This window comes from Leucoraja erinacea, chromosome 1 (genome assembly GCF_028641065.1).
Source record: "Leucoraja erinacea ecotype New England chromosome 1, Leri_hhj_1, whole genome shotgun sequence".
NCBI classification, from domain to species: Eukaryota; Metazoa; Chordata; class Chondrichthyes; order Rajiformes; family Rajidae; genus Leucoraja; species Leucoraja erinaceus.
Window position 1 is genome coordinate 50,419,208 of NC_073377.1, and position 144,179 is coordinate 50,563,386.

Genomic DNA, 144,179 nt, shown 5'->3' on the forward strand with positions numbered 1-144,179 from the left:
TTTTCCAATGCTATTCATACACATAATACCCATTTAAATAATGGTTCATTTATTCCTTTTGAAGAGATCCTATGATGAGTTGACCTACATTTTTCAGACAGGGTTCTGCTTCATGTTTTAATAACAGATCCTGACCAGCCCCAGGCAGCTATTTGTCCTGCCTTGTTAATAGTACATACCCAGGAAGCTGAATGGACAGAACATTAGTATTGGTTTATTATTGATACGTACTGAGATACAGTAAGAAAACTTTGTTTAGTGCACCATCCAGGCAAATCATGTCATATACGAGTACATAAGGAAGTGCGAAAGGAAAAAAATAAGCAGAGTGCAAACTAGTCATAGTTACAGATAAATGTCAATTAACAAGTACAAGGGCTACAACAATACGTATTGGAAGGTCAGGCCAATATCCTCAGCATTTGAGAGGTGTGTTCAAGAATCTGATAACAGTGTGGGAAAAGCTGTTCTTAAATCTGATGATATTTGTTTATATGTTTTTGTGTTTTCCACCCAATGAGCGAGGAGAGAAGAGGAACTGATCAGGGTGTGATTGCTCCTTGATTTTGATGACTGCTTTCCCAAGGCAGTGTGAAGTATGGATGGAGTCAATGGGAGTGGGAGCTGGTTTACATGCTGGATGGGCTGCATTTACAACTCACTGCAATTTCTTGCAACCTCAAACAGAGCGGTTGCCACACCATGCTGTGTTGCATTTGGATTAGGATGCTTTCTATGGTGCATCCGTAGAAATTGGTAAGAGTCATTGGGCATGCTGAATTTGCTTATCTTTCTGAGGAAGTAGTTTTATTCCTTAGTCCTTTTATTTACACAGCGACTAAAAGCTCTTTGTGCTGGCTACCAACTTCAGGAAGTGAGGTGACGTACACCCCCAAGTCTGCATTATTGGTGTAGAAGTGAAAATAGAGATCTTGGTTCCTACATGTAAATATCACCAACAATTTAACCTGCTCCAACCACATTGATGATTACAGCCAAGAACACATAGTCAGAAGACTGAAACTGGACATATCCCCAATGAGTTTTATTAAGTTCTACAGATGCACCTTAAAAAGCATCCCATCCAGATGCATGGCAACTGCTCTGCTCAAGAAAGCAAGAAACATCAGAGAGTCATGGATGCATTGCCATCCATTAGCCAAACCAGGCCCATCTACACTTCACACAGCCTCGGGAAACCAGCCAACATTATCAAGGACTGCTCACACCCCAGTCTCTATACCTGCAACACTATGTTCTGCATTCTGTTTATTTTCATTTTTGCTCTCTCAGTGGTACTCGTGTATGGTATAACTACCTGGGTAGTACATCAAACTGTATCTCGGTACACCTGTCAACGATAAACCAATACCTCTACAAATTAAGTTGGAATAGCCAGTACAGGCAAAGATCGAAACTGGGCTGTTCTAGGCCTTAGTGGTTTAATACTATTTTCAGCAGGAATGAACCACAAAATATTAATTGTTTCCATTTAAATAATCTATTTTTACATGCATTTTTGAACCTAGTTTGATGGGAAAAACAATCAACCAGTCTAGTAGTTACAGTTCTTAACATTCTGATATCTTAAACCCTAAACCTGCTGACTAACTGGAACCACATGTCTGCCTGTCAGCATAAACATGAATTTATGAGAATTACTTGTAAATGATTAAACTTTGCAGATCCATGGACAATTTTTTAAAATAATACATAATCAGAACTTGTGATCATTTGAGGAAATAATTAAATCAGAAGAAAGCCAAAGAGCTGTTTTCATAATTGCAAGGCAGACTTGCTGTCTGTGCTAGCAGCACATATATTTTGCTGTGTTTACTGACAGCTTGTCATCCAGATATGTTCAGGGCTTTCTCAAAAGGGGGATATCCTTTACGGCGCTGTTATAGCTTGATTGACACAATTTGAACTGACAGCTAATGATAATGCATCTATCACCTTCAACCTGCACTCCAGGCATTTGATGTCTATTATTGCCCCCTGGGTATCAATAAGGCAGCAGAATGATTTATTGCATGTTACAGTCTATATACATTTCATACAGTCATTTCAAGTGTTTACCAATAAAAAATCGTGTTGCTAACACTTCAATTTTCTGATTTTATATTAAACAATAGGCTTAGTCGCTAAGTTCTTCATATTGTAAAAGTAAGCTAAATATCTTTCTGTAGCATAATCACGTAAAATTACTCATTATTCTGCCATAATATGTACAAGGTAATGAAAAGCACACAATTGTCAGAACCAGCACGGCTTTCTTGTCCCAAACGAAGGCTGGTGACTGCCGCAATTAATAATGTGCAATATTTTCAGGATCTTAGCAAATCTTTTTGATTTCTGAAACCTTAAAAATATTAGTCTTTCTTCTCGTCAACAAATTAAAAAAAATATTAAAGCTTTCACCGTGAGAAATCTCCAGTCATTTGGAAATATGGGGAGTAAAGGTTGCTTTTAATAAAAGCTAGTCAATGTGCTCCAAGTATCAATGTCAAATCAGAACTCCCTTGTTCCTCCTGCAAAATCTTTTATCTGTGGCCAACATGTTATTTAGCCAAGTTATGTCTCAGAGGTTAAAGAAGGAATGAAAACCTCTGAATCATGAGAATGCAAAATGAATGGAGGGCAAGTTTTTTTACCAATGAAGTGTATTACATTTTGGAAAACCTACTAAACCTAACTTTTATTTCTACAACTAAAGTGTATTAATTGATATGTTTTTGACTAATACAATTGAGCCTTATGTTTGAAACATTTTATGAAGATTACTTATGAATTGATTTTCGATGGCCCGTGGCATTCGACTATTTACCTTTCAAATAAACCTAAATTGCCTCCATTGTTAAAGGTCTGAATTTTGCTTTTGCATTTATGCTCCCATTTGTGAACTTTATTGTTGTCACTATATCGCTCCAATTTCACCCAAACTCCAGGAGAGCTTCAAATGGTCATTCTCCATTACCACTTCATTTTTGTTTAATTATTAATGGTTGCTTGCAAAGCCTCAGGAAGCTTCTTGAACTGTTGCAATTTATGGGGCAATGGGTTGGTATAACTGATTGGTTTGATATGCAGTATCAAAGTATAATTAGGAGTCAAACATATTGCTGTGAGAATAGAGTTACGTATGGAATAAGCTGGGTGAGGGCTGTTCCTTAGCTAAAAATTATCAGTGAACCAGATGTTTTATTTTAAACAATGTGGCAGTTTCATATTACTACTGTTTTTGATTCCAGATTTAATTAACAGACTTAAATCCTCCAGCTGTTGTGGGATTGGAATTTATCTCCAAGTCATTAGTCCAGGCTTCTGAATTGATAGATCAGCACTATAACAACTCTGCTATCAGACCGCTAAACTCTCTCATAATACAGAACTTTATTGTTTCTAATTAGCAATAAAAGTTTGTTTCACAGTAGGATGATTTATATTGCATTATGGAATTGAAGTCTTACTGCAATTTGAGTTCCAGCTGTTTACTGTTGATCGCCATAGCATTCAGCTGCACAAGAGCTTTTCAGAATTATTTTTCCTTCTCCTATTCTCCTGAAAGGACAAACGTCTAACGGGGTAAAATTTAATGTATACCAGCTGCCCTTTGGTACATGGGCCAAGCAATTATTCTTGATATTTAAGCTTGAAAGATAAATATCTACAGTTTATTCACTCATTCAGGGGAAGAGTAATCAAACTCAATCCTGTCTTCATTTGGCATCAATACATATGCACCTTCCAGAAGAAGTCTTTGGACAGCAATAAACTGTTTGAGCCCAATCCTGGCTAATTATTTTTTTCCCTCTCTCAATTACCAAGAAGTAATTATGGTCAATTTCTGATCTGAAATTAGCTAACTCGGTGCAAACACGAGACCAAATGGGTAGCTACCAATGAAGACACCGAAATGTTGAGATTTTAATATATTACAAATTAGATGGGATGATTAATAAATGATATAACAATTGGTGGGGTGAAAAAGGCTGCCAAAGGATTTAGGAGGATATGGATCAGGTGCAGATTTGGGTGGAGAAAAGACAGATGGAGTATAATCAGGGCAGGTATGGGGTGCTACGTTTAAGTGGTCAAATGTATGGGGAAATGATATAGGTGAAGACAGGACTTTTAACAGCGTTGACGTTCGGAAGGATTTTTTGGTCCAAGTCTATAGCTGCCTAAAAGTCACAACAAGAGTAGATAAAGTGGTAAGTGTAGGATATGCTTACTTTCCTCGATTGTAAAGTTGAGTATAGAGTCAGGAAGTCTTGTTGTCACTTTATAAATCTATGCCTCTCATAATTTTATAAATTACTATCAGATCTCCCCTTAACCTCCGACACTCCAGAGAAAACAATCCAAGTTTGTGCAATCTGTTGTTATAGCTAATACCCTCTAATCCGAGCAGCCTGCTGGGAAACCACTTCTGCATCCTCTCCAAAGCCTCCACAGACACCCTTCCTCTAATGGGGCAACGAGAACTGCACACAATCCTTCAAATGTGGCTGAACCTATGTTTTATAAAGCCCTACCATCGGTGCCACTGTGCCACCACTCAGATAGGTAAGATGCTGTGTAACCTGCAGTGTCACCCAAGCCCTTTCCACCATCTGCAAGGCACAAATCAGGAGCATGATGGAATAATCTCTACTTGCCAGGATGAGTGCAGAGCACCAAGAACACCTCCCAAATCAGGGTCTTCGACCACCAAGGAGAAATAGGGCAACAGACGTTGGAATGCCACATTTGAGAATATCCCTTCAAGACATATACCATCCTGACTGGGAAACATGCAGCTAATCCTTCTTCATTGCTACCTCTCAACCCCAGAACTCCTTTACCAACAACATTATGGCAGTACATTCGCAGGAGAACTGTATTGGTTCAAGAAGGCAGCTCACCACCACCTTCTCAAAAACAATTAAGGATGGGCAATAAATGTTTGCTTTACTAGCATTCCCCAGATTCCAAAACTGAATAATTTTGTTTAAAGTTTATCAAGTTGAAGCCTTAAGATTAGTCAGAGCAACTGATAACAAAGTAGACTGTAGGACTGTCTTTCAATTCTGATGGATGAGCATCATGAAGCAGTAGTAACCGAGATTACTTTTGCATGGTCTGGAAAATTGTCCCAGCCTCCTCACCATCAACAGAAATAATCTTCCAGTTGTCTTTAGCAGGATCCTTCGGTTCCACCAAAAGTGGCATTAAGGTCCAATAAAAGGTTTTGATTTATTATTCTCACATGTATTAAGTAAAACGCATTGTTTTGTATGCTATCCAATCAGATCAGAAAATACTATACATAAATACAATTAAGTTAAACTCGAGTACAATACATATAGCAAAGGGGAAGAGAAAGGGGAAGAAATCCCCAGGGCCTGATGGTCTGCATCCCAAGGTACTTAAGAAAGTGGCACTAGAAATTGTGGACACACTGTGGATCATTTTCCAATGTTCTATAGATTCAGGATCAGTTCCTGTGGGTTGGTGGGTTGCTAATGTTATCCCACTTTTTAAGAAAGGCGGAGAGAGAAAACAGGGAATTATACAGAATTATAAAATATTTTTTAAAAAGGGAGGGAGATATTGAACAATTTTTTTTCTTCGGTATTCACCAAGGAGAAGGATATTGCATTATGTGAGGTAAGGGAAACTAGTAGAGTAGCTATGGATACTATGAGGTTCAAAGTAAAAGAAGTACTGACACTTTTGAAAAATATAAAAGTGGATAAGTCTCCAGGTCCTGACAGGATATTCCCTAGGACATTGAGGGAAGTTAGTGTAGAAATAGCCGGGGCTATGACAGAAATATTTCAAATGTCATTAGAAACGGGAATAGTCCCCGAGGATTGGCGTACTGCACATGTTGTTCCATTGTTTAAAAAGGGTTCTAAGAGTAAACCTAGCAATTATAGACCTGTTAGTTTGACTTCAGTGGTGGGCAAATTAATGGAAAAGATACTTAGAGACAATATATATATAAGCATCTAGATAAACAGGGTCTGATTAGGAACAGTCAACATGGATTTGTGCCTGGAAGGTCATGTTTGACTAATCTTCTTGAATTTTTTGAAGAGGTTACTAGGGAAATTGACGAGGGTAAAGCAGTGGATGTTGTCTATATGGACTTTAGTAAGGCCTTTGACAAGGGTCCTCATGGAAGGTTGGTTAAGAAGGTTCAACTGTTGGGTATAAATGCAGGAATAGCAAGATGGATTCAACAGTGGCTGAATGGGAGAAGCCAGAGGGTAATGGTGGATGGATGTTTATCGGGTTGGAGGCAGGTGACTAGTGGGGTGCCTCAGGGATCTGTGTTGGGTCCTTTGTTGTTTGTCATGTACATCAATGATCTGGATGAAGGTGTGGTAAATTGGATTAGTAAGTATGCAGATGATACCAAGATAGGGGGTGTTGTGGATAATGAAGAGGATTTCCAAAGTCTACAGAGTGATTTAGGCCATTTGGAAAAATGGGCTGAAAGATGGCAGATGGAGTTTAATGCTGATAAATGTGAGGTGCTACACCTTGGCAGGACAAATCAAAATAGGACGTACATGGTAAATGGTAGGGAATTGAAGAATACAGTTGAACAGAGGGATCTGGGTATAACCGTGCATAGTTCCTTGAAGGTGGAATCTCATATAGATAGGGTGGTAAAGAAAGCTTTTGGTATGCTAGCCTTTATAAATCAGAGCATTGAGTATAGAAGCTGGGATGTAATGTTAAAATTATACAAGGCATTGGTGAGACCAAATCTGGAGTATGGTGTACAATTGTGGTCGCCAAATTATAGGAAGGATGTCAACAAAATAGAGAGAGTACAGAGGAGATTTACTAGAATGTTGCCTGGGTTTCAACAACTAAGTTACAGAGATAGGTTGAATAAGTTAGGTCTTTATTCTCTAGAGCGCAGAAGGTTAAGGGGGGACCTGATAGAGGTCTTTAAAATGATGAGAGGGATAGACAGAGTTGATGTGGACAAGCTTTTCCCTTTGAGAATAGGGAAGATTCAAACAAGAGGACATGACTTCAGAATTAAGGGACAGAAGTTTAGGGGTAATATGAGGGGGAACTTCTTTACGCAGAGAGTGGTGGTGGTGTGGAATGAGCTCCCAGTGGAAGTGGTGGAGGCAGGTTCATTGGTATCATTTAAAAATAAATTGGATAGGCATATGGATGAGAAGGGAATGGAGGGTTATGGTACGAGTGCAGGCAGGTGGGACTAAGGGGAAAAAAATTAGTTCGGCATGGACTTGTAGGGCCGAGATGGCCTGTTTCCGTGCTGTAATTGTTATATGGTTATATGGTTATAGGTGATGGGAAAGATGCTGGAGTCAATTATAAAAGATGAGATAGCTGCACATTTGGACAGCAGTAACAGGATCGGTCCGAGTCAGCATGGATTTACAAAGGGGAAATTATGCTTGACTAATCTTCTGGAACTTTTTGGATGTAACTAGGAAAATGGACAAGGGAGAGCCAGTGGATGTAGTGTACCTGGACTTCAGAAAGCATTTGATAAGGTCCCACATAGGAGATTAGTGGGCAAAATTAGGGCACATGGTATTGGGGGTAGAGTGCTGACATGGATAGAAAATTGGTTGGCAAACAGGAAACAAACAGTAGGGATTAATGGGCCCCTTTCAGAATGGCAGGCAGTGACTAGTGGGGTACCGCAAAGCCCGGTGCTGGGACCACAGCTATTTACAATATCTATTAATGGTTTAGATGAAGGGATTCAAAGTAACATTAGCAAATTTGCAGATGACACAAAGCTGGGTGGCAGTGTGAACTGTGAGGAGGATGCTATGAGAATGCAGGGTTACTTGGACAGGTTGGGTGAGTGGGCAGATGCATGGCAGATGCAGTTTAATGTGGATAAATGTGAGGTTATCCACTTTGGTAGCAAAAACAGGAAGGCAGATTATTATCTAAATTGTGTCAAGTTGGGAAAAGGGGAAGTACAATGGGATCTGGGGGGTCCTTGTTCATCAGTCAATTAAAGTAAGCATGCAGGTACAGCAGGCAGTGAAAAAGCAAATGGTCTTCATAACAAGAGGAGTTGAGTAGAGGAGCAAAGAGGTCCTTCTACAGTTGGAGAGGGCCCCAGTGAGACCACACCTGTAGTATTGTGTGGAGTTTTGTTCCCCTTATTTGAGGAAGGACATTCTTGCTATTGAGTGAGTGTAGCGTCGGTTTACAAGGTTAATTCCCGGGATGGCGGGACTGTCATTTGCTGAGATAATGGACCGGCTGGGCTAGTATACTCTGGAGTTTAGAAGGATGAGAGGATATCTTATTGAAACATATAAGATTATTAAGGATTTGAACAGGCTAGAGGCAGGAAAATGTTCCCAAAACATGTAATCACATGCTTCACAATAAAATTATTTTTAAAATGTCTTAATTTTGAATGTATGTTTATAATGGGTACTGGTGATGCCAAAAATGTGAATTAATATTTTTTTTAAACCAGAAACGAACATAGCACATTGTTATTTTTATGGTAGGAAACTGGAGGCCCTGTAGGAAACCCATGTGGTTACAGGGTGACCTGACAGCTTAAACTGACACAAACAGTACCCCAAGGTCAGTATTGATCCCAGGTTTACTGGCACTGTGTGGCTGCCCAGTGTCATGTTTAATGTCCAGTGTTAGATTCAATGTCAACTTCTCATGGTGGGCACCTTCTTCCAGCGATTGCTCGGAGCATTCACCTAAACAGCCAAAGTAGGAGGACTTGAGCACACAACTGAATGCTACTTCCACTTCCAAGATTTTTCCTTTCGAGCATATGATAACCTCCAAATAATCACATTCTACAGTTCTTTCTTTTCTCTTCTTAAATTTGTAGCCAGTACATTGTTGTCATTGTCAATACCATTACTTCAATTGTGAATGGAAGTTAAAGAAAAATGGACACCATTTATTGGAAACGTGGTCTGACATGTTTAGGATCACTCAATTGCTTCTCTTCGTCCAAAGAATACGAATGCAAAATAATTTTGATATGGCCAATCCAGTGTTACATTATTGTGCATATATCAAAAATGTCCTCTTAATAAGCACGCAGAAAAGTAATGAATGGAAAGATTGCAATAATAGCATCTAACCATAAGAACACAAGAAAATAGGAGCACGAGTTGGCTACCAGCTCCCACAAGCCTGCCGCCGTTCAATATGATCATGGCTGATCTACATTGTTTTAGTGGGAGCTCTTTAAATCTAACTTTGTAAACACACCCCTAGTAGACCTTATGCCCATTTTATACGTGTGAGCAGATGTTCAAGTGATAAGGTGCCGTAAGTGCTGGGAATTCTGCAATGTAATTCTAACTAGTGTCATTGGATCCTAATTCTATTAAAATTTGCTGCAAAACGGTATAGGTTTCTAGTACTGATAGAAAACCTATCTCTAAAAACTGGATCGAGTGTTAAATAGAGAAACATTAGTATAACATATCAACACAAACGTGTCCATTGATTAGAAGAATGCTACAATGAAGTTTTCTGTTTTATAGCTGGCGTTAAAATGAAAGCACAATGAAAGTACTTCTCTGTGATATCTTGAAAAAAAGTACTCTGCAGCTAAGTGGCCTACATATGACCTGACAAGCAGCAGAAAGCATCCTATATGCTCTTACTCTATGACTTGTTAAAACCAGGTTACTTTGAATGCTATTTTTGCTGTAACTATAACACGGGTCATACCCTCACAAGAGGCTAAAATTAGATTAAAGAGCAAATTTAAGGAGGCTGAAGCCTGTTCAGCAAATACCACTACATTACCCTATATAGACAAAATGGTTCACTCTGCAACACTCAGTGCATATTGTGTGACCTAGGATCTTAAATGCATAATTTATCATGGTTTTAAGTAAATTAACAATATGTGAAAGCAAAAATATGTGTATGCAAAAAATAAATTAAATTACTTTTAAGATGCATATGGAGTTAATGTTTAACATAACATTTTAAAGGGCCTGTCCCACTTAGGCGATTTTTTTTGGCGACTGTCGGCGACTGTCATAGTTGTAGCAGGTTGCCGAAAAACCGGTGCCTGGACGCCCCTACGACAATGTCTACAACAATGTCTGCAACAACCTACCACCTAGTCGACGTCAAGCGGCAGCAAGCTACCAACAACCGGCGACCCATTAGGATGTCCACCTACGACCACACCTACAACAACCTACGTCCACCCGCGACAAGGTATGACCCTGTCAGCGACAACTGGAAACAACAAGACGATTCAGTCGCTGTAACCGGCGACAACCTACGTCATCCTGGCGACAACCTACGACAGCACATACGTCAGAAGTCAAGCTACGCTCATTGGCGTCAAGCCAACTGTCGCCGACTATCTCCGAAAAGTTTTGAACATTTAAAAATCCAGCGGCGACCAGAAAAACGCTACGATTCTTTGGGCGACTGAGGAGACGACTCACAACCATACAGGCAACACCCCGGCGACCATGTGGCGACAGCCTAGTCGCCTGTAGTCACCTATAAAATCACCTCCGGGTTCCTCCGGCCCCAACCGCATCCTTGCCGTGTGTTCACCATTCCCCTGACCTCCCCCTGTCTAATACCGAACGGTCTGTCCTCGGCAGAGGCCTCTCCTTTGTTCCCCTCCGTCCCCACCTCAATGAGTTCCGTGCCCACCACGATGTGGAGCTCTTCTTCCATCGCCTCCGCCTCAAAGCGTTCTTCCATAGCAAGGAGTCCTCACCCCCCAATGATGACCTCTTCTCCCGTCTCCAACGGACCCCCTCATCTTGGACCCCCCCTCATGGCCATCTTCCAGCTTTAGACCTTTTTATTTTAAACTGCCGGCGGGACATCAACCGTCTCAACTTCTCCACTCCCCTGTCTCACTCTAACCTCTCACCCCCTGAACGTACAGCCCTCCACTCACTCTGCAACAACCCAGGCTGGGTGATCAAACCTGCCGACAAGGGAGGTGCCGTGGTAGTCTGGCGCGCTGAATTCTACTCTCAGGCACCTCCTCCTACTTATCCTTGGACCATGACCCCACAGACGAGCACCAGGGCACTATCTCTAGCACCATCACTGACTTCATCCACTCCGGCTCCCTACCATACCAAGCCTCCAACCTCATCGTTCCCCAGCCCCGCACGGCCTGACTTTACCTTCTCCCCAAAATCCACAAACCAGACTGTCCTGGCAGACCCATTGTTTCTGCCTGTTCGTGTCCCACCGAACTAATTTCCACATACCTTGACTCCATCCTATCCCCCCCTGGTTAAATCCCTCCCTACCTATGTTCAAGACACCTCAAACGTTCTTCTACTCCAGGACTTCCGTTTTCTAGGCACCCATTCCCTCATCTTCACCATGTATATTCAGTCACTCTACACCTCCATCCCCCACCAGGAGGGTCTCAAAGCCCGCCATTTCTTACTCGACCGCAGAACCAACCAATCCCCGTCTACTGATACTCTCCTCTGCCTAGCAGAGCTTGTCCTTACCCTTAATAACTTTTCATTTGACTCCTCCCATTTCCTCCATATACAAGGCGTAGCTATGGGCATGCGCATGGGCCCTAGCTATGCCTGCCTCTTTGTAGGGTACGTTGAACAATCCGTGCTCGAGGCGTACCGTGGCCCTATCCCCGAACTCTACCTCCGCTACATCGATAACTGCATTGGTGCAACCTCCTGCACCCACACACAACTCACTGACTTCATCCATTTCACCACTAACTTCCATCCGGCATTCAAAAACACAAGGACCATTTCTGACATTTCCCTACCATTTCTTGACCTCACTATCTTCATCGAAGGTGATATACTACTGACCGACATCCACTATAAACCTACTGACTCCCATGGCTATCTGGACTACACTTCTTCCCACCCTGCTTCCTGCAAGGACTCCATCCCCTACTCACAATTCCTCAGTCTGCACCCAGGTCAGTATAAACCAGCATCTGCAGCTCTGTTCAACATTCTGACATGCTTTTAACTGGCTAAACTGGATTACTTTTCCTTCTTTTTTGTGCATATTCTTACTGTAACCAATGGCAAAGTAAAAACACAATATTAAAGTTAATAGATGTATATGTGGTTTTCAATCATCTGAAAGAAAAGAGTTATTTAAGAGATCTACTGTCTTTTTGATACATCTGTGGTTGAAATAAAATGTAAATGATTCATTTACAAGGTTTAACTAGTAAGGTAATTTACAAGTAAGTGATTATTTTGGTACATCATAAATGTAACACTAAAGTTGGCATTAAAGTAATGATATGAAGCAAAATATGGTGAGGTTTTGGATGGTCTGAATGTAGTCATACAGAACAGTTCAATGTCACGAGAAAACCTAAATGTAAAAGCTGATCAGTATTTAGATTCAGAAGGCCTCGGACTAAAAAATATGAAAAATGTGTGAATTAATGTGAAAATTATTTCATGAAGGTTACATATCATACAGCCATTTTAGCCATCCTATTATCATCAAACTCGTCGCACAAACCCAGCTGCCCAAATAGAAGCAACAGATGAATGTCTCAGAATTTCAACTGCAGTACATTTGGAGGCTTACAAATAGGTCACTCGTGTTTGTCCCACCCATCAGGAAAATAATTAATTAAACATTTCGGCCTAGCATTCTGAAGGTGAACTACTCACTATTTTCCACCAAAACAAACTGAGGTTAAATATATAGTCATGATTATTTTGTGGCTTTTTAAAATAGTTGCAAATTAAACATATACACCTGCCTGCTAGATTTTTGAGTCTCTCTCAACAGGTTCCTTCAATATAAATGATACATATACATATTGGATAACAGGAGAAGTCATTGAAAGCAAACTGTCAGTGTTACATTATATGAAGGCCAAGGATTAGCATCCCCTGCACCTGTGTTTTGGCAAAGCGTGCAAGAGCCATTACAGGAGTTCACAGACAAGGGTCTATTGTAAAACCTTTTGAATGTCCTCCTCATGTTTATTATCGGTTCTCACATTCCACTCCTGTTGAAAACAGGACACAAAGTTCCAGAGTCAGTGATGTCTGTAATTTTGCTATGTTTTGTTATGAAGACTAGCTTTTCCATGGCAGCATTGTTAATTAGGTAGTGAAGCCATAAGAATTACCTCTTAACTAATTTATTCCTGATATCATAAATCATGATATACGAGGTCTATCTATACCAATATGAATTTAGCTTCATTCTCTATCAAGCTTGATAAATTTTGATCTGGAAATTGTCCAAAATGTGTTTAAATGTTGTCCAATCTGATACTAAGTTCAGCTACGAGTTGTGTATTTAGACCAGTTAACAATGTTAGGTCCCTTGTAAATTTAAATGAAATATAGGCAAACTCTGAACTACAAGGGTTCTATTCCAGAGAGCTGTCTGCAAGTCGATTTATCCATGTCAGAAAAGTTTGCTTTCTATAGCTGCCCATAAGGTATTATTCGACATACACTTTCTGGAGAAGGGTCTCGATCTGAAACGTCACCCATTCCTTCTCTCCAGAAATGCTGCCTGACCTGCTGAGTTACTCCAGCATTTTCTGTTGACCTTTCTGTAATTCTTTGATTTCATTGAATAAACATCCTAACACTATCCATTATTAAATTAATGGAATAGATACTTTATCCATTCATCAATGAATACCATGAAATGGTTTATTATTATTAGTTCTGGCTTGTACAATACTTTGACAACGTATAGGAGAACTTGTGTAAATTTGGACTTTGGTAAATCAGGTCATTTGTAACCCCGAGAGACCCAGTACCAAGCATCCGTTGAAATGTGCACTCTGCTTAGATTTTCCTTTGTAATTAATTTGGTGAAACAATAAGGCACTGGGTTTATACCTTAACCAGAAGTCAGGCGGTTGGACAGTTAAAATTGCCCACGGTCTTTAATGTTAATTTACTCTCTTGAGGACTGCAGGCAGGAAAAAGGAAATAAAGTCACGGAAAGTGAGGCCCAATGTTCCCTTGCAGAGCAGAGAAGTCACGCAAATGTTATTAACCCATCTTCTGCACTGCGTGCTGTCAAAGATCATTACTGAGTCCAGTGTACAACCTCCAAGATTCAAGGTGATTTCAGAGCCTTAATTGATCCTAATGAGATCCCATGACAACCAATGCTGGTGCTTTCTCTGGAAATAGCCGTTATAAATGCATTAGTTAGCTTGACCATTTATCCATCTATTTTCTATCTTGCAAGCCCTTTTTACTCTTACGTTCTATGCCAGTGCAAACACAGTGTTGGCAATTTTTAAGGCACTAAAGAAATAATAAGATTAATAGAATTGATGGACGATGGATTGAATGGCTATTTTCGTTGTGATATCTCCATAAACTGACTATAGGCAGACCGACAACAGAAGTCCCATTCTTGAAAACTGTCATAACCCAAACTATTCTTATGTTAGAAATGAACAAATCCATAGTGTGGTAGAGGGTCATAGAATCAGCTGCAAGAGGAAAGAGAGCAGGCGCAGAAAGTGCAGCCACCAATGGACTCTGACAGAGAAATATGTGAGTAATGGGCCTGTCCCACTTAGGCGATTTTTTGGGCGACTACCGGCAACTGCCGTAAAATTTTCAACATGGTGACATTTTTTTGGCGACAGTGGCGACAATTTTTGCTGTTGTAGGCTGTCGTAGGTTGACATAGGTGTGGTTGTAGGTTGTCGTAGGTTGTCGCCAGGTGTCGTAGGTGATTAGTCCCCGGCAGTCATCTAAAGAGTCGCCTAATTAGGACAGGCCCAGAGATGAGGGGAGAATGAGAGTAGTGGTGGATGGCTGTTTGTCAGGTTGGAGGCAGGTGACTAGTGGGGTGCCTCAGGGATCTGTGTTGGGTCCACTGTTGTTTGTCATGTACATCAATGATCTGGATGATGGTGTGGTAAATTGGATTAGTAAGTATGGTGGTGTTGTGGATAATGAAGTAGATTTAGTCTACAGAGAGATTTAGGCCATTTGGAAGAGTGGGCTGAAAGATGGCAGATGGAGTTTAATGCTGATAAGTGTGAGGTGCTACATCTTGGCAGGACATATCAAAATAGGACGTACATGGTAAATGGTAGCGAATTGAGGAATGCAGTTGAACAGAGGGATCTAGGAATAACTGTGCATAGTTCCCTGAAGGTGGAATCTCATGTCGATAGGGTGGTAAAGAAAGCTTTTGGTGTGCTGGCCTTCATAAATCAGAGCATTGAGTATAGAAGTTGGGATGTAATGTTAAAATTGTACAAGACATTGGTGAGGCCAATTCTGGAGTATGGTGTACAATTTTGGTTGCCTAATTATAGGAAGGATGTCAACAAAATAGAGAGAGTGCAGAGATTTACTAGAATGTTGCTTGGGTTTCAGCAACTAAGTTACAGAGAAAGGTTGAACAAGTTAGGTCTTTATTCTTTGGAGCACAGAAGGTTAAGGGGGGACTTGATAGAGGTCTTTAAAATGATGAAAGGGATAGACAGAGTTGACGTGGATAAGCTTTTCCTATTGAGAGTAGGGAAGATTCAAACAAGAAGACATGACTTGAGAATTAAGGAACAGAAGTTTAGAGGTAATACGAGGGGGAACTTCTTTACTCAGAGAGTGGTAGCTGTGTGGAATGAGCTTCCAGTGGAAGTGGTGGAGGCAGGTTCGATTTTATCATTGAAAATAAATTGGATAGGTATATGCACATACACAGAGACATACACACTTTTTTTTACATAGAGAGTGGGGAATCTGGAATTCTCTGCCACAGAAGGTAGTTGAGGTCAGTTCATTGGCTATTTTTAAGAGGGAGTTAGATGTGGCCCTTGTGGCTAAAGGGATTAGGGGGTATGAAGAGAAGGCAGGTACAGGATACTGAGTTGGATGATCAGCCATGATCATATTGAATGGCGGTGCAGGCTCGAAGGGCTGAATAGCCTACTCCTGCACCTATTTTCTATGTTTCTATGTTTCTAGATGGGACTTGGGGAAAATAAGTGTTCGGCACGGACATGAAGGGCCGAGATGGCCTGTTTCTATGCTGTAATTGTTATATGGTTATATGATGAGACCAGGCATGTCCCATTTCTATCCAACAGAAGATGCCTAGAGCCCTGTAGCTGCAAGCAATAGAGGTACATCCCCATCCATCCTGCTGGTCTCTCAAATGCTCATTTGTATGTACAAGGAATGCACAAATTGGCTGTTCATAACTTGTATATGTAACTTATCAAATTTGCATATCAGGTTGTGTTTACCCATATTTCTTCTGTTGTCCTGTAACTTATCTAACACAATTCCCTTGCCTGTTAATCACAATCTAGAATATTTCAATTGACCCATTGGGTAACAAGTTAAGCTTTCTGTAAATTTTGTCCGATAATGTATTTTGTAATTTCAAATCTCAGGCCTAGCATCCGTCTGGTGAACTTGTACAAGGCTATACTGGTTTAGAGGTAATCTGGAAACCTAATGGTCATATTGCACATAGACTAATGAACTGGTGACATTGTTCATATCCAAATATAACAGCCTGTATTATGAATTCAGAAAACTAAATAAACCTGAAAGGTTTGTTTTGGTAAAGTGACAATCATATTAGAAATTTTTATGGAACCATAGGTCTATTATCTTGCCTATTGCTTTAGTAAAGCACACACATGCCACTCTCTCTCTCACTTATTCAAATTAAACTAGGTCCTTCTTGAAATAAATGTGTGGTCCTCTTAAAACCAATTTTACATGAAAATAAAAGAAAACCAATTGAAAACTCTGTCCCAGAGGTGAATGATGACCTCTGACGTCACCTATGCACAATGAAAGATGCTCTGCAATGTAATTCAAGTGAGCTGTCCATAGGCTGAAATTATGATTAGACATTTACCTAATCATTTAGCATTTGATGACATGAGGCTATGTTGTTGCAATTTGTCCTCAAAGGAAACAAAAATAACATAGAACAATGCAGCAAAGAAACAGACCATGCGTCAACCACAATATCAATCTAAATTAATCCCACCCACCTGCATATTCCTTATTCCCTGCCTGTTCGTCTGTCTGTCTAATTGTTTCCTAAACATTGGGTATTGAATATTTTCCCTGTCAATGTCTCCCAAGCACCTAATGTGCAAAATATCTTGCTCACAAATATTCTTCAAACATTCCCCCTTCATGTTAAACCTGTCCTCTGGTATTTGACATTCCACCTTGGGAAGAAGACTCTGACAATGTACCCTATCTGTGCCCCTGATAATTGTAGACAGTGCATTCAGAAAGTATTCAGACCCCTTCATTTTTTCCACATTTTGTTATGTTACAGCCTTGTTCTAAAATTGATTAAATTCTCTTTTTTTTATCATCAATCTACACACAATACCCCATAACAAAAAAGCGAAAACAGGTGTTTAGAAATTTTTTGCAAAGTAATGAAAAAGAAATAACTGAAATATCACATTTACATTAGTATTCAGATCCTTTACTCAGTACTTTGTTGAGGCAGCTTTGGCAGTGATTACAGCCCCACGTCTTCTGGGGTATGATGCTACAAGCTTGGCACACCTGTATTTGGGTAATTTCCATTCTTCTCTGCAGATTCTCTCAAGCTCTGTCAGGTTGGATGGGGAGTGTCGATGCACAGCTATTTTCAGGTCCCTCCAGACATGTTCGATCGGGTTCAAGTCCAGGCTCAGGCTAGGCAACTCTAGGACATTCACATACTTGCCATGAAGCCACTCCTGCATTGTCTTAGTTGTGTGCTAAGGGTAGTTGTCCTGCTGGAAGGTGAACCTCCGCCCCAGCCTGAGGTCCAGAACGCACGGGAGCAGGTTTTCATCAAGGAAATCTTTGAACTTTGTTCCGTTATTTCCCTCAATCCTGACAAGTCTCCCAGTTCCTGACGCTGTAAAACATCCCCACAGCATGATGATGCCACCACCATGCTTCACCGTAGGTATGGTATTGGCCAGATGGGCCAAAGGGCCTGTTTCCGCGCTGTATCTCTAAACTAACTAAACTAGGTATTCTTCAGCCTTCTGAGATTTCACATGCAGATATAGAGGATACTAAGATCTTTGTCAAGGCCCCAACCACCTCCTGTCTTCTCCCCCTTTTTTAACTGATAGATCTCATTAGGCCTTGAGAGCGTGGCCACCTTAATATTCTTCAAGAGACCCAACACCTTCTTCTAGATATCAACATACCCTAAAATATTAAAATACCCCACACTGATCTCATTATCACCATGGTGAACCAATGCAAAGTATTTATCTTTTTTTCTTTTATCTTTTTTCCATTTCCTCCTGTTCCAGGCATAAATTCCTTACTTTGTCCTTGAGTTTAAGCAGCTGGTCTTTATAAGATTCCTACATATCAGATGTGAATTTACCCAATAACTGGGATACCCAATCTTCTTTCCCCAATTTACATCTAGCACTATTGCAATGAACTCACCCCAATGTAACACTTTCCGCCCCAAAGCCCAGTTTTATCCTCATCCATAGCTATCTAAAAACCAATGGAGTTCAGGCTATTGTTCCCAAAAAGCTCTCCCAATGAAATGCTGATCAACTGCCTAGTTCATTTTCAAATACAAATGCCCTTCCCTGGTTGGACACTCAACACACAGTTCCAAGAATCCCTCCTGAATGCACCTGATATGTTCTTTTCCAACTAAACCTCTGGCACCAAGGGAGTCCCAGCCAATACTGGGGAGATTTAAGTCTCCCAATAAAACAACACTGCTGTTGTTACATCTTTCCATGATCTGCCAGCATATATCTCTTCCCCTATCTCTTGCTGGCTTTTGAAGGGCTTAAAGTATAACCGTATCATAATAACTGCACCATTCTTATTCCCGAATTCCCAAGATGGCCTCATTAGTTGAACTCTCCAGCATGTCTTCAGCTGTGATATTCGACCTGTGCAGCACCCCACTTATTTTGCATCTCTCTCGATCATATTTAAAATATCTATACCTTGGAATGTTGATCTTCTGTCAACTAAATTTCTGTAATGTCTACGACATTTGTCGTTCATGTACCATTCCTGGATATAAATTTATCTATCCTACCTATAACACTGAGTGCATTTAAATAAATATGCACAGATCATGTTTCCACCATTCATTAACTTGGCCCTGCCTGTTCTTCCTATTAGACATACTTGTTCTAACCTCAACATTTCCATCAATCTTTGTTCCCACCCGCTGCATGCTAGTTTAAAACATCCTGAGTTGCACTCACAAAATTCCCTGCCGGGATATTGGTGCGTTTCAGTTTAGGTACAAACTGTCCTTCTTGTGGGTAGACACAAGTGCTGGAGAAACTCAGCGGTGTGGCAGCATCTACGGAGCGAAGGAAATAGGCAATGTTTCGGACCGAAACCCTTCTTCAGACTGATGTAGGGGGGGGAGGACGTGAAGAAGAATAAGGGAAGAGGAGGAGCCAGAGGGCTGAGGGAGAGCTGAGAAGGGGAGGAGACAGCAAGGGCTACCAGAAATTGGAGAAACCAATGTGCAAGCCGCTGGGGTGCAGACTGCCCAAACGGAATATGAGCTGCTGTTCCTCCAATTTCCGGTGGTGCTCACTCTGGCCATAGAGGAGGCCCAGGACAGAAAGGTTGGATTAGGAATGGGAGGGGGAGTTGAAGTGCTGAGCCACAGGGAGATCAGGTTGGTTAATGCAGACCGAGTGTAGGTGTTCCACAAAACGATCGCCAAGCCTACGCTTGGTTTCACCGATGTAGATCAGCTGTTAATGCGGACCGAGCTGAGGTGCAACTGTCCTTCTTGTACTGGTCCTACCTACTTTGGAAGACAGTTCATTTAATTCTACCTGAAGCCCTCCCTCCTGCACAATATCTTTAGCCGTGCATTTAACTGAACTATCTTCCTAGTTCTTGTAACATAGCTGTGGATGAGGGCAGGCCACCAGAGCAAGCATCATACTCATTGTCTTTTGTTTTTCTTTTCACTGTTGCTCATACCATCATAAATGTAGTTAATAAAATAAATCTGGAATCAAGTTTTATTTTTTAGTAACAAAAAATGCTTGCTCAGCCAAAGAAAGGAAATTAAAGCATTTCCAGTGGTTGCGGGAATCTGTACAGTTTCAAATTCCAAAGCTTACTGACTGTTATTGAAGATTACCAAGATAATATAGTAAAATACACACAGTACGAAGTATTCTCTTGGGTCACCTCCAGCAGCCATTCCTGGAGATTCACCGGCAAACTGTAATTGGATATACCGTAATTGGATATTTTTCATTGCCCCACCCGCTTTCTCTGAAATTTGCACATTCAACACAAGATATGCATAATTAGTAAAGCAAAATAAAAAATCAGATGCTGGAAATCTGAATACAAAATTAGGATGTCAATGAACAAAACTGAATAGAAATTGGTTCCTTTTTCTTTGCGCTCAATTTTCCCTATTCTCACTGGAAAGCACCAAGTCATAATGATGTAGTATTAATACTATTCCCACTTCAATACTTTGGCATAGATTCATCTGCTCAGCTTCTCCCTATAGCCTGCCAGAGAGGCTGTAGAAGCAAGTACAATTACAATCGTTGAATGACAATAGATTTGCTGACTGATGACTGTTGCTGTATGTTACTGATAACATTTTCATTGAGCTTCACATTTGTCAATATTTGGAGGATTTATTGCACATACATTGCCCTCCATAATGTTTGGGACAAAGACCCATCATTTATTTATTTGCCTCTGCACTCCACAATTTGAGATTTGTAATAGAAAAAAATCAAGTGGTTAAAGTGCATATTGTCAGATTTTATCAACAGGTATTTTTATACATTTTGGTTTCACCATGTAGGAATTACAGCTGTGTTTATACATAGTCCCCCTATTTCAAAGCACCATAATCGTTGGGACACATGGCTTCACAGGTGTTTGTGATTGCTCAGGTGTTTAATTGCCTCCTTAATGCAGGTATAAGAGAGCTCTCAGCACCTAGTCTTTCCTTCAGCCTTTCCATCACCTTTGGAAACTTATATTGCTGTTTATCAACATTAGGACCAAAGTTGTGCCAATGAAGTCAAAGAAGCCAGTATGAGACCGGAAAACTGTTAGAGACATCAGCCAAACCTTAGGCTTACCAAAATCAAGAGTTGGGAACTCCATAAAGAAGAAAGAGAGCACTGGTGAGCTTACTAAATGCAAAGGGACTGGTCGGCCAAGGAAGACCTCCACAGCCGATGACAAGAATTCCCTCTATAATAAAGAAAAATCCCCAAACACCTGTCCAACAGATCAGAAACATTCTTCAGGTGTGGATTTGTAAATTACGACTGTCCGCAGAAGACCTCATGAACAGAAATACAGAGGCTACATTGCAATATACAAACTACTGGTTCGCCGCAAAAATAAGATGGCCAGGTTACAGTTTGCCAAGAAGTACTTAAAAGAGCAACTACAGTTCTGGAGAAAGGTCTTGTGGACAGATGAGACAAAGATGAACTTATATCAGAATGATGGCAAGTGCAAACTATGGAGGAGAGAAGGAACTGCACAACATCCAAAGCATACCACCTCATCTGTGAAACACGGTGGTGGGGGTGTTATGGCCTGGGCATGTATGGCTGCTGAAAGTAGTGGCTCACTTATCTTCATTGATGATACAACTGCTGATGGTAATAGCATAATGAATCCTGAAGTGTATAGACATATCCTATCTGCTCAAGTTCAAACGAGCTCAAAACTCATTGACCGGCAGTTCATTCTCCAGCTAGACAATTATCCCAAACATACTGCTAAATCAACAAAGGAGTTTTTCAAAGCTAAAACATGGTCAATTCTTGACTGGCCAAGTCAATCACCTGATCTGAACCCAATTGAGCATGCCTTTTATACGCTGAAGAAAAAACTGAAGGGGACTAGCCCCCAAAACAAGCATAAGCTAAAGATGGCTGCAATACAGGCCTGGCAGAACATCACCAGAGAAGACAACCAGTAACTGGTGATGTCCATGAATCGCAGACTTCAAGCAGTCATTGCATGCAAAGGATATACATAAAATTCTAAACATGACTACTTTCATTTACATGATATTGCTGTGTCCCAAACGTTATGGTGCCCTGAAATGGGGGGAACTATGTATAAACACTGCTGTAATAAGCAAGTTCGGAATTCTGAAAAACGCAAGGAATCATAGGATTTGTCAAAGGTCACAAGCGATAAAAACTCTCGGCAGCTGTGCCGCGGCATGGACACAGACCTGCACCTCAGCTGCAACCAGGACTGAAACCGGGTCTCCAGCGCAGCAATCGCTGCCGAACCGCCACTGGACCATCCCCGTCCCCTCCTGAGTGCCCCTCTCCCCCACCTGCCCAGGGGCAGCCGGAGACAGATGTGAATGGTGCCTCCAGGCCCACAGCCAGCGCAGAGAAGCAGAGTTAAATCCAGCTCAACCCTGCCTGCCTCGCCGGGTTAACCTACAGCGCTGCCTGGACTGACGGGACCCCAGCCTGGAGCCATGGAGTTAGCATGCTTCTCTGCCCTGGCTATAAGCCTGGGCTGTTGTTTCCGTAAGTCCAGGCAGGGCTGTAGATTAACCCGGCGAGACAAGCAGAGTTGAGCTGGATTTAGCGCTGCTTCTCCCATCTGACTCCCGACGTCGCTAGCTGCCTCCGAATCACCAACAACCATTTGCTGTGCTTTGCTTCAAACCAACCACCACCAACCATTTGCTGTGCTTTGCTTCAAACCAATCACATTTTCATTTTCAAACTACCTTAAGGGCACCCAAGGTCAGTAAAACCACACTCACAGTTTAGTAGACATGTGTTCAGTGTTATTCACAGCTCAGAGTGAGAGGCATTACCCTCTCGCTCACCCATCTTGCAGAGACTGACTGAGGCACTCAATACTTCCGGGTTTTATAGTCCCTTCGGAAGGGGCGTGACCTTCAGGAGAGGGAATCTCAACATTCTTTAAACACTAATAACTCGTTTATTTTTCATCGATGGGAAAAATCTTCTTGTCGTGCACAGCGGAGGGGGACTCTGAGTAAGATGGCCAAAAATCACAGCCGTAAATGGCAGCGTCTTTTCTAAAATCAATATACAGAACAACAGGAAGTGGTCAAGATCAGACTTTTAGCAACATAGATAGATAGATGTGATTTTTCTCACATTGTTGACTCGATGTATGACAGTACTCTGTAAGACCCATTTTGGTCTCATCATTAATCTCTGAATGTTTATATTCTTAAACTTTTGTGCTATTGAGAACTCTTGTTAAGTTTTTCTAATAATTTTATGAACTACACCCCACTGCCTCAGAAAAGCAGCCAACGTAATCAAAGACTTGTCTCACCTTGGTCCATTTTGGACATTGGACTTCGTCTATGGAATTGATGCACTACAATGCTGAGAAATATATTCAGCACTTTGTGTCTTCCCCTTTGCTCTACCTATCATAGTCATAGTTGCACTTATTGTAGTCATAGAATTATTGGGGCTGCGTTTGGCCTATATCGCTCTAAACCTTTCCTATCTAGGGACATGTCCAAATGTCATTTAAAAAAACTGTAATTGTACTTGCTTTTACAGGCGCTCTGGCAACTAGTTCACCACCCAGTCATAAGATCATGTGATAGGAGCAGAATTAGGCCATTCAGATCATTAAGGCTATTCCGCCATTCAATCGTGGCTGATTTGAAGAAGGGTTGCGACCTAATACATCACCCATTCCTTCTCTCCAGAGATGCTGCCTGTCCGCTGAGTTACTCCAGCTTTTTATGCCTATCTTGGGTTTAAACCAGCAGTTCCTTCCTACACATGGCTGATCTATCTCTACCTCCTAACCCCGATCTCCTGCCTTCTCCCCATAAACTCTGACACCTGTACTGATCTATCAATCTCTAGAATCTATCAATCTCTGCCTTAAACATATCTACTGACTTGGCCTCCACTGCCTTCTGTGGCAAAGAATTCCACAGATTCACCACCCGCTGTCGAAAGAAATTCCTCCTCATTTCCTTCCTGAAAGAACATCCTTTAATTCTGAGGCTATGACCTCTAGTCCTAGACTCTCCCACTAGTGCCGTCAAACGTTCATCATATGTTAACCTACTTATTTCTGGGATAATTCTAGATTACCTTCTGTGTACGCTCTCCAGAGCCAGCACAGAGCTCAGGTATGCTGCCCAAAATTGCTCACAATATTGTAATTGTACCTCTCTGTGAAAAGAATACCCCTCGGGCTCTCTTTAAATATTTTCCCTCTCACCTATGCCCTGTTGTTTTAGGCTGCCTTACTCTGGGGATAAAGACTGTGACCATTCACCTAAACTGTGCCATAAATTATTTTAGATACCTTTATGTCACTGTTTAACCTACCACGCTCCAGGGAAAACAGTTCCAGCTGTTTCAGCTCCCCCATAAAACTCAAGCACAACAGTCTTGTAACATCCTCATGAATGTCTCTCCACCCTTTCCACCATATTGGCATCCTTCCTACAGCTCGGCAGTCAGAAATGTGCGCAATAGTCCAAGTGTGGTCTCACCAATGATGTGTACAGTTGGAACATGACACCCCATGGACAACCAAATTGATCTTTAAGAGGACCTCACCTCTCCCTTTATTGTCTTAATAAAATTGTAGAATCTATTAGGATTCTCTTTACCTTATCTGCAAATGTTATCACATGTCCCCCTTTTCCCCCTCCTGATTTCGCTCTGAAGTGTACTGCTGGGACTTTTATATTCTTCAAGTGATTCACGATTCCAGCTCCCTATAGGGTGATTTCACTAAAGGTCACTGGAGCGTAGATCCGCACCCACGTGACCAAAATTCTCAAGTGGAGGACACTCGAGGGTTCCGGTACATGTTAGTGGATGGGAAAAAACGCATTTTCCCACGCGTTAAAAACATAGAAAACGGCGAGGTTGTGAGCTGCAATTTACTGTGCCAGTCGGGGTGACCGTGAGGCACAGCTACCTAGATTTACAGGGAAAAAAAAGATAGCAAGTAAGGTAAATTCAAGAGGGAACTGAAGGTGCCAAACCGGCGGAAGTGAACAGCCGACATTTGCCGTGGATATTTAAAGGTCCAAAATATCGGGAATTATCGCGTTTGCTCGCTGAATTTCATCAAAAGTAAGTTAATAATGCCTTACTTTTGATGAAATTCAGCGAGCAAACGCGATAATTCCCGATATTTTGGACCTTTAAATATCCACGGCAAATGTCGGCTGTTCACTTCCGCCGGTTTGGCACCTTCAGTTCCCTCTTGAATTTACCTTACTTGCTATCTTTTTTTCCCCCTGTAAATCTAGGTAGCTGTGCCTCACGGTCACCCCGACTGGCACAGTAAATTGCAGCTCACAACCTCGCCGTTTTCTATGTTTTTAACGGGTGGGAAAATGCGTTTTTTCCCATCCGCTAACATGTACCGGAACCCTCGAGTGTCCTCCACTTGAGAATTTTGGTCACGTGGGTGCGGATCTACGCTCCAGTGACCTTTAGTGAAATCACCCTATACCTGACATATGCTTCTTCATTTCTCCTGACTCGATATCTTTTGTCAACCAGTTTCCTAATCCTGCCATGCTTCCCCTTCCCTGTAACAGATATTTGCTGAACCTGGAACCCCCTATCTCACACATAGATAAGTATTGCCACCACTGTACAAGGTATTGATCGCATCGTACTTGGAGTACCACGTTTGGTCTTTATTTAAGGAGGTATATATTTGCATTAGAGCAGATCAAAGAATATTCACCAAATTCTAACTGAACCCTGAAAAACACCTCATTGACATTGAATACTTCCTCCTTTTTATTTGTAATTTATTCTGGGATTCTGCCATCACCTCCTTGAATTCTCCAAGTACCCCATGTGTCCTTCTTCACTGATGGGAAGTATTGATTTAAGACCTCATCTGCATCCTCTGGCTACACGTACAATTAATACTTTGGTCACTAATGAGCCCATCCCTTTTCCCAGTTACCCTCTTGGCCGTAACGTGCTTATAAAATGCTTTTTCCATACTCACTGGAGTTTTTTTTTAAAGACAAAAATTATCTTAGATAATTATCTTAGATTTAGTTGATGATAAAAAAGACACTACATCTTGCTGGGGAATCTGGAACTCCGGGTACAAACTTAGAACCAAAGAAATGTTACGCTTGGGAATTCACTGAACGAGAGCCTTGGTGAGTCTGAGTCGATGAGGCTAAGATGATTTGTACTTTATGGGAGAGTTAGATTTAGCTCTTAGGGCTAAGGGAATCAAGGGATATGGGGGGGGGGGGAAGCCGGAACGGGGTAGTGTAGTGATTTAGGACGATCAGCATGGATAATTTTGAATGGTGGTACTGGCTCGAAGGACCGAATGGCCTACTCCTGCACCTACTTTCTATGTTTGTTTTCGATTAATGGTCATCGACCTGAAGGAACAACTCCGTTTCTCTCCTCTGAATGCGTAGCCGGCAGGGCAGTACTCTGCAAATCGCCATCCCTCCATTGGATGCCCAGCCTCTGCGGAGCAGTTCCAACGTGTTCTGTTCTGGCTTTATTCAACAATGTTTCACGTGTGTATATTTGCATTAGATTTTGCATTGCATTATTTGCAATGTTTCACGTGTACTGGAATTAACTTTGTGGATCTCTGTTCCATGCAGCGGTCCGGAGGAACACATGAATGAATGAATGACTGACTGACTGACTGGAAGAAGGCTCACCGCGGTCGGTGGGTCGGTTCCTGCAGACCTGTCGCTGTGAAGCAGGAGGTTGTTTGGGCGGGGGTTGCCCGGGCTCTTTCTCCATATAAGGGATTGGGACGGGCCGACACAGTCAAGCAGCTCGGGTGCTCCTCCTCCTTTGAGACAGCGAGGAGAGAGAGAGAAAAAAAAATTGAAAACTCGAAGTTTATCGGCAGGTCCCGTCCTGTCCTGTGCTGTGCTGTCCTGTCCCGTAGCTGGACGGAGAGATGTAGCTGAGGAACCCGCACTGTGAGCAAGAGCAAAGCAAGAGCAAGACGCGGGCCGCTCCTCGCCTCAGGAGCACACAACTCGTGTGCGGAGGGAGGATGCGAGTGCGACCGCGGGGCTGTAGAGAGTATTTTTGTTGTTGTGACCTCCCCTCCGCAGGACAAAAGCTGAGAGTGTGTGTGTTTTCTGGAGTCGGGCTGTATTGAGGGAGGCCGACACTGGCTGGCTGGCTGGCGCCCATGAAGTGAAGCGGGACAAAATGGCGGCGGCGGCGGCGGCAGGAGCGGGGACGGCGACAGCAGTGGGGATGGCGGGGACAGTGGGGGCGACGGGGACCCGCGCGGCTTTCAGCGCCGACTGCACCACCGCGGGCAGCAGCAGTCGCGGCGGCAAGAGTGCCGAGTCGAGGGACGAAGAGCCCGTCTCGGCCCAGAGGCAACTCGCCTCGTACAGGAAGCACCTCCGCAAAGTGAAGAGCGTCGATTTCGATGCCTCGGTGGAGAAGGAGCCGAGTGTCGGCGACCCGTGTCCCCAGGCTGAGCCTTGCGCCGAGCAGCCGGCACACGGCACCGGGGCAGCGGCAGCGGCAGCGCCAAGCTGTGGCGGCTCGGCTGGAGCTATCCTCATGGATATAGGCGCTCCGTTCAGGTAAGACAGCTTGTGCTGGTCAAGCCGGTCATTGATTGGTATTGGGGGTGGGCGAACATGTTGTAGCTACGCTGAGGCGCAGGTTAGTTTAGTTTGGTTATGTCTGTGGCTGGCGGGGCTCGGCGTGGCTCAGGTGTCCGGCATTCCCCCCCATGTAAATAGTGTGACCACCATAACACAACATAACATAACATGCTAAACCTACAGGTGATCGGCTGCGAAAGTGTTGCGGGAGGGTGCGTTTTTTCTCTTGTCGGATGGGTTGATTTTTATCTGTTCGCCCTTAGTCAGCTCTGCTCAGTTGGTCAGTAGTGCCTGTACCGAGCTCTGTTTCCTGTCTGGATTTTGAATGTGTTCACGGTTGTTGTATTGTCATATGATCCTCTTTAATCAGCGAACGAAGTTTCGCCCTAATGTTCAATGCCTTCGCAACGGGTGGTTTGTGTGTGTGTGTCTCTCTCACTTATCACTTTTGGGGGAAAAATAAACAGGGACCGGGGTGCTGAAGTTACCTTGATAAGCTGCTGCTGCCGCCGCGTACTCGCAATTGTATTTCACCCATACTCTATAGTTAAATTGGGGATTTTTCCCAACCTCCTCATGGGTCGCAAATGCCGCTTATCTAACACATCTATACGCATCAGTAATCTTGGGCTACAGCTTTAGTTTCGGTCTACATTTAAACAACGTGAGCGAAGACACGCGTTTATTTTCCCCCTGGTATGTTGGCTTTCAGACAGTAGGCGTCTTAACATTTGTACCTACGTGCGGAACTGTGTAGTGTCTTTACAAACACGTCTTTGATGCATGTAGCCTCGTGCATTTGATTGCACTAAATCACCGATTCATATGTTAAATATATAAACAGTGATTGGAAGCAGTAAGTCATTGATAAAAGCAACTAAATGACTGAAAGCTAGAAACATTCTGAGATCTACAGAACACCGTGTATAATAAACATGTTTCGTTAAATTTAAAGCGTGAAATTTTGGTTATTGCTGGCTTTTTAATTTGGCGAGGGCACGAGAGTCTCGGATCATTGAAAGCCTAGGTTCTATTAATGAGTAAAATGGTAGCAGATTAATACAGCGACTTGCACGACGCCTTTTGGATTTAACAAGGCACTTCAATCGCTTTAATGGTTATGGGGGTGTGGTGGTTTGTTGTGGTGATGGACAATATCTTGGCGAGATGTCAAGTTTTAAATAGGGCAAGGTGAACGGATTTATGCAGAGAATTCCATGAAATGAAATGAATTTGGAAATCATTTATCAATTTGGAAATCATTTAATGTATTGGCAAATAGTCTACAAACCAAATACTTAGCTGTTTCATTGTAAATATGAGTAATTCTACATAAGCAGAGATAGACAATTTTGGCTCCACATGCCTGAGCTGCTATCTATAATAATTCCATGTTCCTTGATTTCTTCTGTAGGATCCTGACTTGTAATGACAACTGTCAATTTTCCTCCATGGGTGCTTCCTGACCTGCAGAGTCCCTCCTGCAGTTGTTTGCTCAAGATTCCAGCACTTGCAATTTGTTGTCTCTAATTTATTTTGTGTGCAGAAGAAATTTAAGTATGTCTTCACAGATGGGGGCATCTTACAATACTCCCAAGTAACGGATTCACTGATCTCTGGGTGCTGGATTTCCCCCCCCTCATTTTGCTCTCCAACTGATTGGCATCTTTTGAGATTGTGACCTTTTTGGTTCTACACGTCTCATCCAGAGGAAACGTATCTCTGCATCAACTCTGTAAAGTTCTGTAAGAATGTTTAGCAAAGAACTGCAGATGCTGGTTTAAATCGAAGGTAGACACAAAATGCTGGAATAACTCAGCGGGACAGGCAGCATCTCTGGAGAGAAGGAATGGGTGACATTTCAGGTCGAGACCCTTCTTCAGACTGATGTCAGGGGAGTTGGTGGGACAGAGATAGAATGTAGTCGGAGACAGTAAGACTAGTGGAAGAACCTTGCACCTTACCGACATGCCCTATGATACAGTCATTGTAAATGAACAAAATATCTTGATTATAATGAAATAAGATGTATGTCTCAGCATTTAATATTTGTGCTATTCAGTGCATAAATTACATTTGAAAAGTTAGTTGATTGTTTTACAGTTAGTTTTGCCAAACCTCATCTCTGGATTTTTTCTCATAAATAAAAACTGTTTGGTTTAGAAAAAGTTACAGGCAAACCTTACAAGGTATAACATGAAATATGCAGTGTATGATTGTGTGAATTTGATTTTTTTTAAACTGGTGACAGCTTGTATTTAACTGTAATTGTAAATGATTTTATTTTGTTTCAATGTTTATTTGTGAGTGAGTACATTGGTCACTGCATAATTTTGATAATCTGGGACCATGATTCCATACTTGCTATTGAGTTCAATTGATCCGAATCTTGTTGATCTTGCCCACTGTTTATTCCCCGTAATTGGACACTTTTTTTTAATGTTTCTCCTGCCTCTTTTTTTTAGTTTAGAATCCGTACATTTGGACTATTGCCATTTGACTGTTAGCCTGCCAGCACCTTGTCCAGGTAGTCGTTCTTTATCTTTTTAATCAGTCGTCATTCCCTACCCACTATCCCAGCTTTGCTCTCAGAAAGAGTGTAATTAGCCACTTGACTGACATGTGCTAAGCTGTCTGAAGCAATTTGATGTATTTTATGAAGTGCCAAGTTTCTGTAATATAACAAGCCCAAAATTATTATGCTGTTGGTTTATGTCTGAAATAACTTCAATTTGTGTTGAGGATTTCCTCTATTATAATCTGTTCTGAACAGTGCAAATAAATGGGTAATCTGCATGTAAAGGTGATAACTTTTTTTCAGTGCCTCTTCTTGCTAGTGTCAAAGTTTTTGATTCGAGAACATAATGGGCTTATTGGCCTTTAACTACATGTAGAGCTGATTTGCGCCTTCTCTGACTCAACTGCCAATGTTGCATCACATGTCGGAACTAATTTTAATCCATCAACACAGGAGTCTAGTTGTCTGCCATTGTGGTTCTTCGGATACTCTGCCATTTAATTTCCAATGCTTGTTGTTGACTCCATTTTCTTACTCTGCACGTGACCATCAGATTCAAATTTTATGCAAAAATGACATTCACTGAGATTAATCGGATTAAGACTGCACAGTTATTTAAATTGCGTGGGTTGCATGTGAGGTCAAAAGGAGTGACGCACGGAGTAGCTCAAGCCTTCTGTAGTACAAGGCAGCACCAAGGTGTAAGTGGCTGTAGGAGCGGGTCCCTCCGGACAGCCCCCACTCTTCTGGCAGCCATAGTAAGTGCTTACCTGCCGTTCATCGCTTGTTCTCCAGAAGGAGTTGCGTGGCAACAGTACGGGTCACAGGTCGTGACCTCGACTGCTGTTCAACCTCCCTATAGTGAGAAAACGGGGGAAATAGTTTCCTCCTGAATATTAAATTCCAAACTTACTAGATAAGGTTATTACCAAGTCCTTTCCTCCAATAAATCCTCTCAAGAAATCGTAACTATAATTATTTCTGTAAAAGTGAAGATCACTGACAGCATTGGTAATTGTAATAAATAAGAATCGGGGAAAATATTTAAATTGTGATTTGATCACTTCTAATTGTTCACATTCAAATTATATAAGCTACACTTGTACAAATGGCCCTTAGCATTTGATCACATTAAATCCTGTTCTTTCAATTAAAATTTAATTGCTATAAGGAGAGATTTGGAATAAATAATGGAACTGCTAATTCTTGAGTTAAAACCGATATGCGGAGCCTTTTCATATGTATTATCAGGGATTTATCAAACATTATTGTTTGCTATCATTTTGACTCGTTTTACATAAGAAGAATTAACCCTTGCAGGACGGGTCAATTTTTCTTCAAGACCTAGAGCTGAACAGAGATACAGGTGCAATTATGCGGTTCTCTGACTTGTCCAGGCGACAGTTTTATCCGAAATTCCAAATAACGGAAAGCTCCGAATAGCGGACATTTTTTCGGTCCTTGAAGAAAGGTCCTTGCAGACGTTCACCGAGGGCGGCCCGCAGAGGTGGCAGCGGAACCTCCGGTCGGTCCTCGAAGGAAGGGGAACTAAATCCATTCATAAAAGAGAAGGTGAGGGTATATTGCGCGGGAGGGTTAATAATTGACAATCTGCTGCTGCCTGCCCGCTAGTTAAAAAGTTCCCACGGTAGACTCACGATACACAGTGTATCGTGAGTCTTGCGTGGGAACATTTTAACTCAGCGGGCAGGCAGCAGCAGATTGTCGCTCCCTTCAGTTTCACCCCACCTACACCCCTCTGCTTCCCGGCCATGTGTGTGACCCCTTCCCTCCCCTCTCCAGCTCCCCGCCCATTGCACTGGCGCGGGGGCTTTGCACTGTCTTCACGTCAGCGATGCCAGCAGGTTGGTGCCAGTCACCGGAGACATCAGGACCAACGGGACACCGACCCCCAGGCCCAGTGCAAGCACGGAGATCCCAAAGACCCACAGCCGGCAGCAGCCCAGCCCCGTTCCAACTCCAGAGGAAAACTGCAAACTGGCCGGAGACGTCAGGACCACCAGAAACCGCTCCCTGATGTGCCGCTACGGCGACAAGTGGCAGTTCGCCCACAGCCCGAGCTGCGCCCCCTCATCGGGTCACCGACCCCCAGGCCCACTGCAAGCATGGAGATCCCAGATCAGCAAGCCCAGCCCCACTCCCAACTACAGAGGAACACGGCAGAAGCTGATGATGTGCAAGGTACGTCTTGTTCTTGGGGTGGCGCAGCTCGGGCTGTGGGCGAACTGCCACTTGTCGCTGTAGCGGCCCATCGGGGAGCGGGTTCCTTTGGAGGGGGAGGGGGGTATTGTGCTGTTTGATCGCCCCCTGCTATCCCAGGGACAGGGAGACACAGTGGCTTTTGAGAATGGTGGGCAATCACTTCCAAAGTTCTGCCCACACAGTCAGTACACCTCTCCTACACTTGTCTCCCGCACTAAGATCATCTCGCAGAGAATGATCCAAGCCTAACCCTCCCTATTCTCTCCTATTCTGCAAGAAAAAACTACATTGAAGACTCAAACTCACGATGAAGTAACTGCCGGGATCGGGCGCAAACTCGCGACCATGCGGATATGAGCCGAGCACTGTACCTCTGAGCCAGCCGTTAAAATCTACGCTAAAAATCTTCCATTCCAAAAGCCGAAAAATTCAGAATTACAAAAAGTGTCTGGTCCCAAGGCTTTCGGATAAAAGGTTGTGCACCTGTATCTAAATTATACTGAAGGAGGATTTTTACATACATAGACAATAGCAAGAATGTCCTTCCTCAAATTAGGAGACTAAAACTACACACAATTCACCAGGTGTGGTCTCACCAGGGCCCTGTAAAACTGAAGAAAGGCCTCTTTGCTCTTATATTCAACTCCTCTCATTATGAAGGCCGACATACCACTAGCTTTCTTCACTGCCTATTGTACCTGCATGCTTATTTCCAGTGACTGATGTACTAGGACGCCCAGGTCTCGTTGTAGTTCCCCTTTTCCTAACGTGACACCATTCAAATAATACAATGATGCAATGAGGTTGCTACTTCGTGTCCCTAGGTGGCATAGTGCCAGTCAATTGTTTGTGTCCACTAGAGTGCCAACCTGTGAGGCACTCTTAAGACAGCTGATGTTTAGTTTTATGTGTCGCCTGGACAAGTCGGAGAATCACATAATTGAAGCCTTAGTCAGCCCTCTGAAAAGCTGCTATAGATTCACTTCTAGGCTAAGATGGCATTGGTGCAATAGCTTATATATATATATATTTTAGCCTAATATGCAATTTCTTAATGTATCTTTGTAATTCTTTGTACTGTTTGATGTGTATATGGACCAGTGTCTGAAATAAAGCTTTAATAAAATAATCTGCCTTCCTGTTCTTGCCGCCAAAGTGGATAACCTCGTCACACTGCCACCATGCAGTTGTGTGTCATCTGTAAATTAATTTGGAAACGTCGGACTCTTGTTGCAGTGGGGTAGGGTATTTCAATACTGCAACCAGCAAGATGCATCCAATGGAAATATTCTATATTAAATGTGTTTTGAATAATTAGTTTAGAGATACAGTGTGGAAACAGGTCCTTCGACCAGCGATCCCCGCCCACATTAACTCACACACACCAATTTACACTATACCAAGCCAATTAACCTACAAACCTGTACGTCTTTGGGATGTGGGAGGAAACCAGATATCTTGGAGGAAACCCATGCAGTCACGGGGTGAATGTACAAACTCCATACAGACAGCACCCGTAGATGGGATCGAAGGCGGGTCTCTGGTACTGTAAGGCAGCAATGCTATTGCTGCGCTACATACTGCAAAATATGGCAGGGACTGCCGTATTTCAGTTATAAGGGGAGGCTAGTTAGGTTGAGCCTTTTCTCCTTAGAGCATAGGAGTCTGAGGAGTGACCATTCATAGAAGTGTGTAAAATCATGGGGTTAGAAAGACCCCTCATAATAAATAATCACACTTTCCCCAGGGTAGGAGAGCCTAAAACTACAGGGCATGAGTTTAAGGTGTTACGGGAAAGATGTTTAAAAGGATCTGAGGGACAACCTTTTCAAACATAGGGATATACTTTTATGGAACGAAAGGCCAGAGGAAGTGGCAAAGGCGGGTACAGTTATTACCTTTATGACAAAATAACACTTGGACAAGGACCTGGATAGGAAATGTTTGGGCAATTATGGCATCGGGTGCTGGCAAGTAGGACAAGCTTAGTTTGGCAACATGGATGAGTTGGGCAGAAAGGCTGTTTCTGTGCTATATAGCTTTGCAATTCTATAATCTGATATAATAACCTAATGTTTCTCAACATTCAGAAGGTTCCACCGCATCAGCCAATGCTTCGTGTTGATCAAGGTTCACTTTCATTTGTCACATGCACCAATTAAGGTGCAGTGAAATGAGTTACCATGCAGCCATACAATAAAAAACGAACACAATCCACAATAGAATTTAACATAAACATTCACTGCAGCATTCTTCACTGTGATGGAAGGCAATAAAGTTCAGTCTGTCTTCCTCCCTTGTTCACCCGTGGTCGGGGGGGGGGGGGGTCTTGACCCTCCGTAGTCGCCGCTACGGATGGCCCGATATGCAAGCCCTCGCGTCGGGGTGTTCGAAGCTCTGACATCGGGATGGATCGAACACACTCGGAGTTCTCGAATCGGCCACTTCCTTATCGGAAACCGTGGCTTCAGGATGTTATAGGCCGCAGGCCGGCAGTCGACGCGCAGCGCCACCTGATGACAATCATCATTTGTCATCAATTCCCTATTGTTCTACCATTACTTGGATTTCTAAATAATACATTTGTCACCCAGCAATGAAATCCACTAACAACCATATTTAGTTTGGAGACAGTGCACCGACTCCATGCTGGCAATTGATCATCGTTATTTACTTTATCATGTATCTGTACACTGGATGGCTTGATTGTAATCGTGTATTGTCTTTCCGCTGACTGGTTAGCATGCAACAAAAGCTTTTTGGTGTACTTTTGTACACGTGATAGTACTACTGCGAAAAGTTGAGTATAGTTTTAAGTCATCCCACTTTCCTATCCACACTCTACACACCAGGGGCAATTTATAGAGGCCAATTAACTTACAGACACCCATGTCTGGGATGTCGGATGAAATGCAAGCACCTAGCTGCAAACCTATTTGGATTCAATTGTAGCTGGGTAGTCGTCCCTCTTTTACTGGTGTTGTGTTTGCATATTCTCCAGATACATTGGAGGCTGAGATTCAATGCTCTTTTAGGATGAGTAGCATTAGGTGCAGCAGGTTTATTAGGTCTTAATGCCAATAATTTGCCATGTACCTTTTTAATGAAATTGTTATACCATTTTAGGTTCCTTTGCCCTTTTATTACTGCAATGGTGTACTAGGTAACCTATTGTTTTTAGTAGAGCAACTGCAAACACTGGAATCTTGAGCAAAACAAAGTGCCGGAGGATCTCAGAGTATCAGGCAGCATCTGAGGAGGGAATCCATCTCTTCCCTGATGGTGCCTGACTTCCTTGATTTCCTCCAGCACCACGTCTTGCCAACATTTGTAGTATCAATTGAAGACATTTAAAAATATTTGTTTATTTTCTGTACTATTTCCTGTTAACATTTTCCCTTTTCTCATCTTGAAAAGAACCAGGTGTTTAGTTTGCTACGCTTCCTTTTAGAATAGTTTCTTTATTGTCATTGTAACATGGGCCATGTACAACGAAATTTAAAATGTCAGCCAGTCAGTGCAGCATTCAAACATTTCTAAAGTTAACGAAACATCCACGGTAAAATAATAAAGATAAGCAAATAAATAAATATCACAGACAAAGCACGCATACACACCCAACCCTCCATCCTTCTGTCGATTTCACCGTTACCACAGTCCCTTAGTCTGTATCGCCCCTGCGTTCCTTGGCGGCTACATTTAGTGCTTTTATAGCAGTGGGGTAAAAACTGTTTTTTAGTCTATTTGTCCTTGTCCTTGTAGATCTGTACCGTCTGCCTGACGGCAACAGTTCAAACAGGGAGTGTCCGGGGTGGGAGATGTCCTTTATTATATTCTGGGTTTTTTTGGTGCAGCGGGAACTGTGTAGGTCCTCCAAGGTAAGGAGAGGGCAGCCGACAATCCTCTGGGCGTTGTCAATGGCCCTCTGGAGCGCTTTCCTCTGAGCCACTGTGCAGCTGGTGTACCAGCAAAGTAAAACTTTTTTAAAGTTCATGCAATGCCTTGCTAATTTCTGTTAGTACCGTAATATTTTCTTTCGTTCGTGACCTTTGTTACAGTTTCTGAAAATATTCTAATCCACGTGCCTCTGCGATGTTAAACCCTTTTCATTCTAATACATTTAGTTAGTCTAATCTTCACTTAGTTAGCCAGGGGAAAAAATCTCCTTATTAATGCAGTCCTTATCTTTCAAAAGAATGCATCTTCATCAAGAGTGAAAGTATTTCTTTAATGTTTGCCACTGCCTATTTGATCTATCATGGAATGTTTTGATCTATTTTCTCTTCCCTCTCCATAAATCTCAATTCACACATGTATGATCTCTTTCAATGCGCTGTTGGTTTTGTAATCAAATTCCTTTATTCACCCGTGTAAAAATAAATGTAAAGATTATTTTATTAATGTTGAGACCTAAACCTAGGTTCCTGTTTTTAATGTGGATTTTTTTTGCCCTGGTAACTTCAGAACCAAGTTTAATGGTTTTCAATATTTATCCTATACTCTTCTAGCCAAGATAATTGAGGTTGTGAATGTTGTTGTTTTTTAACCCCTCTGTCCTAAAGTGGAATGTTTTTCATGTATTCCCCAGACCACCCACAATTCCCTGAATGAAATCTCAATTGAAACAGCAAATGTAGACCTTGTATTATTCTAACCTCGGTAGACACAAAATGCTGGAGTAACTCAGTGGGCAGGCAGCATCTCTGGAGAGAAGGACTGGGTGACGTTTCGGGACGAGATCCTTCAGACTGATGTCAGGGGAGTGGGCGGGACAGAGATAGAATGTAGTTGGAGACGGTAAGACTGGTGGGAGAACTGGGGAGGGGATTGTGAGAGAGGGAAAGTAAGGTCTATTTGAAGTTAATGTTCATACCGCTGGGGTGTAAGCTACCCAAGCGAAACGTCACCCATTCCTTCTACATCAGTCTGAAGAAGGGTCTCGACCCAAAATGTCACCCATTCCTTCTCTCCAGAGATGCTGCCTGCACTGAGTTACTCCAGCATTTTCTGTCTACCTTCGATTTAAACCAGCATCTGCAGTTCTTTCCTACACATTTTGTCTGCTCCACTGCAAAATCTCCTCCAGGTATATCTCATTTGAAATTTCGCTTGGGTAGCTTTGATTATCAAAAGGAACGGTGTGATACCAGGAAAAGCTGTTCCATTTTTATTCTGATGAAGGGTCTCTGATGATGAAGCTTAACATCTGTGGCAGGAATGTTACTAGAGAGACTGTGAAGGATGCATGCATTTGAAAAGGCAGAGGTTGATTGGGTGGTGATCAGCATGGTTTAGAATATGATAGAATGTCTCACAAATTTGATTTTTTTTTTAAAGTAACCACCAAGGTTGATGAGGGCAGGACTGTAGACATGGTCTATGTGAACCTCAGTAGGGCCTTTGAAGGTCTGCATGGTCGATTGCATGATATCCACGGTATTTAGTACTGGATATAGAATTGCCTTCATGCAGAGGATAGGATGGAAGGTTGATTTTTGGACGTCAAATGTTTTATTGTCATGGTCTGAAACGGAACAATGAAATTCTTATTTGTAGCAGCAGCACAACACATTTAGTCACAGTAGTCAATAGAATTTACATGAACAAAATTTTTTTTTAAAGCTCTAAATGAAAAAAAATGATAATAATGATATAAACTCAATGCCCCCTAGTGTTGACAAGGTAGTTCAGAGTTTGTAGTGTGCTGGCTCTTTTCACCACCAGACTGTTGACAAAGACAGGTTTGTGGATCCTCGTCTTTCCTTTAAAGTCAACAATCAGTTCCTTGGTTTTACTAACATTAAAAGAGAGGTTTTTGTTCTGGCACCATTCAGTCGCATTGATCTCCCTCCTATACTCATTATCTGTAATTCATCCAACAACGGTGGTATCATCGGCAATATACATATAGTATACATTGTGTATGCAAGCAAAGAATTACACTGTGCCTAGTAACATGTGACAAAGTATTCTATTCCATCCAAATTTAAAAGTGGAATTGGACTGCACAGCTATGCAATCATGAATATACAGTGAATAGAGCAGGGGGCTGAGTGCACAACCATGAGATGCCCCAGTGTTTACAGTATTCGAGGAGAAAGTGCTCTTGCTGATTTGTACTGATTGTGTTCTGTTGGTTTGACTCAAGGCTTGGGATTAGTGGTGTGCCACAGGGAACTCTGCTGGCCCATTGCTGTTTGTGGTTTATATCAACAATTTGAAAGAAAATGTACAAGGCATAATTAGTACATCTCTAGATGATACTGAATTAGGTGGTATTGTCGACCATGAAGATGGTTATTCAAGAATTGTAGCAGGATCTTGATCAGCTGGCAAGTGGGCTGGGGAATGGCTAATGAAGTTTAATTCTGATAAGTGAGAGTGTTGTCTTTTGGAAAGTCAGATAGGGTGGTCTTTTGGATAGTAGATGGGGTGGTTAAGAAAGCTTTTGGCATGCTGGCCTTCATCCGTCTGGGTACTGAGTATAGAGGGGGAATAAAGGCAAGGTGCTAGAGTAATTCAGCGGTTCAGGCAGCATCCCTGCTGAATGGATGAAGTTTCGGATTCGGACCCTCCTTCAGACAGAGTATAGCGGTTGGGGCATAATGTTACAGATGTACAGAACGTAGGTGAGGCTGCATTTGTAGTATTGTATTCAGTTTTGGTCAACCTGCTGTAGGAAAGATTCCACTAAGCTGGAAATAGAGCTGAGAAGATTTTCGAGGATGTTACCAGGATGCGATGACCTCGGCTATAGGTAAGGATTGGGCAGGCTAGGACATTATTTCTTGGCATGCTAGAAGCTGAGAAGTGATCTCAGACGCATTTAAAAATCATGAGGGTGATATACAGTGCCCTCCATAATGTTTGGGACAAAGACCCATCATTTATTTATTTGCCTCTGTACACCACAATTTGAGATTTGTAGTAGAAAAAAAAAATCTCATGTGGTTAAAGTGCACATTGTTACATTTTAATAACGGCCATTTTTGTACATTTTGGTTTTAACCATGTAGAAATGTCAGCAGTGTTTATACATAGACCCCCCCATGTCAGGGCACCGTAATGTTTGGGACACATCAATGTCATGTAAATGAAAGTAGTCATGTTTAGTATTTTGTTGCAAATCCTTTGCATGCAATGACTGCTTCAAGTCTGCGATTCATGGACATCACCAGTTGCTGGGTGTCTTCTCTGGTGATGCTTTGCCAGGCCTGTATGGAAAGACTAGGTGCTGAGAGCTCTCTTCTACCTGCATTAAGGAGGCAATTAAACACACCTGAGCAATTACAAATGCATGTGAAGCCATGTGTCCCATATGTATAAACGCAACTGTAATTTCTACATGGTGAAACCTAAATGTATAAAAATACCCTTTAATAAAATCTAACAATGTGCACTTTAACCATATGTGATTTTTTTTTTTTTTTTTTTTTTTTTATGTCAAATCTCAAATTGTGGAATACAGAGGCAAATAAATAAATAATGGGTCGTTATTCCAAATATTATGGAGGGCACTGTAAGTGTAGAGCTGTTTTAATGCTAACCTTTTGTGTACCTCACTGCCCAAGATTGGTAAAATGCACCAGTAGTAAAGATTCCGTGGGGAGTTTGTATTTTTAGGTGGGGTTAGTTTTGAAGGCTAGGATTACATTTTGAATTGCAAGTTGCCATTCAGTCAGAGCTATTGACATTTTTTCAACTTGGTTTCATCACAAAAAAGAAAAATCCAAGTTGAAGTGCAATGTATTGTTTTGAGATTTTAAATTGTATTCAGCAATATTGTGCAATGGAGATGAGGTTTAAAATAGCAGAACCTTTTTGCATGTGATATTTGGTAGCATGTAATACACACCAATCGACACAGTGCACATGCACTCTTTTTTAAATTTTCAAGCCCTTCATTCTGTCTTGGGTTAAATAACTTTTTGATGCTATCAATCCCACTTTTTATGCCATGCGCTTTAACTTTACAGATGAGCTTGTTGCACCTTATGAAAACGCTGAAAGTTTAATTTAATCATGTTTTTTTTTAAAGTGCAAAACAAATCCTAATTTTACCAAGACAAATCTAGTATTTGTGCTGATGAAGACCATGGAAATCTTATGGAGTTGTTAGAAGAAGAGTGCTTTTGTGCAGCTATTACTTAATTGACGAAGCCCTGCTACTAATGTACTGTGCAAAATGATCTTGTGTTTGTATTTAAGGCTTCAAATAAATTCTAAATAAACATCGAATGTGTTCAAACTAATAAGTAGTATTTTCACTGTGTTCTTAAGTTTAATTATTTAAAGGATTTAATAATGTGCATGAACATTTTTAGCTGTCAAAAACTGCATCGTTAGACAGTACCTATAAATTTGAAAGCAGGAATTCAAAAAATGTTTACAAGCTGTTATTTTACAAGGGTTAACTTGGTTTCTTTCTGACTTTGCTAATCACTTGAATTATTAATGAACTATAAATTGAAATTTTGGATAGAAAATAGACTATCACATCGCAGGAGTTTGTTTAAATTTATACGGACTGCATGTCTGTTTGAATTGATGCATTTCTTTGCTCTGCAGCTGTAGAGGAAATGCACTAATAGATGTTTTTAAAAACATAGCAGTTAGTTTGTACAACTGAGCCACTGATGTTTGATTTGGTTAATGTTTTTGAAGTATTGTATTTGACTTTTGTATAGCTAAATTGTAATGTTAGTTTAAGTAAATCCCAGGTTTGGCTCTTTTTGCTGATTTTACATTCCATGTTTTAGGATGTTGGCCTATAAAATGGTGTCTTTCAGTTAATCAGTTCAAATGTCTCAAGTTTAAAAATATAAAATTATAAGTTGTTTAATATTTGATGTGAAATTTATTGATACTTGAGAATATAAGATTCTGAAAATGGAATGTTTGATTTAGAGTTTGGCATAACATGTTTAAAAGAAAAGCAGCATGAAACATTTTATTTTGTGAGTACTTGTGACCAAACTAGTTAACATCAAGCAACTTGTCTAATTTGAAAATATCGAGACATGCAGAGAAACCGCATCTCTCAAAATACTCGCGTTCTTTCTCGGGTATCTTGATTTGGAATGTTCAGCCCGTGTTGAACAAAAAACATGTATTAAAAGATTTTGCACAATGTAAGTAAATGTACTTCAGATTCATCGAATTAATACCATCCGGCATTGAGTGGTGACACTTGGCAGTCCTCCTTACAAATTAGAACATGGAATAGTACAACATACATTGTGGGCCAAAGGGCCAATTCCTATGTGCTGAACGTAATATATTCTTAAATTAACCCTACTGCCTGCACATACTCCATATCCGTCTGTTATCTGTATGTTCATGTTTACAAGCTCTTAAACTCGACTGTCTTTTCTCCTTCCACCACTACTACTAGCAATACGATCCAGGCACTTATCATTCTGTGTATAGGCACTTCGCTCTTTACGCAAAGATTACATTCCTGAAAAGTGTGTCATTCAAATAAGTGTATAATTCCAATGTGGGCAGGTTGGGTCGAAGGGCCTGTTTCCACACTGTATCACTCTATGACTAAGTAAATTAAACATGTATACATTTAAATGTGTAAATGTGAGCACTTTATTTCAAAAATACAGTGGAAAAATTAGGTTTTGGTATTAATTAAACAAACACGTTATTTCAGACATAAATAACACTTGCATAAAACAGGTGTGTCTGTCGTCTGGTGTCTTTTTGTCGTCAGTCTGTCATCTGTCTGGCTGTCTCTGTCTGTCTGTCTGACTGTCCCCTGTACATCTTTAATCCAGAAATACTAGGGGACCAAGGATCTAGTGGGAGGGAGGAACTGAAGGGAATGCATATTACTCAGGTAATGGTGCTAGGTAAACTGCTGGGACTGAAAGCAGGTAAATTCGCAGGGTCTGCATCTCAAAATACTCAAGGAGGTGGTCCTAGAAATCGTGGATGCATTGGTGATCATTTTCCAATGTTTTATAGACTCTGGATAAGTTCCTATGGGCTGGAGGGTAGCCAATGTAACTTCACTTTTTAATAAAGGAGAGGAGAGGGAAAACTGGGAATTATAGACCAGTGCATTTGGAAAGCAGTGACGGGATCGGTCAAAGTCAGCATGGATTTATTCAATCATGCTTGACTAATCTTTTGGAATTCTTTGAGGATGTAACGAGTAGAATGGATAAGGGAGAGCCAGTGGATGTGTTTTATTTGGATTTTCAAAAAGCCTTTGACAAAGTGCCACAGAGATTAGTTTGCAAAATTAGAGCACATGGTACTGGGGATAGGGTATTGACATGGATAGAGAGCTGGTTGGCAGACAGGAAGCAAAGAGTAGGAATTAACGGGTGCCGCAAGGTTCAGCGCTGGGACCTCAGTTATTTACAATATATATTAACGATTTAGACAAGGGAATGAAATGTAACATCTCCAAATTTATGGATGACATAAAGCCGGGTGGTAGTGTGAGCTGCGAGGAGGATGCTATGAGGCTGTAGGGTACTTGGATAGGTTGGTTGAGATGGCAGATGCAGCATAATTAATGTGAGGTTATCCACTTTGGTGGCAAGAACAAGAATGCCGATTATTATCTGAATGGTGTCAGATTAGGAAAAGGGGAGGTGCAACGAGACCTGGGTGTCCTTGTACATCAGTCTCTGAAAGTAAGCATGCAGGTACAGCAGGCAGTGAAGACAGCAAATGACATGTTGGCCTTCATAGCGAGAGGATTTGAGTACAGGAGCAAGGAGGTCCAACTGCAGTTGTACAGGGCCCTGATAAGAGCACACCTGGAGTATTGTGTGCAGTTTTGGTCTCCTAATTTGAGGAAGGACATTCTTGCTATTGAGGGAGTGCAGCGTAGGTTCACAAGGTTAATTCCCAGGATGGTGAGACTAACCCAGAGAGTTGTGATTCTGTGGAATTTCTGCCAGAAGGCAGTGGTGGCAAATTCACTGCACCTATTTTCTATGTTTAAACTTTCTCCCTTTGACCTTGTGAGTATGCCCTCAAGACAATCAGAATATTTTTCCCAGGGTGGAAATGACAAATACTACTTTATCTGTGCCTCTCATAATAGTATAAACTATTAGTATCACATCCCCCATTCACCTCTGCTCCAGAGAAAACGATCCAGGTGTGTCCAACCTCTCCAAATAGCCAATACCCTCACATCCAAGGAGCATTCTGGTAGATCTTGTCTGCACTCACTTGTGTCATATAATGCGGCAACCAGAACTGCACATAATATTCCAAATACAGTAGAACCAAGCATCGTTTTCTGACTATACCCTCAATAACTTCACGTTCGACTCCTCCCATTTCCTCCAAATACAAGGCGTAGCTATGGGCACACGCATGGGCCCCAGCTATGCCTGCCTATTTGTAGGTTACGTCGAGCAATCCTTGTTCAATACATACCAGGGCCCCATCCCCGACCTCTACCTCCGCTACATCGACGACTGCTTTGGTGCCACCTCCTGCACCCACACACAACTGACTGACTTCATCCACTTCACCACTAACTTCCATCCGGCACTCAAATACACCTGGACCATTTCCGACACTTCCCTACCATTCCTTGACCTCACTATCTCCATTGCAGGTGATAGACTTCTGACCGACATACACTATAAACCCACTGACTCCCATGGCTATCTGGACTACACTTCTTCCCACCCTGCTTCCTGTAAGGACTCCATCCCCTACTCCCAATTCCTCCGTCTCCGCCGCATCTGCTCCACGGATGAGGCGTTCCACACCAGGACATCTGAAATGTCCTCACTATTCAGGGAACGGGGGTTCCCCTCCTCCACCATAAATGAGGCTCGCACCAGGGTCTCTTCCATACCCCGCAACACTGCTCTCTCTCCCCATCCCCGCACTCGCAACAAGGGCCGAGTCCCCCTAGTCCTCACCTTTCACCCCACCAGCCGTCACATACAAAAAGTAATCCTCCGTCAGTTTCGCCACCTCCAACGTGACCCCACCACTCGCCACATCTTCCCATCTCCCCCCATATCTGCCTTCCGCAAAGACCGCTCCCTCCATAACTCCCTTGTCAATTCTTCCCTTCCCTCTCGGTCCACCCCCTCCCCGGGCACTTTCCCTTGCAACCGCAAGAGATGCAACACTTGTCCCTTTACCTCCCCCCTCGACTCCGTTCAAGGACCCAAGCAATCGTTCCAGGTGCAACAGAGGTTTACCTGCATCTCTTCCAACCTCATCTATTGCGTCCGCTGCTCTAGATGTCAGCAGATCTATATCGGTGAGACCAAGCGGAGGTTGGGCGATCGTTTCGCCGAACACCTCCGCTCGGTCCGCAATAACCAAGCTGACCTCCCGGTGGCTCAGCACTTCAACTCCCCCTCCCACTCCGTCTCCGACCTCTCTGCCCTGGGTCTCCTCCATGGCCACAGCGAGCAGCACCGGAAATTGGAGGAACAGCACCTCATATTCCGTTTGGGGAGTCTGCACCCCGGGGGCATGAACATCGAATTCTCCCAATTTTGTTAGTCCTTGCTGTCTCCTACCCTCCCTCAGCCCCCCTGCTGTCTCCTCCCATCCCCCAGCCTTCGGGCTACTCCTCCTTTTTCCCTTTCTTGTCCCCACCCACCCCCCCCCCCGATCAGTCTGAAGAAGGGTTTCGGCCCGAAACGTTGCCTATTTCCTTCGCTCCATAGATGCTGCTGCACCCGCTGAGTTTCTCCAGCTTTTTTGTGTAACCATCGTTTTCTGACTATTTTACTCAACTCCCTGATCAATGAAGGCGAGCAGACCATGCACTGCCTTTACTTCTGTATATACCACCTTACTATGGATTTGATCTCCCTGTACATCAGTACTGTTAAAGATTCTTCTAATAATACTACATTTGATCTGATTATTTATCAGAAAATGAAATGAAGTCCAAACTTTACCTTACTGTTACTCCTATCCTAAATGTTTTTTCTAAAAATGTATTGGAATAGGATCTGCTTCATTCTTCCCTGGATGCATTGCAAATCTGTGCAAGATCGTTCAGTCTACATGTCCCAAGGTTTGGACAGCTTCAGTGAACTGGTAATCAAAGCATAACAATAGCATCGAAGGTACATGAGTTGCCAGTATTCAACAATTACACTTGCCCAGTAGTTTATTAGAGTTTCAGTTTATTCCCCTGATTGCCATCATTTTTGCCATTCAATTATTTGCCACTCACTGAAAGATTTTTAGGTGAGATCTAGATGAAGAATCGCCTAATTCTACATTAAGGAATATAAAAATGAATGAAAGATTTCTTGGAGCTTATTTTGTTTGTTTTGAGAAAGCGTTTGATTTCACAGTTTGTGATCTCCAAAATAGTGCATTAATACAATAAAACAGATAAACTAAGCTCTTATTCAGTGCTGGTAAAGATGTCTATTTTTAAAAATAAATTGTACATTTTATTCTCTTTGCAGTATTGACCATAAACCATACTTGAAAGAAAAATATGTTTGGCCCCAAATTGTGATTGGTGAGAAAGAAACAAGTTAGCAAAACTTGAGAGAAATCACGATTTGAAATTGTCTTTTGGTGTTCCTAATTCAGTGATCTTTTGACTGGTTTTGAATATATTTGTATTTTGTGTTTCGGATCCTTTAACAGTAAATTCAAGCATTTGTTGTAGTGGAAGAGATAAAATTAATGGTAAAACTATGTCTTGAATTATAAATAATTCTCTCCTTGAGTTATTTCCGACAATGCTGTAAATATGATTAACCAAGACATTGAAACATAGAAAATAGGTGCAGGAGTAGGCCATTCGGCCCTTCGAGCCTGCACCGCCATTCAATATGATCATGGCTGATCATCCAACTCAGTATCCTGTACCTGCCTGCTCTCCATACCCCCTGATCCCTTTAGCCACAGGGGCCACATCTAACTCCCTCTTAAATATAGCCAATGAACTGGCCTCAACTACCTTCTGTGGCAGCGAATTCCACAGATTCACCACTCTCTTGTGTGAAAAAAGTTTTTCTCATCTCGGTCCTAAAAGACATCCCCCTTATCCTTAAACTGTGACCCCTTGTTCTGGACTTCCCCAACATCGGGAACAATCTTCCTGCATCTAGCCTGTCCAACCCCTAAATAATTCTGTACGTTTCTATAAGATCCCCCCTCAATCTTCTAAATTCTAGCGAGTACAAGCCGAGTCTATCTAGCCATAGTAAAGTTCTATGGCTCTGCCTCAATCAAGCAATTCTGATCCAAGTTATAATTTTCATCCATACTCCACTCGATCTAGCAGTAAATCTAGCAATCGCAAATATCCTACTCGCATGTGGTAACACTAAGCAAATTACCCTGAAGTACTAAGCTGAGTTGGCGCAGCATTGCATGACCCAAATCAACTCTTGTAACTGAGCCCCATAAGGCTTGGGTTGGGCAGATACATGTTGAACTGGAACAGTGTTAGTAGATTCTGTTTTTGCTTCCGATTTGTTTACATTTATGGTAAGTGATTCGGCATCGTCATTTTTAAAATTCCCTTTTCCGAGTTACTCCAACATTTCGCTGCTGTAGGAAATATTTTTGACGTTATTTATAGATGGCCCCTCTGTTGTGGCTGCTCGGTTTATGGAATTTCGCCCAAGAATTGAGATGCAGAATAAAATCTCGGGGGATGTAAATAAATCAGTACTTCATCTGGAACTTTTGATGCATGCATGGATGATCCGGGATCACTTTACCGAAGTTCATGATGCAGGATGGCGGGACTGTCATATGCTGAGAGAATGGAGCGGCTGGGCTTGTACACTCTGGCGTTTAGAAGCATGAGAGGGGATCTTATTGAAACATATAAGATTATTAAGGGTTTGGACACGCTAGAGGCAGGAAACAGTTCCTGATGTTGGGGGAGTCCAGAACCAGAGGCCACAGTTTAAGAGTATGGGGTAAGCCATTTAGAACGGAGCTGAGGAAACATTTTTTCACACAGAGTTGTGAGTCTGTGGAATTCTCTGCCTCAGAGGGTGGTGGGGGCTGGTTCTCTGGATACTTTCAAGAGAGAGCTAGATAGAGGTCTTAAAGATAGCAGAGTCAGGGGATATGGGGGGAGAGGCAGGAACGGGGTACTGATTGGGGATGATCAGCCATGATCACATTGAATGGCTGCGCTGGCTCGAACGGCCGAATGGCCTACTCCTGCACCTATTGTCTGTTATTGTCTAACCCATTTGCTGGGAATGCATTCCTCCCACCACCCCCTGTCCTGATAATGCAGCGGTCACCAGTGATGGGCAGAATTTGTATCGAGTAAAAAGCCACCTAACATTGCATTGACCACCGTATTAGAGAGAGACTTGCTTTCTCCCAAATCTGCTTATCAGCTTGCTGCATAAAGCCGTCCTGATCCAGGCGACCACCTTGTAGGATGGTGCTACGCCATTAATTGAGTGGTCCAAAGGAAGCCATGTCCATGAGACAGCACGGGACAAAAACAACTTAAACTGGCAAATTCACACAATGGTTGGCCAAATACAAAATCTGAAAAGGATTTTAAATGCTCCTTGAACAAATAAGACTGAGGAACTGGTCGATGTGAGAATGGGATGGGGGAATTAAAATGATTGGCAGCCATGAGATTGGAGATATTTATTTGTTCTTTGGCAGTAGTTTCATGTTTTCATTTTGCTTTGTTAGATCCTTTTAATGTTAGTTTGAAATATTAATTTTAGATCTCCAATGATTTTTAATTTATTTTCTGGCAAATATTTTGTGTGTGTAAGCACTAACTGTCACGTTGGCAACATTTATTTCTCACTGCATTGTCCAAGTGGTATTTGTTAACTAGGGGACGAGGGGGAAGAGGCTCAGATAATTTGTAGGAGGGAACTGCAGATGCTGATTTACACTGAAGCTAGGCACAAAATGCTGGAGTAACTCATCGGGTCAGGCAGTATCTCTGAAAAAAAGGAATAGGTGACGTTTCAGATAGAGACCCTTCTTCAGACCCGAAACATCACCCATTCCTTTTCTCCAGATATGTTGCTTGAACTGCTGAGTTGCTCCAACATTTTGTATCTACATAGAATTTAATTCTGTTCTCTCCAATTGCTTGGCTGGACAAATAATTAAAAAACAACCCTGCAATAAGAGGATTTCTATTACTTGTTTTGAATTAATGGTGTTAATTGTACAACGCGTGTTGAGAGCTCGGCTGTAGATAATTGCCATAGCATTACCTAAGCCATCTTTGACCAACAAAAGCAAATGTACTCAGCAGGTAAGGCAGCACCCATTGATAGAGGAGGAGGGGGGGGACGCTGATTTTGTTGGCTGCTGATTTTTCATTTCGCTGCCATTAACAATCAAAAGTTTCTAGTGCCGGGATTCTGAAATAATAACAATAAAATGCTGGAAATATCACTAGGTCAGGCAGCATTAAGGAGTGTCATTAAAATAAATGCTGATAATGCTATTAGTTGCTGAATAAACTCCCTCTTATATGGAATAGAAAAGTAGTATGAAATAACGGAATGGCGTTTGATAAGTATGAGCAGCCTACACTAAGTTGCAAATCAACCTCTGGTCTGTACCCTTGCTTTCCATGTCAACTTGACAGGACATATAATGTTAAGCAGTTTTCAATAGTATCAATATGGTGTTTGTTTATGTATTTGACTTCACTGAGGACAATGTGACTGTGAAAAATTATTAGTAAATTTGCCAAATGTTAGAATAAAATGTATGACAACACCTCAAAGTAATCGTATCAGCAGATCAAGATACAAGTTGAATCTTTTTGAATGAATATATATATTTTTGTATGGCCAGATGTATATTTAGATTAGAGTAGTGCAGTTTTGGTCCCCTAATTTGAGGAAGGACATTCTTGCTATTGAGGGAGTGCAGCGTAGGTTTGCAAGGTTAATTCCCAGGCTGGCGTGACTCGTATGCTGAGAGAATGGAACGGCTTGGTTTGTACACTCTGGTGTTTGGAAGGATGAGAGGGTTTCTTATTGAAACATATAAGATTATTAAGGGTTTGGGCACGCTACAGGCTGGAAAAATGTTCCCGATGTTGAGGGAGTCCAGAACCAGGGGCCACAGTTTAAGAATAAGGGGTAAGCCATTTAGAACGGAGACGAGGAAACACTTTTTCTCACAGAGAGTTGTGAGTCTGTGGAATTCTCTGCCTCATAGGGCGGTGGAGGCTGGTTCTCTGGATACTTTCAAGAGAGAGCGAGATAGGGTTCTTAAAGATAGCGGAGTCAGGGGATATGGGGAGAAGGTAGGAACGGGGAACTGATTGGTGATGATCAGCCATGATCGCATTGAATGGCGGTGCTGGCTCGAAGGGCCAAATGGGCTACTCCTGCACCTATTGTCTATTGACACTGTCCATGTTCTCCAGAAATGCTGACTGATCCATTGAGTTGCTCCAGAACTTTGTGTATATTTAGATTGTCAGCTGACAGAGGGATGCATTTGATTACTTCTATGTTCTGTGATCTGGCATCATTACACCATTAAGCTTTTGATACAAAAACATAAAAACAAGTTGTGTATTTTCCTCAAAAACGTAATTAATTTTAGTCGAATTTACAGATCTTGGAAAAATTGCAGATCTACTTATCCAATACTTCCTGTCATTTAGCATGTAACGTTGCACAAATAAATATAAAAAATACCATATGATATTTTGCTTAATTAATTAAATCTTAGATGGTTGCTATCATATCCGGTATTATTCTTCTATGTTTTTTGTACATTTCTTCCAGTTATGGAGACATCCTTACTGTAGCAGAGTGCCCAAAACTCTATACAGTTCTCTAAGTGTGGACCAGCCAATGTCTTGTAATCAGTAACATGACATTGCTGCTCCTGTACTTAATAGTCTGTCTGATGAAGGCAAGCGTGTCAAATGCCACCTTCATTTCCCTGTCTACCCATGCCACTTTCATAGAACTATGTATCTGCACTCCTAAGTCTCGATGTTCTGCAGCATTCCCCTGTCTCCCTGCCATTGCAAGTCTTGCTGGTTTGTCTTGTCAAAATGCAACACTTCATACCTGTCTGAATTAAACTCCATCTGCCATTCCTTAGCTTGTTGGCCCAGATGATCAAACTCCTGTTGTAATCTTGGATAATCATCTCTCCTGAAGTATTAATTGTGTTCTTGGTTTGGAGTGAATGTGAAAATTACTGCAAAAAAACATTTTTTGAAGTAAAAGACTCTCTTTGTTCTGGCAAATTGGTAAGATTGCTCTTGTTAAACTGGAACAAGCTGTTTGTCATGTGAAATGTAATTATGAAGTCTTGCTTAAGCATGTGCTTAAAATAATTGAGGCAGATGACATGAGGGCTCTATCATTTAAAACGGTGGCTTTACTTAAGGTTTGAATTGCTAAGATTCTCGGGTTTTGAAGCTGAGAATCTCAAAAGATGCTCATTTATCTGAGTGCTGTGTTGTAAAAGCATTAAAGAAATATTAAAGAAATGTAACCAAAGAAATATTATACATGTGCTAACTGTTTTTGGATCTGTCTTTGGTGTGATAAGGGATGGGAGATACAATTGGTTTAATAAAAAACTTGTATTTAACTGGCCCCGCTTTTCATTTAAGTATGTTAATCGCTCCATATAAGCAAAGAACTGCTGATGCCGGTTAGCAAAAAAAGACAAAGTGCTGGAGTGACTCAACAGGTCAGGCACAATCTCTGGAGAACTGGACAGGTGATGTTTTGGGTCGAGGCCCTTCTTCAGACAAAAACGTCCTGGCCCAAAACGCCACCTATCCATGTTCTGCAGAGATGCTGCCTGACCCGCTGAGTTGGTGTCTTCGTTCAGTCACTCCAGTAGTTCTGTGCGATTTTTGGTAAAAGTATGAATTTACTTTTGTTTTATTGTACAGTTTGAATCAATATAGGCACTGGATTGTTTGAGCTTTAAACATGTTTTTGCCAATTTAAACCTCGAGCAATATGATGGATGCTACGTAAAGACTTTCTTTTAATGGCCAGACTTTGCCAGGTTCCAGACCATCTGACTGTCATGCCCATGAATAAAATGATTATGGTGTCGTTTTACTGAAGTATCTTGGTGTTCCAGCACCTTCTTGATCCCAATCTTATTCCCTCTAGCGACAAATAATCTGTTTGAGAAAATCGGCAGGTTGAATCGTCGGCTATTCATTTTCACCCACAGATGTTACTCGGCCTGCTGAGTTTCTCCAGCAGATTGTTTATTGTTCCAATGTCTGTAATGTCTTGTCTACACTAGGAGATATCTCTGTACTACACCAGTAAACTACTACATATTGGCTACACAAGGAGATATCACCTAAAATATCTCTTTACTGCATTTTTCAGGATGGCAAAACTGAGGGTTATTCTTTTGTGGAAAGTAAATATAATGATTACTAGATGGTTGCTTGACACTTCAAATAACAGAACACACAATGGGTGGTTGTAACTCAACTGTACATGCAGTTACTACAATTCCATATGGTTAACATTTCAATAACTGCAATAGATAAGTGACAAATATATTATAGAATCATTATTAACATGACAATGCAGAATACATGAAGGGAAATACAGTATTTTATTATTCAAGGGAGGTGGGCTCCATGGCCTATTTGTAATTGTTCCTGAGAAAATAGTGGTGAGCTGCTTGCTTGAACTGTTGCTGTCCTTGAGGTGTGGATATTCCTTTAAAACTCTTGGGGGGGGGTTTCAGGATTTTGAATCTGTGATAGCTTGAAGACTAATGTAGGTTCCTTACAATCAGAGGTGAATTTATAATGGGGAAACAAAGAAATGGCAGAACAATTAAATTAGTATTTTGGTTCTGTCTTCATTAAGGAAGCCACAAACAATCTCCCAGAAATCCCCCAGGTCTGCATCCCAGAGTACTCCAGGAGGTGGCCCTAGAAATCGTGGATGCATTGGTGATCATTTTCCAATGTTCTCTCGATTGGATCAGTTCCTGTGGAAGTTTCCACAGCACATTGCCACGACCACCCTGAGGCCAGACATCCTCCTGGTCTCAGAGGCGACCAAAAACATCGTCTTGTTGGAACTGACAGTGCCGTGGGAGGACCGTCTGGAGGAGGCCCACGAGAGGAAGATGGCCAAGTATGAAGAGCTGGTCATAGACTGCCGTAAGCAGGGCTGGAAGGCAAGGTGTATGCCCATCGAGGTTGGCTGCAGAGGTTTTGCAGGGCAATCGCTCTACAAAGTCTTGAATGCACTGGGCATAAACGGAGTGGCAAGGAGAAGGACCATCAAGAACACCACAGAGACAGCGGAGAAGGCATCAAGATGGCTCTGGATCAGGAGAGGAGGTCCATGGGGAGGAGCGAATGCCTCCTGAACACAAGTCGTGGTCTGATCAACCACGGCTGGGTCGCCTGGTTGAGGGTGTCTGATGTTGAAAGACCCGAAACACCCAATGACCCTAGGTTACATCACTGATGATGTGTTCAGGAGCATCTATCAATGTATTTGTATCAATGTGTACTGGAGCGTAGCCAATGTTCCCCAACTTTTTAAGAAAGGAGGGAGACGGAAAACAAGGGAATTATAGACCAGTTTGCCTTCGTAGTGGGGAAGATGCTTGGGTCGATTGTTAAAGATGTTATAGCAGCACATTTGGAAAGCATTGACAGGATCGGTCAAAGTCAGCATGGAATTATGAAGGGGAATTCATACGACTAATATTCTGAAATTTTTTGAGAATGTAACAAGTAGAATGGATAAGGGAGAGCCAGTGGGTGTGGTGTATCTGGACTTTCAAAAAGCCTTTGACAAGGTCCCACGCAAGAGATTAGTGTGCACATGGTATTTGATGTAGGGTATTGACACGGATAAAGAACTGGTTGGCAGACAGGAAGCAAAGAGTAGTAATTAATGTGTCCTTTTTTGAATGACAGGCAGTGACAAGTGGGGTGGCGCAAGGCTTGGTGCTGGGACACCAGTTATAAATGTGAAGTTATCCACTTTGGTGGCAAGAACAGGAAGGCAAATTATTATCTGAATTGTGTCAGATTAGGAAAAGGGGAGGTGCAATGAGACCTGGGCGTCCTTGTACATCAGTCACTGAAAGTAAACAGCAGGTACAACAGGCAGTGAAGAAAGCTAATGGCATGTTGGCTTTCATTGCAAGAGGATTTGAGTTTAGTAGCAAGGAGGTCCTATTGCCATTGCACAGGACCCTGGCGAGACCGCAGTTGGAGTATTGTGTGCCATTTTGGGTCTCCTAATTTGAGAAAGGTGTTATTGAGGGAGTACAGCGCAGGTTCCCCAGGTTAATTCCCGGGATGGCGGGACTGACATACGATGAAAGAATGGGTCGACTGGGCTTGATTTCACTGGAATTTAGAAGGACAAGGGGGATCTTATAGAAACATGTGACATTTTTAAAGGATTGGACAGGATACGTGCAGGAAAATGTTCCTGAATGTTGGGGGAGTCCAGAACCACGGGTCACAGTGTAAGAATAAGGGGTAGGCCATTTAGTACTGAGAGGAGGAAAAACTTCTTCACCCAGAAAGTTGCAAATCTGGAATTCTCTGCCACAGAAGGCTGTGGAGGCCAATTCACTGGATGTTTTCAGAAGTTAGATTTAGGTCTTAGGACTAAAGGAATCAAAGGATATGGGAGGAAAAGCAGGAACGGGGTACAGATTTTGGATGATCAGCCATGATCATATTGAATGGCTTAAAAGGCCGAATGGCCTACTCCTGCATCTATTTTTCTATGTTTCTCTAGTTTGGCAAGAATTTTGATGGCGATGGAATCATAATGTGCAGAAACAGTCATTTGGCCCAACATGTCCATGTCAATGAAGATGCCCCGTCAAAGTTAGTCCCATTTACCCGCATTTGGCGGATATCTCATTAAACCATTCTTCTCCGTACCCGTTCAGATACCTTTTAAATTATGTTATTGGTCTTTCCTTAACTGTTACCGTTGGCAGCTTTTGCCATATTCCCACCTTGTTCTGTGTGGGGAAAAAAAGGTGCCTTGCATTCCATTAAATCTTGCCCCCTTCTTTCCTTAAATCTTAGTCCTTTAGTGCCTGGTTCACCCCCTCACTTAAGTGGGAGGGAGGGGGTGGTAAAGAAGGCACACTAAATTTTTCAATCTAATGGAACTGGAACAAAATCTTGGGAAATAATGTAATATAACGCTAATTAACTTGCATTGCACTAATACATTTTCTGCCATTGGGCCAATGTGCTTCCATGTACAGTAGTGGACCTTATTTTCTGTGAAAGTATATTGCAAATAATAATTTGAGAAGCTATTACTATCACTGCTTCATGGTTCCTATTTTCACATTAGATTGGCAGTTATAGATGGGAAGATTTATTTATGGAACTGGTATTTTATAGTAAGAAAAACAATTTGTTCCAGGAAACAATCCAAGAAACACATTTACTTTGAAATAACAATGGATAATCTCTAACTTTGATTCCAGTTTCATTGTGTTTGTGCATCTTCCTTCCCACATCTTCTAAAGAAGTGCTAAATGGTTACAAATGGTTACAATATTGTTTTATATTTGTACGGAATTTTAAAAAACCTATTAGAAAAGTCTAAATGTTTAAATGAAGTTGATGATTGTCAGGAGCTAATTCTTCAAAGTTGCGGATGTAAATTGCAAACAGCAATAAATATCTTGCTAGATAGATATTAAAGAAATAGTCAACTTGTGAACAAATCGTGTTTGTACAATTGAGGAAATTGTGTTCTATGTTTCAAAATATTTAAAGTTTGTTGCTTGAAACCCAATTAATACCTTATGGGCCTGTCCCACAGGCAATTTTTTTGGGGCGACTACACGTGACTGCCACAATTTTCAACATGTTGCAAATTTTTCAGCGACGGTGGCGACCATTTTTCCTGTCGCAGGTTGTCGCCAGGTGTCGTAGGTGCATTCCATTAAACCTCATCCCTGGCAGTCGCCTAAAGAGACGCCTAAATGGGGCAGGCCCCTTATTAAGCTGCCCTTGTTGCACGTCACTGTAACCTGCTGCTTAGATGTAGAGTGGAAACGTTGTCTTCAAATTGACTGCTATAAGCTTGCCTATTATTTGCACAGATGATTTGTGAGCTATTGTGTACTTGAGTCCTGCATGGAAAGTTTTCTGGCTTAATCAGTGAGCATCTAGATATTTTAGCTATATGTTATGGTACTCGCAGCTTTATAATCTTTGCCAGGTGTAGACTGGTACAATGCTTTCTTGCGTTAAATCCAGGTGCAATACTTTGTTGATTTGCGCAATCCACTAACAAACTTGAGCTTTTTTTTTTTTTTTTTTTTGAACCTCTCTGCACTTCATCTCGTCTAGTGGCAGCATGCCTCAAATGTGCCCAAGTTAACAATGCATATGTTAACCATGGGGTAATCACTAGTTGGAGCCATGAAAAGGTGACCATGCAGAATCGACAAGGTAATTGGAACTATGTAGAAAGTACAAGTTGTCAGTAGAGCAGATGCACCTCGGTATTTATATTCAACTCCCCCCCCCCCCCCCCCCCCCCCCCCCCCCCCCCATGCCTTTACCCATCCTTTGAGTATGATGTAAACTAATTTACTGGGGTTCTAGATAGAGTGGCTGAGGAGATATGTTTCCAGTAGTAGAACAGTTTATGATCAGAGGGGGAAGCTCCGAATAAAAGGGCATATCTTTTTAGAATGGAGATGAGGAATTTATTTCGCCAGACGGTGGTGGGTATTTTTAAAGCAGAGATCGATAGACGCTTGATTAGTAACGGCGTCAGGAGAATGGGGTTGAGAGAGTGTGATATATCCTGCAATCAAGAAGAAGAAGACCACTGGTCTTCTATGTGGGACCTTCAACCGTGAAGGTTGAAGGTCCCACATAGGAGATTAATGGGCAAAATTAGGTCACATGGTATTGGGGGTAGAGTGCTGACATGGATAGAAAATTGGTTGGCAGTGAGGAAACAGAGTACGGATTAACGGGTCCCTTTCAGAATGGCAGGCAGTGACTAGTGGGGTGCCGCAAGGCTTGATGCTGGGACCGCAGCTATTTACAATATACATCAATGATTTTGATGAAGGGATTCAAAGTAACATTAGCAAATTTGCAGATGACACAAAGCTGGGTGGCAGTGTGAACTGTGAGGAGAATGCTATGAGAATGCAGGCTGACTTGGACATGTTGGGTGAGTGGGCAGATGCATGGCAGATGAAGTTTAATGTGGATAAATGTGAGGTTATCCACTTTGGTATCAAAAACAGGAAGGCAGATTACTATCTAAATGGTGTCAAGTTGGGGAAAAGGGGAAGTACAACGGGATCTGGGGGTCCTTGTTCATCAGTCAATGAAAGTAAGCATGCAGGTACAACAGCAGTGAAGAAAGCGAATGGCATGTTGGCCTTCATAACAAGAGGAGTTGAGTATATGGGCAAAGAGGTCCTTCTGCAGTTGTATAGGGCCCTAGTGAGACCACACTTGGAGTATTATGTGCAGTTTTGGTCCTCTAATTTGAGGAAGGGCATTCTTGCTATTGAGGGAGTGCAGCGTGGGTTTACAAGGTTAATTCCTGGGATGGCAGGACTATCATATGCTGAGAGAATAGAGCAGCTTGGCTTATATACTCTGAAGTTTAGAAGGATGAGATGGGATCTTATTAAAACATGTAAGATTATTAAGGGTTTGGACACGCTAGAGGCAGGAAACAGTTCCTGATGTTGGGGGTGTCCAGAACCAGGGGCCACAGTTTAAGAGTAAGGGGTAAGCCATTTAGAACAGAGACGAAGAAACACTTTTTCTCACAGAGAATTCTCTGCATCAGAGGGCGGTGGAGGCCGGTTCTCTGGATACCTTTAAGAGTGAGCTAGATTGGGCTCTTAAAGATAGCGGAGTCGGGGGATATAGGGAGAATGCAGGAATGGGGTACTGATTGGGGATGATCAGCCATGGTACGGAGCTTTTGCATTTTTCAGTTTGAAATTGATTTCAATTTGAAATCTGGTGCATACTGTAGCAAGTCTTAACTTGCACTTGAATGCAATATTATTCCTAATTACATTCCACAATAGAGCCAGACTCTGATCAACAAGTGAAGCACATGAATGACCTTAGTATATACATGTATGGAAATAAGATTATAATCAAACGATTGGCCCATGTTGACCAACCTGGGTCTCACTGCACACCTGGTACTACTCCTGACCCTGACTCCAGTTGCATACCTTCTCTCATTTTGACCCTGAATCCAGCCTTACACCTGGCCCCCTATTCTACCCTTATCATAGTTGCTTACCTGCTTAGGTTCCCAGTGCTGAACACACCCCTGGTCCCAGCTTTGACTGCACTCCTAGTACTATTCCAGACCTTGACTCTGAATGCACACTTGACCTTGCTCCTAGCCCCTCTGCAGTGACAATGTATGGGGCCCACACATAAAGCCCCCTACCTGACCCCCAGGACTTAACCTATTACGTTCAAGTCCACAGGTGCTTATCTAATGTGATAATCTTTTATGGGGCACTTTACAGACAAAATTTTGCATAACAAAATTTGCTACATCCATTGGCTTTCTTGTTATCTAACATGTTAGTTACTTTGTCAAATAAATCATCAGTTGGTTGAACACAATTTCTCATCCATATTATACTCGGCTGTATGTATTCTGTTACCATTTCCTTAAACTGTGTGACCCCTGGCTCTGAACTTCCCCAACATCGGAAACATTGTTCCTGAAGTTACAGTAAGTGAAAATCTAGCAGGCAAGAAGGATGCTTTCTCCAACCACCCCCATTTGAAGGCCACTATCTTCCACTGCTTCTACCCAGTGCTTGGTACTTACTTCCAGCAGCCATTGGTTGTCCTCCAGGATGCACCGAGCCACAGCCTGGTCCATGCCAATCACCTTGGCAAATTCGGCACAGTGACTCACACGGCAGCGGCGCAACACTTCCGACGGCTTGAGACTCTTGCACTGAGGCTGCTCCATGGCCGGAGCTGCAGTGAACAACTCGCCAGCCCGGCAAACACTCGCCAGCCCCGACTGCCCGTTCTTCTGCTTCCATCCCTTCCTCAGCCCCGGCTCTCATGCTTTTTAACTTTTTCTTTGATCACAGAATTTCCTACGACAGAGCGTGAGAAATTTGTGATCAGCGTGAGAATTTGGCCAAATGCATGATTCTCACGCTCAATGCGTGATAGTTGGCAGCCCTGCACTCTTGACTTTTAAGTTCCTTCTACACTTTGTTATGCTCTGGATTGGGGAGCAACTCTGAAATTCTAACCAACCTATTGTAAGAAAAGAATTGCCTTGTAAGCTTTAATTGTGTAAAATAACCATATTAAGAAGTATCAAATAAATTTATGGCACTGAAGAACAGCAGTTGGGGCCCATCGCCAAACTGTTATGGAATTTGGGTCTTTCAAGTGAAATCTAAGCGTGCTTCAGTACAATTGATTTTGTTTCTGTATTTGCCACACTCTTGCCAGAATTGCTGCCTTACAGTGCCCGAGACCCGGGTTCGGTCCTGACTACAGGTGCTGTCTGTACGGGGTTTTACATTCTCCCCGTGACCTGGGTTTTCTCCAGGATCTCAATTTTCCTTCCACATTCCAAAGATGTACAGGTTTGTAGGTTAATTGGCTTCAGTGTGTGCGGATTGCTGGTCACTGTATCTCTAAACTAACTAATCTGTTCCAATGTAGACACAAAATACTGGAGTAACTCAGCGGGACTGGCAGCATCTCTGGAGAGAAGGAATGGGTGACGTTTCGGGTCAAGGCGTCTTCAGTCTGAAAAATGGTCTCGACCCGAAATGTCACCCATTCCTTCTCTCCAGAGATACTGCCTGTCCCGCTGAGTTACTCAAGCATTTTGTGTCTACCTTCGATTTAAACCAACATCTGCAGTTCTTTCCTACACAAACTGTTCTAATGCATGGATAGAGAATGGGACCAAAAAAGAGAGGTGGCAAAGAAGGAATGAGTGTTGTTCCTAGCAAATGTTTAGATTGGAGATACAGCACAGAAACAGGCCTTCGGCCCACCGAGTCTGCACTGACCAGCGATCCCCATACACTAGCATTATCCTGCACACCAAGGACAATTTACAATTTTTAACCAATGCCAAATTAACCTACAAACCTGTATATCTTTGAAATGTGGAAGGAAACCGGAGCACCCGGGGAAATCCCACATGGAAGAAAGTATAAATTCTGCACAGACATCACCTGTAGTCAGGAACAAACCTGGGCCTTGGTGCTGTAAGGCAGCAACTCTACCAATGCACCACCGTAACATGGAGGAAATATTGGCCCAGGTTCAGTAGTGTCTTCTTATCTTGAATTTGGCACAATGGGGCATCTGATTGTCCTTCAATAATTCTCTGTTCTGGAAGTGAAAGTGTTGAAGAATTAGCTGCTTGGCCATGAAATACGCACCCTCTGGCATCTTTAGTTACTTCAATCTTGGTCACCTGGATGGGTCTGTGTGGTATATGAACTAGTATATCATTTCATGTGATAATTTGTATGCCACAAATATATAGGAAACAGACCATTCTCAAGCACTTTTTTTTGTGCTAATTATTTCTTAACCCATTTTATTCTCCCCACATTCTACCATTCATCTGCACACTATGGGCACCTACCAATCCTCCATTATTTTGGATGTTGGAAGAAACCAGACATCTAGAGAAAACCTGGAATTACTAAGTAAATGTGCAAACTTTACACATGTAATGGCCTATGTGAGGTTCTAATGTAAATAGAAACTTACCAACAGTTGAAGGATCCAAGCTCAGGACATAAAATACAAGGTGTTAACTAATAAAAAAATTATATTAATTTTGTGCATGACAAAATTTGAGTTCTACCAAGTTGGTTATATAAGTACATTTTATTTTTGAAGATAAGATTTGATACTGCTATTTCAGATAGCCAACAGAGGCTATTTGAGATGTCAGATATTTGCATCCTATGAGGTAAATTACCTCACAGGTGGTAACCAGCTGCTGATTGAATATTGCAATTCCTCCACGAAATCACAGCAAGATGTAACTAAGGAAACTGAAAGAATTGTATCTTGCAGTGTTAACAATGCAACCAGTCTTTAGCAACATGGACAAAACAAAAGCTAATGATCAAAATATTATCCTTGGAAATGCCTTGTGTATTGGATTATAATGAAGAGAATGGGGAATTTGTTAAGCATTGCTGCTAAGATCAGTATTAACAGAATGCGTTTTCCATAGTTGAATGATCCAGGAAAACTGGAGTCATAAAGGAATGCCTGAAGACCAGTCTTCCATTGGTGTGACTTTATAAAAAAAAAAAAAAAAGCCTGGGTAGCAGCACTGAGGTTCCAAGATTATATCAGTGGTTTTATTCCCCCTTCATCTAATTATTAGAATTAACAGCTCTTCACAAAGTCAAAGTCAAATGTATTCGTCACATGCACCCGAAGGTGCAGTGAAATGAATTTGCCAGCAGCGGTACACTTTAAAAAAAAACACACAATAGAATTTAACACAAACATCCACCAGCATTCTTCACTGTGGTGGAAGGCAACAAAGTATAGTCAGTCCTCCTTTGTTCATCCGTGGCCATGAACCCTCCGTAGTCGCCACTACGGACGGCCGGATGTACAGGCCCTCTCGTCGGATGATCTAAACTCCGACGTCGGGACAGTCGAACACACTCCGCAGCTTGGAGCGCCCGAATCGACACTTACCTACCAGAGAACGCGGCTTCACGATGTTATAGGCTGCAGGCCGGCGATCGGAGCTCTTCTCCAGCGATCCCCGGCAAGGGATCCCAGACTCTGGATGGTAAATCCACGCCACGCCAGCGGCTAGAAGCTCCGCAGACCACAGCCCCATGATGCCAAAGTCATCAGGCCAGCGATCAGAGCACGCCTTTCTGGCGACCCCCGGCAAGGGTTCACTCCCGCTTTGCGATGGAAAAATCCACTCTGCGCCTGCTGCTGAAGCTCTGAGCCCGACTCCAGGAAAGGCTGCTCCAATCTAAGCTGTTAGGCCGCGAGAGGGGAGGCGGAGATTCAACATGAAAAAAGTCGCATCTCCGTTGAGGGTGACTGAAGAACGTTTCTTTCCCCCCCCCCCCCACCACACAAGATACACTGAGATAAACCCATAACAAACACTTAAACAAACCAAAAAACAAAAAGATTATGCCCCTGCACCTTGCAAAATGTAATTGCAAAATTTCTACATGTAATGTTCACTCCCTGAAGGTCATAATGCACCATATCATTTTGTGGTTAAGCAGTAATGATAAACCCACCATTAGGAAATCCTCAAAAGGTAGAATATCATGATGGTCTTTGACTACATCAGTGCCTTTAATAGGTTTTGTACCTCATGCATTGGTGAACTGTAATTGGAGGAAATTATGGCCAAAGCATGTTCCCTCTAGGTTTATAAACCTGAAAAATCTCCCAGGACGACTTTGTCAGGTTGGCATTGAGGCTGGATTGGGTGAAGTAGCCAAGGATGACATGAAAGATCCATAATCATTTTATGATGTGTAGCCAGACACAGCTCCAACATGCTTTAAATTTGTCAATACCATTGTTATGGACAAATGACTGGTAAAATGAGTCAGAATACAGGAGGGAGATCAATAACCTAAATAGTGGCAAAACAACAATCCTGCTCTCAATGTTAGCAAGGCCAAAGAGCTCATTATTGGCTTCAGGAAGGGAAAGTCGAGAGTCCATGAACCTGTCTTCGTTGACAGGATAGCAGTAGAGAGTCAACCAGCTTCATGTCATTGAATACTTTATCAAACTGCAACAGGTTTGAACTTTGAATGGCGGAGAGTTGGCACATCATAGCCTGGTTTGGTAACTGATAAGGGAAAACCCAGACTGATAATCCAATGAGAAAATGGAATGAGAGATAACCAACATGGAATCCTCAAGGCTGTTCAACTGGAAATCTACCAGCTTGACTTTCTGGATCCCATTTTGGCATGAACATGTGTCTGTTATTATTGAGTATAAAAATTATTAATGTAATTATTAATTCATCTGAAAAAGATCCCATCCTTGAACATTGCGTATCCATTTCTTCCACAATGCTGCCTGAGCTGCTGAGTTCCTCCTGCACTTTGTGTTTCCCTTGTTATTAATGCACTCTGTGGTTGAGCTTTAATTTGCACCCACCCTCCATCTTTCGGCATGCATTCAGTTTGCAATCCTATTCCCAAAATCAAAACGGTTAACATTTGATTCTTCCTTGATCGTACTCTCATTCAAATAAAAATTTGTTTACTGCCAGTTGCATTTTTTTTGGGTCAATTGCTGGATGAATCTTTCAGGCATTAGCATCCCAAATGCTCTTGTTAAATTTGCGTCAGAGGTGGTTATTAAACTTCTTTTCTTTTCATCCTCTTCCCCTCTTTCTCTCCCATTGCCTAATTTTCTTGAGATGTAGACACGACGGGCTAAATAGCCTACCAAACTGGCTCATGGAGCAATCCCATTAATCAGTTATTTCCTCAGCCTATTCTCTCACCACATATGTAGATATGGGATAGTTTACAATAGCCAATTAATCTGCATGTCTTGGGAAATGGGAGGAAACTGGAGCTTCTGGGAAAACATGTATAGTCACGGGGAGGTCATGTGCAATCCATACAGATTGCATCAGAAGTATGAATTGAACCTGAGTCTCTGGAGCTGTGAGGCAGTTTTGCTATGGCACTGGTCAGATCTCCCATCTGTTAATCCTCCAATTACCGTTTGTTGTTGACTTTAAACTGCTCTGGCCTTACTACCTGCCTTCAGGTACGAATCCCCTGCTGCCAACCCTCGGGTCTTTGCAGAGGTTGGGATGCTGCATTTTTGTTTATCCTCTGCAGCAGAGGAGAATAGCTTTTTTTTAAAAACAGGAAGTTGGCTCAACAGGAAATGTGCCACATGTACAGGATTATTAATAATGTGTATTTTCCTTAGAAGTAAAAGCGTAGGGTGCCTATTCTTGTAAAACGGTTGCAGTAGAATGAATCTTGTAGGTTTACTACTTGTGACTAGTGATTAAAATATATTTTGCTCTGAGCGGTGGTACAAACTGCTGAAATAGTCACATGCATTCCTAATGGTTTCAATATCATTGAACTTTTGAGATAAATTGGTGATGGTACTCCGTAATAATACCAGCCTTGTTTTACTGAAGGCGTTAGCTATAGCAGTCTGCTCAGTAGGATTCATTTTTTTTAGTTAAATGCACTAGCCTAAATTATTTGTCTGTAAACTGTCTTATGCTCTGTTGGGTTATTTGTCCTTGCACTATAACCTAATTGGTATGTTTCTCCGAGGGCCTCTAGTGTCAGAACTAAGGTTACAGCTCAACATGCTAAGCGATATTTTTGCAAATCTAAATGTCCGCACATCAATGTGCTAAAGTTGTTGGGGGAATCAATATTTTTGTCAGGGCTGTGCAGTGCAGTTATATTTACGTGCCTTGTTTGGAAGAATTGTTGAACAAGTTCTTTATGAATAAAACAACACTTTTATTCCTTGTTGAGATTTCATTTTGGACACAAACACTAGTTTATTCAGATATTCTTGGATCTTGTCTTTTGGAAATTGCAGCCATATTATTCCATCAGAGAGATGTAGTTTATTCTGTCCCACCCGTGTGCATTTTAAAAGAGGGGCGGGGGTTCAAAAAAGTCAGGGCAAAATGCACTACTGTTGTTTGAAGAGTAATAGACTAATGTGCATTATCTATTAACAGAAAACGGATTTTGTTACTTAATTGTATTTGCATTATTTTTCCCCAGTCGTGACATCGAAAACAAGGAAACACTCAGAGGGTTCACGAAGATGGATGACCGCCCAGAAGAGCGCACCATTAGGGAAAAGCTCAAAGTGACGTGTATGCCAGCCTGGAAGCATGAATGGCTAGAAAGAAGGAATAGGCGGGGACCTGTAGTAAGTAGAACGACATACTGTTCAAAAAGAAATGCTTATTTTTGGCCAAAAAAAAGTTACGATGACAATGAACTTTGCCTAGAGGTATCTGAATTGTTCAATGGAAAGTATAAATATTTGTCATTTAATGCGTTTAAAAGTAAGAACAGAGATAAATTCAAATTGCATTTTGTAATGTTAGCAGGTAAGACTTAACTAGTCTCGAAACATAGACTCTCATCCACACAACATTCCACAATTTCAAGATTTTAACGTTTCAAACGCTAGCAATTCCATTTCTTACTTTTATTCACGTACAATGACTAAATCCCTGTTGCTTTCTGAAGCATGATTGAAAACACACACATAATTATAATATTTTTATTTCCTGGTTTACTGTTTGTGTAAGTTCTTCAGCCTGGTTTTTCATTCTGCTTAATGAATTTGCATCTGACTTCTGTTAGGGATTATTCAGGAATTATAATATAATGTGGTTATCGCAGGCATCAATTCAAACATGAACCAATCTTCAGACTTGTTCTAATCTTCTTGCTTTAGTGCCTGCTTTTGTCTGCATAATTTTAATACTCTTGCCTAATCCAGAATAACATAATCAGTTTAAAAGTAGCATCAAGGCATTTCTGTCTACCATCAAAGTAAAATAATTCCATTGCTGAACACTTTTTTTTTTTTTTTAGTGTACATGTTTAATAACTGACTGCTATATTTTGGCATTGTAAAGGAGTTAAAATAATGTATCTTGCAGATGTAATGGTTTTTTGTCTTACCATAACATTTAAAGCCTGATCACAGTGCCCTCTATTGTTGCTTCAGATACTGGTCGAAGATTTCATTGAAATATGGATTTAAGCTTTTCACATACTTTTTTCCATTTCCTTTTGGTATTTACATTAACTATGAGTTAACAGGTTAATTGTAAAAGGTAATACAGGTCTAGCAAATGTTTATAGATATGAAATTATTATTGATATCTTAACATTTCATGAATCAGAATTTTTTAAATGTTGTAATCCGTGCTAATTCCATATCATGCCCACATATATTTGGTGAAAATTTGCAAATCATTTACAAAATTCGATTAAAAATCTTTTTCTTTTTGTAAACGTGATCATTGGAAATTAACTAACGGGGAGTCATGGTTGAATACTTTGCAGGTTGTGAAACCAATTCCAGTGAAAGCAGATGGGGCAGAGTTTGGAAAACAAGTAGCTGAAGGTCAAACAAATGCAAATGCCTCTCCACAAATGCAACGAGGAAGGCGCAGTCCTTCACCTGGTAGCTCATCTTCATCGGCCACATCATCGTCATCATCTTCAAAAAATGTTGCAAAGTCCGAATCTCCTGGTGCAAGAAGGAAAAGAATATCGCCAATTCCTGTAAGTGCATGAAGTAAGAATTTCTATCCTTAACCAACTACAAAGGAAAAATATTTAAACATACAATAATTGAAAACATTAAATTGCAAGGTAAATACAAAACAATGCATAATAATATCTAAATTAGCCTTTTTGTTTGACATCTTCACATTAGTAATGCTTGAGCTAACCATCTTGGGACTCTAGGTGACGTGAATTAATCTATCCTGGCCTTGAAAAACATTTAAAGATTCTGCTTCTGCTTCCCTTTTGAATTCCAAATACACAACCATTTTAGAATGTATTTAGGCTCCTCTGCCTTGAATGGATTACCCATTATTTTTTACCATGTTATATGAAACATAAGAGACTGCAAATGCTGGGACCTGGTGCAAAAGGCAGGTTGCATATAGCTTTTTTAGGGCTTCAGATGGATGCTGCATTGCCCTTTGTGTTTCTCCAGTAGCTTATTTTGTACCCTGGTTATAGGTTCACCCACAAAAGGAAAAGTAATTCTGCAGAGAAATTGGCCCTTCTGCCCAGTGTGTCCTTGCCATAGATCAAGTACCCATCTTTACTAATCCCATTCACCAGCCCATGGTCAGTTGACGTGCGCCTTGGTGATTTAAGTGCTCTTCTAAATACTCTCACAACGTTGAAGTATCTGCCTCCCCCTCTGGGAATGTGTTCCAGATTCCAACCACCCTCTGGGTAAAGAAAGTTCCTTCTCGAATCTTCTCGAACCGTACGCCCTCTTGTAAATGTGGACTGTAAGCATACTTGCACAGACATACCAAAAAATAATTAATAATTAAGCAAAAAATAAGATAACTAGTTATTTAGAGGATTTTTACATCTTAACTACAGTTCAGAAATAAATAGTGTGTTGTAAAAAGTGCCACTAAAGATGGGTTGTCGCTTTCTCATTTTGAAGCGCTATCTAGGTTTGCTTTAACTAGCTGCATGAATATCAACCATATTAATGTCATGAGTCACTTTCGCTGAAAGAAAGTCTGAATTTGCACTCTTATTCCTATATAGTTTAGCCAAGCTCCATTCATAAGCGTTGTTAGAATTTTGCTACAGCACCATGTGGAGAAGAAGAAAGCTTATAGTTGCTGGATTCTGAAGTAAAAATAAAAATGTGGAACTACATTAAATGAAAGATCATCGATCTGAAATATTAATTCAATTTTTTCACAAATGCTGCCTGACTCTAAACTGTCACTGGCACTTTCTGTTTTTTTTAATTGCACAAGCTGAAGATGCTGCTCTGTTTCTTAAAGAACAACGCAAGGCATTCAAATTTGTGTAATACTCATCTGTATTTTGGCATGAGAAAAGCAATTCTTTCCCAATACTCTCTGTGTCCTGCTTAAACATGAATTACTGGAAATCGGAAATGGCATGGTAGGAGAATGATGGAGAAAAAGAAAGACCACTTGTGACATAGCAGACTGAAACATTTTCAAGATTTTAAAGAAAACTTTACCTGTAAATAGTGCTATTGGAAAAATAGGAAAAATAAAGGTAAAATTCATAATCAACTTGAATAATTGCAACACATTTTGTTTATCTAAATTGCCGTTTGCTTTTTATGGTGAAGTGCTTACTTTTATTAAATAGTTGACTCAAGCTATAAAAATACTGGTTTCCTTACTTGTATACATACCTGATTGGACCGGACCAAAAAGAATAATTGCTCCAGAGATGGAGATAAAAGGAACTGCACATGCTGGTTTACAAAAAAGACACAAACTTCTGGAGTGACTCAGTGGGTCAGGCGCATCTCTATAGACTGGATTGGTGACATTTCCGGTCAGAGAATTATTCCGTGAGTTAAAAAATGAAAATGTAAAATCTGGCTGCAAAAATATTTACAATCTCATTCCATTCTTCTTTAGTTTCAGAATGGACGTGTGACGCCTCCCAGGAGAGCTCCTTCACCTGATGGCTTCTCACCTTACAGCCCAGAAGAAACTAACCGTAGAGTCAACAAAGTAATGCGCGCACGACTGTACTTGCTGCAGCAAATAGGGCCAAACTCTTTCCTAATTGGTGGCGATGTTCCTGACAATAAGTACAGGGTGTTTATTGGTCCTCAGGTTAGTTGGATAGCAATTGTTAATGTTTTAATTTTCATTTATAAAAGAAATGAGGGAAGGCAGAAGGTGTTGCTCATTTGATGGTTCCATAACATATTCCATAACCTTCTATTCCATTTATTATTGTGTACATTACTTTGACAGTCCATGCCTCTTAATTTGTTAATCAAATGTGAGATCATTATGTTGTAAATTCCTGGCAGGTAATGCTTTTTTATTTTTTACGATGTACTTTGTGTGCTATTCCCATAACCAAAATTATATCGGCTTTCAAGATCGGATATAGATTGGAATTTATGCAGTCAATTATTCAGTCAAAGTAGAATTTATACATTAATGTTGGCAATTTGAGTGGAGTGTTTAGTGTAGTGGGCAATGAGCATTCACTTGATCTATTGATCTCTTTAGGCTAAATATGGAGTAGATTGTTTTTGTGAACTCTGCTATTCTACACTCAAAAGAAGATGCTTTGCATTTTTACAAAACTGTATATGTTATTTACATAAATTGTGCATCTGCTAGATTACATGGGATTAAACAGCATTTAGCACTTTACCTGCTTGACATTCTAAATATCCAACATTGCATATTGCTGTAGGTGCTTATGTGATGATGGAAAATGGGGATCTTTCTATGATTAAGTCACTCGCCTTTTTAATTTTAATGTCTAAAGTTAGTCCATGTACTCTATAAGCAAATTTGAAGTTGTATTTTGAGAAGGAGTAATGAAAGTTTGAAAGGATGTCCAATTTAAGTGTGTGGGGGAACGTTTGTGTCATACTTTGCAAGGACAAAGATTTAGAATGTTGCAGATCTGCAGGCTCGCTCCTTTCCTCAGGCTACCTGGATATGATGAGGGTGACCTCTACCCCTCATCAGCCTCCATGTCCACCTGAATCCATGACTATCCTGTATTAGCCGGCCCCAGAAACATGTCTACAGTAGTAGCCTCCCTTCTACTACTGTGCTGACTATGATTAAACACATAATGTCGTGCAATTAAACACTGAAGAGGTGGCTCTTAAAATAACTATGGTGAAGGTCAATGAAAATTTGAAAAAACTAACTCAAAATTTGCCTGCAGTATTTGCAGGGACTTGAGAAAATCCAAGTACAATTTTCTGGCATGCTAGTATCCTATCCCCTCTGGGACATTGTCCCCCAAAAGCATCAGTTTCTGGCAGGGTGTGTTTGGATGGGAGACCTGAGCAAGTACGTGACAATTGTGTCTATATTGAAAGTTCCTCTGCACAGATTGGGATGGCAAAGGAAATTTTCCAAAAAGGGGAGCTCCAGTGTCCTGTAGCAGAGACCTGCTGAGTCGGAGTATATCTAATGTATATCACTACATGCAAATTAGAGCTGGAAATGGGTGTAGTTTTATTGGGGTTTTTTTAAATCTTTTGCATGCCAAATCTAATTTGAAGTCCCACAAAGACATGTAGGTTTGTAATACTGAATTTATACTTTGTCAATTAGTTAAAAGTCACAATGTTCCTGTTCTTTAACAGACAGGGAAAATGTATGCTTTTTTTTGGTTTGCTAAAATTAAACGTCCAGTCTCAGCTGGGGAGCGGGGTATAGTGAGGGTAACAACACCTTTCAATTACTTTACAATGCTTTTAGATCTGCTCTAGAAGATTGAGTGCCCTTCTGTTAGACTTAAGCTTCAATCCCTGATTGTCATTTTAATCTTTTATAGACCTGCAGTTGTGGACGTGGAACATTCTGCATTCATGTTCTATTTGTTATGTTACGAGTCTTCCAGTTAGAACCTTCTGATTCATTGTTATGGAGAAAGACATTAAAAAATTTTGAGGTAAGTAGAACTTTGAAATACATTTCTTTGGGAATTCATAATCACTAGATTGAATTTGTGGAACAACTTTCAGTCCTAGAATGTACCATAATACCATCTAGCCAGAAAGAACAGTCACTGATTTTACAAACAGCCCTCTAATTTAGACTCTAAAGTCCACCAAATATGAATAAATTACTTTTATGAATAAATGTATTATATCGGCGGTGCGCTAGATATTGGACAGACCAGCCAGACGGACTTGCCTTCTCTACCATAGAATTGTTATGTAAAGTGTTTTGTGCCCAGCTGAGCGGATGAGCTAGACCTCAGTATATCATCTCATCTGAAACACAACCTTGTTTCCTTTTATTATCAATACATTTTTCTGGAGATGATTATAAATACTTGATTAATTTAAAAAAAAAAAATTGCCTAAGCATATTTTTTAGGATAAACCACAATTTACATGTAGACTTGTTTAGCATATGTGGAATGGAATAATTATTGGGCCATCTTAAAGGGCAAATACAACATTTTGTATCAGAGAACCACACAGTCGTTGCCTCAAATAAGTGTTCGGGGGGGGAAAGAAAGAATACGGAAATACTTGAAGATTATGGAAGAACATATAATGGATTGCTATACTTAATGTAGTTGACTTTATGACCCAGCAAGGGGAACTTAGACTTGATAATGCAGAACATCAGGGTCTGTTGATTTAATACCGAGTGAAATAACAAAAGAAAAGGATTTGATTTGTCTGCATTTTGCTTCACTATTCTACAGTAGGCTGTTCCTCTGGGCATGTAAAATATTAAAAGTGCTTTGGGCCAATGGGACATGGATAAGGATTGCTTAGGAAGAAAAGGACAGCAGCTGCAGACGTGGTTATCCTGGAGAGTGAGATTTGTTTTTGGGGGTGGGATTGTGTTTTTTGGCTATAGATACCAAAACTGTTCTATTTATGAAAGACTTCCTGAGGAAATGTGCCAGACTTGATGAAGGCTTTGATTAATTATGTACGAGCAATCTCTGCTCAGGAAGAAGGGTGCATTTTCAGACACATGTTGTGGAAAGTCGTCAAAGTAATGTAATAGGATAGGTTTTAATCAAAATATTATGAAATGCCTGTTTTAGAAGTCAAGAATTAATTTTTTTTTTTCTCAAAAGGTGGAGAGTCTGTTTCAGAAGTACCACAATAGACGGAGCTCGCGTATCAAGGCACCATCACGTAGTACCATACAAAAGTTTGTTTCCCGTATGTCTAACTCGCATATATCTGCTTCATCCAGTACATCTACATCCAATTCAGAAAATAGGTACGTATAAGAACAAATAGCCTTAAAGAAAGTTTGTGGAGCATAGTGGAGGAGGAAAGATCAAGAGAATTGCAGACAATTTGTCCTCATTAGGAAGCAAGAACTTGCAGTACTTGACTTTCAGGTACTCCAAAACACATTAGATTCAATTAGGTTTTTATTAATTTGCATTGCTCCCCATCTTTCTCTTGCCCCTCTCTCCCCACAATTCGCTCAACTTCAAAAATCTCATATTCCTGAAGAAGGGTGCTGACCCAAAACATCACCTGGCCATGTTCTCCAGAGATGCTGCCTGACCCGCTGTGTCGCTCTAGTACTTTATCTTATTTCTCTCATATTCCTCCTTCGGGAACAGTTTTTACATTTCCAGTGACTTAAAAGCAAATCTGCCTCTTGCAAGTACTTAAGTGCATGTTTTTTTGAAGAATAGATGTTATCCTCCTAGTGAGCCACATATTTAATTCCAGACAAAGTCACAAAATTTTTAAAATATTTTCATCACATGAATTTTCACTGTTGGGCATTTGAAAATTGATTTTCCATGTTGTTGAGTAACTTTTAAATGGAACTCAGTCACTTGATAATTGTAGTTCTAATAGGAAAAATGATTTATTTGAGATTGTGTATATTATCCACAGGGAAGAGTTTTGAAACTTAATTTCCTGAAGCTATAAAATTATTATTTTAACCATTGTAGCTTGAAGGATGAAGAAGAGCAAATGTGTCCCATTTGTTTACTGGATATGCTGGATGAGGAAAGTTTAACAGTGTGTGAAGAAGGCTGCAGGAATAAACTTCACCATCACTGCATGTCAATCTGTAAGCTTCTGATTCTTTTTCAACGTTTTACTTTTTAACAAATGGAATGTGAAAACTTGCACATTTGAGGATGACTGACTATTTCTATTTAAGTATGGCTGACCAAATATTTGCAAAAATGATGCAGATTTGTTTTGCAAATTTAAATTGATGAACTTTTCTAATTTTTGCATTTGGTTGCTAGTTTCTAATCTCTGTTATTTTTGGTCTCAACTGAACCCATGTGACCATCATGAGTGATTTGAAAGATTCATTCTAAAATATGAAATTATTTTGAATTGGGAACTTCTGAAATGAGAATTACTATGACCATTTTCTGAACGCATTTAAGTCAGTTTTAAAATAATGGTACACAAATCTGGATCATTGTTTGAAACGTGGTCTATGCTTTGCTTTGCATGCTCATAAAGACCCAGGCCATTTAACAAATAATAATTGGATTGCTGTAATGTAGTCTAGCCTTATCACTCTGTGTGCAGAAGTGGCGCCGACAGACGAGAAGCCAAAGCAAAGAAGTGGAAGCCAAATAACCGAATGGAAACAAAGCCGAAACGCCAAATAACCGAAAGCATACGAAGCCGACATGCCAACTAACTGAAAGGGTGGGACACCTAAATGCAAACTAACCGAAAGGGCGGGATGCCTAAAAGCCAACTAACCGAAAGGCTGCGAAAGGTTGCCAATCTGAACCCAAGCACCAAGTTGTAAGCAGCCACAGGAGCGCATCCCTCGGGACAGCCCCCACTCTCCCACGGCCACAGCCACCCTCCGCCTTGTCTTCCCCCGTACGGCCGCACTGTGACGGGCTGTGGGTCGGGTGGAGCGGAGATGTGGGACAGGCTGGTCCCTCCGCCCACCCAGTCACTGACCGCGATGCACCGCCATCGGACCCCAACCCCCACACCAGGGTGATTTCCCCCCCCCGACCCCCGGACCCTGACGCCCACACCGGGATGGGTCGCCCCCATCCCGGCCGCGGGGATAGTAAATCGCTTTTAAAACATGGGACACACACACACACATTCCCTGGCGGGCCGATGACAAGTGTGCACGACAACGAACAATTTTATCTCCTCCCCCCCCCGACAACAAGAAGCACGTTTTATTTATTTAATACATTTATTAAACAAATGAAATGTGCTTCGTGTTGTCGGGGGGGGGGGAGGGGAGGGGGAGATAAAACTGTTCGTTGTTACGCACACTTGTCATGGGCCCGCCGGGGAATGTGTATGTGTCCCATGATTTAAAAGCGATTTACTATGCCTCGAGCCATCTGTCCTCGCGGGCGGGATGGGGGTGAATCGCCCGGTGTGGGAGGTAGGGTTGGGGGGGGAAATCACCCTGTTGTGGGGGTTGGGGTCCGATCGCGGTCAGTGACTGGGTGGGCGGAGGGATCAGCCTGTCCCACACCTCCGCTCCACCTGACCCACAGCCCGTCACAGTGCGGCCGCACGGGGGAGACAAGGCGGAGGGCGTCCGTGGCCGTGGCAGAGTGGGGGCTGTCCCGAGGGATGCGCTCCTTCGGCCGCTTACAACTTGGTGCATGCGTTCAGATTGCCCAGTCACCAATGGCTTGTGTGGGAAAAATGACCCCCACCCTCCCGTCTCCACCAATGATGTGATGGACACGGAGATCTGGACCAACCGCTGACAAGTCCCACCCCCCCCCCCCCCCCCGGCAACGTCATGTCCGTAATTTGACTTTTCTGTTGAGTGGCAGTCGGTTCGTTGGCTTGTAGGCGATGTAGGCCTTTCGGTTAGTTTGCATTTAGGCGTCCCTCCCTTTCGGTTATTTGCCGTTTCGGCTTCGTTTCCATTTGGTTATTTGGCTTCCACTTCTTTGCATCGGCTTCTCGTCCGTCGTCACCACGTCCGGGTACCTTATCATCAGCGATACTGGAGCAAAACATAAGATGCAACTGGCTGAAATGTGTGTGAATTCTGTATACAGTGTTGCAGTGTACACTATTTTTCACTCTGGAATGTATTGCCTCAACAGTTACATAGAAACATGGAAAATAGGTGCAGGAGGAGGCCATTCGGCCCTTCGAGCCAGCACCGCCATTCATTGTGATCATGGCTGATCGTCCCCAATCAATAACCCGTGCCTGCTATCTCCCCATATCCCTTGATTCCACTAGCCCTTAGAGCTCTATCTAACTCTCTCTTAAATCCATCCAGTGATTTGACCTCCACTCTCCTCTGTGGCAGACTCTCTGGGTGAAAAAGTTTTTTCTCACCTCAGTCTTAAATGGCCTCCCCTTTATTCTAAGACTGTGGCCCCTGGTTCTGGACTCGCCCACCATTGGGAACATTTTTCCTGCATCTAGCTTGTCCAGTCCTTTTATAATTTTATATGTTTCTATAAGATCCCCCCTCATCCTTCTAAACTCCAGTGAATACAAGCCTAGTCTTTTCAATCTTTCCTCATATGACAGTCCCGCCATCCCAGGGATCAATCTCGTGAACCACTTTATTCCTATACTGAAATCCTCTTGTTATGAATGCCAACATTCCATTAGCTTTCTTCACTGCCTGCTGTACCTGCACGCCAACTTTCAGTGACCAGTGTATAAGGACACCCAGGTCTCGCAGCACCTCCCCCTTACCTTACTTAACCATGTTGAAATAATAATCTGCCCCCATGTTTTTGCCACCAAAGTGGATAACCTCACATTTATCTATATTATACTGCATCTGCCACTCACTCAACCTGTCCAGGTCACCCTGCAACCTCCTAACATCTTCTTCACAGTTCACACTGCCACCCAGCTTTGTGTCAGCCGCAAACTTGCTAGTGTTGCTCCTAATTCCCTCTTCCAAATCATTAATATATATGGTAAACAATTGCGGCGCCAACACCGACCGAGCCTTGCGGCTCTCCACTCGCCACTGCCTGTCATTCTGAAAAGGACCCGTTCACTCCTACTCTTTGCTTCCTGTCTGCCAAACAATTTTCTATCCATGTCAACACCCTGTGGTGTTGTATGGAGGCAATGATCCATAAAACTGTCTTGAAGTTTAAAGCAATATAATATACCTGAATATTAGTGTGAGGGGTGGTTATTTTCAAGACCTGCACTTGCGTGGATATTAAGTTTTGTTGAACGATTTTAGGGGCAGAAGAATGCAGAAGGAATCGGGAAACGTTGATCTGTCCTCTATGCAGAGCCAAATGGAAGTCCCATGAACTACACAGGTGGGAAAATTTGCTTCATAGAAACATAGAAAATAGGTGCATGAGGACGCCATTCGGCTCTTTGAGGCAGCACCGCCATTCATTGTGGTCATGGCTGATCGTCCCCTATCAATAACCCGTGCCTGCCTTCTCCCCATATCCCTTGACCCCACTAGCCCCTAGAGCTCTATCTAACTCTCTTAAATCCATCCAGTGACTTGGCCTCCACTGCCCTCTGTGGCAGGGAATTCCATAAATTCACAACTCTCTGGGTGAAAGCATTTCTTCTCACCTCAGTCTTAAATGACCTCCTCTTTATTTTAAGACTGTGGCCCCTGGTTCTGGACTCACCCAACATTGGGAACATTTTTCCTGCATCTAGCTTGTCCAGTCCTTTTATAATTTTATATGTTTCTGTAAGAACCCCACTCCCCTCATCCTTCTAAACTCCAGTGAATACAAGCCTAATCTTTTCCATCTTTCCTCGCATGACAGTCCCGCCATCCCAGGGATCAATCTCGTGAACCTACGCTGCACTGCCTCAATCACAAGGATGTCCTTCCTCAAATTAGGAGACCAAAACTGTACACAATACTCCAGATGTGGTCTCACCAGAGCCCTATACAACTGCAGAAGAACCTCTTTACTCCTATACTGAAATCTTGTTGTGAAGGCCAACATTCCATTAGCTTTCTTCACTGCCTGCTGTACCTGTAGTACATGAATCTTAGATTGTGTTTTGTGCTTTTGCCTTTTCATTCCTTCGCTGTGTTTTGAAAGCTAGAATGGGGTAGAGGCCTAAATGTTGCTGATAAAGGCCTAAACTCCGAATCTCTTCAGAACTTCCATATGTAATCTGGATACAGGTGGCCAAAGCTTTCAGCAGTCCAGTGATGGTTCTGTTGAGGACTTGTTCTTGGAGTTATAAAAGCTGTCATATTTGAACGCCTTTTGACTTTCTGAAATCTTTTAGAAGTTATCACTCCCCTGTATGAATGCTTGGAATTCTCAGCAAGATACAGCTCTGAGGAGTTCATTGAAAGAGGGGGTGAGGGGGAGGGTAGAGAGAGAGAGAGAGAGAGTGCTGACCATTAGTAAAATGTTGCAGATGTCAAATGCAGAAGAACACAACTTGCTGACATTTTGCCAGCAAAATCTGAGCTTGTGCTTTGCATTAATCTAGTTATTAATCAATATTAATTAATTTGGTATATTTTTATCACAGAATTTTACAACGTGGTTCTATTTTTCCTTTTTAAAGCCATGAATCTCAAAGTTCAATACAGGTCCAGAATCAGCCACAGGAAGTAGCTGCACAGAGACAACAGCAAGACAGTGACTTTAGTCTTCATCATTATGGTGTCCAACAAATTCCACACTCTTACAAAGAGCTGACGGAACCCTGGATTCAGGTGAGGGCACTACAGAAATATTAAACTACATTTTGCGCAAAATGTTATTGCAGGGCAGTTGAATGCATTGTAATTTTAAACATGCACACCCCTTGCTTTGTATGGTAAATGTTTTGAAACCAGTTTCTTACATTCTGCAAGTTTACAATGTTCACAAGGTAAAACTAGCATTGACATTTTTTACATTGATTTATGAGCAAAAAATATGAATTTTAATCTAAAAATATCTTTGGAGAAAGTGTTCTAACTATGTAGATTTTTAGTTATAATCTGCTTTTTATTTTCTTGTCTAGGTATTTGGAATGGAACTTGTTAGCTGTCTCTTTTCTCGGAACTGGAATGTACGCGAAATGGCATTAAGACGTCTTTCACATGATGTTAGTGGTGCCTTGCTGTTGGCAAATGGTGAAATCCGTTCTGGAAGTTCCTCCTGTATTAGTGGAAGTGACACTGGATCTAGTCTAATGGGAGCCAATGGAGCATCTCAGACTGATATCTCAGGAGACGTGGTGGTGGAATCATGTTGCAGTGTACTCTCAATGGTCTGTGCTGATCCAGTCTACAAAGTTTATGTTGCTGCACTGGTAAGATACTGGTAACTTACTATTTCAAATGCTCAATCAATAACATCGCAGAACTGGACACTAATTTCAAAATATATTGTGAAATGGCATCTCAAACCCCACCATTAGATTGCAGGGGAAATAAAAATAAGTTTTACATATTTTTTAATATTTAATCTTTTAAAAACTCATGTAATGAAGAGATATCTTGGAACATCAGTACGAGTCAGTTCCAATTAAATTGAAATCATTGCCACTAAGATACATGAAGTATATGCTTAGAGTTGTAGAGTTTATTTTATGATAGCCATTTCATTATTATGCCTATCTGGTAGAAAGCAATCTTAAAATACTTAATTTTGGAATTTTGTTATTTTTCTTTTGAACGGTGATAAAACAGCTGAGAGAAACATTTAAGATCTCATTAGAACGTAATTTATTGGAAATTATACATTTCCATTTCCAATGAGTTAATGTCCACCGTGAGGTTAATATAACATATAATCCAATGAGGTTAATATAACCTCATTTGCAAATTGATGTAGAGCAACCACACATTTTTTCCATTACTCTTTTGGTCTCAGACACATGTCCATCCTCTCATCTTTCCACCAGTGGCCAGAATGAGAGTACAGTGCTTTTTTTTTTTTTTAGCAGTGTGCTCATTCCCACCACATAATTTTAACTTAAAATGAAATAGTAGAAAATAATGGATTTTGTGTGTATATATTTCTAAAGGACACTTGCTTCTGCTCTATGGGAAGCTTGCTAATAAACTAAAATCACTGGTAGTGAAATAATTGAGATGTTATAACAAAGGTAAACTCAGCGGGTGACGCATCATCTATGGAGCGAAGGAAAAGGGCAAAGTTTCGGGTCGAAACCCTTCTTCAGACTGGTCTGGGGGGGGGAGGCGGGAAGAAGAAAGGAAGAGGTGGAGCTAGTGGGCTGAGGGAGAGCTGAGAAGGGGAGGAGAAAGTAAGGACTACCTGAAATTGAGAGGTCAATGTTCACTGGAGTGCAAACTGCCCAAACAAAATACGAGGTGCTGCTCCTCCAATTTACGGTGGTCCTCACTCTGGCCATGGAGGAGGCCCAGGACAGAAAGGTCGGATTCGGAAGGGGAGGGGGAGTTGAAGTGCTGAGCCACCAGGAGATCAGGTTGGTTATTGCGAACCGAGCAGAGGTGTTTGGCGAAGCGATCTCCAAGACTACGCTTGGTCTCACCGATGAAGAGCAGCTGACATCTAGAGCAGCGGATGCAATAGATGAGGTTGGAGGAGGTGCAGGTGAACCTTTGTCGCAGATACCAAATGTATCAAGTGGTGGGATCGCGTTGGAGGTGGCGAAAATGTCGGAGGATTATTTGTTGTATGTGACGGCTGGGAGGGTGGAATGTCAGGACAAGGGGGACTCTGCCCTTGTTACGTGGGGGGATGGGGAGTGAGAGCAGAGTTACGGGGTATAGAAGAGACCCTTGTGAGAGCCTCATCTACATCCCTGTAGAATGAGGACATCTCCGATGCCCTGGTGTGGACACCTCATCCAGGATGCAGATGCGGCGTAGACGGAGGAATTGCGAGTTGGGGATAAAGTCCTTACAGGAAGCAGGGTGGGAAGAAGTGTAGTCCAGATAGCCATGGGAGTCAGTGTAGTCCAGATAGCCATGACTCCCATGGCTATCTGGACTACACTTCTTCCCTGACTCCCATGTCCATCAGGTATAACTCCCTGGTCAATTTGTCCCTTCCCACCCGAACCACCCCCTCTCCTGGCACTTTCCCTTGCAACCGCAGGAAATGCTACACTTGTGGCTTTGCCTCCCCCCCTTGACTCCATTCAAGGACCCAAGCCGTCTTTCCAGATGCGACAGAGGTTCACCTGCACTTCCTCCAAACTCATCTATTGCATCCGCTGCTCTAGATGTCAGCAGCTCTACCTCGGTGAGACCAAGCGTAGGCTTGGCGATCGCTTCGCCGAACACCTCCGCTCGGTTCGCAATAACCAACCTAATCTCCCGGTGGCTCAGCACTTCAACTCCCCCTCCCATTCCGAATCCGACCTTTCTGTCCTGGGCCTCCTCCATGGTCAGATGGAGGACCACCGTAAATTGGAGGAGCAGCACCTCATATTTCGGTTGTGCAGTTTGCACCCCAGCGGTATGAACATTGACGTCTCTAATTTCAGGTAGTCCTTACTTTCTCCTCCCCTTCTCAGCTCTCCCTCAGCCGACTGGCTCCACCTCTTCCTTTCTTCTTCCCGCCCCACCCTCACATCAGTCACAAAGAAGGGGTTCGATCCGAAACGTTGCCTATTTCCTTCGCTCCATAAATGCTGCCTCACGAGCATTTTTGTCTACCTTCGATTTTCCAGCATCTGCAGTTCCTTCTTAAACGAGATGTAATAACAGTTCATTTAAAAAATGTATATATTCTACACTTTTATAAACAGTCAATTGTCAATTTAATTACAGTTTTAAATGCAGTTCCACATGCAATTACATATTTCAACTCGATTCTCATTCCATTAAATAAAAACAAATATCAAGCGTAAGCAGCCTCAACCTATTTTGCTTGCGGTTGGACCAATCCTGCTGCCAAAACGAAACACCGCAAATGTGGGCCATTACCTTTCTTTGAAAGCACTTCATTGCGATTGATGTTAGAGCTACTGGGTGGTGGTAATTGAGGCAGATGGTTTTATTTTTCTTGGCAATGGGGATGATTGAGGTTTCTGTGAAGTAAATGGGGCAAAGAAGAGATTGACTGGCCAGTTGATGGGCACAAAAATTCAGAATCTGTTCAGGGACTCCATTCGGGCTGGTCATTTCTGAGAGTTTATCCTTGTAAAAGCAGACCTGGCCTGCCACCGAGTTGTATGGGACAGAGCCAGCGGGAATGTCTTGGAACAAATCTACTATTCTTTTTGCACTACAATAGTAGCTATTTACTCTGCTTTGGTAGAGTATGATTTTATTGGGTTGTACGCAAAGTTTCACAAGATACATGTGACTATAAAGTAACTATTGAGATGCACCTAAGTGGAGATTTACTTCCCTGTTCGAACTGGTGTAAAAGACATCAAGCTTTTCCAGTGGAGATGCGTTGATGCTGAAGATGTTCCTGATTTGGCTTGTAGTCAGTCCATAATGGTATTCAGGCTGTCACATTTGTCCGGCATTCATTTGATTACATTTAAGACTCGAACCTGTTTTGGAAGTCTTTCTTGGCGTTCCTGATAGCTTTGCAGAGATCGTTATTGGCCACAGTGTGGAATGCGGGATCATCCTTTTTTGGCAGCCCTGGTTCCAGATTTTAGCAGAATGAATTTCCCTGTTCATCCAAAGTTTCTGGTTAGGATAGACAATTAGTGTGTATGTCAGAATGCAGTTCTCAGGGTTTTTTGATGAAACTACTGAAGTATTCCTACTTGGGCTCGTTGAAGTGGTCTTGAATGTATTGCAGTCCATCGACTCAAGGCAGTTTTAAAATGGACCCTTGGCATCCTCGGGCCACTACTGTATTATTATTTTTGTTGGTATCTTGCATTTCAGTCTCTGTAAACTGGCAGGTATAGCACCAACAGATAACCAGACAGGCTGAAATCAGGGCAAGCGATGAGCCAACTTGATGGTGGTGCAGAATGTTTAAGAGTGTTAACTCTTACCCCATGTGGGTTGTTATGCTGGTGGTATTTGAGAAGTTAATTCCTGAAGTGAGCATGATTTAAGTCACCAGCTATGATGAACAGGGAGGGCACCAGGATTTGCAATCTTTAGAGTAGTCATCCAAGTATAATTTGTCCATTGGTTTGCAGTGTTATGTAGACCATTGACAAGATGGTAGAAGTGAATCCCCTTAGTAAATAAGAGATAGTTTTTTATGAGCTGTATTGCAGGATAGGGGAACAAAATTAAGCTAAGATCATCAGCTCATTGTGCCACAAAGCATTGTCCAAAAAACAGACTCTGCCGCCTTTCCCCTTTATCTGAGGATTGCAAATTGCGAAACCCTCAGGTTGTATTGGTGAGTCGTGGTGAGCCAGGTTTCAGTGAACAAACACAGCAGCCCCTGATGTCCATTTGAAACTAGCTTTGGCCTAAGCATTTCATGCTTATTCTCAATTGATTGAACTTTAGTTGGAGGTATGGTGAGGAGGGCATGATGGGCATGTTGTTTCAGCCTCACTTGGAGGGACCCCCCACCCCTGAAATCCACGCTCGGCTGTGCTGCTCACATCAAATCGAGTAAAGATTTGTAGTTCTGAGAGTTCCTCTGAAATAGACATTCAATGCTGAAACTAATTACTCTCTCAGTGCAGTGACGGATAGATAGTAAGGAGAACCAATTATAAAAGGCTGTTTTAAGAGGAAAATATCGCCATTCTCTGGCACCATCTTATTTGTTGTTGGAAACTTGTCCCATGGTCAGCTATGATGCTTGGGGTTCAAACTATTTGGTTTGGTCTTGGATAGAAATTGGGTCAGTGACCTAGATCAGAGTTCGTGATGGGATCCAAAGGAGATGGAAATGTCAGCTATTGAATGATGAAGCAGTGGACTGGTAATTGGTCACAATGTGTGGTCTATAGGGAAAAAGCCATCAGCATCTATGTGGGAATCATCATGAGTGGAAGTGTGCCGTAGAAACCGAGAGGATGAATGAGATTGGGTTAAATAAAGCTGTTGCTGCTGGTTCTGTGATCAGCAGAATGTAAACCAGGAAAGTCATCCCACAAAAATGGAGGATTGGAGAGCTGCACAAAGAAGGAGAGGTGACTAACACGCACATGATATCATTTACAGCTTTGATAGCAGAGGTGTCTAAAACAGTTTTGAGATAAATTGGATACACAATTTTCCCCACAATTTTTTTTTTTCTAGAGAAATACTTGAATCGTTAAGGAGGATATAGGACAGTGATGGAATTAATGCAATTGGAAAGGGTAGTTCTGCTATAAGGGTGTTAGTTGCATTCTGAAAATACTCATGTTGTGGATGTAATGCAAGTAATGCTCCCCAATTCATTGCTTGCATTGTATCCAATTTATGTTATGGGAACATGTAATAGCTAAACTACCAGTACTCAATTATCAGCATGCGATGGAGGCAAAAGGACCTGATTTTGAAGGGTGTGACTTTGACGATGAGCAGTTTTGTTATTATGACATGGTCGGTGCAGTTCTGATGCATTAATTTGAAGTGGCAACATTTTTGTAGGGGTTCTTGGAAAGATGGTTACAGACTATAGTGCAAACAGGGGCTTTGGATAAAAAGCTGGAAATTATGTATTAGTTTGCAAGATGCAGATTTCAACAGTTGGACCTACATGGAGTTGTACAGGACGGAAACAGGCCCTTCAGCCCAACTCGTCCATGCCAATTAAGATGTCCCACTAAACTAGTCCCATTTGGCGCATAAACCTTTAAAACTTTACTATCCTTGTACCCGTCCAAGTTTTTTTTAATGTTGTTACTGTACTTGCCTCAACTGCTTCCTCTGGCAGCTCATTCAATGTACCCATCATCTTCTGAGTAAACATTTGCCCCTTGGGTCCCTGTTAAATATTTCTCCTCTCACATGAAACCTATGTACTCTGTTTGGTTTCTATTATCCTGGGTAAAATACTCTGTTCATTCACCCAATCAATTCTCATCATGATTTTAGACACCTCTAAGATCAGAGTGGAATCATGATTGTTAATATAAGATATGGGGCCAGAATCTGATGGTCAAGAACTATAAAAAAAAATACTGACTGGTGTGAGAGATGCGAGGCAAAGGTGAACAAAAATGTACTTTGATTCACTACCAATGGTGAGGTAGAAATTTGTCTGGTTTTCCCCAAGGGTCGTTGGGGCCAGATCATAGTCATGTGGAAAACAGGCCCTTCGGCCCAACTTGCCCACACCGGCCAACATGTCCTAGCTACACTAGTCCTATCTGGGTTTTGGTCCATATCCCTCCAAACCTGTCCTATCCATGTACCTGACTAACTGTTTCCTAAATGTTGGGATAGTACCTGCCTAAACTACCTCCTCTGGCAGCTTGTTCCATGTACCCACCAGCCCTTGTGTGAAAAAGTTACCCCTCAGATTCCTATTAAATCTTTTCCCATTCACCTTAAACTTATGTCCTCTGGTCCTCGATTCACCTACTCTGGGCAAGAGACTGTATACAGGGCTGCCAACATCGGGTGAGAGTTGAGAGTGAGAAATTGCGAGGGAGTGAGTGTGACTTTATATATATATTTTTTAAATTTTGAGCGTGAGAACTCCTGTCATCAGCGTGAGAGCATGAGAATTTCGTCAAATGTGTGAGTCTCACGCTCACTGCGTGAGAGTTGGCAGCCCTGCTGTATGTGTCTACCCGAACTATTCCTCTCATGATACACCTCTATGGGATCACCCCTCATCCTCATGCGCTCCAAGGAATGGTCCCAGCCTACTCATCTCTCCCTGTAGCTCAGACCCTCTAGTCCCAGCAACATCCTCATAAATGTTCTCTGTACCGTTTCCAGCTTGACAACATTAATCATTAGGCAAGTATTTTAAAATATCAAAGAATTGAGGGAACTGACATGTTGATTGACACAGATGACAAATGATCATATTGAATGGCAGGGTGGGCTTGCGAGGCAGAGACCCATCTCCTATTTTTTGTGCATGTGTCATTTGACAAATAGATCAATCAACTTAAAAAGAAGTTGGAAGTCCTTTGGAATGTTTAATATACAGAAAAATGAAAGGGAATGTATGAACAAAACAAAGGAGGTGTTTTTGAACACCTGATTGAAGTAGGTCACATTTTGATACCAAGCAGTTTAGAATTGAAATTGGCTATGGCAGAAGACATCCAACCTGCTAGATTTTTAATTTACTTTTGCACATTTTAGATTGTGAAATGCCTTGCAGAATATACTCGGTATCTCTTGACAGAAAAATAAAGTACCAATGTCAATTTTGTCGGGCTCTATGATACTTGCTAAAATTAAAACCAAAGTTTATCATTATTTTGTGAAATAGTCAAACAAAGGTCTTACTTAACGAGTCCACGTAAAAGATGGGAATCATTTTAGCTAAGCATTTATGCCTTTTGTTCAGTTAGAAGGGTGAAATTTGAAACCCAATCGTTCCTGTTTGGTATTGTCCACCCTGTCCTTTTGAATTCTCAGTCTTTTACTGAGGCTGACATTTGCTTGTGGCATTTTATTTAGAGGGGTTGGCATGCAGGAACATTGAAAAGCATTGTTCATTTAGGTTTGCAAACACATGCCTTACAGAATGGCTTTTCTGTTGTACATTTGTATGGTGCTATATGCTGTATTAAGTAGGAACACTGAGGCATATAAAGCCAATATCTATGAAAAATTATTGTTTGTTATTAGAAAATGTCAGTCGTACATCAAGTAAAATGTTTTTACATAGAACACAAAGAGCCAGCCTTTTCTGTCCACAAGACCACATTCATGGACATACATTGAGCTGTAGCAGTGCAACATTCTCCTTAATTAATGATCAGTTGTGTGTTCTTCAGCTACAGTGTCCAGCATGAAAACATTTTTCACATAGAGAGTGGTGAATCTCTGGAATTCTCTGCCACAGAAGGTAGTTGAGGCCAGTTCATTGGCTATATTTAAGAGGGAGTTAGATGTGGCCCTTGTGGCTAAAGGGATCAGGGGGTATGGAGAGAAGGCAGGTACAGGATACTGAGTTGGATGATCAACCATGATCATATTGAATGGCGGTGTAGGCTCGAAGGGCTGAATGGCCCACTGCACCTATTTTCTATGTTTCTATGAATGTCTTTTAAGCCTTGCAAGTTGATGTGCAAGATCAAGTACCCTTCATCGGAATGATCCTATGCTTACAGCGAAGTAGATATTTTGTAAAATATTTGTAATGCCACAAAGGTGTTCTACTAGTATTAAATTTAATTTTTTTAAACACTTGGAAACTTCATGCTCAGACCAGGTCTAATTTGCCTCATTAGTGTGTCTGGGGAAAGTAGGGTGTATGGAATAGCCATGGTCGTGCATCGTGGAAACAGGCCCAACTTGGCCATGCTGACCAACATGCCTCATCTATACAAGTCCCACCTGCCTGCATTTGGCCCACATCCCTCCCAAACCTATCCTATCCATGTACCTGTCTAAATGCTTCTTAAATGTTGCAACGATGCCTGCCTCAACTACATCCTCCGACAGTTCATTCCATTCACCCACCATCTTTGTGTTTTAAATAAATTTATTACCCCTCAGGTTCCTACTAAATCTTCCCCCCCCTTACCTTAAATCCTATGCCCTCTTGTCATTGAGTTACACTACCTCTGACCTTGAAAGCATCGACCAGTTCTGCCTCCACAAACACTGACCTGCTGAGTTCTTCCAGCAGTCTGTCTTTTTTCACTATCACATTGATGTACAGAAGTTAATTATCTAGAAGGTTCATTTTTTTTAAAATAAGAGAACATTTTATCCAATGTTGCAAGATCATGTTTATTTGCAGCTGGGGGACGTTTAAACTTCAAGTCACAGTTTCCCTTTCAGCAGAAGTGTAGGGAGCCTCTTTTTGTAGAAACCTTGCAATCTACTCTAGGAAAGAATGGCAGATGCTGGTTTATATCGAAGGTAGACACAAAATGCTGGAGTAACTCAGCCGGATGGGTAGCATCTCTGGATACATGGAATGGGTGACGTTTCGGGTCTGGCTTCAGTCTGAACAAGGGTCTCGACCCGAAACATCACCCATTCCTTCTCGCCAGAGATGCTGCCTGTCCTGCTGAGTTACTCCAGCATTTTGCGTCTACCTTGCAATCTACTTGTGTGGGACGGTGGGAGAACAAAGGGGGACCGGGGGGGGGGGGGGGGGGGGAGGCACTGTTGTTTAGAATCCTCTGCCCAGGGGATAAATCTGCATTTGTTTGTCTGTTCATCTGATCTGGTGAAGGCGCTTGCACACAGCAGCTAGACACCAGTCGCTTGTCTTTTTCTTTTTGTTTTCACATTTAATTTCAGGTTTTTGTGTGCCTTGTGTGTTGTGACTATCGGCAGACCAATTTCCCTCTGGGGATGAATAAAGTTTTATCATGTTGATTCATATCCTGAAACAACTTCGATCTTGACTCTTCACAACAGGAGCATTCAGGATTCAAAATGCCTATTTCAATATATATCTAGCTGGCCGTCCTGATTAAATTCTCTGTAAACTTAAAATCATTCAAACTCAGCACCCTAATTATGCTGATCTTTTTGAGATGTTCCTTGAAACCGACCTCTTTCATCAAACCTTTGATCATGTACTCATGTAGCTTGAACAATAACTTTTGCTTGATTTAATATTCCTTTGAATAGTCTTGTGACATTTTTCCATGCGAAGATGCAGTATAAATAGAAATAGTTGTTTATTCATCGGGTATTTTGGAAAATAGTTACCAAGAAGGATGAAATTGAGAGCTGAGTCGTAATGTTTTTATGAATACTAAAGACTCTTGTTTCACTTTTCCTAATGTTTAGAAGAAATTTCTGCTTTCCCAATACCTGTTTTCTGACAATGGTGTGCTTGCTATTAAAATTGGTAGTCAGAGTATGGGGGTCATAAGTACATGTGTGCAAATTAAAACTATATTTTTCAATGATGTTGCTGAGGGGCTATCTAATGAGAAATGGGAAGAGGCTATATGTTGGTCTGTGAACGACATGAGGCAAAGCTATTGCAGACATTTCTGTCCATAAAGAATAACCAAAATCAGAAGCAGCTGTGCCTCGCGTATACACGATGGCGGCAACCCATTGGGAGAGCACGGTCTGGTCAACAGTATCTAGATTGTTGTTGGGTCGAAGTTGTTGGGTTGAATTGTTGTTGGGTTATAGTTGTATAAGACGATGGTGTGGCCGTAACTGAAAATTTCCATTTTTGGTCATCCTACTCTAGGAAAGATGCCATTAAGGTAGAATGAATACAGGGAAGATTTACGGGGATTTTGCCAGGATTTGAGGGTCTGAGCTATAACGAGAGGTTGAGCAGGCTAAGACATTTTAATCCTTGGTGTGCAGGAAGCTGAGGGGTGATCCAAGGTATGGGAATTGAGAACTAGAGGGCAAGGGTTAAGGTGGGAGGGGATAGATTCAATAGGAACCTGAAGGACACCTTTTTCCACACGTGGTGGTTGGTATATGGAAGGAGCTGCCAGAGGACGTAATTGATGCAGGAACAGGTGCACAACCTTTTATCCGAAAGTCTTGGGGAATTGAGATTTTTAGCGTAGAGGGCAAGGAAAAGTCTGGAGCGGCTGCCTCCTCCCCGGAGGGAGGGGTAAATATTGCATAAATGTTTCAGTTAGTTTGATGGGATTTATTGTGGAACCTGAAGAACACCTTTTTAGTCCACACGTGGTCGGCGTTCGCGGAGTATATGGGCGGCGAGCTGCTCCGAGGATGTACCCCTGGCTGCGTTGCTCCAAATCCAGCGCCGCCCGTGCCGGACGCCCCCCAAGCTCCGCGAACGTTGGGAGAAAATTTAAGTAAGGCAATTTGGATACGGCCGACTCCCAACATTTAGCTGGGGTTTAGGCCGCGTGGATTTGGGCGCCTCGCAGCCAGGGGTGTGGGCAGCTACAACCGGCGCCGCCCGCAGCCCCACCGGCCACAGCGCTGCGGAGCTTACTGGGGCATTGTGAGGCCGCTCCCCGTCTCTCCGGCATAGGGGACTAAGATAAAGTTTTTCAACCCCCCCTTCACATAAAAGGCCTCCAAACTAACTGTTTTAAGCAATGATTTACAGATGTTTAAGTGTCTCCCCGGTCTCCGGGGAGCAGGACTAGTATATACAGAGTGACCGTGGGTCGTTTCGGGTCAAGTTTCAAATCAGCTTGTGCACAACAGCTGAAAGTGGCCGGTTTTCTTTTTAGTTAAAGCACCTGTACAATAAAATTTAAGAGGAATTTTATTTAGTATATCATGTGGGCAAATGGGAATCTACTTGTATGGGCCAAAAGATTTTTGATCACTATTTATAAAATCTGTAAGCTGAGAGTTTTTTAAATTAAATAGGGATTTTTTTATCTAGTGCATAAAGATAGATCTGATGATGAGTTTTAAATTGGATAGGGATTTTTTATCAGTGCATTAATAGGCTGATGATGTATAAGCAACTAAACAGCGTAATAGTCTGCTTAGTAGCATGATAACAAACTCTTCTGAGCCCCCTCCAAAAATATTTCCACAACACAAGTTTTTGATGTTTGCTTAATGTTCTGGATGTTTAAGAAACTTGAAAGATGGAAGTTAGTAACTGAATTTGTTGTTTTGCATTTCTTACCAGAAAACCTTACGAGCCATGTTAGTGTACACCCCTTGTCATGCAGCAGGAGAAAGGCTGCAACTTCAACGTCTTCTTAGGCCAGTAGTTGAAACTATATTGGTCAAATGTGCAGATGCTAACAGGTAATCAAATTGTGAATTAGACATTTATTTCTATCTTAATCATACAGTGAATTTGCATTCTCTATATGGGACAAAGATTCCAGTCATTTCCCTCCAGCTGCCTTTATGCTTGTAGATGGTCCTTCTGATAACAGCCATTCATTTTCATTTAGCTGGTTCACGCCATCTTCTTGCTGTCTTTATAAATATTACATTCTGTCTTCAGTTCTTAGATTTGCAAGCCTAAATGCAATACCACAAATTAACATGTGAATTTTGTTCTCGTCCCTTGTATCCCACCACTGTCCTTCTTCCTTCCACAAGGTATCTTGAGGGTTAAATCTTTCCCCTCTCGCCTTAAATCTCTTTTCTCTAGTTTTAGACTGTTACCCTCCCTGCGCTCCTTCCAGCTTAATGACATTCTTCCTCTAGCTGGCTGAGCAGAATGTTCAAAATACTAATTTCACCAACGACATACAGTTACCACGTGACATCCCAACTACTGTACTTAATGAAGATAGACACAAACAGCTGGAGTAACTCAGCGGGACAGGCAGCATCTTTGGCGAGAAGGATTGGGTGAAGTTTCTTAATGCCCTGACTGTTGAGGGCAAGCAAGCCAACGCCACTTCACCATCGTATGTCGCACTGTCGTGGAACCGTATGCTTATACTCTTTGGGGTCTCCTTTAGTCTTGAACTTGAGAGCAAACAATGTTACCCAACAATTGGGCACATAATAACTGGGTGGTTACGCTTTCTAAACGGATACATTTGTTTTTCGAGTATATTCAATGACCCAATATTTCAATAATTCCAAGCTTATTTTTGTTTCTTTCAACCTACATTTGTTCTAATAATAAATAGTGAAAAATTAAGCATAATTTAGTTAGAAAAGCAGGACCACATGCAAAACTACATAATATTTTGTGTTTTATTTCTAGTCGTACCAGTCAACTTTCTGTCTCTACACTGCTGGAATTGTGCAAAGGCCAGTCAGGAGAACTTGCTGTGGGCAGGGAAATTCTTAAATCAGGTAAGAAATATTTGCTGTTATAACCCCTTTCTAAAATGAATGCTGTATCTTAAAGCCCTGTCCCACGGTACGAGTTCATTCCAAGAGCGCTCCCGAGTTTGCCCTGATTCGAACTCTGAGATTTACAGTAATGGCCAATCGTCGGTACTCGGAGCTCTCGTGGACATTTTTCAACATGTTGAAAAATCTTCACGAGTCTTCCCGTGCTTACCTGCCGTTAGCGAGTCTTCCCGAGTACCTGCCGTTAGCGCTAAGAGACGTCCCCGAGCTCCGACGCTATGTACCCTATATACCCGCTATGTTCCTTCTCCGTGCTTACCACGAGTTTGATTTTTTCTAAACTCGGGAGAGCTCTTGGAATTAACTCGTAACGTGGGACAGGGCTATTAGTGTATCTTTATTTTACCCTAAACGCTTTGTTCACAAAGAGGTGTCGATTAAACACTTTTTTTGATGGCAAAACTAATGGATGTGAAATATTAATGAGGAATATCTGCACGTTTGTGATGGTTAGGAATGGGGTTTCCCTAATGGATATCACTTATGATATTGCTTATGTCGCTTATGAAGATGGAACACGACCTATCCTTGGGAACCATGTAATAATGGTGCAAATAGTACTTAAAATGGTTCGGTCTGCAGGATCTGCATGCTTCCATCTTGGAATATTAAAATTAAAAGGGTGGAAATTGCAGATGTGTTATAATTTTGCCAAACTGAATAAAATAAATTGTACATTATAATATTGGAAATAAATTCCCAATTATCGACTGCTTATCAAATACAAGTTCTTACAAAAGCTACTGGAATCTATAATTGGTATGGAGTTTCTGAGCAAGTATGATCTGTCAGGAGGGCATATATCATGATGGATAGCTCATACAAATGATGTTTTCATTTAATATCCTGATCTGGATGACCTAAATTTGCCAGTTGTAAAATAAATTTGTTCTTCACCTACCTGCTTTTGAAGTTAATACCTAAAGGTAACCTGTTTTTTTTTTTTTTTCCTCTCATAGGGTCCATTGGAGTTGGAGGTGTTGACTATGTCTTAAACTGTATCCTGGGCACCTCAATGGAGTCCACAAATTGGCAGGCTTTGCTTGGTCGCCTATGCCTTATTGATAGACTTTTACTGGAATTCCCTGCAGAATTCTATCCTCACATTGTTTCTGGTAGTGAAGGTCCAGTTCCTCAAACAGAACTTGTGCTAGAAAGGTAATGGTTGTCGCCTTTTTAAATTCCTTGCATGGCCCACTGGCAGTGTCATATTACCCATACTTTGCATTTGAGATAAAAGAAGTTAAGAGTTAATGCTACCAGCAGTCCCAAAGAAAGCTGCATAGGCAAAGGCAGATCCAGTAGATTTCATTTAGTTATAAATTAATTTCGTTTTTGGATAAGGGTAATGATTTATGTAATTTTCAATGTTGATACATTTTGAAGTGAACATTTGCATAAAGAGCCAACTCAAACCCTTGGCACAGATTTGAAGCGTGCGCTGCTTTCTGCTGTTCCATGAAGCAAGAGAGATGTTTGTGTTTTTGTGGTGCTATTTTCTGACTGTTAAGAACCCTTCCGCAGTACAACTATTTTTATGAGCGTCTTCTCTATGTCATCAGGGAACTTTCAAGTTAATTTTGTAGAATCTTGTTAGTCTTTACATTTTTACACAGAGTGGTGAATCTGTGGAATTCTCTGCCACAGAAGGTAGTTGAGGCCAGTTCATTGGCTAGATTTAAGAGTGAGTTAGATGTGGCCCCTGTGGCTAAAGGGATCAGGGGGTATTGATTTGGATGATCAGCCATGATCATATTGAATGGCGGTGCAGGCTCGAAGGGCCGAATGGCCTACTCCTGCACCTATTTTCTATGCTTCTATAAAATGTGGAAGTTCACTATTGGAAATATAAGCAGAAGGTACTTGAAATAGGAAATTACACGGTTATTCATAAACAGATCTGCAAAGGTTATAGGACCTGGGGTTGAATGGTAGATTACAAAGAATCGTAAGGATTGCAAGATTACAAGATTTAGTTCTCCTTATTGTTAATGGCAGTCTGGAATGTATTAATGGATCTTTTTGAGTTAGTTTATCTAATAATGTATGAGTTTTCTTAGCTACTGCCAGTGTGTGGCATGACTTCGATGGTTGAATATTTTGTATTGAAAATCCATGATTTGTATGTCCCCATCTGTATTTTATTTATCGTAAAATTCTTGCTTCATTTTGTTCTGGTTTGTTTTCCAGATACAAGAAGCTACTGTCACTTTTGAACTTTGCACTGCAGTCGATTGATAATTCCCATTCAATGGTTGGGAAAATGTCCCGGAGAGTCTTCCTCAGTGCTGCACGAATGGTTGCAAGGGTGCCTCATGTTTTTTTGAAACTGATACACATGCTGAGTGTAACCAGCTCAACTCATTACACACGTATGAGGCGGCGCTTGATGGCAATTGCGGAGGAGATGGACATTCTTGATGCCATTCAGTTGGGTATAGAGGACCTACAAACTGTGGAAGGAAGACATGATAACTTTGTGGAACCCTCGGCGCCACATAACTCGCCATGTGCCACAGAAAATAATTCCCCAGTCAACACTGTGCAGTTATCGGGAAGACTAATGAAAAGTTTGTTAAGTCCTGATCATGATATTAAATCTGGTGTTCGATCAGATGATGTGGGAGAGATATTAGGAAATAATTCTACGATAAGACTTCCATCAAATTCTGTGTCCTGTGAACAACCAAAGACAGCCATTCAAGCATGTCCCAGGCCACTGAGTCAATGTGTCAGTTCATCAATGACCCCATTAAATCATTCCCAATCTTCCTTCCCATCTTTGCCTTCTCCTTCGTCATCTAGTCCTTTAGCTGGGCAACTGGCTATTGAAGGTTCCAAATTAAGACCTCAGGGTTTTGTTCAGAGCAAACTTGCGTCGTCTTCCCCAAAAGCACAACGTAAATTTTTTCTTCAGATTCAAAACAACTGCTGTAAGGATATTGGAATTAGAGAGACTGAAAAGCTGTCTCCAGTTTTTACCCAGGCACAGCCCCCTCCATCCAGTCAGCTTCACAGACCAAAACCATCTCGGCCGTGCCAAAGCGAAGCAGGGAAATCGGCATGTGACTTGACTAGAAGTAATATGATGCTTGAACTAAAAGATCTGACACTGAATGATCACTCCGGCAGCAATCCGATTATTCCCAGTGATGAAACAGTTTTCACTCCAGTGGAGGATACATTTCGCCTCAATACTTCAGCAGAACTAAACTCTAGCATGGAAGACCTACTTGAGGCTTCTGTGCCTGCAGGTGATAGCACTGTTACCTTTAAATCTGAAGTTGCTGTGCTCTCCCCTGAGAGGGCAGAGTCTGACTGTACCTACAATGATGATGTTAATCAGAATAAAAAATGCAAAGAAAAGATGGAGGCAGAAGAGGAGGCAGCACTAGCTGTTGCCTTGGCTATGTCGGCATCCCAGGATGCCCTTCCTGCTATACCTCAGCTGCAAGTTCAAAATGGAGAGGATGTCATTCTTATACAGTTAGATGTAAGTGTTCTTCATTTTTACCACCTCTTAATCGTTATTTTAATTTTATCCGTCTTTCCTGGCGAACATTACATGCATATTTTCATTGGGATCTTAAAACCTCAGCAGTGTACATGATGGATGACTAATTGTCAATGCTCTTTTAAAATGCTTTTTACGTTAATGTGGTAAAACAATTTGATTGTGACTTGCCCATCATTTTGTAGAGAAATTGAGTTGGGTGAAGCCTCTAAAGAGGGCACAGGAAATATTCTACAATGGCATGCGACATTTGTATTTCAAATCCATCCTATTTTTTTAAGCCGCAACATCTGTTTGCTGTATAAATGGGGGGGGAATGCCTTTCTCTTCTCCCCTCTCTGGCCTTGCTATTTTCTAGCCTCCCCCCACACACCTGGCCTTTCCTCCTCTCCACCCTTTACCTGGCTTTTACCTCACCGTCCTTGCATGGCCTCTTTCCTATGCTCCTCCCTCTACTGTTCCTCCAGTTACTTCATCTTCTGCATCCAATGTTCCAGATATGGCCTCCTTTACATCGGCGAGACCAAGTATAGACTAGGCAACTGTTTAATTGAGCACTGGCAGTCGGTCTGTCAAGGCCTAATAGTTCTCCCAATCGCATTGATAATTAGTCATCCATCATGCACACTCCCAGCCGCTAACCATTTAACCCTTCTTCCCATTCTCATACTGACCTTTCTGTTCATAATGTTCTCCATTATCACCTCATACTACACTTGGGTAGCCTATAACCCAAAGGTATGAACGTTGAATTCTCCAATTTTAGGTAACTAACCAGACTACACCCCGCTCTCTCCTCTTCCCTGTGCCTCAGGTGTATAAAACCATGAGAGGATTAGATTGGATAAGTGCAAACAGTCTCTTGCCCAGATTAGGCAAATCGAGGACGATTGGTTTAAGGTGAAGGGGAAAAGATTTAATAGGAATCTGAAGGGTAACTTTTTCACACAAAGGGTGGTGGGTGTATGGAACAAGCTGCCAGAGGAGGTAGTTGAGGCAGGGACTAACAAACAGTTAGACAGGTACATGGATAGGACAGGTTTGAAGGGATACGGGCCAAACTCGGGCAGGTGGGACTAGTGTAGCTGGGATATGTTGACCGGTGTGGGCAAGTTGGGCCGAAGGGTCTGTTTCCATGCTCTTATCATTCTATGACTATCTAGACTTGCACCAATGTCTCTCCTCCCCTTCCAACTACAGTCTTCCTCTGGCTTCTCAATTGACAACTCTTCTATCCTCATTTCACAACTTGTCGTCTTTTCACCTCTGGCGTTTGTCCAACCATCTGCCTATTTCCCCCCCTCCCCTCACTTGTATCCACCAATCACTTGACTGCCTCTCCTCCAGCTTTCTGTTCCAAGCCCCCACCACCACAATCAGTCTGAAGGATGTTCTCCAGGGGTGTTGCCGCACCTGCTGAGTCTTTTATTGTAGACCAGCATCTGCAATTTCTTGTTCCTAAATCTCAGGCTAATTTATTTGTGAAGCATTTTGATCTAAATCTTTTATATAAACTGTTAGCTATTGGAGATCTTGTTAAATCCTAACTTCCAGACAAAAATAATGCCAATTAACGTGCATTGCTTGTTTCTATGATTATAAACCTATTGTATATGCAACAGTAACTTTGGAATGTACTGTGAAATGTAAGTTTAACGTGTTTTGTAATGAGGTATTATTCAAATTGCAGACACCAGAAACTCTACCTGGACACACTAAAGCAAAACTTGCTTACAGAGAAAGTGCTGAATGGTTCAAAGGCCAACAGATTGGGCTTGGAGCCTTTTCTTCATGTTACCAGGCCCAGGATCAGGGAACAGGGACATTAATGGCTGTGAAACAGGTATTTCCTATTATTCTAAGATACTGCTAGTGGGAAGATGTAGCACCCTTCAAAATGTGGTGATTATTTTGAATATGTGCAGTATATTTTGTATTTGTCTTTTTTTTTAATTGACCTCACCTAAAGGTTCTGTACCACTGTCAGATAGGAGCAGGGGGAATGATTGACTGGGGTGGGACAAACCGGGGTTTGATTCTGTTGGCTGCTTTTCTGAGGCAGATGGAGTCAGTGGTGGGAGGTCTGGTCTGTGTGATGGACTGGGCTACATCTTCAATTTCTTGTGGTCTCAGGCAGAGCTGTTACCAAACTAAGCTGTGACGCAACCCAAGGCTATGCTTCCTATGATGCATCTGTTGAGGTTTGTAAAAGTCATGTGAGACTGTCCAAATGTCATCAGTCTCGAACAAATGGAGGCATTGGTGTGCCTTATTGTCTGTCGCTTCAATGTGTTTGGGAAATGACAGATCATTGGTAATATTTACAGCTAGGAACTTGAACCATTTCACTTGGTTACCATTGATACTGGTTGGGGTATGTACTCCACCAGTCGCGACAAGGAAACCACCTCCTGATTACCACTTGTTTTCTTCTCTCAGTGAGGCAGTGCTCCTCCATGTTGAACAACCACTGAAAGCACCACGGCCACAAAATATTTCTGGTTGGTAGATTTCAATGTTCATCGACAGTAGTGGCTTGGTTGCAGTAGCACTGATTCTTGAAGGATATCAATTGTAGTCTGGCACAGTTGCAAGTGTCGCGTGAATCAACAGAGGATAAGCTATTTGACTCGTGCTCCCAAGATTCAGCTGTCCAAGATGGCTTTTGTGAAACCAACCATCACCGCCTCGTGGGCCACTACAATCACGCCATATTGGTTAGACTCAGGACAGAAGTTGTCTCCGAACTAGTTATCCTTAAACCATCGTGGACCATAATCGACAGCGGAGGTATACATCATCATTTCATCTGCCACAAAATTTTATGGACTCTCGTTCTATCTATATAGTCAACCCAGGAGGCCAATTGTGATTCAGTGAAGGGTGTAGAAGTGCATGTTAGACATACCCAAAAATGACCCAAAAATACCCAGCACCTCATATTCCCTGCCTCTCAATTCAGACCCAAGCCAGATTAACGATACCGACTGGCTATCTGCCGCCATACACAACAATTCTCCCACCGGGCACTGAGATCTAGTCTGGCTGCGATGCGCCGGCACCAGTAGGACCTCGCTTTGACTCTCCCGAAACTTCGGGCCTCACTCACCCAGACCTGCAACGGGGCCCAACTCTACTTCATCTGCCGGAAGATCCACCTCTTCAATCAACGATTCCTAGCCCACCTTAACTCCACCAAGGACCTGAAACTAGCCCGCCTCCAGGCCGCTCCTGCCACCGACACTCCGCGACTCGACCGCCACTCCGCAACTCGACCGCCCACAGGCTCCGGGCCCCAACTCTGGCCCACGCCGCCTGCCCGAATCCTGCAACGCCATCTTGGCCAAGAGGAGCAGCTCCAGCACTCTCTAGGATGCCGCCTTCGCCGACCTCCATGTCGATGTTGCCACCAACCTTTACCTGCCTACCGATGACGCCCAGCCTCGCTGCCTCACTGAATATCTTCCCCTCCCCGATTCCTCCGACTAACGCCACCATAACGTGACCGCCGAACCTCGTCACCCCCCAGGGACAGCCTAACCTCACCGCCGCACCGGGCCCATCCGACATTGTCGCCGCACCCGGCCCATCCAACATTGGGCCCGCTGAATATCGCAGCCGCACCCGGCCTGTCGAACACCGCCGTCGCACGGGGCCTATCCAACATCGCCGCCGCACCCGGCCCATCCAACATGGCTGCCGGACCGGACCTACCGAACATGGCCGCCGGACCGGGGCTCACCGAACATGGCCACCGCACCGCGTCCTACTCACCTCGTCGACTCACCAGACTGGCCGAACCGTACTGCCCCACCGACCATCCGCCCACTGGGACCTCCCACGCATCGCCCGCCGACCCGGACTCCGTTACCCGCGGACTCCTAACATCGATTCCATCGACCCTCGCCACTCCAATGCCCTCCAGCAGCCTGCAGCCTGGACTCTGCACCGGGCCTGAAGTTTCCACGCTGCAGATTCCCACTACCCTGGGTTTGACTGCGCTGGGTCCTAGTGCCTGGTAGCCTCAGTGGCTGTTCCACTGGGTCTTCCCCCCCACCCACACTACAGTCTTCATGCCCCCCTCCTCCCTGCCCCCCTCTCCCCCCATCACCACCAGACATCGCCTCGGCCTCCGTCCACTCACCTTCCTTCCCAAGGCTCCAACCCCAATCCCTGCCGTGTGTTCACCATCCCCCCCTGACCTCCCCCTCTCCGACACCAAATGGTCGGCCCTCAGCAGAGGCCTTACCTTCGTTCCCCTCCATCCCCACCTCAATGAGTTCCGCGCCCACTACGACTTGGAGCTCTTCTACCGTTGCCTCCGCCTCACCGCATTGTTCCATGGGAAGGAGTCCTCGCCCCCTACTGATGATACCTTTTCCCCGTCTCCAATGGACCCCCCCCCCCCTCATGTCCTTCTGGCTTTAGACCTTTTTAATTCAAAACTTCCGACGGGACATCAACCACCCTCAACTTCTCCACTCCCCTGTCTCACTCCAATCTCTCCCCCCCTGAACGTACAGCCATCGACTCACTCCGCAACAACCCACACTGGGTTATCAAACCCGCCGACAAGGGAGGCGCCGTGGTAGTCAGCCACGTCGATCTCTGTAAAGCTGAGGCCACGCGCCAACTCTCAGACACCTCCTCCTACTCACCCCTGGACCATGGCCCCACAGACGAGCACCAGGCCACCATCTCTAGCACCATCACTGACTTCATCCACTCCGGCTCCCTGCCCGCCCGAGCCTCCAACCTCATCGTTCCCCAGCCCCGCACGGCCCGATTTTACCTTCTACCCATAATCCACAAACCTGACTGTCCCGGTGGGACCATTGTCTCTGCCTGATCGTGCTCCGCCGAACTTATTTCCACATACCTTGACTCCATCCTATTTCTCCGCCCCACCCCACGGTTAACTCCCTCCCTACCTATGTTCAAGACACCTCAGACACTCTCCGTCATCTCCGGGCATTCCATTCTCTAGGCGCTCACCCCCTCATCTTCACCATGGACGTCCAGTCACTCTACACCTCCATCCCCCACCAGGATGGTCTCAAAGCCTTCCGGTTCTTCCTCGACTGGAGAACCAACCTATACCCGTCCACTGATACTCTCCTCCGCCTAGCGGAGTTGGTCCTTACCTTCAATAGCTTCTCGTTTGACTCCTCCCATTTCCTCCAAATACAAGGTGTAGCTATGGGCACACGCATGGGCCCCAGCTACGTTGAACAATCCTTGTTTGAGGCATACCAGGGACCCATCCCCGACCTCAACCTCTCCTACATTGACGATTGCTTTGTGCTACCTCCTGCACCCACACAACTGACTGACTTAATCCGCTTCACCACTAACTTCCATCCGGCACTCAAATACACCTGGATCATTTCCGACACTTCCTTACCATTTTTTGACCTCACTATCTCCATCAAAGGTGATAGACTTCTGACCGACATCCACTATAAACCCACTGACTCCCATGGCTATCTAGACTACACTTTTTCCCACCCTGCTTCCTGTGAGGACTCCATCCCCTACCAATTCCTCCGTCTACGCCGCATCTGCACCCACGATGAGGCGTTCCACACCAGGGCATTGGAAATGTCCACATTCTTCAGGGAACGTGGGTTCCCCTCTCCTACTATAGATGAGGCTCTCACCAGGATCTCTTCCATACCCCGTAACACTGCTCTCACTCTCCCCATCCCCATCACTCGTAACAAGGGAAGAGTCTCCCTAATCCTCACCTTTCACCCCACCAGCCGTCACATACAACAAATTGTCTTCCGTCAGTTTTGCCCGTGACCCCACCACTCGCCACATCTTCCCATCTTCCCCCCCGCCCCCCCGTCTGCTTTCCGTAAAGACCGCTCCCTCCGTAACTCTCTGGTCAATTCTTCCCTTCCCTCCCGCACCACCCCCTCCCCGGGCACTTTCCCTTGCAACCGCAAGAGATGCTACACTTGTCCCTTTACCTCCCCCCCTCGACTCCATTCAAGGACCCAAGCAGTCGTTCCAGGTGCGACAGTGGTTCACCTGCATCTCCTCCAACCTCATCTATTGTATCCACTACTCTAGATGTCAGCTGAGCTACATCGGTGAGACCAAGCGTAGGCTTGGCGACCGCATTAACCAAACTGATCTCCCAGTGGCTCAGCACTTCAACTCCCCATCTCATTCCGAATCCGACCTTTCTGTCCTGTTCCTCCTCCATGGCCAGAGTGAGCACCATGGAAATTGGAGGAGCAGCACCTCATATTGCACGTCCAGTCTAAATACTTCAATTGCTAAAAGGATTTGAGTATAGGAGCAGGGAGGTCCTACTGCAGTTGTACAGGGTCTTGGTGAGACCACACCTGGAGTATTCAGTTCAGGTTTGGTCTCCTAATCTGTGGAAATACATTATTCCCATAGAGGGAGTACAGAGAAGATTCACCAGACTGATTCCTGGGATGTCAGGACTTTCATATGAAGAAAGACTGGATAGACTCGGCTTGTACTCGCTAGAATTTAGAAGATTGAGGGGGGATCTTATAGAAACTTACAAAATTCTTAAGGGGTTGGACCAGCTAGATGCAGGAAGATTGTTCCTGATGTTGGGGAAGTCCAGAACAAGGAGTCACAGTTTAAGGATAAGGGGGAAATCTTTTAGGACTGAGATGAGGAAAACATTTTTCACACAGTGGTGAATCTCTGGAATTCTCTGCCACAGAAGGTAATTAAGGCCAGTTCATTGGCTATATTTAAGAGAGAGTTAGATGTGGCCCTTGTGGCTAAAGGGATCAGGGGGTATGGAGAGAAGGCAGGTACAGGATACTGAGTTGGATGATCAGACCATGATCATCGAAGGGCCGAATGGCCTACTCCTGCACCTATTTTCTATGTTTCTAACTGAACTAAGAGGCGCAAGAACGCTCTGTTTGGGCAAGTGAGTGCTGAAGATGAGACTGGAACATTTGCAGCCATCCCCAGGCAGAAATCCAACTTACTTTATCTCTGCTTTCCCCTAAGATTCGCACTCTTCAACAATTCAGTTCACTCCATGTGATATTAGACGTGGCTGATAACATTAGATACAGGAAAGTCTATGGGCCAGACAGCACCTTGGCTATACTGACGTTGCAGTTCTAGTTGCACCCCACAACGAGCTGTGCTTCTAGCCAAGCTCTTCCAGTGCCATTACAACACTAACAGCTACCCATCAAAGAGGAGAATTGCCCATGTGTGTAATATTTACAAAAACGCAGGACAAATCCAAGCTGACTAATTACTACCCAATTAAGCTACCCTCAGTCATCAACAAATTGATGGACGGCGCATTTACTCACTAATAACATGACCACTGATGCCCAGTCTGGGATATGCCAGGTCCGTCATCTTCTGACCCGAAACATGGACCATAGAGCTGAATTCTAAACACGAGCAAGATGAACTGCCCATTAAGTTAAGGCAGCATTGGACCGAATGTGGCACAAGAAATTCTGGAGAATCAAGGGGAAAACACATCAGTGGTTGGAGTCGTACTTTCACTAAGGAAGGGAGAGTCTATCTGGTTGGAGATGAATCATCCCTCCCTCAGGACATCGCTGAAAGAGTTATCAATAGATTGCCTTGGACCCAACCACTTTTAGCTGTTTCGTTAATGACTGACCAGCAACCATAAGTCAGGATTTGACATTCAGGCATTAGTTGATAAATGACAAATAACACCAGTGCCACAAAAGTAACAGGCAATAAACATCTGTAGAGGTTGAAAAGGTATCAAAATCTGATATATTTGGTAAGAATAATTGAATTTGCATTCATTTGGTGGTTTTCATGTTAAACCCTATTAAGTATATTTTGAATCGTTGTCCTTTGTATTGTTGGCATGTGGAATTTTGTCAATTCAGTGTACTTAATTTTTTTTTTTCTAACTTCACTAAACAGGTGACATACGTCAGGAACACATCTACTGAGCAGGAAGAAGTGGTACAGACTCTAAGGGAAGAAATCCGTATGATGGGACATCTTTACCATCCTAATATCATTCGGATGTTGGGTGCCACTTGTGAGAAGAGTAATTATAATCTGTTTGTTGAATGGATGGCAGGTAAGAATTTGTTTTAAATTCAAGAAATTATTTCATAACATAAGATAATTTGTTTTCAGGTGGCTTGTTATTGCTGATCTTAAAAATAATAATAATAATTTATTAAGCTATTGATTAGCATTGCAGGCACTCCAGGGGAAATTCATTACGCTAATGATTATTTTTAAGAGTGAGTGCTGGAAATCTGAAAATGCTTAAAACACAAAGAGAGAAAAGAGAGAAGAAAAGAGAGAGAAATGGAGTCAACTTTAAGTCCATGATAATTTGTTAAAACAGTCGGCTTCATCTTGGGATGAGAAAGTCATCCTAACACAAACAACTAGACGGGAACATAGAAAATAGGTGCAGGAGGAGGCCATTCGGCCCTTCGAGCCTGCACCGCCATTCATTGTGATCATGGCTGATCATCCACAATCAATAACCCGTGCCTGCCTTCTACCCATACCCCTTGATTCCACTAGCCCCAAGAGCTCTATTTAACTCTCTTTTAAATTCATTCAGTGATTGGCCTCCACTGCCCTCTGTGGCAGCAAATTCCACAAATTCACAACTCTCTGGGTGAAAAAGTGTTTTCTCATCTCAGTTTTAAATGGCCTCCCCTTTATTCTTAGACTGTGGCCACTGGTTCTGGACTCTCCCAACATTGGGAACATTTTTCCTGCATCTAGCTTGTTTAGTCCTTTTATAATTTATATGTTTAACTAAAAATATATTTTTGAAGTTTCAAAGAATGAGATGTGATCTGATTGAAATGTCTAATATTGGCATTGTCACTGACTTTATCCATTTTGCCACTAACTTCCATCTGGCACTCAAATACACCTGGACCATTTCCGACATTTCCCTACCATTTCTAGACCTCACTATCTTCATTGCAGGTGATAGACGACATCCACTATAAACCCACTGACTCCCATGGCTATCTGGACTACACTTCTTCCCACCCTGCTTCCTGTAAGGACTCCATCCCCTACTCCCAATTCCTCCGTCTACGCCGCATCTGCACCCAGGATGAGGTGTTCCACACCAGGGCATCGGAGATGTCCTCATTCTTCAGTGAACAGCGGTTCCCCTCTTCTACTATAGATGAGGCTTTCACCAGGGTTTCTTCTATACCCTGTGACTCTGCTCTCACTCCCCATCTCCCCCCCCCCACTCATAACAAGGGCAGAGTCCCCCTTGTCCTCACCTTCCACCCCACAAGCCATCACATACAACAAATAATCCTCCGACGTTTTCGCCACTCCCCCTCCCATTCAGAATCTCACCTTTCTGTTCTGGGCCTCCTCCATGGCCAGAGTGAGGACCACTGTAAATTGGAGGAGCAGCACCTCTTATTTCGCTTGGGCAGTTTGCACCCCAGCAGTATGAACATTGAGTTCTCTAATTTCAGGTAGTCCCTACTTTCTCCTCCCCTTCTCAGCTGTCCCTCAGCCCACTGTCTCCGACTCTTCCTCTCTTCCTCTCTCCCCCCCCCCCCCCCCCCCCCCCCCCCCCCCCCCCACATCAGTCTGAAGAAGGGTCCCGAAACGTTGCCTATTTCCTTCGCTCCATAAATGCTGCCTCACCCGCTAAGTTTCTCCAGCATTTTTGTCTACCTTCTAACAGATCATTATGCAATTTTCAAAGTGCTGCCTTTGTGTTGTAAGAAACAGAAAGCAGATGCGCATGATGTTACATTAGAAACATAAACATACGATTTTCAATTTAAACAAAGTAAAAATGCTAAGTTTTAGAATATCTTTTGCATGGCATTTTACCTTCCAGGTGGATCGGTTTCACATTTGCTGAACAAATACGGTGCTTTCAAGGAACAAGTTATTATTAATTACAATGAGCAGCTGTTGCGAGGCTTGGCTTATCTTCACGAGAACCAAATCATCCACCGGGACATCAAAGGTAAGAATCCCTTGATCCTTGGCCAAGGACAATGTGTTGTAAAGACACGTTTATGTACAAGAATAAGTCCTGTTGTGAGTAACCGTGCTTTGAGGTGCTGTCTAGCTCTGACCTTTTAAACCCTCAGAATCCTTTGGTGATATCCAATAACATGTCTCCTTTTTTTTAAATGTCAGTATTTGTTGAGGGATGAGGTTTCTTTGGAATGCATTTTAGATATTTGAGAGAATATTTGGGGTTGTGACTTGGGAAAAGAATTTGCTTCCTTCGTGGATTATTGTACTAACTTGTAGCATTTGGTTTCCTAGGTGCCAATCTGTTAATTGACAGCACAGGACAGCGACTAAGGATAGCCGACTTTGGAGCTGCCGCCAGGCTGGCGTCAAAGGGCACTGGTGCAGGTGAATTCCAGGGACAGCTGTTAGGAACTATTGCATTCATGGCACCTGAGGTGAGATGAACTAAATGTAATTCCTCTTTATATTTGTGTAGTTCTTAGTTGCCATTTCCCTCCAATCATTAACATTTGATGAAGAGATATTGGAATCGTCCCTTGGCATTCTTGCTTAATGGTCCAAAATGTTGGTAGTTTGTGTTCATTTGAGAAGACAATGCAAAAAAAAAGTACTTTGCTTTTCCTCTGTGATCCATTTTGTTTTACAGAATAAGTGTTAATGTTGTAGAAACCGCTGTATGGTCTGAAGCAAATATTCTTGTGAGGAGGGGTGTGGAGAGAGAATGTAGAATGAATCCATTAGTTTAAGTTTATTATTGTCACATGTACTGAGGTACAGGGAAAAGCTTTGTTTTGGATGATCAGATCATACTATATGTGATCAATCAAGTCAAACTCAAATACAACATGTAGAGCAAAGGGAGAGATATAGAGTGCAAAATATAGTTCTCATTATTGTAGCGCATTGGATCCATAGACAAATTCCAATGTCTGCAATAGGTAGAGGTGGGTGGGACTGCGGCTCAGTTTATGGAAGAACCGTTCAGAGGGCATTTTTCTTATATTGTTGGTATGCTGTTGACGTGATTTAATTATCCCTATTTAAACGACGTTTCATTTTGTGTGTGTGTGTGCTCTAAATAATGGGCAGATACTTTACGTTGCACTGGTAATTAAGTGGTTGTGAAAACTATGACATTGCTTGTAAAGTTTGTATTTCTGGTTTAAGCCACATATGTAGAGAATCTTTTGTGAAAATATGAGCATCACAACTAAAATCTAGGCAGCTTTTTCTGTGACTATGTGCAAGCACAGAAAGTATCCTTATAAATCGTAAGTGGTAGAATGTATTTCAACAGACCTCTTGGACAAGGCCATTTTCGAATTGAACAAAAGATTATTTTGGTGTGTGTTCTGAGCAACAATCTTGAACCTGTGGTGTTAACTTTCTTGTGTAGGTAGGAAATGCTGCCTGACCAGTTGAGTTACTCCAGCATTCTGTCTGTCTTTGGGGGTCTCTCTGATCATTGCCTAGTTCACCTTATTCCGACCTACAGACAGAAACAAAAAGCTGCTAAGCCTGTGGTCAGAACAACGAAAAGGTGGACAACCAAGGGGAATAAAGAACCTACAGTCCTGCTTTGACTGCACGGATTGGAATGTGTTCAGGGAAGCAACCACAAGCCTCGATGAGTGTACGGACACTGTATCATCACATAGAAACATAGAAAATAGGTGCAGGAGTAGGCCATTCGGCCCTTCGAGCCTGCACGCCATTCGATATGATCATGGCTGATCATCCAACTCAGTATCCCATCCCTGCCTTCTCTCCATACCCCCTGATCCCTTTAGCCACAAGGGCCACATCTAGCTCCCTCTTAAACATAGCCAATGAACTGGCCTCAACTACCTTCTGTGGCACAGAATTCCACAGATTCACCACTCTCTGTGTAAAAAATGATTTTACATGTCAGTTTTTACATGTCAGCTTTTGCGAGGACAGTTGCATTCCAACTAAGACTCGGACATGGTTCAACAACAACAAGCCCTGGTGCACTGCAGAACTCAGACAGCTCCGATGGTCTAAAGAGGAGGCCTACAGGAGCGGGGATGCAGATCTCTACAGGCAGGTCAAGTACAAGCTGAGAAGATGAATCGGAGCTGCCAGGGAAAGGTACTCTGAGAAGTTGAGAAGCAAGTTCTCAGCTAGTGACTCATCTTCAGTTTGGAAGGGCTTGCAAGAAATTACCAGCTACAAGAGGAAAGCCCCCTACTCCTTGGACAATCGTCAGCTGACCAACGACCTGAATGAGTTTTACTGCAGGTTTGAAAATCAGAAACGTAACCCTGGTACCCCCTCCCCAACCAACACAGCCAGACCCCAGTCTACAAAGAATGGACCCTGCACCCTCTCCTTCCCATTCACCACTTCACACCTACTTAAGGCAAGACTCCAGTATGAAAAGACTGGGCCTTTCTACACCCACCCCCTTCCAATCACCACTTCACACCCAATCACCCACTCATCAGTCTGAAGAAGGGTTTTGTCCCGAAACGTTGCCTATTTCCTTTGCTCCATAGATGCTGCTGCACCCGCTGAGTTTCTCCAGCATATTTGTGTACCACCCACATCCTCTGTGCTGCACAACATCACTTATCCAATATCAACAATAAAATAGAGGAGGTGGAGAGGCTTTTCAGAGGACAAAAGAACTGGAAAATTCCAGGACCTGACAATGTTTCCCCCTCTACTCTTAAACAGCTGGCACCGGTCTATACAGACATTTTTAACCAGTCCCTGCAAACATGTACTGTCGCTGCCTGCTTCAAAGTCTCCACTATTGTCCCTGTAACCAAAAAGGCAAGGGTTACTTGTTTTAATGACTACAGGCCTGTCGCACTGACCTCTGTAGTCATGAAGACACTCGAAAGGCTTGTGCTGGCCAAGCTGAAAAATATAACAAACTCCCTGCTGGACCCACTGCAGTTTGCACATCGGGCCAATAGACCTGTAGATGATGCAGTCAACCTGGGCCTGCACTTCATCCTACAGCACCTGGACCGCCAGGGGACCTATGCGAGGATCCTGTTTGTTGATTTTAGCTCTGCATTCAACACCATTGTGCCAGAGCTACTACACTTCAAACTTTCCGAGTTGACTGTGCCTGAACCCCTCTGTCAGTGGATCACCAACTTCCTGACAGACAGGAAGCAGCATGTGAGGCTGGGAAAGCACATCTCGGACCTGCAAACGCTCAGCAGGAGCACCGCAAGGCTGCGTACTCTCTCCTCTACTCTCTCTACACCAACGACTGCACCTCCACAGACACCTCTGTCAAGCTTCTCAAGTTTGCGGATGACACAACCCTGATTGGACTGATCCAGGATGGGGAGGAATCTGTCTACAGACAGGAAGTGTCACAGCTGGCGTCCTGGTGCCGTCGCAACAACCTAGAGCTCAATGCTCTTAAGACAGTGGAATTGATTGTAGACTTTAGGAGAGCTCCCCCTCCCCTCACCCCACTCACCATCAACAACACCACAGTCACATCTGTGGAGTCTTTTAAGTTCCTGGGAACAATCATCTCCAGGATCTTAAGTGGGGGGCTACCATCGACCACAGTCAAAAAGGCACAACATAGGATGTACTTCCTACGGCAGCTGAGGAAGCACAATCTGCCACAGGCAATGATGGTCCAATTCTACACGGCCATCGTAGAGTCTGTTCTCACCTTCTCCATCATGGTCTGGTTTGGCTCAGCCACCAAGCACGACACCTGGAGGCTGCAGCGAATCGTCCGATCAGCAGAAAAGGTTATTGGCTGCAACCTTCCCTCCATTGATGAACTGTACACTGCAAGGGCCAGGAAGCGAGCGGGTAAGATCATCTCTGACCCCTCTCACCCTGGCCACAAACTCTTTGAATCACTTCCCTCTGGAAGGCGACTCCGGACTGTCAAAGCTGCCACAGCCAGATATAAAAACAGTTTTTATCCATGAGCAGTTGCTCTACTCAACAGCCAAAAATTTGTAGCCTCCCTTTGATCTGGTCTTTTGTTGGTTCACATGCTTGATCAATGGTGTTTTATCATTAATCTTTTATTATTATTCATGTTCAGTGTTTTTTGAGTCATTCGTAACTGTCACTATGTCATGTTGTTATTTGTGGGCGGAGCACCAAGGCAAATTCCTTGTATGTGAATACTTGGTCAATAAACTTAACTTTGTTTCTCTTTTCACAGATGCTGCTTAATCTGCTGCATTCTTCGAGCATTTTCTTTTTTTTCTTTTCTCGCCTCCCACCCAAAATATTCTTATTTCGCATCAGTTGAGAATGTTGCAATAACTTCAGTCATTATGCGTGCTTCCTTGATGTTTTCTCATTTTCCTGTCCAAAGTACTCCATTGAAAGCATGTAAAATTGCACACTATTTTAATCTTGGCATTTGCTCTTTTAGGTGTTGCGGGGCCAGCAATATGGCAGAAGCTGCGATGTGTGGAGCGTTGGCTGTGTTATAATTGAAATGGCTTGTGCCAAACCACCTTGGAATGCAGAAAAACACTCCAATCACCTTGCTCTTATATTTAAGGTAGATAAAGTTATGGTAGATATCCACATTAAATATTGAAAGATTGCACATTTCATAAAATGAGTTGATTGCATGAAATATCATGTTCCCAATTTCCAGTTGAACAATACTGAGCATTAGTAAATTATTTTAAAACATAATCAAAGGGCAGGAAATGACAAAATGTATTGAATTGTGCTTGCTGATAACAAAAGTGAATATTGCATCACAATTCTTTGCCAGTTTAAGATTTTGTTTTTACCACAATTGCAACTGGTGTATTTGTTATTTTGAAAATTGTACGCTTTAGCGCACACCAAGAAATGTGGTTCACTGTTGCATTTTCTCTCAAAATTGAACAGATTGCCAGTGCAACGAGTGCGCCCACAATTCCAAATCATCTGTCGCCAGCACTGCGTGATGTGGCTCTCCGGTGCCTGGAGCTTCAGCCCCAGGAGAGACCTCCATCACGGGAGCTCCTGAAACACCCGGTGTTCCGCACGTGGTGAAGAACACTGTCTGAGAAGAAAGCTGTGCCAAGGGAAACTACTGAAACAAAGAAATGCTCAAGTGTTGGCCTGCAATGCATTGTAGAGCTACACAAACAGATGAACTGGCCGCAAGTTTGAAGTAAAAGCAGCAAAGCCAAACGGAGCCTGTGTCTCAGGAAATGACTACCACACAAGGATCTATATCTTTAAAATAGTATGCAGATGTTCTGTTGTTGCTTGTAAAAGTTGTGCCTTTTTATCGATTTAGACTTGTTCTTGTTGGCCAGAAATGTATTTTGGATCTGCCAGTTAAAAGCTATCTGGCAGTTGTGAGAACATTCTTCCATTGGAGCACTTTTTCAGCTAATAATAGCAGCTGAGGGGCTCCTGAGAGTTTTTGCTGTGTTAAACTGCCACTGGATTTGGTTATGCTTTTTTGAAGTAGCACAAAGGATTTGTTAACATTGCCAGACTCCCCTTCATTTACAAAAATGTTCTGGTTAAAGTTTTATTTCTGGGTTTTGTGCTGAGATATTTGGGGGTAGATTTTCCACTTTGAGCGCAATCGGCCCACTAATGTAAATTGCGCATAGAATTGCACTAGAGTTTGAAATTGGATATTATCTGCTCAAGTTTCCAATCAATATAAGTAAAGTCCATCGTGAACCATAACAATCCGGCAGCATTTTAGACGGTGATGTTTTCTATTTTGTGTACACAAGTTTAAATGTGGTAACCTAATACAATTTTCATGCAGCTGAGAATAAGTTTGGTTTTTAAAAGAAGCAAAATATCTCAACGTGTCCCATCCCCAGGTTCAAATCACTGAAAAAGGCTCTGATAGTTTAATTGTTAAACTTTAATCAGTTTTATATTTAGTTTCAAAAAGATGTCTATTGTTGCCATCGTGCCTTAATTTTGAGGGCCTCCTCAAAGCCCCACAAACAGATGCAGTCAGTGAAAGCTTGTTGTATTAAATTGAATCACTGGTTTTGTGGGTGGAATCATGTTTGGGGTGCTTTATTTAAACTAGCACAAAAGATTGCAATTTGAACTTGATGTAATTTGCACTTGAAATTTCTCAATCTTCTGTGCCATTTTGGACGTTTTTGGTAAATTTTAAAGCTGGGAGAAATCTGCGCTGACTAGGGGAAATTCTACCCTATGTTACTTTCAGCAGTCTACTTGAGTACTTATTATAGGTTTTCAATGTGAAGACAGTGAATTTGGAAAATCATTTCAGCTGATTGGGCAGTTTACTAGAAAGGTGCCTGCTGTATCTGTCCAGTTTTAGTGGACAAGTTGTCATTGCTAGTAGTTACAAGGAGCTCTGTGATATTGATTTGGGATTAATTTGTTTAATATTCAGGGAAGGGTAATTTTCAAATAAGAAATTATGTGTAGAGGTTTTATACCACAATTCAGCCATTGAGATAAAAAAAATATTAAAAATGTCCTATTTCTTTTAAAATGCTGAACAAATAGCTTTTGAATTCCATTGTCAAATAATCACAATGATCTTTGTGGAAATTTGGCTGTTTCACTTGTACTACTCTATTCGACTTCAGTGTGTAAATATTTCGGTCAGTTGAACTTGCTTTTGTTTACTGCTATATAATTCTGGGATCTGTGCGAGAAAGTCTTATTTCTTTGCTTTTCTGAACACAAAAGCAAAAAAGTTATTTGAAACTTGATCTGCAGAGTTTTCATTGTTATCATATTTCTTAGAATTCAAATTAATTTCTCCCCCCATGTAATGTATTTAATAATGATTTTAGTCCAGCTGATTTGCCCTTCGCTACAGAATTAAATGTTCACCATTCAGTCAGCAATCTGCTTCAAAATGGCGTTGATTTAAATACTGACGAATCTTGGATGAAAACATGCTTATTGAAAAATTACATGTAACACCTTGATCATTATTAAATTTTAATTTCTGTTACTACTTTTTCCTTAAACTAAAAGGAAAATCGTTTGAATTGGACGCATTATTTTATTGACATGATCTAAATGTCAACTTTAAAGATATTCGGTTTCATCTTCACATGAAAGAAACAATACATATTGATGTATGTATTTAAATAGCAATTGGATTGACAATTGAAAATATTTTGCAGCGATCACTGTTTTAAAGTGGCAAAACAAATTCCGATTGACATCAAAATCTCAGTTGTCTAAATTCACACTGAAAGTGGCATTTTACGTGGATGTTTTTGTTTTATTGCGTCTAAATATTTGTAAGTTTTTTAAGTGGTTGGCTGTAAAAGCTTGTATCCTATAGGTGTAATTAGGTATTTTAACTCTTCCAGCAATAAGTCTTCATTGTCTTCACAGATTTTTAATTATTGTTACCACTAACTGTGGCAAGTTTGGTAAATAAAAGTATTTGTGTCAAATTGATATACAGGGGTTATACAAAAAAAAGTAAGAGGCTGTTAAGCATCAATGATGTGAGGGGTTTTGGTCCCCAGTTTCAATTTTTTAATTTAAAGCCCATTTATAATGTGAAGCTCAGAAAATGTTAATTTTTTATAAAGAAAGTGTTAATATTGTGTTACATTCCTTATTGGGTAGAAAGGTGCTTTTATTGCTTGAAGAGTTAAAAGGTGTTCAGAGGTATTTGGAGATACTTGATACATCTGACTCCTTATGTTATTGACAATTTGGAATCATATTGTGGTCCTATCAAGTCAGTACGTTTTAAGTGTTTTCTCATGAGCTTTAAATGATGCACACTTGCCATTATATACTGGAGATGTTTTTGTCATTTTCACTTTCTGACAAAGGCATTAAACTGATGAACCTCAGCTAATCAGTATTACTTTGTAGATCTCAGCATCTGGCTTGTTTAAAAAGTTGATGCTTTTTATTTTCAAGATGTGTTTTAATTGAGATTGTTTGCATTGCCCTCAGCTTGCTGGTAATTATGTATTTTATGTAATTTTCTTTTATTTTATGCACATGTGATGTAATATTCCTTTTCTTTTGGATCAGAGCTGGATTGAAAATGTAATGTGTAATTATTTGTGCTGTTCTTATTGTTATTTGGTACTTCTTAAATTGTAAATAACGTCTACTGCTGTTTTATTCCAGTTTCTACTACCTCAGGTGTCCTATAGTTCTTCTACCAAAGTACACTTTCATAATGAAACTATATTTGCTATGTGACTGTAATTTCTAAAATTTCCAGGGCTTAAGGGCTGACTTTTAGCACCTTACTGTGCAAGCAAAATAAAAAATAAAAATCTCTCGGGTTGAAAAAAATGGTTAAATGTATCCTTTGTAATTTTAAATATATCAAATATTTTAATTATTGAAATTTTTACCCCATTTTGAAACATTTTATAGCATAATTTGGACCTATTTTGGTGTTTTTGTCTTTCTAGTAAATAAAAGTGATTTCTTTTATGGAACAACATTTTCATGTTTGCTTTTTGTTGCATTTTATTATATGCTAATTACAGTGAAATGTGTTTAGGATCGGTGGCTTAAGTGGTGAAGTGCAGGTGATGTCGGCAGCGTTTCAGATTCAAATCACAATCCAGTGTTTTCGGTGGAAATAAATTCCATGTTGACAATCCCATACTGAGGGTATGCTACTTCTTGAATGAGGCATTATCCAAGGACTGTCTCTTGCTCTCTCATTGGAACTTAAAATATTCATTCCACTAGTTCAAAGAACTGGGATTTTTATGCCATGCAAGATCATTAAAAACAAAGATGTGCAGGCATGAAGCTTGATATTCAAGCTTACAGGTAAGATCACTATGTCAATGGAAATTGTATCTTAGAAAGCTAGAGAAAATAATTTACCGCAAGCAAATGATATAACAGCAGTCCAAGGACAACAATCACAAACTTCAAGGCTGTGAAACCGTCTAGTCAATTACAATTCATTTTTTTGAAGAAAGGTCTCGCCCGAAATGTTGTCTGTCCATAGATGTGGCGTAACCTGCTGAGTTTAGTCTTTGGAATGCAGGAAGAAACCGGACCGATTACGGGGAGAATGTACAAACTACGTACGGACTGCACCTAGAGTCAGGATAGAACCCAGGTCTCTTGCTGCTGTAAGGCAGCAACTCTACAGCTGTGCCACCCTGATTCCTCCAGCACTTGCTCATCTTGCAGTGAATGTGGAATAATCTGCTCATCTGTTGTTGCAGTGAATGTGGAATAGTGCAGCATGGGAAGGGTCCTTTGTCACACAAAGCCAGTGTCCAACATGATGCCAAATTAAACTAGCCCCATCTGCATGCATTTGATCTATATCCCTCTTCCATGCCTGTTCATATGGCTCTCTAACTGCCTCCAAAACGTCACTTTCATATCTGCTTCCATCACCCTATCCTGGCAGCTGCCATTTTCTCTGTGTAAAACAAAAAATTGCTGCAATTTTTGTTTAGGCTTAGATTTATGGCTGTGTACCAAGGTACAGTGAAAATATTGGTTTTGCATGCTATCCAAACAGCTCAGATATACTATATAGAAACAAGCAGTCCTTTAAAAAAACATTCCCACTCTTGGAAAAAGACTTTCTTCTACTCTATCGAAGGACCGAATGGCCTACTCCTGCACCTAATTTCTATGTTTCTATCTATGAACCTCGTGATTTAATCAACTTTGATCAGGTTGCCCCTCAGCCTCTGATACTACAAAGAGAACAATCCAAAGTTTATCCAACTATTCCATATAGCCAATCATTTACTACAGATTTATACGTTTACCACTGCCGAGTATTACAAATGGGCTGTGTTGACATCCTAAATTTCCATGATTCAACAAACAATAAAAAATATCAATAGAAGCCAGTTTGTCAAAGTTTGAAAGTTCATTGAGATAATGTGGGATCCATTCCATAAGCAATAATGGTAGTAAATAGGGGGGGGGGGGGGGGGGGGGGGGGGGGGGGGGGTATTGGTGGGTACATTGGCAAAGAATATAGAACGTGGAGAGAGAGAGAGAGATGGCTTGATCTGCCTGAGCTCCATAACCAATATAGATGTGCCAAAAGAAACCTTTACATGCTTAGCATTCATATAGCAAAACGGGGATTTGAGTATAAGAAAGCAGGGTAGGAAAGTTTGGGGTTCTACTGATTTGAGTTGTGCACAGGGTCTTGGTGAGACCGCACCTGGAGTATTGCGTGCAGTTTTGCTCTCCTAATCCGAGGAAAGACATTCTTGCCATAGAGGGAGTACAGAGAAGGTTCACCAGACTGATTCCTGGGATGGCAGAACTTTCATATGAAGAAAGACTGGATAGACTCGGCTTGTACATGCTAGAATTTAGAAGATTGAGGGGGGGATCTTATAGAAAATTCTTAAGGGGTTGGACAGGCTAGATGCAGGAAGATTATTCCCGATGTTGAAGAAGTCCAGAACTAGGGGTCGCAGTTTAAGGATAGAGGGAAGTCTTTTAGGACCGAGATGAGAAAATCATTTTTTACACAGAGAGTGGTGAATCTGTGGAATTCTCTGCCACAGAAAGTAGTTGAGGCCAGTTCATTGGCTATATTTAAGAGGGAGTTAGATGTGGCCCTTGTGGCTAAAGGGACCAGGGGGTATGGAGAGAAGGCAGGGATGGGATACCGAGTTGGATGATCAGCCATGATCATATTGAATGGCGGTGCAGGCTCGAAGGGCCGAATGGCCTACTCCTGCACCTAATTTCTATGTTTCTATATGAGAGGTTCAGTCAAGGGTCTGATAACAGCAGGTAAGAAGCTGTTCTTGAATCTGGTGATACATGTTTTCAAGCTTTTGTATATTCTACCTGATGGAAGGGGTGGGGGGAGATTAAATATTGACTGGAGTGTGAGTGGTCCTGGATCATATTGGCTGTTCTCCCAAGGCAACATTAAGTGCACAGGGAAACTAGCGGGAAAGGCTGGTTTGTGTGGTGGACTGGGCTGTGTTCACAACTCTGCAATTACTTGCAATGTTGGCTGAGCTTTTGCCAGAGCTAGTTGTGATTCATCCTGATAAGATGCTGAATATCCTTAGCCTTCTGAGGAAGTAGAGACATTGATGCTATGGTCAAGAAAGTACACCATGTGGTTGGACCAGGACAAATCATTGGTGATATTTAAACCTAGAACATTGTTGAAGCGCTTTACCATCTCAGCACCATTAATACAGACTGGGCCGTGTACTTTGCTTCCTGAAGTCAATGATCAGCTCCTATGCTTACATCGTTGTCTTGACTCTACTTCCTTTCTTCCATTTTGTCAGTGTTTGAGATCCTTTTGCAAACTTGTAAATGGAATTAGAGCAGTATTGTCTGCACACTCGTGAGTGTATAGGGAATATAGAAGGGCTAAGAACACATTCTAGAGGGGCATTGATTCTGATAAATGTTGTGAAGGATGTTTTGTCACCTCTCCTCATTGTTTGTAGTCTATGGATCTGGAAATCAATGATCAGTTTACAGAGAGATCCTGTGTTCTAGGTCCAGGTGTTTTGGAGATGAGGTTGGTTGGGATTAGGGTGTTGAAGGCAGAGTCGTAGTCAATAAATAGTATTCTGACGAAAGTGTTCAGAGGTTCCAGGGATGAGTGAAGGGCCAGAGACGTGGTGTCTCCGGTGGACCTGTTGAATTGCAGTGGATCAAGGCTGCCAGAGAGGCTGGATTGATGTACGCCATAATCAGCATCTCAAAGCACTTCATGATGGTTCATGTCAGAGTACCCACGATACTGGAATTTGGAATTAAACCTCTGACTCGTGGTGCGAGTCGACTCACGAGTGACCCGGAGTTTAAAACAAATTAAACTCATGGTAATCACGTACAATTAATGTAGCGGGAACGTCAGAACTCGTGGACGCAACTTAGCGACTCGTGGCGCTAACGGCAGGTACCCGGGAAACTTGTTAACTCTTGAAAAACTTTCAACATGATTAAAGATTTCCACGATTCAAATTTACTCTTGAAGTTAAAATTTGAAACATTTAAACTCGTTGTAAGACGTAGTAGCCTATGAGTTTACCGTAGTGACTCGTGAGTCTACCGTGGGCATGCTTTAACTCAGCGGGACAGGCAGCATCTCTGGAGAGAATGGGTGACGGGATGACGTTTCCAAATTTCTGCTGCGTCTTTGTGTTACTCCAGCACCGTGTGTTCACTTTTTGTCAACTAGCATCTGCCCTTTCTTGTGTATGACATTATTTGTATCCGTGGCAGTTGATTGTCGCTCCTTTTAGTTTCCCAGGGGGTCGGGACGGGACTGGAGTTGTGAGGGAAGGGGGGGGGGGAGGGGAGTGGGGGGGGGGGGGAGGGGGAGGGGGGATTGGGGTGACTTAGTATGGGAGGCAAGTGTAGGCAGACACTTTGGTAGTGATTGTCCATGGGGTTCATTGTCGAGGACTTCATAATGCAGAGAGCATTATAAACAGTGGAGCGATTAACCCTGGAGAGTTGGAGATGGACCCAGGAAACTGAAGCAGGAATTTTCTTGAGGTTATTAACGACAGACAAATGGATGGGAAGGGTTTAGAGGGCTATGGGCCACATGCAGGCAAATAGGGCTACCCCAAGATGCCAAATTGGACGGCACGGCCAAGCTGCGCCAAAGGACCTGTTTCCATGTTGTACAACACCATGACTAAGGCCTATCCCAGTGGGATTGACATGTTTTGTATTTTTCCTTCCTTAAGATGCAGTGTATTTTGGTGACTATTGCACATTGCAATGGGCGGGGAGCTGGAGAGGTGATGGAAGGGGTCACACACATGGCCGGGAAGCAGAGAGTGGGGGTGGCGACAGACAGGGCCAACAATGAGTGGAGAAAGACAGAAACACAGACGTGCAAAGGAGACCTACAACAGTGCATGATCTCTCTCGCGTTATGGCAGGTGATTGTCACCTGCCCGCTGTTCCTGATGCTAACGCCTTGGGATCGTTGCCCTTCGTGTTGGCGTGGAGGGGGAGGGGGGGTATTGTGCTGTTTGATCGCCCCCTGCTATCCCAGGGACAGGGAGACACAGTGGCTTTTGAGACTGGTGGGCAATCACTTCCAAAGTGTCTGCCCACACAGTCGGTACACCTCTCCTACACTTGTCTCCCGCACTAAGTCACCCCAACCCCCCACTCCTCCCTGACCCCCCCGACCCCCTGGGAAACTGAAAGGAGCGACAATTAACTGCCACGGATACAAATAATGTCATACATAAGAAAGAGCAGATGCTCTTTGACTAAAAGTGAACACACGGTGCTGGAGTAACACAAAGACGCAGCAGAATTTTGGAAACTTCATCCCGTCACCCATTCCTTCTCTCCAGAGCCTGTCCCATTGAGTGACCACTGAGGGAATTCCCACGTATACGAAGCAGAGAGAAATGCTCTGGCACTGGACGATGCGCATTTTCCCTTTGCAGGTAATATCAATAGATGCGGCCGCGCTGAATTCTATCTTTAACTCAAAGCCGCAGGATGGAGCTGTCTTCTTTAACACTGTTGCTTCGCCGCCACCGTCTCCTTGCTGCACAATGGCAGCAAGTGCGGGGCTGAGATCCTGCCTAGTTTTTTTAAGTTCTGAAATTGAATAACTTTCAATACTGAATCAGAATATACTTACTGTATGAGATGCTGTCCAGCTCCTCTATTTGATACTTAAAACAGGCCTTCATTCACGGTTGGCTCAAGAGTAATTCGGGAGAGGAACCTGGTAACTCCGGAGAGGAACTTGTTACATTGCAGAAATGAGAAGTAAATGGCAAACCTAGACACACAAGTGGGAACTCGTTTAAACTCGTGAACATAACCTTAGAATCTCGTAGTGTGAAACCAAGAGTGGGATTTTTTTCTTTCACTCGGGATCACTCGTGGGTGGATTCGCACCGTGAGACGGGGCCATTAAGCACATTCTAGTAAGTTCAATAAGATACATCCACCGATAGGCACTGCACACTGAAAAACTCTGTGGGAAAGATTTTGCAGACGGCAGTGAAAAATGGAATGCACAATGCACATAAAACATAAGAAGGGCTAGTTGAAATGACGAGCATGAGAGACTATTTCCATAGTTATTGTTTCAAAGTTTCAGCTTGATACTATGTTGGAAAGGTATGTATTGGAAGGTTGATATACTATTGGCACATCAGATAACAGAGTCATACAGCATGGAATCACCCCAACCTGCCCATGCCGGCCAACATACTCCATCTACAGTAGTCCCATCTGCCTCGGTATGCCCAATATCCCTCTAAACCTTTCCTATCAAAGTTCTTATCCAAAAGTCTTTCAAATATTGTTATAGTTCTGTACTCAATACCTGCCTTAACTACCTCCTCTGGCAGCTCGTTCCATATAAGCACCACCCTCTGTGAGGAAAAAGCTGCCCCTCAGGTTTGTATCTTCCTTCTCGCCTTTAGATTTATGTTAGGTACACAAAATTGCTGGAGAAACTCAGCGGGTGCAGCAGCATCTATGGAGCGAAGGAAATAGGCAACGTTTCGGGCCAAAACCCTTCTTCAGACTGATGGGGGGGGGTGGGGGGGGAAGAAGGAAGGAAAAGGGGAGGAGGAGGAGCCCGAGGGCGGGCGGATAGGAGGGTGGGAGGAGACAGCTCGAGGGTTAAGGAAGGGGAGGAGACAGTTAGGGCTAGTAAAATTGGGAGAATTCAATGTTAATGCCATCAGGATGCAAGCAACCCAGGCGGAATATGAGGTGCTGTTCCTCCAATTTCCGCTGTTGCTCACTCTGGCAATGGAGGAGACCCAGGACAGAGAGGTCGGATTGGGAATGGGAGGGGGAGTTGAAGTGCTGAGCCACCGGGAGGTCAGGTTGGTTATTGCGGACTGAGCGGAGGTGTTCGGCGAAACGATCGCCCAACCTACGCTTAGTCTCCCCGATGTAAATCAGCTGACACCTAGAGCAGAGGATGCAGTAGATGAGGTTGGAGGAGATACAGGTGAACCTTTGTCGCACCTGGAACGATTGGATTTATGTTCTCTGGTTCATGATTCTCCTACTCTAGCTAAAAAAACACTGCATTCACCCTATCCTCTTCATGACCATATACACCTCTATGATCACCCCTCGGCCTCATGCACGGGCAAGGAATAAAGTTCTAGTCTGCCCAACCGCCACCAATAGTTCGGGCTCTCAAGACCTAGAAACGTAATTGTAAATCTTCTCTGTCCTCTTTACAGCTTCACAACATCCTTACAATAGCAGGGTGACCCAACTGAACACAATACTCCAAATGCAGCCTTGCCAATGTCTTGTACAACTGTAACTTTACGACCCAGCCCCTGTATTCAGTACCTTTAGTTTAGAGATACAGCACGGAAACGCCCTTCGGCCCACTGGGTCTGTACCGACCAGCGATCCCCACATATTAACACCATCGGATGGCTCCAGCAGTCTGTCGCCTCCATTGCTTCTTGTTTTTTAGAATGCGTTAAATGTATGTTTTGGTGTTCTTTAGCTCGTTTATGTGGGGTGGAGGAGTTGGAGGAAACTTTTTTTAATCTCTTACCTCGACAGAGATGCAATTTTATTTCCGTATCGTATCTCTGTCTGCACTGCGGCCTAACATCGAGGAGCTGACAGCCTCTGCTGGAGACCGACTTCGGGAGCTCCAACCACAGGAACCTCGACGGCCCTGAAGCAGGAGCTTCGATCGCCCCGACTGTGGATGGTTCGACTGCCCCGACCCCGGAGGAATAAAGAGGGAAGAAGATTAGACTTTATGGCCTTCCATCACAGTGAGGAATGTGGGGAATCTGTTGTGTGGATGTTTAACTTTTATGTAGTTGTGTGTCTTGTTGCTTTTTTTTAGTATGGCTGTATGGGTAAATCGAATATCACTGTACCTTAATTGGTACACATGACAATAAAAGACCTTTGAACTATCCTACACACACTAGGGACAATCTTTACATTTGCCAAGCCAATTAACCAATATCTGTACGTCTTTGGAGTGTGGGAGGAAACGGAAGGTCTTGAAGAAAACCCACGCAGGTCACGGGGAGAACGTACAAACTCCATACAGACAGCACCCGTAGTTGGGATCGAACCCTGGTCTCCGGCACTGCATTAGCTGTAAGGCAGCAACTCTTCCATTGTGTCGCTGCCGCCCTGACTGATGAAGCCCATTCTGTGCAAATGCCTTCTTGACCACCATATCTAAATGTGAAGCAACATCTAAAAGTGATCTGTAGAATGCCCAGAAATCTCTTGTATTCTATAAAGAGGCTTATCTAGATTACAATAATATTGTGTGCTTGTGAAACTGAACAGGCCATGCCAACGATAGTTATAATCTAACGCATACAAAATATCAGTTGTCTAGAGGCAAGAAAGTCACGCTATAAATAATGAACATTATAACACACTTACTTATACATTTTCCCAGCAGTTGCTGGAAAAATGAAAGATATTCACAAAATGTTTGCAATTCCCATACTTATTCAGAATTGAAAGTCAACAACAGTAGTCAGCAGTATTTGATCATCAACATAAATAAATAGCTGCACTCATTAATGTGGTTTAGTCAAGCTTTGCTGAAAGGTTTCAAGGTGGTTATGAATACAATTGTGCAAGGACTGGGCATAAGCATGCTGATCTGCTGATCATCACAAGCACAGAAGAGAATGTTCTGATTTTGGAGGAAGTGTTTAGGAGATAACATGAGATCAATGAGTTATAGCACAGGAAAAGTTGAGTTTAGTTTATTATTGTCATGTGTACCGGGGGGTACAGTGAAGCCTTTGTTTGTGTGATATCTGGTCGGAAAAAAAGACTATACATGAATAAAATCCATCCGTCCACATTGCAAATCTAAAGGAAAAGGATACAACATTTAGTGCAAAGATATAATGTTGTTGTCCGATAAAGTCCGGTTAAGAAAGTTCAAAAGTCTGTAATATGGTATAATGGAGGTCAGGATTGCACTTCAGCTGTTGAACGGACGGTTCAGTTGCTTGATTACAGCTTGGAAGAAACTGTCCCTGAATCTGGAGGTTTGCATTTAGAAACTTCTGTACTTCTTGCCTGATAGGAGAGGGGAGAAGAAGGAGTACTGGGATGTGTCTAGTCCTTGATTATGCTGGTGGCCTTGCCTAGGTCGTATGAAGTGTAGATGGAGTTGATGGAAGGGTGGCTGGTTTGTGTGATGGTCTGCACTGCATCCACCACTCTCTGCAATTACTTGTGGTCTTAGTTGGAGCTGTTCCCAAACCATGCTGTGGTACATCCCGATAAAATGCCTTCAGTGGCATATCTGTGGAAGTTGATGAGGCTTGTTGGGAACATGCTAAACTTCCAACCCCTTCAAAGGAAGTAGAGGCATTGGTGTACTTTTTTGGCCACAGCTTTGATGTGACTGAGCTCCAGGACAAATTGTTGGTGATATTTACTCATCTGAACTTGAAGCCTTCGACTTTGGCACCATCACTGTAGACTAGGGCGTGTTTACCACTTCCTTTTGTGAAGGCAATCACAATCTTCTTTATCTTGCTGATATTGAGAGAGAGGTTGTTGTCTTGGCAACAAGTTGCAAGGTTCTTAATCTCCTATCTATACTCTGTCTCATCATTATTCAATCTCTGGCCCGCTATGGTGGTATCATCTGCAAACCATTTTATTGAAAGCATATTTAACAACTTTAAAGCATATTTTTATCAACAAAAATGTTTGGATTCGATGCTAATGACCTAAAAACCACAACCAAGCTCTTGGTCCAATGGACCCCATCTTCCAGCCAGCCCTTCAAAGCACTGGGGAAAAACCAATGCTATCTCATAGAGCAATACTGTCTGGCCCAACTCATTCATGCCATCTGATGCCCAGCTATGCCAATTCCATTTGTCACACTAGGTCCATATCCCCTCCTTTGCAATCCAACAACCTATCTATATATTTTTTAAATGCTGTGATTTTATCTGCCTCTACCACTTGCAAGTAACTGCCACTCTGTGTGGAAAACCCTACCTTTCGAATGTTTAAATTCCCCTCCCCTTAACGTATTGTCCGCAAATTATACACCCCTCACCCCAACCCTACACATGAGAATCCAACCATCTACCCTCGCTGTGTCCCTCACAGTTTTATACACCTCTATAATAAGTTCACCCACTCAGCCTCCATTCTGCAGCTTTATACAACACAGAACAGTGCAACACAGGAACACAATATCTGTGTCATCTCTTAACTGCCTGCACATAATCCATATCCCTCCATTCCCTGCATATGTATGTGTCATCCCAAAGTCGCCTAAATGCCACGATAGTATCTGTCTCTATTACCCCTGGCACTCTGTAAAACAAAACTACTTCCCCTGCACATATCCTTTAAACTTTGCCCCTCTCACCTTAAAGCTAGGCCCTCTGGTATTTGATACACTATCTGTGCCTCTCATGATTTCATATCCTTCTATCAGGTATTTCTTCAACCTTCAGCATTCAAGAGAAAATAATACGTCTGTCCAACTTCTCCCTATTGCTAATCCAGGCATCATTATGGTAAACCTCTGCACTCTTACTACCAAAGCCTCCATATCCTTCCTGTAATGGGACGAACAGAACTGCACACAATACTCCAAATAGAACAGAATAGAATGCATTTTATTGTCATTCAAACAGACAAGGTTTGAACGAAATTTCATTCCTACAGTCATGACATTACAAAAAAAAAACCAAGACACACACTTAACACAATTTACACAAACATCCATCACAGTGAATCTCCAACACTTCTTCACTGTGATGGAAGGCAAAAGTTTTATCTCTTCCCTTTGTTCTTCTCCCGCGGTCCAGCAGTCCAACTGCAGCGTCGAGACGAACTGGGGCTCCCGATGTTAAAGCTCCCGGCAGGCGATGGTAAGTCCCGCGGAAGTTTAAGCCGCGCAGGGCGATGTTAGGGCCCACTCCGAGTCATTTAAACCCCGCGATACCGGCGGGAGAAGTTGCCGTTGCGGGAGCTTCGAAAAGTGGTCTCCCACCCGGGACCTGCGAGCTCCCGATGTTCCTGTCCACCGGGCCTGCGGCCGGAGCCTCCAAAGCTCCGAAGTCGGGTTCCAGCCGCGCGCCACCACAGGTCTCCCCATCCCGAAGTCGGCCAACTCCGCGATTGGGAGTCCGCAGGCTCCGCGACTGGAGCCCTCAGGTTGGTTCCGGTAAGAAGGCAAGTATATCATATACAGGTGCACAACCTTTTATCCGGTGTTCCGGAAAGCGAAAAACTCCGAAAACCGGCCATTTTTTCCAGGATGTCGTCTGCGCACCAAAGCTCACGTTTGGCGCCAAACTTGACCCAAAACGACCCACGGTCAACCCAGGTCTGTACTACTGCAGCGGCTGCCTCCTCCCCGGAGACCGGGGAGACACTTAAACATCTGTAAATCATTGCTTAAATGTTAGTCAGTTAGTTTGGAGGACTTTTATGTGAAGGGGGGGGGGGGGGGGGTTGAAGGGGTAAACTTTAATTCTTAGTCCCCTACCTGGTCGGAGAGGTGGGGAGCGGTCAATGCCTTACCGGGTCGCCGTGCAGTAAGCTCCGCAGCGCTGTGGCCAACTCCCAGCTGGGGCTGCGGGCGGCGCCGGTTGTAGCTCCGACCCCGGCAACTCTACCCCTGGCTGCGAGGCTCCGCAAATGTTGGGAGTCGGCGGCGTCGCAGCGCTGGGATACCAGCGGGAAGCGGGCAATGCCTTACCGGGTCGCTGTGCGGGAAGCGGGCAATGCCTTACCGGGTCGCTGTGCGGTAAGCTCCAGGGCGCTGAGGCCGCCTTCTCCCAACGTTCGCGGAGCTGGGGCTGCGGACGGGCGGCGCTGGATTTGGAGCGCCGCCCAGCCAGGGGTAGAGTTGCCGGGGTCGGAGCTACAACCGGCGCCGCCCGCGGCCGGACGGAGCCCCCAGCTCCGCGATGTTGGGAGTCGCCGACCAGGTAGGGGACTAAGAATTAAAGTTTACCCCTTCACCCACCCACCCCACCACCACCACCACCACCACATAAAATCCCTCCAAACTAACTGACTAACATTTATGCAATGATTTATAATGATTCCCCGGTCTCCGGGGAGGAGGCAGTCGCTCCAGACTTTTCAAGTCGCCCGCGCTACCTACCTAATCTACGCTAAAAATCTTCCATTCGGAAATCCGAAAATGTCCGAAATCCGACAAGTGTCTGGTCCCAAGGCTTTCGGATAAAAGGTTGTGCACCTGTACCTGAATTGCCACTTTCAGGGAGTTATGGACGGATCCCAAGCTCCCTCTGTACATCAAAATGGTGTGTGATTTTGTTGTCCCCATGAGAATAAATAAATGTCTCCTATCCAATCTCTCCTTATAAATAAAGCCCGCCATTCCATGTGCGTGGAAGTGGAGATGGGGAGGAGGATGTGCACACCACCCACCTGCCCACCTAGTTAAACACTTTCTGCCATCCATGTGCTCAGGACAGCAGATTCCATATTGGTCTCATTGACATCTGAGAATCCACAGACAAGGAGCTGAATCCACAGACAAGGAGTTGAATCCACAGACAAGGAGCTGAGGGCAGCACGGTGGCGCAGCGCAGGTAGATTTGCTGCCTGACAGCGCTTTCAGCACCAGAGACCCGGGTTCCATCCTGACTACTGGTGCTTGTCTGTACTGAGTTTGTACGTTCTCCCCGTGAAGAAGTATAAAGAATAAAGTGGACGCGCTTGAGGCTCAGTTAGAAATTGGCAAGTATGATGTTGTGGGAATTACAGAGACATGGCTGCAAGAGGGCCAGGGCTGGGAACTGAATATTCAAGGGTATACCTCCTATCGAAAAGACAGACAGGTGGGCAGAGGGGGTGGGGTTGTCCTGTTGGTGAGGAATGAAATTCAGTCCCTTGCAAGGGGTGACATTGAAACAGGAGATGTGGAGTCAGTATGGATAGAACTAAGGAATTGTAAGGGTAAAAAGACCCTAATGGGACTAATCTACAGGCCCCCAAACAGCAGCCTGGACATAGGGTGTAAGTTGAATCAGGAGTTAAAATTGGCATGTAGCAAAAGTAATGCTGTGGTTGTCATGGGAGATTTCAACATGCAGGTAGACTGGGAAAATCAGGTTGGTACTGGACCACATGAAAGGGACTTTGTAGAGTGCCTTCGTGATGGATTCTTAGAAGAGCTTGTATTGGAGCCTACCAGGGAGAAGGCAATTCTGGATTTAGTATTATGTAATGAACCGGATTTGATAAAGGACCTTGAGGTTAATGAGTCATTAGGAGGCAGTGACCATAACATGGTCAGGTTTAATCTACAATTGGAGAGGGAGAAGAGTAGATTGGACGTGTCAGTGTTGCAGTTAAATAAAGGGGACTATGGGACCATGAGGGAGGAGCTGGCCAAAGTTGACTGGAAAGATACACTAGCAGGGATGACAGTGGAACAACAATGGCAGGTGTTTCTAGGAATAATACAGGAGGTGCAGGATCAGTTCATTCCTAGGAGGAAGAAAGACTCCAAGGGGAGAAAGGGACGACCATGGCTGACAAGGGACGTCAGGGACAGTATAAAAATTAAAGCGAAGTACAGGTGCACAACCTTTTATCCGAAAGCCTTGGGACCAGACACTTGTCGGATTTCGGACATTTTCGGATTTCAGAATGGAAGATTTTTAGCGTAGATTAGGTAGGTAGCGCGGGCGGCTTGAAAAGTCTGGAGCAGCTGCCTCCTCCCCGGAGACCGGGAGAATCATTGCATAAATGTTAGTCAGTTAGTTTGGAGGGATTTTATGTGGTGGTGGTGGTGTAGGGGTGAAGGGGGAAACTTTAATTCTTAGTCCCCTACCTACCTGGTCGGCGACTCCCAACCTCGCAGAGCTGGGGGCTCCGTCCGGCCGCGGGCGGCGCCGGTTGTAGCTCCGACCCCGGCAACTCTACCCCTGGCTGCGAGGCGCTCCAAATCCAGCGCCGCCCGCGGTCGGACGCCCCAGCTCCGCGAATGTCGGGAGTCGGCGGCGTCGCAGCGCTGGGATACCAGCGGGGAGCGAGCAATGCCTTACCGGGTCGTCGTGCGGCAAGCTCCGGAGCGCTGTGGCCGCCTTCTTCCAACATTCGCGGAGCGTCGCTGGATTTGGAGCCACGGAGCTGGGGGCTCCGTCCGGCCGCGGGCGGCGCCAGTTGGAGCTCCGACCCCGGCAACTCTACCCCTGGCTGCGCGGCTCCAAATCCAGCGACGCTCCGCGATGTTGTGTGTCGGCGGCCACAGCGCTCCGGAGCTTGCCGCACGGTGACCCGGTAAGGCATTGCCCGCACCCCGCTGGTATCCCAGCGCTGCGACGCCGCCGACTCCCGACATTCGCGGAGCTGGGGCGTCCGGCCGCGGGCCGCGCTGGATTTGGAGCGCCTCGCAGCCAGGGGTAGAGTTTCCGGGGTCGGAGCTACAACCGGCGCCGCCCGCGGCCCCACCGGCCACAGCGCTGCGGAGCTTACTGCACAGCGACCCGGTAAGGCATTGACCGCTCCCTGCCTCCCCGACCAGGTAGGGGACTAAGAATTAAAGTTTACCCCTTCACCCCCCTTCACATAAAAGCCCTCCAAACTAACTGACTAACATTTAAGCAATGATTTACAGATGTTTAAGTGTCTCCCGGTCTCCAGGGAGGAGGCAGCCGCTACAGTAGTACAGACCTGGGTTGACCGTGGGTCGTTTTGGGTCAGGTTTGGCGCCAAACGAGAGCTTTGGTGCGCAGACAACATCTGGAAAAAATGGCCGGTTTTCGGAGCTTTTCGGTTTCTGGAACACCGGATAAAAGGTTGTGCACCTGTACAACGTAGCAAAGATAAGCGGGAAGCAAGAGGATTGGGTAATGTCTTAGGAACAACAGAAGAAAACTAAAAAGAAAATACGTGGATAAAAGATGAGGTACGAAGGTAAGCTAGCCAAGAATATAAAGCAGGATAGTAAAAGCTTCTTTAGGTATGTGAAGAGGAAAAAATTAGTTAAGACCAACGTTGGACCCTTGAAGACCGAAAAAGGTGAATTTATTATGGGGATCAAGGAAATGGCAGATGAGTTGAACAGGTACTTTGGATCTGTCTTCACTTAGGAGGACGCAAACAATCTTCCTGATATAGTAGTGGCCAGAGGATCTGGTGCGACGGAGGAACTGAAGGAAATCCACATTAGGCAGGAAATGGTGTTGGATAGGCTGATGGGACTGAAGGCTGATAAATCCCCAGAGCCTGATGGTCTGCATCCCAGGGTACTTAAGGAAGTGGCTCTAGAAATCGTGGATGCATTGGTGATAAATTTCCAATGATCTATAGACTCAGGATCAGTTCCTATGGATTGGAGGGTAGCTAATGTTATCCCACTTTTTAAGAAAGGAGGGAGAGAGAAAACAGAGAATTATAGACCAGTTAGCCTGACATCGGTGGTGCTGGAGTCAATTATTAAAGATGAGATAACCGAACATTTAGATAGCAATAACAGGATCGGTCCGAGTCAGCATGGATTTACGAAGGGTAAATCATGCTTGACTAATCTTCTGGAATTTTTTGAAGATGTAACTAGGCAAATGGACAAGTGAGAGCCAGTGGATGTAGTGTACCTGGATTTGCAGAAAGTATTTGATAAGGTCCCACATAGGAGAGTAGTGGGCAAAATTAGGGTACAGGGTATTGGGGGTAGAGTGCTGACATGGATAGAGAAGTGGTTGGCAGACAGGAAACAAAGATTAGGGATTAACGGGTCCCTTTCAAAATTGCGGGCAGTGACTAGTGGAGTACTGCAAGGCTCGGTGCTGGGGACCGCAGCTATTTACAATATACATCATTGATTTGGATGAAGGGATTCAAAATAACATTAGCAAATTTGCAGATGACACAAAGCTGGGTGGCAGTGTGAACTGTGAGGAGGATACTATGAGAATGCAGGGTGACTTGGACAGGTTGGGGGAGTGGGCTGATGCATGGCAGATGAAATTTAATGTGGATAAATGTGAGGTTATCCACTTCGGTAGCAAAAAACAGGAAGGCAGATTACTATCTAAATAGTGTCAAATTGGGAAAAGGGGAAGTACAACGGGATCTGGGGGTCCTTGTACATCAGTCTATGAAAGTAAGCATGCAGATACAGCAGACAGTGAAGAAAGCGAATGGCATGTTGGCCTTTATAACAAGAGGAATTGAATATAGGAGCAAAGAGGTCCTTCTGCAGTTGTACAGAGCCCTAGTGTGACCACACCTGGAGTATAGTGTGCAGTTTTGGTCCCCTAATTTGAGGGAGGACATTCTTGCTATTGAGGGAGTGCAGCGTAGGTTTACAAGGTTAATTCCGGGATGGCGGAACTATCATATGCTGAGAGAATGGAGCAGCTGGGCTTGTACACTCTGGAGTTTAGAAGGATGAGAGGATATCTCATTGAAACATATAAGATTGTTAAGGGCTTGGATACGCTAGAGGCAGGAAACATGTTCCTGATGTTGGGGGGAGTCCGCAACCAGGGGCCACAGTTTAAGAATAGTCAGTAAGCCATTTAGAACGGAAATGAGGAAACACTTTTTCTCAAAGAGAGTGGTGAATCTGTGGAATTCTCTGCCTCAGAGGGCGGTGGAGGCAGGTTCTCTGGATACTTTCAAGAGAGAGCTAGATAGGGCTCTTAAAAATAGCGGTCGGGGGATATGGGGAGAAGGCAGGAACGGGGTACTGATTGGGGATGATCAGCCATGATCACATTGAATGGCGGTGCTGGCTCGAAGGCCGAAGGCCTACTACTGCACTTTTTGTCTATTGTCTATTGACCTGGGTGGGTTTTCTCCAAGATCATTGGTTTCCCCCCACACTCCAAAGACGTACAGGTTTGTAGGTTAATTGGCTTTCTATAAATATAAATTGTCCCGAGTGTGCGTAGGATAGTGATAATGATCGGCGAGTACTCAGTGGGCTGAAGAGCCTGCTTCTGTGCTCTATCTCTAAACTGAACTAAACTAAACCCATGTTTAAGAAGGAACTGCAGATGCTGGAAAATCGAAGGTAAACAAAAATGCTGGAGAAACTCAGCGGGTGAGGCAGCATCTATGGAGCAAAGGAAATAGGCCACGCTTCAGGTCGAAACCCTACATCTTGTATTAAACCCATCCTCTATCCTGAAGCACTGCCAAAGAAGACAGTGGAAAAGGTAGAGGCCCTCACCAATGCTCCACAGCCTAAATACAGGCTGATTCAAGGTTGTTCCTGGGATGTTGCAGTCTTTTGGAAGTTCCTTCCAAATCTTGTCACATGTTGTTTCATCATGTATTGAAAAAGGATATAAACATGGATGTGAAGCAAGAAGCCACAACGTATATATGAAGATTGCAAGAAAAAGTTAGCAAGAGAAGCTTGTCTAGTTTGTTACGATATTGTCCGGATGTTGAAGTTTGTATGTGATATGTCAAGTTATGGTGCAGATGCTGTGATAAATCACATGATAGATGATGCGCATTAAAAAACCATCCCTTTTGCTTCCCACGCCCTCTTGAGTCTAAACAACATTAGTGCCCATGATTTGAGGAGCAAACAAAAGTGTTCGGAATCAAGAAGTATCATCAGTGTTTATTCAGCAAAGCTTCTACACTGGTAATAGATCACCCACCATTACTAGTGATATTAGGTCTTAAGCCAGCATCTTAAGAACACCTTAAGGATTCAAAGGTAAGCAATTCTCTGTCTCAACTGGGAACAGGAGTTGTGGGCTGAATGGTGAGGTCGGAAGTGAGAATCTGCTCTATGCATAATTATATAAATATAAATTGTCCCGAGTGGGTGTAGGATAGTGTTAATGGTTGGCGGGTACTCGGTGTGCCGAAGGGCCTGTTTCCGTGCTGTATCTCTAAACTAAACTACACTCATCCACTTTCCTGAAGCACTGCCAAAGAAGACAATGGAAAAGGTAGAGGCTCTCACCAATTCTGCACCCGGGTGTCTCACTCAGTATATTTGGTGGTGTATTTTATTTGGTCACAGGCCAGGGATTTCTGTGGGGCGAATTGCTGGGCTCAAATTGTTATAGATTTCATTTATAGTTCTCTTAAACTGGGGATGCAGAATGTCCTAGGTTGAAAAAAAAAGTGTTTCTACTTTTAAATATGATAGGACTTTATTTATCCCAGGAGGAAAATTGGTCTGCCAATAGTCATAAAGCACAAGATACATGAAACATGAAATTAAAATGACAAGTGGAGAATCCAGGATTGGGGATGTGCAAAGATGTGTGGGGGGGGGGGGGGGAGGGAAGTCAGTCTATCCCACAGCAGAACTTTGAGGAATTGTACAGTTTGATAGCCACAGGGAAAAGGGATCTCCTGTGGCAATCTGTGCTGCATCAGTCTGTTGCTGAGTGGGAATTTGCACTGCACATCATAGTGTCTCATAACATGAAGAGTCTTCATTGGTTGATATGATTCATTAGAACACTCAGTACATTTGTTAGGGCATCTTGTTTGGTCTCAGGCCAGGGATTCCTCTGTTCTGAACGGCTAGGTTCAAATTGTTATGGAGCACTAGCATGGGTGTTGTGGGTCAAGTCAAGTCAAACACGGTGAGTGCAGGGCTAACAATCCATTTCAATCCATTTCATGTCAAGTCAATCCATGTCAAGTCAAGCACAGGGCAGGCGGGGCCAGCTAACAATACAAGCCATTTGCTTTCATTTCAGGTGAGGTCAAGCAAAGCAAAGGCAAAGCAAAAGCAAAAGCATAGGGCAGGCCAAACAACTCATTTCATTTCATTAAGGGAAAACAAACATTTATTGCAAGCACATTAAGGAGTAACAAATCATCATTCATTGCAAGCACAATACTGGCCAACAAATCATTTATTGCAAGCACATTAAGGGTTAAATAATCATCAGTCATTGCAAGCACATTGGTGGCTAACAAATCATTTATTGCAAGCTCATTAAGGGAAAACAAATCATCATTCATTGCAAGCACATTGCTGGCTAACAAATCATTTATTGCAAGCAAATAAAGGGTTAACCACATAAAGGGTAGACTCACAGTTCAGTTGACTCACAGCAGAATCATAGTTGTGGCATCTCCCTCGCGATCTTCCAGGGTGACTGACTCACGTCCAGGCATCCCGGGATTTATAATCCTGCCCCCCCCCCGCCCCCCGGAAGGGGAGTTACCTTCATCGTGGTGATTGACAGGCGAGAGGACCAATCAGCTGATCTTAAGATTTTTTAAGCACTCATAACTTTTTTATTTTCCATCAATCGGAAAAATCCTCGGGGCTGCCTCAGCGGAGGAAGACTGTGAGTAAGATGGCCAAAAATCATAGCGATGTACGGTAGCGTTTTTTCTAAAATCAATATACAACGCAGACAGGAAGTGGTCAAGCTGAGACTTTCTTTAGTTATATAGATATTTTCATTCATGTTAATCAATTGTCATTTTAATTTATCATTTGAATTTTGTATTACTCCTTTGAGATAAAGGATTACTAAGTGATGGTCATTAGTGAATGATCGTTTTAATACTGTGCAACGGCACCATCTACTGGTTTAGCATCAGAAGGTCGACAGGTTTCAACAGGGGACAGTTGCATCTGTTCCTGAGAAATGTTCGTAACCCAATCTGCTCATCAAGTCAAGTCAAATCAAGTTTTTTTGTCACATACACATACGAGATGTGCAGTGAAATGAAAGTTGCAATGCTCGCGGACTTTTGTGCAAAAGACAACAACAAAACAACCAAACAAATTATAAACACAATCATAACACACATATTATTTTACATAATAAATAATGGAAGGAAAAACGTTCTGTAGAGTTAGTCCCTGGTGAGATAGGCGTTTACAGTCCGGACTGCCTCTGGGAAGAAACTCCTTCTCAACCTCTCCGTTCTCACCGCATGGCAACGGAGGCGTTTGCCTGACCGTAGCGGCTGGAACAGTCCGTTGCAGGGGTGGAAGAGGTCTCCCATGATTTTATTTGCTCTGGAGTTGCACCTCCTGTTGTATAGTTCCTGCAGGGGGGTGAATGAAGTTCCCATAGTGCATTCGGCCGAATGCACTACTCTCTGCAGAGCCTTCTTGTCCTTGGCAGAGCAATTCCCAAACCAGATGGTAATGTTCCCGGACAAGATGCTTTCCACCGCCGCTGCGTAGAAGCACTGGAGGATCCTCGGAGACACTCTGAATTTCCTCAATTGCCTGAGGTGGTAAAGGCGCTGCTTTGCCTTACTCACGAGTGCTGAGGCGTGTGATGCCCATGTCATATCCTCAGAGATGTGGACTCCCAGATATTTAAAACAGTTCGCCCTATCCACAGGATCCCCATTTATCCTCAATGGAGTGTACGTCCTCGGATGATGTGCCCTCCTAAAGTCCATGATCAGCTCCTTAGTTTTTTTGATGTTCAAGAGGAGGCTGTTATCCTGGCACCAGAGTGCTAGATCAGCCACCTACTCCAGGTAGGCCTTCTCGTTGTTGTCTGAGATCAGGCCCACCACCACAGTGTCATCAGCAAACTTAATTATTGAATTGGAGCTGAACCTAGCCACACAGTCATGTGTGTACAGGGAGTACAATAGGGGGCTGAGGACGCAACCCTGGGGTGATCCTGTGCTCAGGGTGAGGGACTCCGATGTATTCCCTCCCATCTTGACTATCTGGGGCCTGGCGGTGAGAAAGTCCAGGACCCAGGCACACAGGGAGGTGTTGAGCCCCAATTCCAGTAGCTTCCCGGCCAGTCTGGTGGGGACAATCGTGTTGAAGGCTGAACTGTAGTCTATGAACAGCATCCTCACGTAGCCCCCCTTCTGGCTGTCCAGATGGGAGAGAGCGGTGTGCAAGACCTGGGAGACCGCATCGTCCGTGGACCTGTTCGGACGGTATGCGAACTGCAACGGGTCCATGTTCCGAGGGAGGAAGGCGCAGATGTGATTCTTCACCAGCCTCTCAAAGCATTTCATGACTACCGAGGTAAGGGCCACAGGACGGTAGTCAAAAACATAAGTCAGAAACAAACGGAAACACTGTGTGGAAAAGGATCACAGATAAACAGTTTTTTTTTTTTTTTTTTTTTTTTTGTTTATTTTATTAGAAGTTAATACAGCACAAAACAGTACAGTGGCGCCTAATTTTAGGTGCCAACTATGTAATACCGTAATCCATTCTATGTACAACCTCTAGTTTTATGTTATAAGAAAAAAGTAAGCAGATCAAGAAAAAGAAAGCAATAGAAAGGGGAAAAAGTGGAAAAATAGATGGCAGAGAGTAGAAAAACGTGAAGTGTGTATATAAAAAATAAAAAAAGGAAGAGAGAAAGTGGAAAGTAGAAATAGAAGAGAAGGCCCCTTAAAAGAGAATTTTTCAAATCTGTATTCGGAGATGTAGATCTATCCGCGTCATGAACTGAAATCGGCAATCCTTACGGCACCGCTGCATCACATGATTCCAAAAAGTCGATGAAAGGAGACCAACTCTTTAAGAATTGGTCATATTTATCTATTAGTCGGAGTCTCATTTCTTCAAGGCGTGCTATGTCCATCATATTCCTAATCCACATTTTAACAGTTGGTGTGGTTGTACTTTTCCAAAATTTAAGTATCAATTTCTTTCCAATTATTAACCCATAATTAAAAAAAACATTTTGATCTTTATTTAAATTGGTATCTTCTCCTATTATTCCAAATATAATCCATTCCGTTTTGGGTTCTATTCTTGACTTGAAAATCTTTGTAAATATATCAAATATATCACTCCAAAATTTATTCAACTTTGTACATCCAACAAATGAGTGTGTTATATTAGCGTTTTGAAACAAACATTTATCGCATCTGGGAGAGACGTTTGGATAAAATTTATTCAACCTCGTTTTTGAATAATATAGTCTATGTAATAATTTGAATTGAATTAAATTATGTCTTGCATTAATAGAACAGTTATGTGTGTTCATCAAATATTTTTCCCATCTATCCTTCGAGATCTTTGTCATTAGCTCTTGTTCCCAATCTTCCCTTAATGCTTCTGTTGAGGGTGATTCTCTATTTAATATATTATTATAAAAGTATGATATTAATTTTTGTGAATCAGCCTTAATATTCATTGCTTCTTCTAAAGGATCTAAAAATATAGTTTGAAATCTATGTGTATGTTGTGGCGGCTCCTAAGGGTCGTCCCATTATACTGCCGAACCCCTCGGCACAGGAGTGGTGCAGTCCGGAGGCGGTCCTTAGCCGGAGGGTATAAAAGGCAGGGTTTGGGTGCCATCTTCCCCTGGTTTCGTCTTCCCCTGAACCGGGAGGAAATAAAGTATAGTGCTTCTCAAACTGCGGACTACTTGCCTCATTTGAGACCCACGCACTACATTGGTGACCCCCGACGCTCCATTGGCATCATGATGGAGACCGAACAAAGCCCTACCTCCTCACACGCCAGCCCGACCCTATCTCTGGACGCGGTCTCCGTGAAACTGCCCAGCTTCTGGACCACACGGCCGCACATCTGGTTCCAGCAGGCGGAGGCCCAGTTCAACCTGCGGGGCATCACGGTCGATGCCACCCGTTTCTATTACCTGGTGGGAGCCCTCGACCAGGATGCGGTGGAAGAAGTATCGGACTTCCTCGCAGCCCCCCCCGGACAATGACAAATACCTCGGCCTGAAACAACTCCTGCTCCAAATTTACGGACTAAGTAGGATGGAGCGGGCAGGTAGGATCCTGCATATGGGTTGCCTGGGCGACCGGCGGCCATCTACCCTCCTGAAGGAAATGGTGGCGTTATTAGATGGGCACACGCCGTGCCTGTTGTTCGAATACACTTACCTGCATCTGCTGCCGGCCTACATTCGATTGCAGCTCACCGACGCCTCGTTTGCTGATCTTCGGGCCCTCGGGAGGCACGCCGACGCCATGTGGTTGGCGCGCCCTGATGACGTCAGCGCGCTGGGCGTCAGCAGAGACGAGGTCGCGCTCAGGTCGACGCGCCCGGATGACGTCAACGCGCTGGCCGTCGGCAGGCACGCCGGTGACGTCAACGCGCTGGCCGTCGGCAGGAACCCCGATGACGTCACCCCAGCAGCTCCCGATTTCCTCCGGTGGGGCGGGGGAGCTGTGGAAGGAGTGACAGCTCCAGCCCGACGGCCCGCTCGATTACCCCCAGCGGCAGTGAGGGGTACTGCACCTACAGTCCAGCGCCAGCAAGCTGCAGGCACCACCAGCAGGAGCAGGCAAGCTCCAAATAACACAAACAGAAGGAGCTGGTGCTATTTCCATCAGCGCTGGGGTGCTGCAGCACGACAATGCCGCCAGCCGTGCACGTTTCCGGGAAACGCCTGGGCCGGCTGCCAATAGTCCCCGCGGTGGCCGGCCAAATTCACCGCCTTTTCGCTTGGGATCGGCGCTCCGGGACTCGCTTCCTCGTGGATACAGGTGCGGAGCTCAGCGTCCTGCCCCCTTCGCTGGCCGACATTCGTTCCGGTAAGCGGGGGCCCGTCCTCACCGCGGCGAACGGCAGCCCCATCCGCACATATGGACTGCGCATGGTTCCCATCGTGCTCGGCTCCTGCCATTTTTCATGGAACTTTACCGTTGCCGACGTCTCCCAACCATTGCTCGGGGCCGATTTTCTCCGGACGCATTCCCTCATGGTGGACGTCGGGCGTCAGCGTTTGGTCAACGCCACTACAATGGAGCCGATCACGTTGCGCTTGGGTCAACCGGTGGGACGGCCACTGGCGTCCGTGGACTCCCGATACGCACGAATCTTGGCTGCGTTCCCGGACATTCTCACTCCGCAGTTTCATTCAGCAACCCCCAGCCACGGAGTTGTACATTATATCCCGACTACCGGCCCACCCCTCCATGCACGAGCACGACGACTGCCCCCAGATAAACTGCGTCTGGCACGGCGGGAATTCCGCACGATGGAGGCCTTGGGGATCGTCCGCCCTTCGAGCAGCCCTTGGGCGTCCCCACTCCACATGGTCCCTAAGTCAAGCGGGGGCTGGCGACCTTGTGGGGATTACCGACGGCTGAACGCTGCAACAACAGCGGATCGATACCCCGTACCCCACATCCAGGACTTCACGGCCCATTTGGCTGGGGCCACATTTTTTTCGAAAGTGGATCTGGTGCGGGGTTATAACCAGATCCCGGTTCACCCGGATGACGTACCCAAGACGGCTATCATCACGCCATTCGGGCTTTACGAGTTTACTCGGATGCCGTTCGGCCTCAAGAACGCCGCACAGGCCTTTCAGCGCCTCATGGACGGGGTTTGTCGTGACCTCGAATTCGTGTTCGTGTACCTGGACGACATCCTGGTGGCCAGCCGCTCGCAGCAGGAACACTGCGCTCACCTTCGACAGCTCTGTCAGCGGCTCAGCGAGCATGGTTTGGCCATCAACCTGGACAAGTGCCGTTTTGGGGTCAACGAAATTGACTTTCTCGGCCACCGCGTGACTGCGCAGGGCGCGGTTCCCCTACCTGACAGGGTTGACGCCGTCCGTCGGTTTCCCCGCCCACGCACGGTGCGTGGCCTGCAGGAATTTGTCGGCATGGTGGCATTCTACCATCGTTTCGTGCCATCCGCGGCCCACATCATGCGGCCCCTGTATCAACTTCTGGCGGGTGGGCAGCAGAAGAGCGTTGAGTGGACCCACGAGGCGGAGGCAGCTTTCGACGGCGCGAAGGAGGCCCTTGCTCGGGCCGTGCTGCTGGTGCACCCGCGGGAAGATGCCCCGACTGCTCTCACTGTGGATGCCTCGGAGTCGGCAGTTGGTGCTGTACTGGAGCAGCTGACGGGCGGAGTTTTGCGGCCTCTGGCCTTCTTCAGTCGGCACCTCAACCGCGCGCAGACCAAGTACAGTGCGTTCGATCATGAGCTCCTGGCTCTGTACCTGGCTGTGCGCCATTTTCGTTACTTCCTGGAGGGCCGCCCGTTCACCGCCTACACCGACCATAAGCCGCTCACTTTCGCCCTGCAGAAGGTTTCCGACCCCTGGTCCGCACGTCAGCAGCGGCAGTTGGCTTACATCTCCGAGTACACCACAGCCATCCGCTACGTCAAGGGGAAAGAGAACCGGGTGGCCGACGCATTGTCCCGCCCTGCTATAAATGCCGTGTTCGAGGTGGCGCCCGGATTGGACTATTCTGCTCTGGCGGCGGCACAGCTCACGGACGACGAGGTGCCCACCTACCGGACTGCCATCTCCGGACTCCGTCTTGAGGATGTCCCTCTCGGTCCTGGGGGTATGACAATCCTGTGCGATGTGTCGTCCGGTCAGCCGCGCCCCATCGTCCCTGCCACCTGGCGCCGGAGAGTGTTCGAGGTCATCCACGGACTGGCTCACCCATCAATCCGGGCGACAACGGCACTGGTGGCAGCTCGCTTCATGTGGCATGGTCTGCGCAAGCAAGTTGCCCATTGGGCTCGCACCTGCATCCCGTGCCAGACGGCAAAGATCCAGCGCCATGTCCGCGCACCTCTCCAGGAGTTCGGTCTACCTCACCGGCGGTTCGACCATCTCCACGTGGACATTGTGGGGCCCCTTCCACCGTCCCGGGGCATCACCCACCTTTTGACCATGGTGGACCGCTTCACGCGGTGGCCGGAGGCCATTCCGTTGGCTGACACCTCATCGGCTACGTGTGCTCGTGCGTTGTCCGCGCACTGGATTGCTCGCTTCGGGGTGCCGGCGCACATCTCCTCCGACCGGGGGCCACAGTTCACCTCCGAGCTGTGGTCAGCCATGGCTCGCTTGCTGGGGGTGCAGCTGCACCACACCACGGCTTACCACCCGCAGGCTAACGGTCTGGTGGAGAGGTTCCACCGGCAGCTGAAGGCGGCATTGAAGGCACGGCTCACCGGCCCGGACTGGATGGACGAGTTGCCGTGGGTCATGCTGGGCATCCGGACCGCTCCCAAAGAGGACTTGGCCTCATCATCGGCGGAGCTGGTGTACGGGTCGACACTCACAGTGCCCGGGGAGTTTGTGCCGTCGGCGCCGGAGCAGCAGGAAACGCCCTCCTCCACCCTTCAACCCCTTCGCGAGCGAGTTGGCAGGCTCGCACCCGTCCCGACATCCCGCCATGGGTCATTTCGCCCACACGTGCCAATGGCCCTCACGGACTGCCCATACGTCTTCCTGCGCCGTGATGCCCACCGGACGCCACTTCAGAGGCCGTACGAGGGCCCGTTCCGGGTGCTGGAACACGGGCAGTCGACTTTTGTCCTGGACATGGGGGGCCGGCCGGAGGCCGTGTCGATTGACCGTTTGAAGCCGGCGCACCTGGACATTGACCAGCCGGTGCTGGTTGCTCAACCTCGGCCCCGAGGGCGTCCCCCCTCACGGCTCCCTCCACCTGTCACTCCACCTGTCCTCCCGCCGGCCCCTCGACCTGTCCCTCCACCTACGCCCCCGCAAGCCCCGGGATCTGCTGTCTTCCGCACGCGGGCCGGCCGGGTCGTGCGCCCGCCGGTGCGTTTTGTGCCTCTGGTTCTGGGGGGGGGTCCTGTGGCGGCTCCTAAGGGTCGTCCCATTATACTGCCGAACCCCTCGGCACAGGAGTGGTGCAGTCCGGAGGCGGTCCTTAGCCGGAGGGTATAAAAGGCAGGGTTTGGGTGCCATCTTCCCCTGGTTTCGTCTTCCCCTGAACCGGGAGGAAATAAAGTATAGTGCTTCTCAAACTGCGGACTACTTGCCTCATTTGAGACCCACGCACTACAATGTTTCTTCATAAAGTCACATACCTGTCTATATTTAAAATATTGATTATCCTTCAATTTAAATTTTAATTTTAATTGTTGAAATGATAACAGTTTGCCCACTTCATACATGTCCCCTACTTTCCTAATCCCCAGTCTATCCCATTGCTGATATGTGTTGTCGATGAGAGAAGGTTTGAATGCGGGGTTGTTCAGTAGTGGGGTTAGTACTGATAAATTATTTAATTTCAAGGATGCTTTTATTTGTTTCCAAATTCTTATTATATTGTGAATAATTGGGTTCTTCTTATATATTATACTATTCAATTTTATCGGTGAGAGCAGGATCGTTCCTATATCGTGCGGATAGCACTCCTCTTTCTCCATTCTTATCCACTCCAACTGCTGAGTGGAACTATCTAGCCAGTATATTATGTTCTTAATATGCACTGCCCAGTAGTAATATATAAAGTTAGGTAATGATAAACCCCCCACTTCTTTAGATTTGCACAAATGCTTTCGTTGAATTCTATGTGTTCTGTAGTCCCATATAAAATTAGTGATAGTGGAATCTAATTTTTTGAAAAAATATTTTGGAATATATATTGGAATTGCTTGAAACAAATATATTAATTGTGGTAGGAAAGTCATTTTTATAGCGTTAATTCTGCCTATCAATGAGAGTGGAAGCGTTTTCCAAAATTTAATCGTATCATTCAGTTTATTTAATAGTGGTATAAAATTGGCACTAAATAATGATTTGTGTCTTCTCGTAATTTGAATACCCAGGTACTTAAATTTTTTGTTGCAATTTTGAAGGGGAATTTTAGTAAGTGTCTCGAATCCTGTGGTTTTAAAGACATAATTTCGCTTTTATTCCAATTTATTCTGTATCCTGAAAAAGAGCCGAATTCCTCAATTAGTGTTAATAAGGTGGGTATACTCGTTTGTGTATTAGTAATATATAAAAGGATATCATCCGCGTATAATGAAATTTTATTCTTTGAGTCCTTGCTGTTATATCCGTGAATATTCGGGTGATTTCTAATCCTTTCGGCCAACGGTTCTATCATAAGGGCAAATAGCAATGGTGATAAGGCACACCCTTGCCTATTACCCCTTGATAGGTAAAATTTTGGAGATAGTGTATTGTTAGTTAATATTCTTGCCGTAGGTCTGTCATAAAGTAGTTTAATCCATCTGATAAAATTCTCTCCCATATTAAATTTTTGGAGTACCTTGTATAAATACTGCCATTCTACTTGATCAAATGCCTTCTCTGCATCCGACGTGACCACTGAGATATCTTCATTGTCCTTCTTATGAGAGTACATTATATTAAAAAGCCTTCTCAAATTATTAAATGATTGTCTTTTGGGTATAAATCCCGTTTGATCCGTATTTATTAAATTGTTAATATAATTATTTAGCCTTCTAGCTAGAATCTTTGCTAAAATTTTCTGATCCGTATTTAGAAGTGATATAGCTCTATAAGAACCAGGCTCTTCTAAATCTTTATCTTTTTTTGGTATAAGCGTTATTGTTGCTTCTGCTAGGGTTTCTGGTAGTTTATTTTCAGTATAAGCCTGCGTGTATAAATTAAATAATCTTGGTACAATAGACTCCTGAAATCTTTTATAAAATTCATTACTAAAGCCATCTGGTCCTGGGGTCTTCCCATTTTTCAATGAGTTTATTATTTGTTTTATTTCTTCACTAGTAATCCGTGCTCCTAATTGCTCTTGTTCTAAACTACCCAATTTTGGGAGCTTGCAATTATCTAAAAAATTTGTAATTTTACTTACATCTGTCTTTATTTTGGATGTGTATAAATTATGATAAAATTGGGCAAACCTCTTATTAATATCCTTAGGCAATGTTAGCAACTCACCATTGTCCGATTTAATTTTTGTAATAGTTTTTTCCTTTTCTCGTTGCTTCAGTTGCCTCGCAAGCAGTTTATGTGGCTTATCCCCAAATTCGAAGTGTGCTTGTTTTGTAATTTGGAATACTCTTATTACTCTAGCCGATAATATTCTATTGACTTTATATTTCAGTAAAGTTATCTTATTATGTTTATTTATGGTTGGGTCAGTTGCATTGTCCAGTTCTAGTAATTTTATCTTCTGTTCTATCCGCTGAAGTTCTCTTTTATTTTCCTTATTTTGAAAACTTTGGTAAGAGATTATGACACCGCGAATATATGCCTTAAAGGTTTCCCATAATAGCGGTGCAGAAATACCCGGTGTGTCATTTGTTTCGAAAAAAAGTTTTGTTTGTTCTTTTATATACTCATAACCCTGCGGGTTATTTAATATGTGTACATTGAACCTCCAAAAAGGCTTTATACTCGGCATTCCCTCAATTTTAAGTATAAAAGTCAATGGTGAGTGATCAGAAATAATACTATTATGATATGATGGTTCATTCGTATACGGGATCAATTTTGTGTCCAGTAAGAAATAGTCAATTCGCGAATAAGTTTTGTGAACTGATGAATAAAATGAGTATTCCCTACCACTTGGATGTGGTAGTTATGATGGGAGGGTGAGCTGTCGTCAGTGAATAAGCAAGTGAGTCTGAATGTAGAAACAAGGAACTGCAGATGTTGGTTTACACAAAAGGACACAAAGTACCGGAGTAACTCAGCAGGTCAGGTAGCATCTCTGGAGATCATGGATTGGTGCAGTGTTTTCAGACTTGGAAAAAGGGGTCCTGACCGGAAAGGTCACCTATCAAGTCAAAGTGTTGTATTTTGGCGGATGAGACAAGAGCCAATTTTCCAAACGAGTTTTATTAACAAAACGATTAAATCAATGAAGTGACTCAACACAACCAATACACAGATCCAGCCACGACGGTGGTCCAGAACGACTGAAGGGGCAAAGCTCAGAAAACACGCAAAACACTACCCCTCCCCAGAGTCACATGTCCGAGGCACCCGACTTCAGGGTTCAATTACCTGTGGGCACTAGCAGGTGCCGCTACAGTATATGAATTGGCGAAGTATAAGAAATAAAGTGGACGAGCTTGAGGCTCAGTTAGAAATTGGCAAGTATGATGTTGTGGGAATTACAGAGACATGGCTGCAAGAGGGCCAGGGCTGGGAACTGAATATTCAAGGGTATACCTCCTATTGAAAAGACAGACAGGTGGGCTGAGGGGGTGGGGTTGCCCTGTTGGTGAGGAATGAAATTCAGTTCCTTGTAAGGGGTGACATTGGAACAGGAGATGTGGAGTCGGTATGGTTAGAACTAAGGAATTGTAAGGCTAAAAATACCCTGATGGGACTTATCTACAGGCCCCCAAACAGTAGCCTGGAATTAGGGTGCCAGTTGAATCAAGAGTTAAAATTACCATGTCATAAAGGTATTGCTACGGTTGTTATGGGAGATTTCAACATGCAGGTAGACTGGGGAAATCAGGTTGCCACTGGATCCCAAGAAAGGTGGTTTGTAGAATGCCTCCGAGATGGATTCTTAGAGCAGCTTGTACTGGAGCCTACCAGGGAGAAGGCAATTCTGGATTTAGTGTTGTGTAATGAACCGGATTTGATCAGGGAACTTGAGGTTAATGAGCCATTAGTGACCATAATATCATGTTTTAATCTACAATTTGAGAGGGAGAAGGGTAAATCGGAGGTGACAGTATGACTTGAACAAATGGGACTATGGAGCCATGAGGGAGGAGCTGGCTAAATTGACTGGAAAGATACCCTAGCAGGGATGACAGTGGAACAACAATGGCTGGTATTTCTGGGAATAATACAGAAGATGCAGGATCAGTTCATTACAAAGAGGAAGAAAGATTCCAGCGGGATTAAGGGGCGACTGTGGCTGACAAGGGAAGTCAGGGACAATGTTAAAATAAAAGAGAAGTACAACATAGCAAAGATGAGCGGGAAGCCATTTAAAGAGCAACAGAAGATAACTAAAAAAGGCAATATGGGGAGAAAAGATGAGATACGAAGGTAAGCTAGCCAAGAAAATAAAGGATAATAAAAGCTTCTTTAGGTATGTGAAGAGGAAAACATTAGTTAAGATCAAAGTTGGACATTTGAAGACCGAAAAAGATGAATTTATTATGGGGAACAAGGAAATGGCAGATGAATTGAACAGGTACTTTGGGTCCGTCTTAACTAAGGAGGACACAAACAATCTTCCTGATATACCAGTGGCCAGAGGATCTGGGGTTACGGAAGAACTGAAGGAAATCCACATTAGGCAGGAAATTGTGTTGGGTAGACTGATGGGACTGAAGGCTGATAAATCCCCAGGGCCTGATGGTCTGCATCCAAGGGTACGTAAGGAAGTGGCTCTAGAAATCGTGGATGCATTGGTGATCATTTTCCAATGTTCTATAGATTCAGGATCAGTTCCTGCGGATTGGAGGGTAGGTAATGTTATCCCACTTTTTAAGAAAGGCGGGAGAGAGAAAACAGGAAATTATAGACCAGTTAGCCGAACGTCGGTGGTGGGGAAGATGCTGGAGTCAATCATAAAATGTGAAATTGGATAGCAGTAATATGGATATCGGTCCGAAGGATGGATTTACGAAGGGGAAATCATGCTTATCTAATCTTCTGGAATTTTTTTGGATGTAACTAGGAAAATGGACAAGGGAAAATCAGTGGATGTAGTGTACTGGACTTTCATAAAGCATTTGATAAGGTCCCACATAGGAGATTAGTGGGCAAAATCTCTGCACATGGTATTGGGGTTAGAGTGCTGGCATGGATAGAAAATTGGTTGGCAGACAGGAAACAAAGAGTAAGGATTAACGGGTCCCTTTCAGAATGGCAGGCAGTGACTAGGCTCGATGCTGGTACTGCAGCTATTTACAATATATATTAATGATTTAGATGAAGGGATTACAAGTAACATTAGCAAATGTGCAGATGACACAAAGCTGGGTGGCAGTGTAAACTGTGAGGAGGATGCTATGAGAATGCAGGGCGACTTGGACAGGTTGGGTGAGTGGGCAGATGCATGGCAGATGAAGTTTAATGTGGATAAATGTGAGGTTATCCACTTTGGTAGCAAAAACAGGAAGGCAGATTATTATCTAAATGGTGTCATTGGGAAAAGGGGAAGTACAATGGGATCTGGGGGTCTTTGTTCTTCAGTCAATGAAAGTAATGGCCCTGTCCCACGGTACGAGTTCATTCCAAGAGCTCTCCCGAGTTTGCCCTGATTTGAACTCGGAGATTTACGTTAATGGCAGCATGTTGAAAAATCTTCTTAAGTCTTCCCGAGCTTACTTGCCGTTAGCGAGTCTTCCCGAGCACCTGCAGTTAGCGTTAAGAGCCGCTAAGAGACGTCCCCGAGCTCCGACGTACCCGCTACGTTCATTCTCCGTGCTTACCACGAGTTTGATTTTTTTTTAAACTCGGGAGAGCTCTTGGAATGAACTCGTACCGTGGGACAGGGCCATAAGCATGCAGGTAAAGCAGGTAGTGAAGAAAGTGAATGGCATGTTGGCCTTCAAAACAAGAGTTGAGTATAGGAGCAAAGAGGTCATTCTGCAGTTGTACAAGGCCCTAGTGAGACCACACCTGGAGCATTGTGTGCAGTTTTGGTCTCTAAATTTGAGGGAGGACATTCATGCAATTGAGGGAGTGCAGCACAGGTTCACAGAATTAATTCTCGGGATGGCGGGACTGTCATATGCTGAGAGAATGGAGCGGCTGGGCTTGTATACTCTGGAATTTAGGATGAGAAGGTATCTTATTGAAACATATAAGATTATTAAGGATTTGGACACACTAGAGGCAGGAAACATGTTCCCAATGTTGGGGGAGTCCAGAACCAGGGGCCACAGTTTAAGAATAAGGGGTAAGCCATTTAGAACAGAGATGAGGAAACACCTTTTTCACACAGAGAGTTGTGAATCTGCAAAATTATCTGCCTCAGAGGGAGGCCGGTTCTCTGGATGCTTTCAAGAGAGAGCTAGATAGGGCTCTTAAGGATAGCAGAGTCAGGAGATATGGGGAGAAGGCAGGAACGGGGTACTGATTGTGGATGATCAGCCATGATCACATTGAATGGCGGTGCTGACTCGAAGGGCTGAATGGCCTACTCCTGCACCTATTGTCTATAGTTACTTGTACTTTGTGTCCTTTTACGCATGCGTCTGGTCATCGTTCACAGCTCCAAGTGCCCCATTCCCACCAGCAGAAGATGCCAGCAGTCGGGAAATCCGTCCCCATCCCAACAGTTTTTCAATATGTATTGGGTGTCCCAAAGTTGGATGTTTGTAATCGGATGGGTCTTGTATTAGTTTTAATGCCTCACAGTGCAGGTTATTTTTCTGCGTTAGCTGCAACATAATTCAATCTTTGCAGCTATAATCTGTTTTCATTAAAAAACAATGTTAATAGTAGCACATCGAAACTAAAAATAGGAAGAGAGAAAGTAGGGTTGAGGAATCGTCAAGTTTATTATCTAATGCACAGATTTGGTTGGGTACAGGTACAACCAAACACGCAGCAGCATCACTGGCAATGCGAGACAATACACTAAAATATAAAATATACTAAATTCTACAAGATTATGAAAAGATTGTGCAAAAAAAACCCGAGACATTCGTGCAAAACGACACAATTAGAAAGCTAGTCCACAGCAGGGCATCAGTGGTCTACAGTGTTTCATTGCCATAGTTGGATTAGGATTGTGCAGGTCTGTTCATCAACCTGGTAGATGTCGG

At 43.3% G+C, this 144,179-nt stretch overlaps 1 protein-coding gene across 1 annotated transcript; it reads left to right on the top strand.

The window, feature by feature from the left end:
- Positions 1 to 26,623: 26,623 nt before the first annotated feature.
- On the top strand, positions 26,624 to 111,272 carry map3k1 (mitogen-activated protein kinase kinase kinase 1, E3 ubiquitin protein ligase). The gene is made up of 20 exons (XM_055634559.1): positions 26,624 to 27,585; positions 64,124 to 64,274; positions 65,429 to 65,650; positions 67,534 to 67,734; positions 69,437 to 69,553; positions 70,706 to 70,854; positions 71,552 to 71,673; positions 74,791 to 74,872; positions 76,113 to 76,263; positions 76,557 to 76,847; positions 88,145 to 88,266; positions 89,189 to 89,280; positions 90,300 to 90,498; positions 91,531 to 92,833; positions 94,545 to 94,697; positions 100,784 to 100,946; positions 102,714 to 102,845; positions 103,154 to 103,296; positions 107,259 to 107,390; positions 107,732 to 111,272. The coding sequence occupies exons 1-20, from the start codon at positions 27,197 to 27,199 to the stop codon at positions 107,876 to 107,878; spliced, it is 4,461 nt and encodes a 1,486-aa protein (XP_055490534.1). The 5' UTR covers positions 26,624 to 27,196; the 3' UTR covers positions 107,879 to 111,272.
- Positions 111,273 to 144,179: the final 32,907 nt, after the last annotated feature.

What these genes read in the sequence shown, in the direction of transcription:
- map3k1 (XM_055634559.1), top strand. Translation starts at nt 27,197, where the DNA reads ATGGCGGCGGCGGCGGCGGCAGGAGCGGGGACGGCGACAGCAGTGGGG. An exon ending in AAGTTTATGTTGCTGCACTG is followed by an intron (nt 76,848 to 88,144) that starts GTAAGATACTGG and finishes ATTTCTTACCAG; the next exon opens with AAAACCTTACGAGCCATGTT. An exon ending in ACCTTGCTCTTATATTTAAG is followed by an intron (nt 107,391 to 107,731) that starts GTAGATAAAGTT and finishes AAAATTGAACAG; the next exon opens with ATTGCCAGTGCAACGAGTGC.